Source organism: Malus sylvestris, chromosome 10, assembly GCF_916048215.2.
Source record: "Malus sylvestris chromosome 10, drMalSylv7.2, whole genome shotgun sequence".
Lineage (NCBI taxonomy): Eukaryota > Viridiplantae > Streptophyta > Magnoliopsida > Rosales > Rosaceae > Malus > Malus sylvestris.
In genome coordinates, this window is record NC_062269.1 from 4,446,900 (window position 1) to 4,586,692 (window position 139,793).

The 139,793-nt window shown below is 38.2% G+C and overlaps 15 protein-coding genes, 3 long non-coding RNA genes and 1 pseudogene across 59 annotated transcripts; 9 read left to right on the forward strand and 10 right to left on the reverse strand.

The window, feature by feature from the left end:
- Positions 1 to 2,749: 2,749 nt before the first annotated feature.
- LOC126585038 (uncharacterized) lies at positions 2,750 to 4,745 on the reverse strand. The gene is made up of 2 exons (XR_007610270.1): positions 3,605 to 4,745; positions 2,750 to 3,514 (listed from the first exon to the last, which is right to left on the reverse strand). It is a non-coding gene; the product is annotated as an uncharacterized LOC126585038 (long non-coding RNA).
- Positions 4,740 to 5,566, forward strand: LOC126585041 (uncharacterized). The gene is made up of 2 exons (XR_007610273.1): positions 4,740 to 5,091; positions 5,225 to 5,566. It is a non-coding gene; the product is annotated as an uncharacterized LOC126585041 (long non-coding RNA).
- A 5,757-nt stretch (positions 5,567 to 11,323) lies between these two features.
- On the reverse strand, positions 11,324 to 16,384 carry LOC126585034 (uncharacterized). The gene is made up of 5 exons (XM_050249431.1): positions 15,752 to 16,384; positions 14,835 to 14,990; positions 13,759 to 13,842; positions 11,637 to 11,702; positions 11,324 to 11,545 (listed from the first exon to the last, which is right to left on the reverse strand). The coding sequence occupies exons 1-5, from the start codon at positions 15,825 to 15,827 to the stop codon at positions 11,487 to 11,489; spliced, it is 441 nt and encodes a 146-aa protein (XP_050105388.1). The 5' UTR covers positions 15,828 to 16,384; the 3' UTR covers positions 11,324 to 11,486.
- Positions 16,385 to 20,933: 4,549 nt separating this feature from the next.
- On the forward strand, positions 20,934 to 40,905 carry LOC126585028 (uncharacterized). Its single transcript, XM_050249423.1, has 2 exons — positions 20,934 to 21,165; positions 39,762 to 40,905. The coding sequence occupies exon 2, from the start codon at positions 40,138 to 40,140 to the stop codon at positions 40,810 to 40,812; it is 675 nt and encodes a 224-aa protein (XP_050105380.1). The 5' UTR covers positions 20,934 to 21,165; positions 39,762 to 40,137; the 3' UTR covers positions 40,813 to 40,905.
- On the forward strand, positions 30,652 to 33,863 carry LOC126585020 (GTPase LSG1-2-like). The gene is made up of 5 exons (XM_050249412.1): positions 30,652 to 31,015; positions 31,131 to 31,401; positions 31,488 to 31,544; positions 32,024 to 32,103; positions 32,193 to 33,863. The coding sequence occupies exons 1-5, from the start codon at positions 30,792 to 30,794 to the stop codon at positions 33,295 to 33,297; spliced, it is 1,737 nt and encodes a 578-aa protein (XP_050105369.1). The 5' UTR covers positions 30,652 to 30,791; the 3' UTR covers positions 33,298 to 33,863.
- Positions 40,906 to 54,472: 13,567 nt separating the features above from the next.
- Positions 54,473 to 58,530, forward strand: LOC126585018 (LRR receptor-like serine/threonine-protein kinase RGI5). The gene is made up of 2 exons (XM_050249408.1): positions 54,473 to 57,867; positions 57,982 to 58,530. Exons 1-2 carry the CDS (start codon positions 55,026 to 55,028, stop codon positions 58,362 to 58,364), a joined length of 3,225 nt encoding a protein of 1,074 aa, XP_050105365.1. The 5' UTR covers positions 54,473 to 55,025; the 3' UTR covers positions 58,365 to 58,530.
- A 456-nt stretch (positions 58,531 to 58,986) lies between these two features.
- On the forward strand, positions 58,987 to 80,168 carry LOC126585035 (uncharacterized). 40 transcript variants are annotated; one of them, XR_007610236.1, is made up of 13 exons: positions 72,455 to 72,908; positions 73,030 to 73,328; positions 73,898 to 73,966; positions 74,343 to 74,398; positions 74,522 to 74,561; positions 74,672 to 74,731; positions 75,078 to 75,125; positions 76,080 to 76,792; positions 78,384 to 78,494; positions 78,562 to 78,647; positions 79,386 to 79,473; positions 79,713 to 79,766; positions 80,080 to 80,168. XR_007610236.1 is itself a non-coding variant. In XM_050249432.1 (2 exons), the coding sequence occupies exons 1-2, from the start codon at positions 72,467 to 72,469 to the stop codon at positions 74,054 to 74,056; spliced, it is 537 nt and encodes a 178-aa protein (XP_050105389.1). In that variant the 5' UTR covers positions 72,455 to 72,466; the 3' UTR covers positions 74,057 to 74,336. The 40 variants fall into 40 exon arrangements, 1 of the variants encoding a protein (XP_050105389.1); XR_007610238.1 differs by having other exon boundaries at positions 80,129 to 80,168; XR_007610233.1 differs by lacking the exon at positions 79,713 to 79,766.
- LOC126585037 (uncharacterized) lies at positions 70,325 to 71,996 on the forward strand. Its single transcript, XM_050249434.1, has 2 exons — positions 70,325 to 70,959; positions 71,185 to 71,996. Exons 1-2 carry the CDS (start codon positions 70,642 to 70,644, stop codon positions 71,251 to 71,253), a joined length of 387 nt encoding a protein of 128 aa, XP_050105391.1. The 5' UTR covers positions 70,325 to 70,641; the 3' UTR covers positions 71,254 to 71,996.
- A 2,758-nt stretch (positions 80,169 to 82,926) lies between the features above and the next one.
- On the reverse strand, positions 82,927 to 91,423 carry LOC126585029 (embryogenesis-like protein). Its single transcript, XM_050249424.1, has 2 exons — positions 90,791 to 91,423; positions 82,927 to 83,369 (listed from the first exon to the last, which is right to left on the reverse strand). The coding sequence occupies exon 1, from the start codon at positions 91,323 to 91,325 to the stop codon at positions 90,798 to 90,800; it is 528 nt and encodes a 175-aa protein (XP_050105381.1). The 5' UTR covers positions 91,326 to 91,423; the 3' UTR covers positions 82,927 to 83,369; positions 90,791 to 90,797.
- On the reverse strand, positions 85,294 to 87,997 carry LOC126585026 (uncharacterized). 2 transcript variants are annotated; one of them, XM_050249422.1, is made up of 2 exons: positions 87,806 to 87,997; positions 85,294 to 86,891 (listed from the first exon to the last, which is right to left on the reverse strand). In XM_050249422.1, exon 2 carries the CDS (start codon positions 86,141 to 86,143, stop codon positions 85,469 to 85,471), a length of 675 nt encoding a protein of 224 aa, XP_050105379.1. In that variant the 5' UTR covers positions 86,144 to 86,891; positions 87,806 to 87,997; the 3' UTR covers positions 85,294 to 85,468. The 2 variants fall into 2 exon arrangements, with proteins under 2 accessions (XP_050105379.1, XP_050105378.1); XM_050249421.1 differs by lacking the exon at positions 87,806 to 87,997 and adding an exon at positions 87,110 to 87,672.
- LOC126585039 (uncharacterized) lies at positions 87,680 to 88,438 on the forward strand. The gene is made up of 2 exons (XR_007610271.1): positions 87,680 to 87,824; positions 88,042 to 88,438. It is a non-coding gene; the product is annotated as an uncharacterized LOC126585039 (long non-coding RNA).
- Positions 91,424 to 93,464: 2,041 nt separating the features above from the next.
- On the forward strand, positions 93,465 to 93,970 carry LOC126585045 (uncharacterized). The gene has a single exon (XM_050249437.1). It carries the CDS (start codon positions 93,473 to 93,475, stop codon positions 93,827 to 93,829), a length of 357 nt encoding a protein of 118 aa, XP_050105394.1. The 5' UTR covers positions 93,465 to 93,472; the 3' UTR covers positions 93,830 to 93,970.
- Positions 93,944 to 99,003, reverse strand: LOC126585042 (DEAD-box ATP-dependent RNA helicase 39-like). The gene is made up of 9 exons (XM_050249435.1): positions 98,373 to 99,003; positions 97,842 to 97,937; positions 97,571 to 97,759; positions 97,289 to 97,429; positions 96,514 to 96,654; positions 95,885 to 96,027; positions 95,249 to 95,378; positions 95,080 to 95,128; positions 93,944 to 94,552 (listed from the first exon to the last, which is right to left on the reverse strand). The coding sequence occupies exons 1-9, from the start codon at positions 98,919 to 98,921 to the stop codon at positions 94,071 to 94,073; spliced, it is 1,920 nt and encodes a 639-aa protein (XP_050105392.1). The 5' UTR covers positions 98,922 to 99,003; the 3' UTR covers positions 93,944 to 94,070.
- An 891-nt stretch (positions 99,004 to 99,894) lies between these two features.
- Positions 99,895 to 101,448, reverse strand: LOC126585044 (uncharacterized). Its single transcript, XM_050249436.1, has 3 exons — positions 101,107 to 101,448; positions 100,840 to 101,004; positions 99,895 to 100,229 (listed from the first exon to the last, which is right to left on the reverse strand). Exons 1-3 carry the CDS (start codon positions 101,410 to 101,412, stop codon positions 100,131 to 100,133), a joined length of 570 nt encoding a protein of 189 aa, XP_050105393.1. The 5' UTR covers positions 101,413 to 101,448; the 3' UTR covers positions 99,895 to 100,130.
- Positions 101,449 to 103,645: 2,197 nt separating this feature from the next.
- On the reverse strand, positions 103,646 to 107,725 carry LOC126585046 (polyadenylate-binding protein 3-like). The gene is made up of 7 exons (XM_050249438.1): positions 107,209 to 107,725; positions 105,978 to 106,756; positions 105,745 to 105,822; positions 105,544 to 105,633; positions 104,661 to 104,948; positions 104,248 to 104,472; positions 103,646 to 104,138 (listed from the first exon to the last, which is right to left on the reverse strand). Exons 1-7 carry the CDS (start codon positions 107,462 to 107,464, stop codon positions 103,914 to 103,916), a joined length of 1,941 nt encoding a protein of 646 aa, XP_050105395.1. The 5' UTR covers positions 107,465 to 107,725; the 3' UTR covers positions 103,646 to 103,913.
- Positions 107,726 to 110,996: 3,271 nt separating this feature from the next.
- On the reverse strand, positions 110,997 to 117,440 carry LOC126585053 (uncharacterized). Of its 2 annotated transcripts, none has more exons than XM_050249445.1 (9): positions 117,178 to 117,440; positions 117,026 to 117,077; positions 116,079 to 116,152; positions 115,370 to 115,468; positions 113,677 to 113,820; positions 113,459 to 113,510; positions 112,716 to 112,789; positions 112,095 to 112,184; positions 110,997 to 111,310 (listed from the first exon to the last, which is right to left on the reverse strand). In XM_050249445.1, exons 1-9 carry the CDS (start codon positions 117,300 to 117,302, stop codon positions 111,298 to 111,300), a joined length of 723 nt encoding a protein of 240 aa, XP_050105402.1. In that variant the 5' UTR covers positions 117,303 to 117,440; the 3' UTR covers positions 110,997 to 111,297. The 2 variants fall into 2 exon arrangements, with proteins under 2 accessions (XP_050105402.1, XP_050105401.1); XM_050249444.1 differs by having other exon boundaries at positions 110,997 to 111,315; positions 117,178 to 117,437.
- A 1,742-nt stretch (positions 117,441 to 119,182) lies between these two features.
- Positions 119,183 to 123,077, forward strand: LOC126585054 (ras-related protein Rab7). Its single transcript, XM_050249446.1, has 7 exons — positions 119,183 to 119,461; positions 119,558 to 119,584; positions 119,835 to 119,934; positions 120,051 to 120,197; positions 121,679 to 121,759; positions 121,830 to 121,975; positions 122,708 to 123,077. The coding sequence occupies exons 1-7, from the start codon at positions 119,409 to 119,411 to the stop codon at positions 122,775 to 122,777; spliced, it is 624 nt and encodes a 207-aa protein (XP_050105403.1). The 5' UTR covers positions 119,183 to 119,408; the 3' UTR covers positions 122,778 to 123,077.
- A 2,828-nt stretch (positions 123,078 to 125,905) lies between these two features.
- On the reverse strand, positions 125,906 to 127,781 carry LOC126585055 (uncharacterized). Its single transcript, XM_050249447.1, has 2 exons — positions 127,331 to 127,781; positions 125,906 to 126,245 (listed from the first exon to the last, which is right to left on the reverse strand). The coding sequence occupies exons 1-2, from the start codon at positions 127,688 to 127,690 to the stop codon at positions 126,033 to 126,035; spliced, it is 573 nt and encodes a 190-aa protein (XP_050105404.1). The 5' UTR covers positions 127,691 to 127,781; the 3' UTR covers positions 125,906 to 126,032.
- A 4,167-nt stretch (positions 127,782 to 131,948) lies between these two features.
- On the reverse strand, positions 131,949 to 138,238 carry LOC126587394 (MA3 DOMAIN-CONTAINING TRANSLATION REGULATORY FACTOR 2-like; annotated as a pseudogene).
- Positions 138,239 to 139,793: the final 1,555 nt, after the last annotated feature.

A 139,793-nucleotide genomic window follows, 5' to 3' on the forward strand; every position in this document is an offset into this window, starting at 1 on the left:
GCCGATCAAAGACAGAATATATGGAGTGCAAGTTCAGTGCAAATGGAGGCCAAAACGAGTTAGGGGTGAGGATCGGAGATCAAGAAATACCAATGAGCGATCGTTTTCGTTACCTAGGATCTATCTTGCAAAAGAACGGAGAATTAGATGGAGATCTCAACCATAGAATACAAGCTGGATGGATAAAGTGGAAGAGTGCATCCGGCGTGTTGTGTGACCGCCGTATGCCACTGAAGCTCAAGGGAAAATTTTATAGGACGGCAATAAGGCCGGCGATGCTATATGGCAGAGAATGTTGGGCGGTGAAGCATCAACACGTACACAAAATGGGTGTAGCGGAGATGAGGATGCTTCGTTGGATGTGTAGGCACACAAGAAAGGATAAGATTAGGAATGAGGATATCCGGGGTAAAGTAGGAGTAACCGAAATTGAAGGAAAGATGAGAGAACATCGGTTACGGTGGTTTGGACATGTGCAAAGAAGGCCTACTGAAGCTCCGATTAGAAGATGCGACTATGGGACAGAGGTTCAGGGCCGAAGGGGTAGAGGAAGACCTAGGAAAACTTTGGAAGAGACTCTAAGAAAAGACTTAGAGTACTTGGATCTAACGGAAGACATGACACAGGACCGAGCACAATGGCGTTCAAAGATTCATATAGCCGATCCCACTCAGTGACTTGGATTTTCCAAGTCTCCAACCGAGAAGTTTTCCTCACTCGGGAAATTAAGGGAATACTACCTCAACCTACATGCTCCACTCACAAAGCTTCAACATACAAGCTTCAACAAAAGAAAATTCAGAGAACTTAGCGAAGAAGGCTTTGGTGTATTTAACACAATACGTTGAAATGAAGGAAAGCTATTTATTGATATCCCCGATAAGTCACAAATATGTACATATACATGAGTCAAAATAAACAAACAAGAGGGAGCATTCACAAAGGTTGCTTAGGAGAAGTTTCAGCAGTCGGTAGAGCCCCAGAAAGAGCAGGCACTGGAGGGGGATCATTTGGAGCCTCAGTACTGGACAGAACCCTAGAAGGAGGAGGCAGCAGAGGTTGATCATTTGGAGCTTCATTACGCGGTACAGCCCCAAAAGACGAAGGCAATAAATGCCTTTGGAACAAACCCACAAATCTCTGATGATCAAGTAAAACCTGACCATCAGATTCCTTCATCTGGTCAAGCTTCCTCTTCATGTTTGTAGCATAGTCATGTGCGAGCCGGTGCAACTGTTTATTCTCATGCTTGAGCCCTCTAATCTCCTGTTTGAGACTCATCACTTCAGCCGCCAATGATTCAACTTGGCGGGTTCGAGCAAATAGGCGTTGGGCCATGTTAGACACAGAACCTGCACACTGAACACTGAGAGCCAGAGAATCCTTAACAGCCAACTCATCAGACCGTTTGGAAAGTAGTCTGTTATCTTTGGGAGTGAGAAGGTTCCTGGCCACTACCGCAGCGGTCATATCATTCTTCATCACGGAATCCCCAACGGTAAGAGGACCAGTAAGGGAGACGAAGGATGGGCGCCATATGTTGTCTGGAGAAGGCGTGGCTGCCTCTTCAACAAGGTTCAAGTCAAAACGACGATCGGAGGGGCCAGACATTTTCAAAGGTGTTGAAGCGAGAAGAGGTCGGACAAATCAAGATCTTAGAAGTGCAAGAATGGAGCTTCTACTGGTGGAGATTCAAGTGTGCTTTGGAACTTAATGCCAGCCTCTATAAAAATCTGCACTCGACGGAGCTTCAGAAATCGAAGAGGCGTTTACTTTCTCAAAAGCTGGGCTGCTCAGAGACCACGAGACGTTTGCTTTCTCAAAAGTTGGGCTGCTCAAAGACCATGAAGGCCGATCTCAGAAATCGAAGAGACGCTTGCTTTCTCAAAAGCTGGGCTGCTCAGAGACCACGAGGGCCGATCTCAGAAATCGAAGAGGCACCTACTTTTCCAGCCTTGTCAGCACCTGTCAGCTTTGCGAAAATTATGGGCATTATGTCGAAGATTTCTGGTGAAATAGAAAACACATGAATCTTACTGTTCAATCACCCACTTCCCACACGCAACATTAGCTCATGGGTACCACAGATAACTTTGCCAAAGTTCTCTGACAAAGTTGAGACACGTGAATCTTGCAGCTCCCACTACACCGCTCTGGCCAAGAAGGGTAAAAGAATAGCAAAGAAACAGCACTAACAAAGTTTAGACACATAAATTTTGAAGGTCTAGCTACCATATTATTACCCACAAGGGTAAAGGAACAGTACCACTACTGGATAATTGGAAAGTCCCTGTGTGTCAACCTCTGTGCTTCGTGGCAAGATAGACTAGCAAACATGCCCAACCTTTTCTCACATTCGAGAAAACACTCCCAACAAGATTGCTTGCTCCAAAATCGAAGAGGCACCGCCCTCCGAATCTCGAGAGCCAGACTCCCAACATGATTACTTTCTCAAAAATCGAAGAGACACCGCTCTCCGAATCTCGAGAGCCAGACCCCTAGCAGGATTGCTTTCTCAAAAATCGAAAAGGCATCGTTTTCCGAATCTCTAGAGCCAGATCTCCGACAGGATTGCTTGTTCGAAAACCGAAGAGGCACCACTTTCCCAACTTCAAGAGCCGGATCTCCTTGGATAAAGCTTGTCTGTAATCTTCACACGCAACATCAGCTTTCCAGATACCACAGACCACTTTTTCAAAATGCTCTGACATAGTTAAAACATGTGAAGCTGGCAGCTCCCACTACCGTGTTATGACCAAGCAGGGTAAAGGAATAGCATTACTACTTGTTGTTAGGGAGACTCCTATATATGTTGACCTCCATCCCCAACAGACAGGCAGACCTGCAAAAATGCTCAACCCTTCCTCATATCTGAGAGGGCACTTCCAAATAAGCCTTTCGAAATATTCAGCTTTCTTTCCCCCTGATAATACCTCTGTAAACAAGCTATACTAGAGCAAGAATATCTCATATCATCAGGGTTAAAAGCAAGAGTATCCCATATCATGTTTTTTCCCTGTCTTTTCCTTTGGCCTTGTTCTTACCTGCAAGACAAGGAGAAAGAGAGCAATCAGTCAGCACTTGGAATCAAGCTTCCAGTCAGGAACTGACTGCCTGGAACCCCTTACTTGATTACTTACCTGGCATTGCTCTCGAGTACTCATCTTCAACATCTTATGCTTCCAGGGAAGATACCGCATCTGCCTGAGGAACAGATAGGGCAAGTGAGAAGGATACAAGGAAGCATGTGGAGACAAGCGTAACAGCACACGTGCCGATACATCCACTACTCTGTCAAAAGCAAAAGTATCCCATATCAGCAGGGTTGAACGTATTATAGATTTGATGGATTTGTTTTGACCCTCAAATTCTTCAGTCGGCCTTATACTCTGGAGGAAACCAGAAAACCCTCCAGCCCAGTTCAAGAATAAGCCTGTGGAAAGTTACTTCTTCAAAAGCAAAAGTATCCCATATCATCTCTTCTCATTTTTCTTCTCTTTATCCTTCATGCTGCCTGCAAGATAGGGAGAATGTGAACAATCAGCCGGAACTCGAAATCAAAGTTCTGATCTGGGACTGATTGCTTGGAGCTCTGATTGCTTACCTTGTCTGTCACCTCTTTCAGCAGATCCCCTAGCTCGGCGACTTGGAGGACTCCTACTACATGGTTTGTATTGCGCTTGACCAAGCCTGAAACTACAAGTAAGCTTCAAGTGAAATTGATACATTACCTTGTGCATCTCCACTAGTTAAAGATACCACCCCTGGATGGAGGAAGAGTACTTCCAGAGAAGATGCCACATCTACCTACGAGACAGATAAGGCAAGTCAAGACGATACCACACTCCGGAACTTAGAAGTTTCGTGATTACGAGATCATTCTCCCACAATATTTCCTAATGTCATTTGTACTAAATCATTCACTTGTACCCACTAAAAGAGAGCTTGAACCTATGTACTTGTGTAAACCCTTCACAATTAATGAGAACTCCTCTATTTCGTGGACGTAGCCAATATGGGTGAACCACATACATCTGGTGTTTGCTTTCCTATCTCTATCCATTTATATACTTATCCACACTAATGACCAGAGCAATCTAGCGAAGATCACAAAAAGCGACCGTTTTCGCTACCTAGGATCTATCTTGCAAGAGAACGGAGAATTAGATGGAGATCTCAACCATAGAATACAAGCTAGATGGATGAAGTGTAATAGTGCATCCGGCGTGTTGTGTGACCGTCGTAGGTCACTGAAGCTCAAGGGAAAATTTTATAGGACGGCAATAAGGCCAGCGATGTTGTATGGCACAGAATGTTGTGCGGTGAAGCATCAACACGTACACAAAATGGGTGTAGCGGAGATAAGGATGCTTCGTGGAATGTGTGGGCACACGAGAAAGGATAAGATTGTGAATGAGGATATCCGAGGTAAAGTAGGAGTAGCCGAAGTTGAAGGAAAGATGAGAGAAAATCGGTTACGGTGGTTTGGACATGTGCAAAGAAGGCCTACTGACGCTCCGGTTCGAAGATGTGACTACGGAACAGAGGTTCGGGGCCGAAGGGGTAGAGGAAGACCTAGGAAAACTTTGGAAGAGACCCTAAGAAAAGACTTAGAGTACTTGGATCTAACGGAGGACATGACACAAAACAGAGCGCAATGGCGTCCTAGGATTCATATAGCCGACCCCACTTAGTGGGAAAAGGCTTTGTTGTTGTTGTTGTTGTTGTTGTTGTTTTGAACATATATTATAGTTAATCAATGTGTCCGTGATGTGTTTGAACTTAAGTGAGATTTTTAAATTGAAGTTTGAAAATCTTCTGGTGAAGCTATTTGTACAAGTATTGAGACTAGGAATCAGCAACAGGGCAGGGTAGGCCGGGTATTCTCATCCCACTAAGCCTCTTAATGTGGAACCTACACCTTTTCATTGTTTAACTTTTTCCTTCTAATATAGTTTCATAAATTTGATTTGTTAATCTGATTCTTGCATATGTTTCCTAATGGTGTAGGTGGGTTGCCGGATGCATGTGCAGTTTACTCGAATAGACGAAGCTAAGAATGACTTGGTATTGAGTGAGAAAGAAGCTTGGGTCAGTTAGGATATTGACACTTGAGTTATTCATGTTCTTTTGTTGCTTTCAGTGTTCTCTCATTTTTTGCTTTTAGAATTTATGATCTTATTTTTCTTCAGAACTGACATCGGTTTGCTATATACTGTTACAGGAATTGTTAAACCTTGAGGAAGGAACACTTTTGGAAGGAACCGTTAAGAAAATATTTCCATATGGAGCTCAAGTGAGGATAGGAGAAACTAACAGGTGGTATGCTGGCTTTAAAACTTACCTCAAAATCAGACCGGCTCATAGTTTCCCTGAATTTGCCTCTTTTGAAGAAATGTTGCATGTGTGTTGTTGTGCTTTTGAAAGATCAGAACGCCACAAATTGGAAGTAAAATAGCATTAGCTTTCAATGTATCTAAATGAATGAAGATGATCAGAAGACATAATATAGTTATTTAGAATATAAATCAAAGTGGGTGTGCTATCCACACACCCCTTGTTAATTTCTACCCTTTGATCTTGTTCAATTCACCCTATCCAATGGTCGAAACTTAGAAGGGTGTGTGAGAAGTAAAAAGGGGTGTGTGGATATCACACCCCAATCGAAATTCCGAACTTTAAACTGAAAAGGCGTGCAGTTATGTAATACTTTTTACCTAATGGTTGCTCCTCAGAATTGCCCCATTCTGAAAAGTTTCAGAACTTCAGCTGATTCTTGAAGATTTATTCTGGTAGTTTGAAATGTATCACAAAGATAATATATCTATATGCAAGGTGAAATGTATCAAATTCTGGTGGCTTGCAAAAGCGTGTACAAGTTATTTATGCATGAGCCTCGCACCAGTAAACAAAAGTGGAAGACGTTCAGTTCAGTTGACAGATGATGATCGTGTTGGAAAAAAGGCCCTTGTGTTCTCTGGTGGAAAAGGCAGTCACGATGGGGAAAGGTCCCATAGCAGAGCTGCCGTGTGCTTTTCTCTGACGTCCACGGTGGAGAAAAATAACATGCTTTGCTCAAAATCGTATTTCAATTCCTAAGTGTTAAAATCCGCAAAGTGTTTGGGGTACTAAACTCATGCAGTTGTTGGATGCCAAGTTCATCCAGGTGAAGGCTCAAAATCAGCTTCGTCTCCACACAGCTACTGACAGTAAACAATCCAACAAAAACATGAGGGACGCAAATTGTCTCTCCTTCCCGTGATTTATGAGTCAGCAAATTAAATGTTTGTTGGTTAATGGTTATGCTACGGATTTATTGCAATCCGATAGCACTCGCCACAATTCTGCTTTCAACAAGTGCCAGTCTACCAGATGCCTCCAAAATTTAAAAGAGGAAGAAAAAGTATCTGGGCATACTCAAGATGGTTTGCATGAAATGGAGCAATCACGGTGATGGTTTAAAAGATGGAAACCCTCCTTTTAATCATCCGCTCAAAAACCAAAAGACCAAATTTGGGCCCAGAGAGAAACGGCATGCCGGAGGTACAACGTGTCCGAGCAATCCAAAATAAAATAAAAGGGCATGGAGACAGCTTCGAACCACTTCAAATTCCGTAGAGGAGAACCATCTCAAATCACAAAGCTCGAAGGAAATACGTTACGTCAAAATTAATGGGTCAAATTTCCCAAGTGGTCAAGTGGCACGAAGCCGCATAAAAAATCAAAGGCACAAAGCTGCGTCAAAATTCAAATGGCACAAAACCTCACCAAATTCCAAATGGCACAAAGCTACAGCTAGAACTACGCTGGTTTTGATTCCATCAAGGATACGTAGGCAGCCTAGTCTCACATTCTAGATGCAACCGCAAAACCGAAACACCAAATCGAATCCCTAGTTCATTCAGCCAAATTCATCTAAATAAACCACACACCAATTCCTTTTAGTGTGTCATTTACTCACTAAAAACCCCAAATCCAAATCAAAAGAACTAGGGTTACTTGATCCCTCAAAAGGGTACGTAAGCAATCTAGGGCTGGACCTAGGTGCGGTCGCAAAATCAAATAAACACACCAATCCTCAAATTTCAATTCTTTCATACTAGAAACAAAGGGAATCCCTTTCTCAAAAGAAGGGTTGTAATTAATAGACTCATAGGTCTAGAATGAGTCGAACTCAAAATAATAGAAATCTCTTTGAAAAGATAAACAAGAGTGAAATTGTGTTAAGTAAATTATTTGCCCTCCTGACAATTTTTGCTCAACACCAATCGAGATTTCTTGCATGCTACATAAGATAATTAAATTGGTTTCTCCGGGAGACGTAGCGCATAAGGGCCAGGAGAAATGATTTAACAAACAACTGAAATATCTAATTTTTCAGTTATGTTTAGGTCACATGATGTTTAATGCCACGACAACATCTGTTGTTTCAGAAAACATTTTTCATATGTTGAGGATTGCTCTAAGTACATTTTGCTTGCTGATGAAGCTTTTGTGAACCATGGTCTGAGGATTCAGGTTCATGGCTTTTGTTTTATTAGGTTCTGCAAGAAAGAGAGACAAAAATATCATCGTTCTTGGAAAATAAGAAAAGATGCAAGGCTTGCACCATTCAACTTTTCTTGGCTTGCAGCATTGCTGGCCTTGAAAGTGAGCATGGCCTATTTTCATCAAACAGCGAGGTAACACCATCCCTTAAGAAAATATTTGTTTCCGTCAGTTATGATTTACTCGTTTCGCCTGAGTATTAGGCAAAAGGTGACCGCTGTGCTCGCCGATCTTAAAGTCGGAATCCCCTGAAGATGATGCTCTACCTTTTAACAAGTTAAGCAGGTATGCAAATTGGAAATGGTTCAAACTTGAAAAGTAACAAGAACCAAGGTGATGCTTAAGGTTGGCCTGTGATATTGGTAGCTCGAAAAAGCACTGTTTAACTTTGCCATTCATCTCATACGCACACATTCCTCGAGAGCGGACAGGTAAAAAGGGCAAACCATGTTGTTTTGGGACTAATCTTACGTTTGAAGATAGGGAAATTCAAAGTCTCATATCATTGCTCTCGCTTGTTCGATCTTCAACTGTAATTGAACTCTCATCACCAGTATGATGGTGCACTCATTCATGTCCTAGTTATATATGCAAATTTGTTTCAGTGGGCTTGCATTTGAAAACTTAAAAACTAAGAAAAGTATAGGTTTATTTCTAAATCACAAAAATAAGAAAGAAAAGAAGTACAGTTTTATTTCTAAATCACAAAAACTTAAAAACTTGTTTGGTTAAGAGACAGAGCAGGGAAGTCACGGCTTGTGCAATACAACAGATGTTCAAGTGCTTACTACATGCACCCGTAGACGTTTCAACTCTTGCTAAGAACGCTGGATTTGATTTTCTCAGATCTAGCATTACACAAGCTAGGAAGTACTTGGTGGAAACTGAGTTTTTCAGAAGGTATCCTTTTTTAATGTATACAACCTTAAATTTATGTGTTTTTTTTTTTAATTCGAATATCTTAACGTCTGGTGGAGACATTCAAGGTATTTTTCATTTAGGTTATTCACGTTTTTGTTAATTTATCTGTTTTATAGAGATTTTGTTCAGTCAAATGTATTTCTGCTAGTGGGGAATGTTTGTCTTTCACATCCAATGTTGCTCAAAAGTACCTGTACTCGTATGGAGATGCACAAGGACAGGGTGTTGCTGTTGTTTGTAACAATTGAGTCAAATGATGGAGCATATGCTGTTTTAAAGTTAACTCCTATGTTAAAGAAATGCGGAATTCTGGCCTTCTCTCATCGGTTGGGTGTCTTCCAGAAAGCGTATTTTCATTGTATTGTATTTGCCATGTTTGAGGATGACATTAATTTGCTTGCAGACCATATGAAGGATCTGTTCAATTCTAAAACAGGTAGGATTGGGCCGAAGTCTGCTGATTTGGGAAAGGTAAAGGAAATTTTCTCTAAGGTGAGGCTAGTGGGATGTTTTGGGTTTCCAATCATTGAATACAAAGGTGTCCGAGTGTCAGGGCTATTTCTTGGTTCCGACGGTGTTCCCATCAAGGAACTACTTTGTGGCAATCGTGTTGCTGGGTGGGTTTGATTCCTATGTTACAAGTTCCTCGGGATCTTTACTATGTTAATAGGAATTGAGTATTGGGTTTAAATCAGTATGTTCTGTTGAAACAGGCCATGCTTGTCAGGTTGTGTGGAGATTGTGTGAGTGTAGTAAGCACCTAAACTCTGAACTTTTGTTTTATTGTGACTAATCTAAACTCTACACAATCTCCACAAAACCTGACAAGCATTGCATAATTCAAAATAGCATATTGATTTAAACCCAATACCCAATGCCCTATTAACATAGTAAAGATCCCGTGGAACTTGTAACTCAGGAATCAAACCCACCTAGCAACACGATTGCCACAAAGCAGTTCCTTGATGGGAAAATCGTCGGAACTAGGAAAGAGCCCTGACACCCGAACACCTTTGTATTCAATGGCTAGAAACCCAAAACATCTCACTCGCCTCACCTTAGAGAAAATTTCCTTCACCTTACCCAAATCAGCAAATTTCGGCCCAATCCTACCTGTTTTTGAATTGAACAAATCCTTCATATGGTCCGCAAGCGAATTAATTTCATCTTCAAACTTGGCAAATACAATACGATGAACATATGCTTTCCGAAAGACACCTAACCGATGAAAGAATGCCAGAGTTTCCCATTTCTTAAACGGAGTTAACTTTAAAACAGCATATGCTCTATCCTTTGACTCAATTGATACAAACAACAACACTATGTCCTTGTGTATCTCCAAATCTCCATACAAGTCCAGATACACTTGAGCAACATTGGATGTGAAGGACAAACATTCCCCACTAGCAGAAATACATTTAACTTAACAAAACAAAACAAGAACAAAATCTCTATAAAAACAGATAAATTAACAAAAACATAGTGAATAAGCTAACTGAAAAACATAAAAAATGAAAAATACCTTGTATGTCCACCAGAAAAATTGTCCACAAGAGCACAAGACACCTGGCAAAGTAGTTCTTCGCAAATTGGACAAAAATGTCACCAACAGACACATTGCCATCTTTTTCAAACTCCTCGCACCTATAATACAGACCTTAAGATATGAATTAAAAAAATAAAAATAAAAAATACATAAATTTAAGGTTTGATACATTAATATATAAGGATTAAAAAGGATACCTTCTGAAAAACTCAGTTTCCACCAAGTACTTCCTAGCTTGTGTAATGCTAGATCCGAGAAAATCAAATCTAGCCTTCTTAGCAAGAGTAGAAACGTCTACGGGTGCATTTAGTATCGATTTTCATCTTTTCGATGACCGACTTGCTACCATTCATGGTAAGATACAGAGTATCGTCAAGTTTCCATATCTTGTTATAGTCACCACTCGCTTCAAAAAGAAAATTTGAATTAAAATAAGCACATAAAAATACAATTAATTATACAAAAAACTTACAAATGGCCAATTTGTCTTTCTTCATAAGAGAAGCTATAAAAAAGCAGGAACCAATAATAGCAACAATGTTGCAGGTCCCAAATAGAATATCTGCAAAAAATTAAAAATAATTGAGCCAACAGTTAGAAGATAAATAAATAAAGAGCAAAAACAAAAAAAAAACCTTCGCCATTCTCAGGCTCCATAGCAACACTTGAGAAATACTGCAACACTGGGCGATTCAGAGGAACAAACCAAACAAGGTATGCCGGTATTTATAAGTAAGAAAAATCACTCTCTACAAATAAGAAAAATCATCACTTTTAAATTTTACGGCATACCACACACACGGATCATAACTCAAAAATGATTCTAACAACTTAATCTTCCTAACAAAAACAACCCATATTTGTTTCATCCAGCAATATCTATAAAATGCGAGAAAAAATAAAACAGAATCAAGAGAATTTATAACCACAATTATGGGTATGCAGCTGAGGCAGTCAATGAAAAGAAATTGGAAAGAAGAAAAGAGAGCATTACCTGAATTGAAACAGCCGAATCTTCTGTCCAGTTCACCGGAGCATGTTTAGGGTTTACTAGTAATAAGCCCGCGCGATGCCGCGGGACTTGAATTCACCAGTCTTAACTACATGAATAAGACACATTTAACCTGAAAAACATTCAACATAATCATGAACGAACAAAAATGATAGATCTAGGAAATTATAAAAAGCATTGTAACCGTAGATCCAAGAAATTATAAAAATCCATCCAATCAAGAGACTAATAGTTGTGGGAAGGTGGGTATGCAACCAAGAATCTTAAGATATACTTGACTTGCAATTCCATTATAATTTCACACAAAAAAAAAGGATCAAATTTTGATTGAAACATCAAACAAAACAATCTCATCTGTTACAAATTGGACCAACTAAATAAAGAATATATCGATAAGATTTTCAACCTAACTATAAAAAAGAGCTTTATAACAGCGCAATCAACATTATTTGAACTCAACTAAAAAGAAACTAATTGCATGTTATAAATTCCATAGGTAATTGAATGGCAGCGCAGCCTACAGAATGTTTTTTAATCGATTTAGTAGTTAACACTGGACAATTGCACAATACAAATCTTAGAAACTATTCCAAGTTAGAGCAAAAATTACCTCTAATCTTTGTTTCTCTTGTACTTTGGTATTGCAGGGTTGACTTGTAAAGGGTGAATGAAGTCCTGAAAGCACAAAGAATAAAAAGCCTCTATTTCAGTTAACTAAAAAAAAGCAAACCATAAACAAAGTGAGATATCTGGTAACCAAAAAATGAATCTTGGAAAGCAGACATAAACAAACTTCAATCAAAATTACTTTAATACATTTGGATATCAAGGAAAATTAAATTTATTCAATTTCGATATAAAAAAATTAATTAATGCAGGAACAACATTTGTGCCTCAATGACGTGAGAAGTACTAAAAACAAACATTGTTTTCTTTAAGTCTTTAGTCTATCTCTGCAAATCGCAATAACTCATATCCATTGAGAATCAAATTAACTAATTAACTTACTAACCCGTCCTGTAAATTTCACATCTATGCTCTAAACAGATTTTGTAACTAATATCCCAAAAAAGTGGCAAAAGGGAAGGAAAAAAACTTTTGTATGGTACACTGCAGTGTTATTTGTGTAACCAAAGTCAAGCGCTGAAACGCCAACAACCTCATTGTATTCTTGGAAATCTGTTGCAGATTTGATGGCTCCAAAAGAAAATATATCCTGCAACATTAATATCATTTAGACTGAAGTATTTTTTCCAAGTGAATACACATGCAAAGTATCAAAAAGAGAGAAAGGAGAAAAAATTATCAAAATAAGAATTACAAACCTGTCCTATAATATAAACAAAAGGTAATTACAGAAAAATAGCTGGAAAACACAAAATAAGTAGAAGTTAAAACAGACAATCAGCATAATCTAAAATTACTTAAACAATTAATCCACATTGAAAAGCATAATTTACAAATCCAAACCAAATTACATCATCCAATAGATTTTTTTTATACATTTGTTATTGTGCCTTTAAATTGATTTCAGCAAAACTTGTTTCTTTTTCCACAGTTTGTGAAGCTCAAAATTTTCAAAAACCTACAATCATTACACAACGTTGTCACATCATAAGTGTAGAAGAAATCACCGCTACCAAAATTTATAAAGACCAAAACAGTTAGCACCCAAAAATAATATTGATTAGCAAAGACCAATTTGCCAACAAAAGTTGAATAGGAGATACCCAGAAAATTTCCTTAGTTTTTACGATTCTTAAAAATATGACCTAACTTTAACCAAGACTCAAATTTTATTCAAGGATCATGTTAAGCTAAGCAGCAAATTATAAATTCACTAATCTTGTTCTTAATTATAGTAATTTAGAAATCAACAGATACAAAAAAAAAGTCACAAAGCTTAATAAAAACTCATGAAAAAAAGAAATTTTAAACAGAACACCTGCACAGAACCCTATAATTTGGCTAATTTACAAACGCTCAACGTGCTCAGTAGATGTTAAACTTTTCAGTAGTATATAATTTGAAACTAATAAAACCATCTCTAACTTTTCAGAAATATTTAAACTGAAATGAATTGATAATTTTTTCTATACACTGATAAATCAAGGTTTGCTACAGAAAAGGAATCTATAATTTAAGCTTCAAAATGCATTATAAAATCAATTAATCCAAAGAGAGCAAGCTGACGATAACAATTTGATTAGCTTTGGAAATCTTTGCTTTATCACTTCAAGATACTAAATTTTTCAAGCCGTCTTCTCTCTCTCTCTAAAACGCCTTTTTTTCTAGCAACTGGCCTAGAAAAGACTAAAACCCAAATGCATGGGATAGAATTTCACCCAAAATATTGGGAAAACTAAATAAACAAATAAAATTAAAAGATAAGTGCATGAAAAATCAAATCTTTCACTCCTATAAAATGAAAGCAATTTTTTTTGTCGTTGATGAGTCTAAAATCCCATCCTCATAATACTCAAAGGTAAAAGAAATATAGCAAAAAGATAAGATGTAACTACGGTCCCTGATGGTGCGCAACTAAAGAAAGAAAGACAACGCTCATAAAGAGAGAAAGACAGAGAGAGAGAGAGAGAAGAGAAAGATGATATGTCTCCATATGGTATTCTGGAGCCAAAAGAAAAGCTGCAGACGGAAATAAGCTGGAAGGAATCAATTTAAGATTAACATTCAACAACAGAAATCAAGAAATCAATTTAAGATTACTGACCTAGGTAGGTAAGTTGCTGTGAAGGTAAAAGGGGCCCAAGAAGCTCATATGAATGAAAGGATTTTGCTTGCTGCACACATAGACCTGTAAACTCGAGTAAACCCAACGTCAATCAGACCATAGGCCGAAAATCTCAACAAACAAAAAACTGAGCATAAATTCAAAAAATCAGAAGTCAGAGAGAAATTTGTGACCCTAATTTGTGAAACTGCAGAGATCTGAGATGTAGAGAGAGGGGATCATATCCCAAACGATCCCATATTTTGGAACTGCTTTAAACCAACCTACCATGAAATTATAGCCACTTGAGAAATCTTCAAATCAGAACAGAACAGGCAGCAAGGGGAAGAATTTGCAAATCCCTCCATCTCTCACTCTGTCTCCGTCTCTCTCTGTCTCTATCTCTATCTCAGAGGCGGTCTGCCCTACTATCCTCTCAACATTAATCCCAATTTTTGGCAGACCTCCCTCTCCCTTAGTCTCCCTGACATTCCACACCCTCATCCCCTTCTCCGTCTGTAACTAATCCAGCCCCATTCCACAAACCCAGCTCAAGCCTTACCCCCACTCCGGCCCCCTCACTTTCTCGAAACCAACTCTCAAACCCTAGAACGCAGCACTCTCACTCTCTTGCAACCCTCTGAATGACACGGATGCAACAACCCTTGCCCTCCCTCCCGCCGTCGCCTAACCCCAAATCAAGCATCACCACTCAATCCCCTCTCTCTCCCTTGAATCATACACCCCCTGTGACTCTGTCTACCTGCAAGCCGCATGCCTTCCTCTCACCAAATCCACCTCTCTCTCAATCATTTTGGGAACCAAGTCTTAAGAAATATAAGAATCACCCTATTTATTTCACTTCTTCATAAGGGATAATCTTATATAAAAGAACTCGAAACGTATTCAAGGTAGAGCAAGCTAAGGATTTAGAAAATAAAGACCCTTTTTTAGCAATATCTAATTTAAGCATTAATCTATCCTGCATGAATACAATATATAACACTACCAAACAAAGGAGTTGAAGTGGAGAATGAAACACATACAGACCGATTAACAGAATAAGAATCATTTACCCTTCCCTACACCATGTAAGGTGCTTATGGGTTGCCAAAGAGCGGAAAATGTGATTCCAATGCTAAACAAATGCACTATACTCCCAACCATCCAAATCATGAAACCATCATCGCCAAATTCTTGAATGGGACCTGTGCAACTTCCCAAGCTTTCTGCTGAACACAAAGAAACCATGAGATGATGAGATCACATAAATCCAAACCTCTAAGAAATCAGGTTATACTGTATTTTATAATTATTTGCATAGTCGAACTCAGAAATCAGGTTATGCAAAACCCTAAAAATTAGCAATTAATTTCTTTGATCCTAATTACAAAATGTATTGGCATATGAAGTGGGATCCCAAAATATAGTTTGAGAACTATATTTGGAATCCTAAGATCATGCACCAACAGAGTCACAGATTACCAAACGCTTTAATCGAAACACAAAATAACCACCAAACATCAAAATTCCAAAAACCTAAAACACAAAGCAAAACAATTACAGTAAAATTAATATTTAGCAAAATCAAATGAACGAACAATGTATACAAATTCCTTTTCCTAGCTTATTGCACATTCTAAATCAGTGGGAACCATATACAAATTTTTTTATTTTACAAAATTTATTAAGCATTTTATTAACATAACAACATTCAGAATTATAGTGGTTCTCTATGGTGCAATTATAAATTACAGTGGAAATGTAAACTTGCAATTCAAGTCTATGCACCTGGTTGAATTTAAAATGCTTACATGTTAATCGTCTACAGTTAAGTTGTTAAACTCTAATTCCACCAAATTAAACTCTACAGTCCCTTATGGGATCAAATGAAAGTTGTATATGAAACCTATTTTAGTCTAGTATTATAACTTTTAACCATATTGATGATGTTGAAGTGAATAATTAAATCGAAGAATAAACATAGTCGTACAACAAATTAACAATGCCATGCAAAAAACTTGCTCGTTGGACAACTCAACCCTGTATTCCATCTCCTTATCTGTCATACCAAAAATCTGCACAATTGTTTAAATCCAAATTCAGGTCTTTCCAAAACCCGCCTGAATTATTTGAAAAACACGAATTTAGAACAATAATTCAAAACCAAAGAAAAGAATATTCATTACTCAAAGTAAAAATTAACCATCTCGTTGCTTCCTAGCTCTAAGGAAATGCCTAGGTTTCACTTTTACTAATGTCGAAACACCGCCATCATTGACCAATTAGACAAATAAGACCCAATTCGATTACGCCCAAACTGACAGAACACCCAGATTCCCAACACCCATTGAGCAATCTAACCATAATTCAGCACATGAATAAAGTGAAAACATAAAAGATACGTGGGATAAGCTGACAGCCAGCCATCCCTGCGTAATACATTCACTTCTGAACCCCAAACACAACGAAACAAAAATCCACACACATGAACTATTGCTCCCCTATGTAATAAGAATTAAAAGCATCTCAAAACAAAATGGCAAACTATAAGAGCACTGTAAAAGTAAAATTGCAAGAAATCTAATACTTGGAGGGCAAGTACTAATCAGACCAAAATGAACGATTGAACTACCTTGCGTGGAACTGTGCCTTGGTTTTTTCCCATACTAAGCTTTGCACTGAACTCTTATAGCCCAAATTTTCTCTGAAGGGAAAAAACACAATTTTGAAATAAGATTTTCATATTATACCTTAAAGAGAAGAATTAGAAAATGAATAAGAGAACAATAAGTACTTTTCATCATATATTGTTAGAGTATGTGGTCCTCTAGTCCAATGGTCCTGCAGCCATATTTACTTTATAACTCTTTCTTTTAGTCTAAAAAACATCTTGGATCTCTAATTAATATGAATACGGATTCATACTTTATAACTAAAGATCTTACTGCTCCTGATAAGATGAACAAAACGCCATTTATCGCATGCCTTGCATTACAAACACAATGGAACATCTCATTAGACATCCCCACACAAAAAGTTTTTATAACTAAAGGTCTTCCTCTTCCCTTCTGATTTTTCTTCTCCTTTGATATTGGTTGCTGCTCAAGACCTACACCAAGAACAAAGACACAAAAATTGTTATTCACATATTATCTTTCAGAGTTTCACGGATCCATCCTATTTGGACTTAATAAAGATAAAGGTGAAGATCTATACCTTTTTATTTTCTCGGATCTGAAATTTTTGAGAGCCCCTTCCTCCTTTTCTTTAGTCTAGACAACAGATTGAGAAGCCCATTACCCATTAATTAACCCCAAAAAATGCAAAGAAGAAGGAAAAAAAAAACAAAAGAATAAATATATAACACGCATAATAAAATAATGCAATAAATATTTAATATAAACAAATCAACCATATTGAAATTTCAATTTGAACAGAACTATATATAAACCTAGTATTAACATTTAGTCTGATCTAAGAAAACGCAAGCAAAACAGCCAACAAAAATTCAAAGTTAATTATTCAAAAACCTTAAATCAGTTACCTTTCATACAGAAGATCTTGGAAGACAAACATAGATGCACCAAATACCAAGAAGAAAAGGTTTTCAAACCCTGCAAAAAGGAAAATCATTATTTATCAGCAACTACATTGCATAGAATCAAATATGCAAACACTACAATTATGTTTAAAATATGAAGCTTTACAAAAAAATTTAAGTTAATCAGTTACACAGCCAAATCAAATTATATGAAATTCCAGCAAAATACAACCAAATAGAACACAAATGGACCATAAAAAATACGAAATATGTATCAATCATTGTTCATAATTTTGGTTATACTATAATTGTAAGTAATTTCAATATGTTTGTTTACTTCCTATACTCATCCAACCTGTTCATGACCTATTTAATAGTTGTCTTGAAAGACAACACACAGACGACCTGGCAATAGCAAAATCAAACACAAAAACACAAACTCTCATCTTTTGGATTACCTATTACCTATTTAATAGTCCCTCATTTCCTTCGACCCCATAACAGAATAACCCAAACTCTGTTGTTGCCGATTCAGACTTAATGACATAGTGATTAAGAAATACAGTCTAAAACCCCTGAAAGACTCTTTGATTGTCAATTTTTTACAAACCATGTCAAAATACTTGATTTTCTCCTCTGGTTCGAAAACTGAAAGCCAAAAAATTAACAACCAAATTCGGTAAAGTAACAAACCACAACGAAAACTCAAATATTTGGCTTCTGGGTAGTTGAGAAAAAGTGAGATTTAATTACTTGTGGAAGGTTAGAGAAATTGGGAGCAGCATGAGTGAGGACATCGAAAAGCAGAGATCAAAAACATGAGGAAGCAGATCAAAGGAATCACAAAACAGAGATGGAAGTGACTGCGAGGCGCAGTGTAGGACGCATGACCGAAATCGTTAACCCGTTGCAGAACAGCCAAGATAATAAGGAATAAAGATATGAAACAGAAGGTAAACAAAACAACAACAACAAAGCCTTTTCCCACTAAGTGGGGTCGGCTATATGAATCCTAGAACGCCATTGCGCTCGGTTTTGTGTCATGTCCTCCGTTAGAACCAAGTACTCTAAGTCTTTTCTTAGAGTCTCTTCCAAAGTTTTCCTAGGTCTTCCTCTACCCCTTTGGCCCTGAACCTCTGTCCCGTAGTCACATCTTCGAACCGGAGCATCAGTAGGCCTTCTTTGCACATGTCCAAATCACCGGAACCGATTTTCTCTCATCTTTCCTTCAATTTCGGCCACTCCTACTTTACCTCGAATATCCTCATTTCCAATCTTATCATTTCTTGTGTGCCCACACATCCCACGAAGCATCCTCGTCTCCGCCACACCCATTTTGTGTACGTGTTGATGCTTCACCGCCCAACATTCTGTGCCATACAACATCGCTGGCCTTATTGCCGTCCTATAAAATTTTCCCTTGAGCTTCAGTGGCCTACGACGGTTACACAACCCGCCGGATGCACTCTTACACTTCATCTATCCAACTTCTATTCTATGGTTGAGATCTCTCTAATTCTCCGTTCTCTTGCACGATATATCCTAGGTAGCGAAAACGGTCGCTTTTTGTGATCTTCGCTAGATTGCTCCGATCATTAGTGTGGATAAGTATATAAATGGATATAGATAGGAAAGCAAACACAAGATGTACGTGGTTCACCCAGATTGGCTACGTCCACGGAATAGAGGAGTTCTCATTAATTGTGAAGGGTTTACACAAGTACATAGGTTCAAGCTTTCCTTTAGTGAGTACAGGTGAATGATTTAGTACAAATGACATTAGGAAATATTGTGGGAGAATGATCTCGTAATCACGAAACTTCTAAGTATCGGAATGTGGTATCGTCTTGACTTGCCTTATCTGTCTCACAGGTAGATGTGGCATCTTCTCTGGAAGTACTCTTCCTCCATCCAGGGGTGGTATCTTTAACTGGTGGAGATGCACAAGGTAATGTATCAATTTCACTTGAAGCTTACTTGTAGTTTCAGGCTTGGTCAAGCGCGATACAAACCATGTAGTAGGAGTCCCTCAAGTTGCCGAGCTAGGGGATTTGCTGAAAGAGGTGACAGACAAGGTAAGCAATCAGAGCTCCGGCTGATTGTTCACATTCTCCCTATCTTGCAGGCAGCATGAAGGATAAAGAGAAGAAAAATTGAAGAGATGATATGGGATACTTTTGCTTTTGAAGAAGTAACTTTCCACAGGCTTATTCTTAAACTGAGCTGGAGGGTTTTCTGGTTTCCTCCAGAGTATAAGGCCGACTGAAGAATTTGAGGGTCAAAACAAGTCCATCAAATCTAGAGTACGTTCGACCCTACTGATATGGGATACTTTTGCTTTGACAGAGTAATGGATGTATCGGCACGTGTGCTGTTACGCTTGTCTCCACATGCTTCCTTGTATCCTTCTCACTTGCCCTATCTGTTCCTCAGGCAGATGCGGTATCTTCCCTGGAAGCATAAGATGTTGAAGATGAGTACTCGAGAGCAATGCCAGGTAAGTAAGTTCCAGGCAGTCAGTTCCTGGCTGGAAGCTTGATTCCAAGTGCTGACTGATTGCTCTCTTTCTCCTTGTCTTGCAGGTAAGAACAAGGCCAAAGGAAAAGACAGGGAAAAAGCATGATATGGGATACTCTTGCTTTTAACCCTGATGATATGAGATATTCTTGCTCTAGTATAACTTGTTTGCAGAGGTATTATCGGGGGGAAAGAAAGCTGAATATTTCGAAAGGCTTCGTTGAGAGTGCCCTCTCATATATGAGGAAGGGTTGAGCATTTTTGCAGGTCTGTCTGTCCGTTGGGGATGGAGGTTGACATATATAGGAGTCTCCTTAACAACAAGTAGTAATGCTATTCCTTTACCCTGTCAGAGCACTTTGAAAAAGTGGTCTGTGGTATGTGGAAAGCTGATGTTGCGTGTGAAGATTACAGACAGCTTTATCCAAGGAGATCCGGCTCTTGTAGTTGGGAAAGTGTTGCCTCTTCGGTTTTCGAACAAGCAATCCTATCAGGGATCTGGCTCTCGAGATTCGGAGAACGATGTCTCTTCGATTTTTGAGAAAGCAATCCTGCTGGGGGTCTGGCTCTCGAGATTCGGAGAGCGGTGTCTCTTCGATTTTTGAGAAGGTAATCATGTTGGGAGTCTGGCTCTCGAGATTCGGAGGGCGGTGCCTCTTCGATTTTGGAGCAAGCAATCTTGTTGGGAGTGTTTTCTCGAATGTGAGTAAAGGTTGGGCATGTTTGCTAGTCTACCTTGCCACGAAGCACAGAGGTTGACACACAGGGACTTTCCAATTATCCAGCAATGGTACTGTTCCTTTACCCTCTCTTCGATTTTTGAGAAAGTAGTCATGTTGGGAGTCTGGCTCTCGAGATTCGGAGGACGGTGCCTCTTCGATTTTGGAGCAAGCAATCTTGTTGGGAGTGTTTTCTCGAATGTGAGTAAAGGTTGGGCATGTTTGCTAGTCTACCTTGCCACGAAGCACAGAGGTTGACACACAGGGACTTTCCAATTATCTAGCAGTGATACTGTTCCTTTACCCTTGTGGGTAATAATATGGGGTAGCTAGACCTTCAAAATTTATGTGTCTAAACTTTGTTAGTGCTGTTTCTTTGCTATTCTTTTACCCGTCTTGGTCAGAGCGATGTAGTGGAAGCTGCAAGCTTCACGTGCTCAACTTTGGCAGAGAACTTTGGCAAAGTTATCTGTGATACACATGAGCTACTATTGCGTGTGGGAAGTGGGTGATTGAACAGTAAGACTCATGTGCTTTCTACTTCACCAGAAGTCTTCGACAGAATGCCCATAATTTCCGCAAAGCTGAGTGTGCGTGTGACAGGTGCTGCCAAGGCTGGAAAAGTAGGTGCCTCTTCGATTTCTGAGATCGGCCCTCGTGGTCTCTGAGCAGCCCAACTTTTGAGAAAGCAAGCGCCTCTTCGATTTTTGAGATCGGCCTTCGTGGTCTTTGAGCAGCCCAACTTTTGAGAAAGCAAACGCCTCTTCGATTTCTGAGATCGACCCTCGTGGTCTCTGAGCAGCCCAGCTTTTGAGAAAGCAAACGCCTCTTCGATTTCTGAGCAGGCGCCTCTTCGATTTCTGAAGCTCCGTCGAGTGCAGATTTTTATAGGGGCTGGCATTAAGTTCCAAAGCACACTTGAATCTCCCCCAGTAGAAGCTCCATTCTTACACTTCTAAGATCTTGATTTGTTCGACCTCTTCTCTCTTCAACACCTTTGAAAATGTCTGGCCCCTCCGACCGTCGTTTTGACTTGAACCTTGTTGAAGAGGCAGCCCCGCCTTCTCCAGACAACATATGGCGCCCATCCTTCGTCTCCCCTACTGGTCCTCTTACCGTTGGGGATTCCGTTATGAAGAATGATATGACCGCTGCGGTGGTGGCCAGGAACCTTCTCACTCCCAAAGATAACAGACTACTTTCCAAACGATCTGATGAGTTAGCTGTTAAGGATTCTCTGGCTCTCAGTGTTCAGTGTGCAGGTTCTGTGTCTAATATGGCCCAACGCCTATTTGCTCGAACCCGCCAAGTTGAATCATTGGCGGCTGAAGTGATGAGTCTCAAACAGGAGATTAGAGGGCTCAAGCATGAGAATAAACAGTTGCACCGTCTCGCACATGACTATGCTACAAACATGAAGAGGAAGCTGGACCAGATGAAGGAATCTGATGGTCAGGTTTTACTTGATCATCAGAGATTTGTGGGTTTGTTCCAAAGGCATTTATTGCCTTCGTCTTCTGGGGCTGTACCGCGTAATGAAGCTCCAAATGATCAACCTCTGATGCCTCCTCCTTCTAGGGTTCTGTCCAGTACTGAGGCTCCGAATGATCCCCCTCCGGTGCCTTCTCTTTCTGGGGCTCTACCGACTGCTGCGACTTCTCCTAAGCAACCTTTGTGAAGGCTCTCTCTTGTTTGTTTATTTTGACTCATGTATATGTACATATTTGTAGCTTATCGGGGATATCAATAAATAAGCTTTCCTTCATTTCAACGTATTGTGTTAAATACACCAAAGCCTTCTTCTCTAAGTTCTTTGAATTTTCTTTTGTTGGAGCTTTGTGAGTGGAGCATGTAGGTTGAGGTAGTGTTCCCTTAATTTCCTGAGTGAGGAAAACTTCTCGGTTGGAGACTTGGAAAATCCAAGTCACTGAGTGGGATCGGCTACATGAATCTTAGAACGCCATTGTGCTCTAAACAGAAGGTAAACAAAATTGTAAATAATTCAATTGATTACTGGAAGGTGTTGCATATCTCTTCATATATACACACACACATATATATATGTATATATGTAGACGTAAAGATTTAACAAATTATTAGCAAAGGATGATCATATATGGTTAACAGTGGAAATTATTACTGAGCTACTTTGAATTTTCACATAAAGAAGGTCTTGTTTCAGTACTTAAGTATTATCATTACCTTACAACCACTGAAATTAATCAAAATATCCTAATAAAAAAAAGATGAATAAGAATCCCATATGACCATTTATGTCTTCATTACATACACAAATGCAGCATTTGGTGTGTGAGAATAACAAAAGGAAACCCTTTTGAAAAGGTTTTCTTCATTGGACAGAACAATGAAAGTAACATTTCATCACAACTATGTTAATTCAGTACAACAGTCATTTGTGATCAGTAATATAGCATGAATGAGAATTAAGGGTGGCCAGAATATGCAAACTTGCAAGCACAACCTGGTTCTCAAAGAAGTTATGTCATGGAACCAAGTTGTAGTTTTATAGGTTATACCATGGAACCAAGTTTTAAAAACACGTTAATCACAAAACAAAAAAGCCACCCAGAGAAGCTGATCCTCTCTTGATGAAAAATCTCAGCAAGGTTTTGATACTAACTCTATTGTCCCATTCCATTATAAGTCTATCAAAATCATAAATCAAATTCAGAAAAAAATTCTCAAAAATCTTACAGAAATCCATAAATCCACATCTAATTTACAGGAAATTTCAAGTCCTCTGAAATCTCTCACTTTTAAAATTCTGAAGATCCATCACTCCAATCTCTAAACTAAATTTTGATTTCATCTAATACTGTAGCAGTAAAATTCAAACACTCAAATGTCATGAAAATAAACCAAATCTGCTTCAATTAAAGTCTAAACACTTGAATTTAATCTCAACATTGAAAAAGAACACTTCACTTTTACAAAAGTTGTACATAGGGGAAAAAAAAAGACAAAACCAAATCTCACAAACAGCCACAGCGACAACAAAATTGAATACATAACCATGAATATTGATCCACCAGAAAACATAACCATCAAATTCAATACCGAATCAGTTCGAATTAACAATATTCTTCATGAACTTAGTAGACTTTTTATGACCGACAGACAGAATTTATTTACTTTTTATTCCAAAAACGATATATTTTAAAAGACAGCTTATAATCAACTTGGGGACATCAGACCACCTATGAGTATCAAGATTTCACATTGCAAATTGAGTTTACAATTATAGGAAACAAATAGAGGTTTAGTCGTTCTCTGAATCTGGAAGTACCTGTGATGTTTTTTGAAAAGACTATTCGCAATAGCTTAAACCAACTCGGTCCCTTTCGTTATACATTCCTTCACTAATTCCTCCCAAAATACCACGAAAAAAACAAATCAGAATTTCACCCACTGAACAAAAACCCATCAGCATAGTGTGAAAAATGCATTATTTCACTTAAAGACTGCCACTTTACTGATGGGATTAATCCAAATAAAATCCCAATTTCCAAAAGTAAATTTTCAATTAATTTCTCAAAAGCAATCATTTCAAAAAGCCCAGAAGTATACAAAAATATTACCAAAAAATAGAGATATATTGTATAAGTAAACAAAAATAACTTAGAGAAGGGGATGGAAGGGAAGCTGTGATGAGGGTCGAAGGCCATGAGATTACCCAGATCGACTTGAATATGCTGCTGCCGGGTCTCCATTGCTGGTTTTCTGCAATTGCTTTTCAACTTCTCCATTCGACAGTCCAAGTCTGCAACCCCAAAACCTGCATTCTCATCAGGAAAAAAAAAAAGGAAAAAAAAATCACTAAAAAGAAAAAGGCAGAAAATTGCAGGGCATTCTTCCCGAAGGCAACAGATCTAACATTCTTGGAAAGAAAATTCGATCACGAATTGAAAAAAAAAAAGTGAGAGAGAGAGACGAACCTTCATACGGAGGCTAGCGATCCGGAGCTCGAGAAATCTGTAAAAGCAAATGGAAGAGCCCTGATTTTCCATATTTCTTCCGTTCTAGGATGAGAGAAACGGAGGAGATGGAGTTGTGGCTACTGCTAGGGTTTGTGGAGGACAGAAACAGGAAGAGTGAGAGATGGGAGGGGAGCGCACAGCAATACGTGCTAAACCAAACGGACAAAATTACCCTCTGAACTTTTGAGAATTACACTCCCAACCCAACTTCATTCGGCTGGTATTGTTGTAAATAGGATGAAATCGAGTGGCTTCGTGCTAAACCATATGGACAAAATTACCCTCTGAAATTTTGAGAATCACCCTCCCACCCAGCCACATTCGGCTGGTATTGTTGTAAATAAAGCAAAATCAAAACAAACGTGAACAGTGGCTGCCCTCCCCCTACTCTGAAATTTTGAGAATCACCCTCCCACCCAGCCACATTCGGCTGGTATTGTTGTAAATAAAGCAAAATCAAAACAAACGTGAACAGTGCCTGCCCTCCCCCCTACTTTAGAATAAGTAATAATTACATATGGGCACATGGGCCAGATTTGCAATTGGGCCTCCATCTGGCGCATCAGGACCGAATGAAACACACAAAAAACAAGTAGGAATGTGTGGAATGCTTCCCCGAGTTGTCCCTGCGTTCGAATGTCACCAAGGTTCTCAAAACTACCCTAATAAAACCTAAAACATGATATAAAGGGGCCCTAAGAGGCTTACCTTAGTTGCACTGTCGAAAACTCGCAGGTGAGATGCAAGCACATTGACTGTACTACAGTGTGTGCAAGGAAGAGAGGGAGAAAAGGAAGGGTCCTAGTGGTGGTGGTTGTCTGGGTGTTTGTATGTATGTGTGTGTGTGAGTTCCTCCATAGAGGAGAGAAAAGCGAGGTCGAGAAAGAGTTTCGGAGAGAGAGGCAAGAGAGAACCGGGAGAGAGAAAAGAGAAGAAAGGGGGAAAAAGAGAGAGAGAGAGAGAGGACTGCCACGTGGCAGCCATAGGGGAAGGGAGACCGGGGAACCAAAAAGAGAAGGGGTCCCATCCGGCTCACCATTTAAGATCCCAAAAGCAATTCCAAAATAAAAATAACCTCTTTTCCATGAAATTACATAAATGTTCTCCCGATTCAAAATCAGTTTAATTAATTGGAACGGGTTGTTACATTTTGAATTTAAGGCAATAATAAAGGTATTTTTCTATCACCTTCATCGTCATTTAACAAGGTCTTTGGTTCCATACATTGTAATATAAAGAGAATCATCAAGCTTCCAAATTTTAGTATAATCATCACGAGCTTAAAAAAATAAAAAATTAGATACACAAAAAAATAAAATAAAATAAACACAATTTACAAATAATAAAATAAATTCACAAACAATCATATATAAAACAGTCAGTATATCTATGCTGTCAGACGAGATTTCGAAGCTACGAAAATGCGAGAACAAAAATTAACAACAATGTTGCAAGTACCAAATTCGACATATGCATACGGTAAATATGAAATAAGACGTTCTGAATCCTTCTCATCAGATCTGCTCATTTTATATGTCATGGACTGATTGTCTATGCTCTCACAAGCCCTTCTTGAATTGCCTATAAATCCGGCCTAAATGATCGATCGATCGATCGAGGGAGGAGATAGATTGAGAACGGCTACCTTATAGTTGTACTTTGAGTCTGGTTTTAAAGCGGCTGACAAAGAGTTCTGAAACACAAGGTACGAATTTGAAACTTTAACCTAATCTTGCTAGCATCTGAAATTGCTAAGTAAACAAACTCCCTTACATTGCCCCCTTACATTTATGTTATGTTAGGGAAGTGACTATTTCCCCACCTACAAATATTCCACTTAAAATGAACATACTGAACAGGAAACATCAAGATTACAAGAAAAATTTGGAGTGTCAAGATATCCAAATTGAATGCTAGGTAAGCCAAATTCAAAATTTTGGGTTATTGGGAAGCAATTCAATGGAGATAACTCAGTAAAAAGAGAGGATTTCAATCTTTTCGGAATGAAAAGAGATTAAGAAAAACTAGAATAATACCTAAATAACAGCCACTGCAAGATGTCTTTTCGGTGTGAAGGGAATTATGTTATGTTGTAGTATTGTAAGAACTTAAGATTTTTTACGCTATGAAAAAGGATTCGGAGAAAGACTTTGAATTTGGTGTGTGAGCTTTAGGTTGGATGTAGGTTTATATGGAGAATAAAAAATGATGAGGTTGTAGATAATGTCATGTGGCGCAGCGTGATTGGTTGAAAATCTTATTGAAATCTTATCGAATATCTATCCACAAAATTGTAATTTCTGATAATGACACATAGCGTAAAAGGATTGGTAAAAAATCCTATTTGAAATTAAATATAAAAGTTTTTTTTATTACTTTTTTAAAAAATAATTTTTTGTTCAGTCAATTTATCGGGGTGGAGATGCATCGCCTAATTGTCAGGGCAATTATTGCCTTAGTGGGGTTGAGTTACCCCGTAAATAACGATTATTATCTGCACGAGGTTGTTGGTCCGCTATTCTGGCGAGGTTCACCGGGGCATCAAGGGAGTTCCATTCTCTAATCAAGGAAGTTTCCTCTACTTCCCTAATCTTGAGCCCCCTTAACAAAGCTCCAGAACCTTCGCCTCCAGTTATTTGCTTCTTGTGGGGCACTCCTACGGTGGACTTAGGAGGCACACCACTGGATATCCTCCGTTCTTCTTGTTCGGTTTCGAATATTCCTCGGTCCGAACTAAGCGGACCTCTTTTTGAACCTTCTCAGCACGTATCTAGTCAGGATCAAGGACTGGGTATTTGGAGCAATGATTGACAATGGCGTCCGCAAGCCGAGCGGGAATAAATCAAAACGACACGTATTCTAATTTACTCCAATGAATCAATGATTGACAATGGCATCCTCGCCTGAATTCGGAGTGTCTCGAGTGCTTTGCAACATTCACTAGGATGAATATCCACGCGTCATAAAGATAGAAACGATAGCTATTCTGACTTATTCCGAAATACATGATATTAAGATAACTATCCATTCTCAAAAGGAACAGGAAACACATAGTCATGTGAAATTGTGAGACCATGATTTTCTTGAAATTGTGGGATCATGATTTTCTAGAGTCGGAGTAAGGTAGATTGAAACATGAATATCTCAGAAGTCCGGTCATGGACTTAATAGCTTCTGCAGCGGAGCTTCCCAGACGGAGCAGCGATGCCATCATTATCCTATTCTGGAGCAGTGGGCGAAATCCCCTATTCTGGAGCATTGGGCAAAATCCAACGAAAGCATGTTCAATAAGAAATCAGTCAAGTTTCCTATATTCTTAGAATTCTTATAATCATTGGCATGTGTCGTAAGTAATCATACTCTAAAAGGGTGCAATTTCTACTACTAGATATCGTTTGAGATTTTCCTGGTTTAAAATAGATTTTATATCCTAAAATGACTTTATCTAGACTAGTATAAATACACTATTCTAGGGTTCATCTATGGCAATACAATTACCTATTGCCTACTAGTTGAGTCTCAAATATTTTCTTATTAATTTGACTGTCGAAGAGCCTTTGGGCGGCACTCCTGGTCCTCAGCTACTTACGGGTGTTAGTTCTTTTACAAGTTAAACGGATTTGTGCATCTTCCTCCACACAGTGATGTAGAGAAAGTTTGAAATTTCAAGTAGTGGTTAGGTTTTTTGCATAGTTGAGCCGATTCTTGGTAGGTAAATTTAACCTAGAGACTTTACTTGGCTTTGACTTTCTTACAAAATAGTCTTAAGATCTTTTGAGAAGCCCTAAAAAGGTTATGGCCACGAAATATCCTAAAATGGGATTAATTACTAAATCCTATCTTAATACATTCCATAAACCCAATTGAAGATAAACTCTATCAAGTAAAGAATCTCTATCATAATCAATCATGAATGCTTCGATAATCATCCCATGATATTATCTCCTAATAATATCTTGGGAATATCCTCTCCTTATTCATCAAACAGATTACACACCTTAGCCAATAGGATGATGCCATGTGTAGGGCAAAACCGACCATCTCCTACAAATATTTATCCACAAAATTGTAATGGCATTAAGGTTGGTAAAAAATCATATATGTAATTAAATATAAAATTATATTTTTATTAACTTTCTTAAAAAGTATTTTTTAAACTAATTGTCTGGTCAATTTATGTATGGGGTGAAGATGCAGTTGCCTAATTGTTGAGATAAACTTGTGTGGGGCTTAACTTGCCATTGAATTTTACTGAGTGGGACTACAATCCACTAAAAAATGGACACATGACAAGTCTTAAATATAATTTTTTTCCCCTTCTTTTATATTTAAGGTTCTCATAATTATTTTTCTCACTAATTAATATACATCAATTTAATGGCTATTTTTTTGTTCCCCCCTCCCCCTTTTTTTTATTTCCAAATATTCCCTCCGGTTTATGTTGCAGGGCATGCCTGCCTTCTTTTAACTTGCATAGCTCTTGATCCAACATATGAACCCTAAATTGATTGACATCTGAGCCCTAATATTAGACTAACATATTAACGAAAACAAATAAAAAATTAGACTAACATATTAACCCTAGTACGCTTATATATATGTGTTATTCATATCAAGTTCACATGATCAAATCAACTATTATATAAATGACGAAGAAAAACTTACAGATTCTTGATTGCTTCCCATGACAAAAATTGGAGAAAGTGATATTGTTTAGGGTGTAGAATTTTTTTTGAAGAAAGGCGAGAGAAAAAAAAAAAGCCGGAGAGACAGAGAAGTGGGAGTAAGAGATAACAGTGTCAATAGTCTATTAAATGTAAGGACACTTGTTGAAAAATTAGATAAGGAGACATAGACGGGACATGCATCCTGAGATAGCAAACCTGCAACTCATTACAACTTCTGGCGAAGCGATTGATATGTCACAAAGTGGACTCACCCTAACATCAACCCTTTTTTTTTTCTTTTAGTACAACGATATATTTAGGTTAATGGAAATGAGAGAGGTGCCAAGTTAGACAATGGGCAGTGTACTTGGGTATTGAATTAGCTATCCATTATTCAAATATAAAACTTCTGACTTATAAGTGAAGATGAATACTACCTAACTGTACTAATGAGTAGCAACATCAATCGTCTTAGAAGGCCGAAAGTTATTTAATCCGACTAATGAGTGGCAACATCAACTGTCTTAGAAGGCTGAAAGTTATTTAATCCGTCCTTGAATTAGCAGTTTACTTAACAGATTTTCTAACGAATGTATGAAATTAAAATAAAATGATAAGTAAATGTATGAAATTAAAATGTTTTAAAAATGTGGTAAGAAATTGAAATCGACCTTAAGCTTGAAGGAGTAAAATGTAATTTATCCAAAACAAATGTATTTTTAGAAAGCCACTGCTATGACAGATGGCTAACATCTAATGATTGTCTACGGCCTAATCTTGACCGTCCATTACAAAGTAAAAACACAAACTTAGAAATGAAATTTTATAGAGGAAATCTGCACAATTACTTGTACTTCAGCATCGATGGTCCCCTCTGGAAATATACATCAATATTTGAAGAAAACCGTTCCATGAATGAGGTGTCTTGCACAATTACGTCCTAATCTTCACATCATCAGACTTTGACGGACTCACCTCCATCTCCAACTATTGCAGTTTGGAAGACGTCCTGCTTGAAGAATGAGAGCTAGATGAAGAAGAAATTCCCTCGAGGTCTAGAATTTGATCCTCTCCTAAGCCGTAGAATTCGTTGTCTTTTCGTTGGTCATCCCCGTCCATCAACAATTGTAGAGACACTTGTGGATCATGTGTTAACTCCTTCATTGACGTGTTCGGTTGTTATTAGGACATGTTAACAAAATACTCGTCATTCTTCTGTGATATAAAATTCTACAAAAAAAAAAAAACACTCAATTAAGATTATCAATCATAATTTAAATATTTTTTAGTGTAAAGAAATATGGAATTTAAAACATAAACGAAATACTTACATACAAATATCTGATCTTAAACCCTAGAACTAATGCACACATACCATGTGAACACATTTCTATTGTAGCCGTCAGATCAATCTGAACGGTGGGTATAAAGCCTTAAAATTAAGTTAATAATTTCCTAAAATAATTCCCAATTCTTTCGCAGTTCCCCCTCCCCGGCCGCCATCAATCCCCTCCTCTCCCCGCCATATACCTCCATCGAAACCACCACCTTTCCTTCCATCTGAGACTCTGAGAGAGAGAGAGAGAGAATGGGTAAGAACGAGAAGACGGGTCTGGGTAGGGCTCTGGTGAGACAGCACAACCAGCTGGTTCAGCAAACGAAAGAGAAAGGCCTGATGTACAAGAGGCAGCAGAAGAAAGTTCTCGAATCCGTCACCGAAGTCAGCGACATCGACGCCATCGTCGAACAAGCTGACGAGGCCGACCGCCTCTTCTCCCTCGACCACCCTGCCCCTAACCTCCTCATCGACCTGTAAGTTCTGTTTTATTTCCCCCTTTTACCCCTCCAATCAATCAAATTTTCCAAATTCCTCTGGTTTTTTTGGGATTATCGAATTGATTTTTATGTAATTTTACTATGAGAGAAGAGATGGGAACGAGATAACCCCGGAGCAGGGGAGGGAGCAGAAGAGGAAAGAGGAGGCCCTGCACGCCGGAAGTCTGCGGGTGCCGCGGAGGCCTGCGTGGACCCCTCAAATGTCTGTGGAGGAGCTGGATAACAATGAAAGGCAAGCCTTCTTGACTTGGCGCAGAAGCCTTGCCAGGCTTGAGGAGAACGACAAGCTTCTCCTTACTCCTTTCGAGAAGAACCTCGATATTTGGAGGCAGCTATGGCGGGTTGTGGAGCGTAGCGATTTGGTAAGATAGGCCAATGGCCTTGTCTCTGTTTCAATGTCACTATGAATCATTGTTGTGTAATAATATTGTGCTGTATTTTATTTCAGCTTGTGATGGTTGTTGATGCGCGAGACCCGCTATTCTATCGCTGCCCTGATCTTGAGGTAATGTTATCAATTTTATCATTCGTTTACATCACCTTGTCGTGTTTGTTGATGAAAGGATGATAGGTGAATAAGCACATTGTTTAACCTTTGAAATGTGATTAATTGGTGGCAGTGCTTGATAGCGATACAGGTTTCAAAAATGATGAATGTAACAAAATTACTTAATACTCATTGGTTCCAGAAACAACAACATTCACTTGTGAGGTTTCGAAAGAACGAATTGTTACTGGTATCCGTGTGTTTAGTAAAATATAGAGTGCTAACAGGATTAAGTTAGTTTATTCCTGTTACAAAGAAGGAGATGTTGTAACTTTTTGCCATCAATCTTGATGGTGTGAGTCCCTTCCATTGAATTTTCAGGGGACAAGTCGTTTAAAGTTTTCTATCAAGATACTTTGAAATGGAGAAACCCTGAGCCTTTCCTTTTTGACTAGAGGATAACTTTGCATAACAGTACTTATCTTTACTTCATGCAGGTTTATGCACGAGAGGTCGACAAGCACAAAAGGACAATGCTTCTTGTTAACAAAGCAGATCTCTTACCTTTATCTGTTAGGTTCGTACTTTTGTAACCATGATCAGCTGATCTGTTCTCCAACTTTACACCCTTCTAAAATATTTTTATTACTTGATTTTTTTTTTCAGAGAGAAATGGGCCAATTATTTCTGTTCGCAAGATATTCTCTTTGTGTTTTGGTCGGCTAAAGCCGCTACAGCAGCTACAGAAGGGAAAAATCTCAGTTCCCCATGGACAGAAGATAACCTGCACGAGTCAGAAGACCCTGATACTAAAATATACGGGAGGATTGAGCTATTGGCTCGTTTACAATCTGAGGCTGAAGAAATAGTCAGACTGAGGAAATCAGGATCCAGTGATTCTCGAAGTGGAAGTGTTGTTGGAAATTCAGCTTCCAGTAATGTAGTTGTGGGATTTGTTGGATATCCAAATGTGGGAAAGAGCTCGACTATTAATGCCTTGGTAGGCCAGAAGAAGACAGGTGTTACCTCTACTCCTGGGAAGACAAAGCATTTCCAAACATTGATTATGTCTGATGAGTTAATGCTATGTGATTGCCCTGGATTAGTCTTTCCATCGTTTTCAAGCTCCAGACATGAGATGATTGCTTCTGGTGTATTGCCAATTGATCGAATGACCGAGAATAGGGAGGCTGTGCAGGTAGTGGCCAATCGAGTTCCAAGACATGTTATTGAAGCGGTTTACAGGATTGATCTGCCCAAACCCAAATCCTATGAACTGCAGTCGCGACCACCTCTGGCAGCAGAATTTTTGAGGGCCTATTGTGCCTCTCGTGGTTATGTTGCCTCTAGTGGACTTCCTGATGAAACAAAAGCTGCCCGCCAAATTTTGAAGGATTACATTGATGGGAAACTGCCCCATTATCAAATGCCCCCTGGAATGACTGCTGAGGAAGATGATGTGGGAAACGGCTTACCTGAACATCATAAGTCAGGCTCCTCTGATGATGAAAACTCTGAAGATGATGAAGGTGAAGACGAGCCGGAGCTTGATCATGCCCTGGAAGACCTCAATTCATTTGACATAGCTAATGGGCTTGCTACCAAGAAGAAAGTCGCTGTCAGGAAGCCCACTGCTCCTCATAAACAACACAAAAAGACTCAGAGGAAAAAGGATCGCTCCTGGAGGGTAGGCAATGATGGTGGAGATGGAATGCCCGTTGTAAGAGTGCTTCAGAAACCAGCGAACACCGGTCCTGTTAAGGTTGGATAGTTCATTCATGCACCCTTAACCTTTATTCAGCTTCTCGTGCTGCAATTTAGAATCCATATGGGTTATGTGTAATAGCAATCAAACTCTATTTCCTGTGCATGGGTGTCATCCCCATAACTTTGTTTCGGCCCAACCCACCACACCAAAAAGGGTGAGTGAAGAAAGTATAAGGAAGCATTTATGTAGGCTGAAGAGTGGTTCTGTTTTTAGGACCGGGTTTCTCTCCGGATCCCATCCGTCAGGATCCTCCGGATCTTTCAATTCAATTCTGAAGCTGGAGAGAGAGATGGAGAAAAGGGAAGAAGATGAACATGGGAAGGTTAACAGGGAAGAAGAAAGAAGATGAACAGGAGAAGGGGAAGACGGGTGAAGATGAACAGGAGAAGGTGAAGGTGAAAATGGAATTAATTTATGGCCATTCGATTTTCGTTTGAACGGACATGATCGAAGAATCCGTTGGATATGGATGGAAGTGCCTATTCCCTTTTTTATATGTTTTCTTATTGACAATTGTGTACTACAAATTGGACACTACAAAAATAGAGTTCACAAATTGAAATCCAAAATAGAGTAATAACAAATGTGCGACATAAACCCCTTGTTTATATGCGCCCAAACGACATAAACCTCAGAACCTCCACAGGCCTCAAATATGGAGATAATGGCTTCCCTTTCCTATTCTCACTTGTCATTAATCTGAAAGTAAAGGAAACAAAGTGACTTCTTCTATCAAACTTATCATAATCTGGTACCGTGAGCGTGTAGCGCAGATTAGTTGATTAAATCTTTTTGATTGAAAGTTGTTTTGTGAGGCCCTTTTCTTTACTCTCATCCAATTGCAAAGCTGCATGTGTCACGTCACTTGGTATTATTGATCAACAAGAATTGTAAACCGTTAAGTGAGAGATCTTAGATTCGAATATCATGGACGACAAGTATAAAATCAATTTATTACTCTCACCCCCCTTAGCGTAAATATATCGTTATACTCAGGCGACAAAGGAAATCTGATCTCAAACACCTAATAAACTCAATAATACACCACAAGTTAGAGTATTACTAATTTCATTCGTAGTTATTACCATAATGTGTGAATTTGGGTCCAAGCAGCGAAGAAGATCAATTTCCTCTGACAAAATACAAGTGCAAAGAAAGAAAAAGATGAATAAAAAACCTTTAAGACGAGTAGCAACTATCAAGCGTGATCATAGGAAATAACTAGAGAGAGGCAGTGGTGATGTTAGCACTGGGAGTGGTGGATAAGTATTTATATTTCACTTCTACTGCGGAACAAAAGTAAGGGTAAGTATGAAGATTAAAAAAAATTATATATAAATACACACATGATGATAAATAATAGGCTTGGCTCCTCAAGAATTAAGGAGTAATTTTTTCTTAAAATACGTCGTGGCCAAGGGTGGATTCAGGGAGTTCTCTTGGGACTTAAGTATGCCCACAAACTGTTCGATGAAATATCTTTTAGGTAGAATTCGACAGACATTGGCAAGTGATGCTCAGCAGACCCTGGGACAAGCCTTTGCAGGTAAAACTTGGCATCATGCCTTGGAAGCTATCGATAGAACTAGGATGACGACGAAATGTCTATCAAGTGCTCGACTAAATTCCTCAATGAAAAAAAAAATATTTTGATTGTTGTGCGCACTTGAATATTTTACATTGGAACCCTATAAGGTTAGAGTCCTAGATTCGCCAATGGTCGTGTCCTATTCACAAAATTTTGTGCTTATAAATCTATGGTTGAAATTGTTCATATTATAAATTATTTCTACAAAAGATCAATTAAAACTAAGATTGCTTGGTTAACAAACTGTATAAAAACAAATGGACATATTTGGTAAAAGCATTACAAACTGTTTATCTATTTGTTACAATTGATTGACTAAACGATCTTAATTTTGTTTGGTTTTTTTGTTTTTTGAGTTTTTGTTTTTTTGTTTTTTTTTGCTGAGATGATCTTTGCAGAGTAATTTATCTAGACAAAAGGAATACTAATATATATATGTTCTTACTAAACTATCCAAACAAAAAGAGTGATTTTCTCTCCGTTGATGGCATGTTTACGTAAGGGTAATCGGAATAAAGAAACGAAATTGAATTCCGATTATGGAGTATTCCGGTGTTTACTAAATATTAAGGAATAAAAAAAAATGGTGGAGCCCACACGAAACAAGGACTCCAATTCTTGAAATTGGAGGAACGAGATTCCCTAGTTTTGTGAGGTATTTGAATTCCCTGAGGGTAAGGGAATCGGGAATGCATCTTTTATTCCTATTATGCCCTCACTTGTTTCTTACTATCCCAACATTGTCCTTCATTTGACACTCATTATGCCATCTTTTAATAAATAAATAAAACCTATTTATATATTTTTATATAGATAATTTTATTATATAAATTTAATTAAATTAATTAGTGTCAAAATAATTTATTTATGTAAGGGCAATTTAATAATCAACCTAGTTTTCATTTCGATTGAAATGAATTAGTAAACTCCTTATATGGATTCAATATCATCATTCATGCCATCTTTTAATAAATAAATAAAATCTATTTATAAATGTTTATATAGATGAATTTTATTATATAAATTTAATTTAATTAATTAGTATGAAAATAATTTATTTATGTAAGGGCAATATAGTAACCAGCCTAGTTTTCATTTCGATTGAACTGAATTAGTAAACAACTTATATGGACTCAACATCATTCTTACTTCGATTCTAGACAGTTTTAGTAAATAACTTTAACATAAATCTGATCATGATTCCACTTCATTCAATTCCTCCTCAATCCAATTCCTCCCTAATTCAATTTATCTCAATTTGATTACGGATTAGTAAACGAGGCTTTTTTTTTTCCTAAGAGTCTTTCCCACTGATGGTGTGAGTGAGTTCCCCATCGTATAAATCCGTTGTCACCGGCTCGCGCTGTGACGGGGGTCGGAGGAAAACTTTTCCTTTTGTTCTTTGTTTCTCCTTTTCAGTACTTATGCTAACTTTTCCCCCATATGTATTTCCTACTTTACCCAAACTTTCTCTCCTCTTGGACGTCTGTCTTCCCCAACCACTTTCATTTCAATTTGCAGTAAGTTTTCATCGCAATTTGTTGCGACCATTCGAGAGGGTGCGTAGAGCTCCGGTGGGCACATCAGCTCACATTGTTTAAAACACCACCTCCTTCTCTTTGTCTGCCTTCGATGGCAGTGTTGTTCATGGCAGGCTTCTTCCAATTTCTGGCTAAGATAGGGGCGGCTTTTGTGGCTGGTTTTTGCGGAGCTGCTTGATTGATTATTGGCATTTGTTGGAGGAAGTGTTCTAAGTTGATCGTGAAACACTATTACGGTGGTGTATGCTGGGGTCGAGAAGTTTCTTTTGTTCTGTCTATGGTGTTAGGCTCTTGGTTGAGCTGTTTTTGGTTAGCTGGGAGGTCCATTTGTGTTTCTGGTCTTATTTTGTTAGCGGGCCGCTGTTTGTAATATATTGTTTGGAATAAAATCTTTTCCTTTATTCGGGAAGGTTTTACCACAACAACAACAACAACAACAACAACAACAAAGCCTTTTCCCACTAAGTGGGGTCGGCTATATGAATCCTAGAACGCCATTGCGCTCGGTTTTGTGTCATGTCCTCCGTTAGAACCAAGTACTCTAAGTCTTTTCTTAGAGTCTCTTCCAAAGTTTTCCTAGGTCTTCCTCTACCCCTTTGGCCCTGAACCTCTGTCCCGTAGTCACATCTTCGAACCGGAGCATCAGTAGGCCTTCTTTGCACATGTCCAAATCACCGGAACCGATTTTCTCTCATCTTTCCTTCAATTTCGGCCACTCCTACTTTACCTCGAATATCCTCATTTCCAATCTTATCATTTCTTGTGTGCCCACACATCCCACGAAGCATCCTCGTCTCCGCCACACCCATTTTGTGTACGTGTTGATGCTTCACCGCCCAACATTCTGTGCCATACAACATCGCTGGCCTTATTGCCGTCCTATAAAATTTTCCCTTGAGCTTCAGTGGCCTACGACGGTTACACAACCCGCCGGATGCACTCTTACACTTCATCTATCCAACTTCTATTCTATGGTTGAGATCTCTCTAATTCTCCGTTCTCTTGCACGATATATCCTAGGTAGCGAAAACGGTCGCTTTTTGTGATCTTCGCTAGATTGCTCCGATCATTAGTGTGGATAAGTATATAAATGGATATAGATAGGAAAGCAAACACAAGATGTACGTGGTTCACCCAGATTGGCTACGTCCACGGAATAGAGGAGTTCTCATTAATTGTGAAGGGTTTACACAAGTACATAGGTTCAAGCTTTCCTTTAGTGAGTACAGGTGAATGATTTAGTACAAATGACATTAGGAAATATTGTGGGAGAATGATCTCGTAATCACGAAACTTCTAAGTATCGGAATGTGGTATCGTCTTGACTTGCCTTATCTGTCTCACAGGTAGATGTGGCATCTTCTCTGGAAGTACTCTTCCTCCATCCAGGGGTGGTATCTTTAACTGGTGGAGATGCACAAGGTAATGTATCAATTTCACTTGAAGCTTACTTGTAGTTTCAGGCTTGGTCAAGCGCGATACAAACCATGTAGTAGGAGTCCCTCAAGTTGCCGAGCTAGGGGATTTGCTGAAAGAGGTGACAGACAAGGTAAGCAATCAGAGCTCCGGCTGATTGTTCACATTCTCCCTATCTTGCAGGCAGCATGAAGGATAAAGAGAAGAAAAATGAGAAGAGATGATATGGGATACTTTTGCTTTTGAAGAAGTAACTTTCCACAGGCTTATTCTTGAACTGAGCTGGAGGGTTTTCTGGTTTCCTCCAGAGTATAAGGCCGACTGAAGAATTTGAGGGTCAAAACAAGTCCATCAAATCTAGAGTACGTTCGACCCTACTGATATGGGATACTTTTGCTTTGACAGAGTAATGGATGTATCGGCACGTGTGCTGTTACGCTTGTCTCCACATGCTTCCTTGTATCCTTCTCACTTGCCCTATCTGTTCCTCAGGCAGATGCGGTATCTTCCCTGGAAGCATAAGATGTTGAAGATGAGTACTCGAGAGCAATGCCAGGTAAGTAAGTTCCAGACAGTCAGTTCCTGGCTGGAAGCTTGATTCCAAGTGCTGACTGATTGCTCTCTTTCTCCTTGTCTTGCAGGTAAGAACAAGGCCAAAGGAAAAGACAGGGAAAAAGCATGATATGGGATACTCTTGCTTTTAACCCTGATGATATGAGATATTCTTGCTCTAGTATAACTTGTTTGCAGAGGTATTATCGGGGGGAAAGAAAGCTGAATATTTCGAAAGGCTTCGTTGAGAGTGCCCTCTCATATATGAGGAAGGGTTGAGCATTTTTGCAGGTCTGTCTGTCCGTTGGGGATGGAGGTTGACATATATAGGAGTCTCCTTAACAACAAGTAGTAATGCTATTCCTTTACCCAGTCAGAGCACTTTGAAAAAGTGGTCTGTGGTATGTGGAAAGCTGATGTTGCGTGTGAAGATTACAGACAGCTTTATCCAAGGAGATCCGGCTCTTGTAGTTGGGAAAGTGTTGCCTCTTCGGTTTTCGAACAAGCAATCCTATCAGGGATCTGGCTCTCGAGATTCGGAGAACGATGTCTCTTCGATTTTTGAGAAAGCAATCCTGCTGGGGGTCTGGCTCTCGAGATTCGGAGAGCGGTGTCTCTTCGATTTTTGAGAAGGTAATCATGTTGGGAGTCTGGCTCTCGAGATTCGGAGGGCGGTGCCTCTTCGATTTTGGAGCAAGCAATCTTGTTGGGAGTGTTTTCTCGAATGTGAGTAAAGGTTGGGCATGTTTGCTAGTCTACCTTGCCACGAAGCACAGAGGTTGACACACAGGGACTTTCCAATTATCCAGCAATGGTACTGTTCCTTTACCCTCTCTTCGATTTTTGAGAAAGTAGTCATGTTGGGAGTCTGGCTCTCGAGATTCGGAGGACGGTGCCTCTTCGATTTTGGAGCAAGCAATCTTGTTGGGAGTGTTTTCTCGAATGTGAGTAAAGGTTGGGCATGTTTGCTAGTCTACCTTGCCACGAAGCACAGAGGTTGACACACAGGGACTTTCCAATTATCCAGCAGTGATACTGTTCCTTTACCCTTGTGGGTAATAATATGGGGTAGCTAGACCTTCAAAATTTATGTGTCTAAACTTTGTTAGTGCTGTTTCTTTGCTATTCTTTGACCCGTCTTGGTCAGAGCGATGTAGTGGAAGCTGCAAGCTTCACGTGCTCAACTTTGGCAGAGAACTTTGGCAAAGTTATCTGTGATACACATGAGCTACTATTGCGTGTGGGAAGTGGGTGATTGAACAGTAAGACTCATGTGCTTTCTACTTCACCAGAAGTCTTCGACAGAATGCCCATAATTTCCGCAAAGCTGAGTGTGCGTGTGACAGGTGTTGCCAAGGCTGGAAAAGTAGGTGCCTCTTTGATTTCTGAGATCGGCCCTCGTGGTCTCTGAGCAGCCCAACTTTTGAGAAAGCACGCGCCTCTTCGATTTCTGAGATCGGCCTTCGTGGTCTTTGAGCAGCCCAACTTTTGAGAAAGCAGACGCCTCTTCGATTTCTGAGATCGACCCTCGTGGTCTCTGAGCAGCCCAGCTTTTGAGAAAGCAAACGCCTCTTCGATTTCTGAGCAGGCGCCTCTTCGATTTCTGAAGCTCCGTCGAGTGCAGATTTTTATAGGGGCTGGCATTAAGTTCCAAAGCACACTTGAATCTCCCCCAGTAGAAGCTCCATTCTTACACTTCTAAGATCTTGATTTGTTCGACCTCTTCTCTCTTCAACACCTTTGAAAATGTCTGGCCCCTCCGACCGTCGTTTTGACTTGAACCTTGTTGAAGAGGCAGTCCCGCCTTCTCCAGACAACATATGGCGCCCATCCTTCGTCTCCCCTACTGGTCCTCTTACCGTTGGGGATTCCGTTATGAAGAATGATATGACCGCTGCGGTGGTGGCCAGGAACCTTCTCACTCCCAAAGATAACAGACTACTTTCCAAACGATCTGATGAGTTAGCTGTTAAGGATTCTCTGGCTCTCAGTGTTCAGTGTGCAGGTTCTGTGTCTAATATGGCCCAACGCCTATTTGCTCGAACCCGCCAAGTTGAATCATTGGCGGCTGAAGTGATGAGTCTCAAACAGGAGATTAGAGGGCTCAAGCATGAGAATAAACAGTTGCACCGTCTCGCACATGACTATGCTACAAACATGAAGAGGAAGCTGGACCAGATGAAGGAATCTGATGGTCAGGTTTTACTTGATCATCAGAGATTTGTGGGTTTGTTCCAAAGGCATTTATTGCCTTCGTCTTCTGGGGCTGTACCGCGTAATGAAGCTCCAAATGATCAACCTCTGATGCCTCCTCCTTCTAGGGTTCTGTCCAGTACTGAGGCTCCGAATGATCCCCCTCCGGTGCCTTCTCTTTCTGGGGCTCTACCGACTGCTGCGACTTCTCCTAAGCAACCTTTGTGAAGGCTCTCTCTTGTTTGTTTATTTTGACTCATGTATATGTACATATTTGTAGCTTATCGGGGATATCAATAAATAAGCTTTCCTTCATTTCAACGTATTGTGTTAAATACACCAAAGCCTTCTTCTCTAAGTTCTTTGAATTTTCTTTTGTTGGAGCTTTGTGAGTGGAGCATGTAGGTTGAGGTAGTGTTCCCTTAATTTCCTGAGTGAGGAAAACTTCTCGGTTGGAGACTTGGAAAATCCAAGTCACTGAGTGGGATCGGCTACATGAATCTTAGAACGCCATTGTGCTCGGTCCTGTGTCATGTCCTTCGTTAAATCCAAGTACTCTAAGTCTTTTCTTAGAGTCTCTTCCAAAGTTTTCTTAGGTCTTCCTCTACCCCTTCGGCCCTGAACCTCTGTCCCATAGTCGCATCTTCTAATCGGAGCGTCAGTAGGCCTTCTTTGCACATGTCCAAACCACCGTAACCGATTTTCTCTCATCTTTCCTTCAATTTCGGCTACTCCTACTTTACCCCGGATATCCTCATTCCTAATCTTATCCTTTCTCGTGTGCCCACACATCCAACGAAGCATCCTCATCTCCGCTACACCCATTTTGTGTACGTGTTGAAGAAACAAAAAAAGAGTGAGGATTAAATTTTAGTAATTATGCTTGAAGAAAGAATCAGGAAAATAATACATATATTTATGCAAAGAAGTCTTCCTTCTATTGACCCAGAACAGGATTCCAGCAAGATGTCGCTTAAAATTTAGCTTAATTTGTTCGTCTTAGTGTTTAAGTTAAGGGCCCTTACCAACCCTAGGTACCCTACAATTTCAGAGATTAATTTATTTTCTGCATCAGGCACTTACATACATATATTCGATTCGATAATAATTAGTCTGCGGTGCGGCTGATTTTGTCTTCTTCATGTTTTTTTTTCTCTTTTTCTATTCCATATGGATGATTTTCCATTTCATTTATATTAAACCCTAGATCAGTTTGTCATGCCCTAACTAGTTAGGTTTTGCGGCTCCATGATACAATTTTAAAAGAAGAAAATATAGCCAAGAAAGTCATCCCCGTGATAGAAAACAGTTTAGGCACCCTCATATGTGATAATGAGACAAGCTTTGTCTGGCAGCGCAAGAGCTGAATTTGTCTATCAGTGGGATTTCAAAGATTGTCTAGGGGCCTACTGTCGCAACCAAATCTCATCGGTTCAGAGGGGACGTTGAATGTGCCGAAGCAGACTCAATTGACAAAATTACTCTTAAGGATATGCTAACACTTGAGTCTTTTATGCGAGTTGAATATTAAATGCGAGAAGAGATGTCTTCCCATAAATCACGCCAGCAGAGGTTTCAGTAGAGGTGACACCCCTGCCGGGACTAGGTGTTCTCCACGCCTCACGTGATGAACTCATGTAAACCAAAGCAATAGACCACTCTCACTCAGCAAGCTTAATGATATAGCCCAAATGACATCCACAAGTCCAAAAGAGCTCGCATAAGAGATTTGCCCAGCAGGGCCATGCAAGGAAAGAACCAACATGATCTTCAAGGGATAATCATTGCTCAAACATATGTCATGTTCTCCAACGCTAGTTAAGAGTTGTCCCTTAACAAGACTCTCAATTGATGCCATTCATCACGTATCCCATAATCAATCATTGTTGGCTAAAGGGGTCGGATAATATGGTGTGTTAACCAACCACTTAGGGAGTGTCACACGTGCCCTAACGAATCATTCACAAGTCCATGGCTAGCACTATATAAAGGCATGTTCATTTTCATGCATAAAAAAAGGTAATTGTGTTTTATTCTCCTTTATTAAGTTTAACGTAGGCATATGTGGGTTTTTGGCTTACACTACACCGTTGTGACAAAGTCTTTCTTGTCTTAACAAAAAATGATAAGGTTGATTTTAGAAGCATAGATAACCGAATGCAAGAAATTGTAACTCGAGTAATAATTAAGAGTATTCATTTTTATACGTTTGATCCCTCTCTTCCACTATTATATATATATAAAAAAATGATAACATCTAGTGCTAAATCATTAACGATAATAATAAAATAATATTTAAGATACTGTAAAATGCAAACCCACTTCCATGCTGGTATGCTATACATGTCCACTCCCCTGCTTGTGGCACTAACTAATAAGGAAAATTAAACACATAACCACATTTTTAGAGGATAAAGCTCTTCATACTATGTTAAATATTAATATAGACCCTATAGAAATTAAATATAAAATGAAAAAATTAGTATCCGGTCCCTAGTTCTTACTGTTCATATACTAAGACCTTATATTAGTTCTAAAATTTTGATTCAAGTCCCTAGCATTAATGTGATAATGAATTTACATGTTTATTATATAATTTTTTAATATAAAAATTAGTAATTAATTTAGGGTTTAATACTCACACCTCTATTAAACTTCTAATTAATTTTCAATTCAAACATTTTCAAAATAATAAAAAATTAAATTAAATTAAGTTTGTACCTATTAGTTATATATATATATATATATATATATATAAAGATTCTCAATTTTTTAATCTTAAATGTACCCATTCATATCATTTTTCAATTTTTTTAATCATCAATGTACCCATTCTCATATATATCAATTTGTTATATGTAAAATGTACCCTTTTTTAATATAAAATCCATTCAAATTTTTTAATCCATGTTTAAACTTATATGGGTACATTCTTTTTCATTGATTTGAGAATGTATCCATGTTTTGGTACAATAACTTTTTTTGTTAATTTTGGTTAATGTACCCATACATATATGTATACACACACACACACAATATAATAGAGAGTATAATTTATATTTTATTATTTTTAATCCCATAAATTATGGGTTTTATTTAAAATCTCATTGATATAAACAATTACAAATTTCAATTTTTAATTTTTAATTTAAAAAATATAGTAACTTACATTATTACATTAATGTCAGGGACTGTTAAATCTGAGTTTTGTCAACAAAGATCTTTTGCAAGCTATGAGAAATCACGTTAATATTAAACGAAGAACAAACAGGCTTTATATAAGCCTTACACAGTAACTGAATGAAAACATGCAGCCCACGTTGAACATAAACCTAAACGTGGTAGAAGACTAAGTCTGAAAGAGAAACTGATCCCTAAATTCTAGGGTTTATTTCACCATGCAGTTGAAACTGCTTACATAATTAACCCTAAACTTACGTAGTGGATAAAACCACTACTTCTAACATCCTCCCTTAAACTGACTGCTAAGCAATCAGTTTACATCTGATTCCAAACACACTCCCATAGACTCCCGCAACTTCAGGAAGGCATCAGTCTTCAATGGCTTGGTTAGTATGTCTGCTATTTGCTCCTGAGTGTTGCAATAAACCAGTTGCACAATTTCATCCTTAGTCAGCTCACGAAGGAAGTGGAACCGTACATCTATGTGCTTGCTTCGACCATGTAGCACAGGATTCTTAGAGAGCTTTATTGCTGAACTATTATTACAGAAAATCGTTGTAGAGTCTTGCTGAACCTGACCTAAGTCCTTCATTATCCTTCTTAACCAGGTTGCCTGACAAGCAGATGAAGCTGTTGCAATGAATTCAGCTTCAGTTGTTGATAGTGTAACCACCGGTTGCTTCTTGGAAGACCAACACACAGCTCCTGAACCTAACATGAACAAATATCCTGATGTGCTCTTTCTATCGTCCAAGTCACCTGCATAATCACTGTCTGTATAGCCTCTGAGCTCAGCATGTTCTCCCTTTCTGTAAAGAACTCCAACGCCGATCGTGCTTTTTACATATCTTAAAACCCTTTTTGCTGCTGCCAAGTGCATTTCTGTTGGACCTTCTATAAACCTGCTAATTAAACTTACCACAAACATAGTGTCAGGCTGAGTGGTTGTGAGATACATGAGACTCCCCACAATTTGTTTGTAGTAAGTGCTGTCGACCTTCTCACCAATCAGGTCCTTTGTTAACTTGGTACCTGGAACAATAGGATTATGCACTGGATTGCAATTCCCCATATTAAACCTCTCCAACACTTCCTGAGCATATTTCTTTTGACATATGAATATTCCATCTGGTTTCTGCAATACTTCAATTCCAAGGAAATATCTCATCTTACCAAGATCAGTCATTTCAAACTCATTCATGATCGACTGCTTAAACTTACTGAACATGCTTTCATCATTGCCAATATAAATGAGATCATCATCATAAAGACAAACAACGAGAATATTACCTTCATCTCCTACTTTGATGAACAAAGTGTGTTCATGGGGACACTTCACAAACCCTTCCTTCAAGAAATAAGCTTCTATACGACTATACCAAGCACGAGGGGCTTGTTTAAGTCCATATAAAGCTTTCCTTAATTTGTAAACTTTATGCTCCTTACCTCTCTGCACATACCCAGGTGGTTGTTCCACGAATACTTCTTCGTTGATTTCCCCACGTAAGAAAGCACTTTTCACGTCCATTTGATGAATTGTCCATTCCCTTTGAGCATCAAGTGCAATCACAATTCGAATGGTATCTAACCTAACCATAGGAGCAAAAACTTCAGCATAATCAACCCCATATTCTTGAGCATACCCCTTTGCCACCAACCATGATTTGTACTTGTCCACCTCTCCATTCTCATTCAGTTTAGTCTTGTAAACCCATTTAACTCCAATTATCTTCCCTCATTGAGGTAGATCTGTCAATTCCCAAGTGTTGTTCTTCTCAATAGCTGCTACCTCAACATCCATAGCTTTCCTCCATTTGGCATTTTTCACAGCTTCATTGTAATGAATTGGATCACTACTCGCAAGAAAAGCCAAATGCACCGTGGCTTCCTCTTCTTCAGATAAACCTTCTCCGGTCACATAATCTCGCATCCATACTGGCGGATTTCTAGGTCTTCTTTCTTCTGAACTGGATGAATTTGCTTCTGAGACTTTATCTGATCCACTATTGTTGCTTGTATCATTGTCATTTCCATCGAATCCATCTTCATCTCCTCCCTCACTGTCAACCTCATTAGCTTCACTTGTTGTGTCTTCATCATCATCCCATTTCAAATCTGCTATGACAGGTTCATGATGATGCTCATCCCAAACCCAGCTACTGTTTTCATCAAACCTAACATCACGACTAATTATGATCTTCTGTGAGACTGGTTCAAATAGCCGATAGGCTTTAGACCCTTCGCTAACCCCAAGTAGCACACACTTCATACTCTTATCATCCAGCTTGGTTCTCTTGTTGTCTGGGATGTGCACATATGAAATGCACCCAAAAACCCTAAAATAACTTACTGACGGTATCGTACCACTCCATGCCTCCTCTGGTGTTTTGTTTTTTACTGCAAGTGTGGGACTTCTGTTGAGCACATGAATTGTCCAGTTTGCTGCTTCAGGCCAAAATGTCTTTGGCATCTTCTTCTCGGTTAGTAAGCTTCTAACCATGTTCATGATGGTTCGATTCTTACGCTCAGCTACTCCATTTTGCTGTGGGGTGTAGGCTGCAGTTAACTGTCGTTGAATCTCATTCTCAACACAAAACTCAACAAACTCATAAGATGTAAACTCCCCTCCCCGATCTGTGCGCAGACTTTTAATGCTTGCATCAGTCTCATTCTCAACAAGACTTTTGAAGACTTTAAAAAATCGAAAAGCTTCTGACTTTTCTACTAGGAAATAGACCCAAGTCTTGCAAGTAAAATCATCAATAAAGGTCAGTAGATACCTCTTCTTACTGTTGGATGCAGGCTTTATCGGTCCACATATGTCTGCATGAATGAGTTGTAGACTTTGAGAAGCCCTCCAGGTACTCCTTTTTGGAAAGGGGTCTCTCGGCTGCTTGCCTACCATGCAATTCTCACACACTCTTGAGGAGTCCTTTATCTGAGGCAGTCCACTCACCATCTGTTTCTGTTGGAGAGTCTTTAAGCCACCAAGACTCAAGTGCCCATAACGACAGTGCCACAGCTGAACTGGATCATCTGTGAGAGCATTGAAACATGCCTGGACACTGAGTTGATGCTGAGCAACAATAATAAACATGCGGTTTGCAGCCATAATGGTCTCCATGATCAGTCCTCTCTCAGGATGATAGATCTTGCATCTTCCATGTTTAATGAGAATAGAAAGACCTTTTTCCTGAAGCTGACCAATGCTTAGAAGGTTGTTCTTCAAAACAGGCACATAGAAAACCCATGTGATCACCTGAGTCATCCCACTCACTTGTAGTCGAATGGTTCCTTTCCCCAAAATCGTCATACTAGTATTGTTCCCTAGTTTCACACTTTCTCTAAAACTTTCATCAAAGTAAAAAAATAGCTCTCTCTTACCACACATGTGATTGCTGCACCCCGAGTCGAGGAACCAAATATCTTCTTTGACCTCTGGAGCATCTACATACGCCATTAGCAACATCTCTTCACTAGCCTCAGCATAATTGACCTTTGCTTCCTTGTCTTTCTTGGGACACTCATACTGAAAGTGCCCTAATTCATGACAATTATAGCACTCAATTGTTGACTTGTTAAAGGTTTGTCGACCTCTCCCTCTGCCTCTTCCACGAAAGGTTCCTCGACCACGTCCTCTTCCTCCAGAGTTCTCTTCATAAACCACCTTTAGTGCTTGCTCCTCCACAACATGTCTGATCATCCGCTATTCATGTACCAACAAACTGCTTTGCAGTTCATCAATTGAGAGAAGATCTAAATATTTGGATTCCTCAATTGAACAAACCACATAATCATACTTAGGAGTCATCGATCTCAGAATCTTCTCAATAACTTCTACATCTGTCAATTTGTCACCGTTGATTCTTCTCTTGTTGGCTATGGTCAGAGTTCGACCAAAAAACTCATTCACAATCTCTCCTGTCTTCATGTGAAGCATCTCAAACTCCTTTCGAAGTGCCTGCAACTGTGCTCGCTTGACACGAGCAGTCCCTTGATACTTTTGCTTCAACGAATCCCAAATCTCCTTATCCTTGTTCAAGATTGTTTCCAAAACAGCTCTATCAATTGCTTGAAACAAATAATTCTTAGCCTTTAGATCTTTCAGCTTTTGATCCTCAAGCACCTTCCTTTGCCCCTCCGCGAGTGAGGCTCCTTCTGCTACTGCAGTGATTCCATGCTCTACAATGCTCCAATACTCCTTTGAACGTAGAAAATTTTCCATAAGCATCGCCCAATGGTCATAATGCCCATCCAGTTTCGGAATGGATGCTTGCACAAAACCACTTCCTTCTCCTGCCATTTTCTCGTGCTTCTTCACTCAAAAGATTGCTATCTCTCAAGCTTCAACCAAGAGCCCCAGGTGGGGGCTCTGATACCAAATGTTAAATCTGAGTTTTGTCAACAAAGATCTTTTGCAAGCTATGAGAAATCACGTTAATATTAAACGAAGAACAAACAGGCTTTATATAAGCCTTACACAGTAACTGAATGAAAACATGCAGCCCACGTTGAACATAAACCTAAACGTGGTAGAAGACTAAGTCTGAAAGAGAAACTGATCCCTAAATTCTAGGGTTTATTTCACCATGCAGTTGAAACTGCTTACATAATTAACCCTAAACTTACGTAGTGGATAAAACCACTACTTCTAATAGGGACCTCAATCAAAAACTAAAAACTAACAAGGTTTCAATCAAAGAATATTGATAGCTAGGGACCGCATCCAAAGTATCTCATATAAAATATTGGTACCATTATCACAAATACTCTACTCAGCAAAACAGCAGTGCGTCCATTTTCATTGTTAACTACTCAATTGTGTCGTATTATTTTGACATGCATTCATTTTCTCAATTCATTGGAGAGATTAGATTCCATCACTGGTGAGATAGCTAGGGCCATGATAATATCTGTTTTCTTTATTTACAACGATACGTATAACTCAGCGGTATAAATTTTATATAAGACTGTTGCAAAAGTTTAATAAATTTTTGTATGCAAGATGTAACTGTTGATTTTTCGGACCACTCAATGATATGTACATACAATAAAAGAAAATTTGTGAAATTTATCGAACAGTTGTATCTTTTAGACTCTGTGAGTCAAACCCATTGCACTCAGACTTCGATACTACAAAATTACGTAGCTTTACAATTATTATATTACGACTAAAAATATTGTATAACCCCAGATGTAGCGGCCGATTGTACCCCTTTTATGTGCGTCTTGCTGCTTTAACCCTCAACCCCTCCTATTTTTAAATGTTCATTATATATGTAGCCCTAAACCCCTACAATTTCAATATCTTGCTTGACAATCAAAATAATGACTTAATTATACTTCAAACTCAAGGAATATGAACCTGCATTCATTTCCAATTTAACATCTATTTACATTATTTTTTTCGACTATGTATTGGTCAATATTATGTGAGAAATGCTAACAGTTTAATATCAATTATCGTGCCAACATTATAAAACAATATTATGTAAAAAATATGAGGTGACAAATAGTACATGGAAAGTCTTACTTTTGAGAAAATTTCCTTAGCATTTCTCATTGGTCAATACTATGTACCAATTACTTAATATTTGAAAATTCATGTGGTTAATGCCACCAATTATAAATTGATCGATTTCAATCACTTGAAATGCTTGTAGCTTAAGTTTAGCCGACATCATGTATAGTGAATAAGCTATCCCTGACCTCACTTACGATATATAGATCTCAATCAAATTTTCCCTCTCCTTCCAATTCCCAAAAAATACTAGTTTGAACAAGACGTAGAGAAATTATAATTCAATACATATCCACAAATTTCTTCCATGTACTATATACGGGTGATTACTGATCAAGTTCACATCACATCTCCGTTAGTTTCAATTGAAAATGTAAAGTGATGATGTTTGTGAAGAGATTGATACTTCTTTACGAATGACAGAACTTTTATAGTGACTTATTAAAGGACATATTTTTGTGCGGGACGAAAATAGAACTGATATATGAAACAACTGTATCCATCAACCGCAGAAGCCTAAGACAAAAAAAAATGAAGGAAATTGAAGAAAATACAAGGAATTTAATGAGAAACAATACTCAATTCATTCATCATCATCCCCTTGTGTCAGCTGGCTATTTAAGGAACACACAAACAAAATACAGACTCTCTAGAAGGTTCTTGACGAACCATTTAGGGTGCGTTTGTTGTACCGGACTATCTAGGACTGGACTAGCTTCAGGGACTAAGCTGGACTACCTTAGACTAGACTAAGTTGGACTGACTTAGTGAAGCGTTTGGTGCAGTGTCAGACTAAAAAACAGGATAACAACAAATTTTAATATTATATTTTCTCATTCATATTTTATTAATATTTTATATTATTTAATACATATTTAGTACTACCACTATCTATTTCTTTTATCATTCTGGAAACTCCCATCTCCATTCCCAATTTTTTTTTTCCTGTGATCTTCCTTTTTCTTCTTAATGTTGCTCTGACCCTCTCCCTTTCTTCGTCTTTTCTTTTCCTTTCCAGTCTCTCCTCCCTCAAAACATCATCATTCATCACCCTCTAAATTATTTATGGCACCACATATTCTGATTTCCCAACTTCAAATCCCACGGAAAATTGAAATCGTGCAGAAGCTCCTCTCTGCGGCGTCATGGATTTCACAACCACTTTGTTTCTCGACCCTCCTTTGATTTTCTCAGAAAATCTCTTAAATTTTTTGGGAAAAATGAAGAATTTTTCTGTTGAGTTTTTTGTTGTTGTTATCGAATTGATTTTTTTTTTCTTTTCAAATTTTGGTGGTTGGATGTTGAGAATTAGGTGGTGGGTTTTAGGTCTGGGTACAGGTGGCCAGAGTTGCAGAGAAGCAAATTTGCAGCATGAAGAGGATGGAGCAACTGTTGCTGTGGCGGCCGAGTTCGAGCCGAGCTTGGATCTCGACGGAGCAAAAAGAGAAGAAAGCGAAGAGAGAGGAGGAAGGGAAGGGGGAATTGGCGAGGGGGAATGATGGTGGGTCTCAGCGTTTGTGAAAACATAGGAGCAGAGGAAGACGAGAGGGAGTTAGTCCCCGCTAATCCCATGGTTCTCGACGGGTTTGCTAGCGAGGGAGTTAGTCCCCGCGAGTCCCTTCTAATCTCATTAAACTTAGTCCGGACTGTTAACAAACACGGGACTGGACTACTACATAGTCCAGTCTAAGCCAGCGAAAGCTAGCGAGCTCAAACAAACGCCCCCTTAATACTATCCTAATAGTAGGATTTAGGCCCAAAATAACAGAAGACACATGTTCTAACTAAGATCCTAAGAGACTCCAATAGCCTCGCTAACGAGGTTGTTTGGCTATTGTAACCTAAAAAATGTTGCAAAAACTAAGCTCCAATATGTTAGCAATTTTAACTTTGAAAACAATCACTGGATTTAGTGAGGATGAAAGAAAAAATAGCACGCTGATCAAACTTCTATTTGCTAAGTACTCTTCTACTTGAACCTCTGCATTCAGTCCTTCAGTAACTATGGCCAGATTGCGGAGCGGTGAAATCTACGGTTAAGCATTGGACTGAAAAAATTCTGGCAGCAGAGATTTGAGATTTCCTTGGTCCACTGCCTATTCAGCAACTGATTTTCATGTCTCGGAGATGGAGAATTGATGGAAAAATGAGTAGTAATGGACAACGACTAGGTTAAGGGTCACTATAGTAATTTTATTCTTTTTCTTTGAACAATCAATATTATCTACACTAATGGGAAGGGAGTGAGCTTAGCCTCATAATAGGCTAGTAATAATATAGTTCAAATTTGCTTTTGGCGAGAATCAAACCTAAGATCTCTCACTTACAAGTAAAGAAGAATATCACTAGCCCACAGTATTAAGTAACAATTAATGATCGCTATAGTAATTAGAATATGAGCATCATATCTAACCGATATCAATTAGAAACTGTTGAAGAGGCTTAAGATGTTATTTAATAAGCCTTTGGTACACAACTGTCCTAGTTTTTCTCTTCTTTGATACAAGTGATGTTGAGAGAATAAAGATTATAAATCGAGAACTCGGTTGCAAAGGTGAATCATCTTTACCAACTAAGTTACAAATCGTTTGGGTCAAATTTAAGATGGAAAGGATATTGCTTTTGGCTTGTTTTATTAACACCCCACATTTTGTTGACTACATCCACATACTTAATACACCCTACATCTACTTTTTAACTAAAAATTTATCTTATTACACCCCACTTATTTTCCAATACTACCCTTACACCCCACACCCCTCTACATACACCTCACACCATACTTAAACCCTACAATCAAACTCTTCGTTAATTACATTATTCAAATAGTTTTTGGTGTTTTTTTTTTCTGCAAAGAACTTGCTAGAGTTTTGGGGGAGAAGATAGTCATAGATTTCTCAAATATGCGGATCACGTTATGAGAAGAAGTATATGCTCATATTGTCTTTCTTGCTTATATTATGTTTGAATATTTTTGGGCAATTGTAGGATCAAAGAAGAAATTTTAATGTTACGATTCATGCCTGGTATCTAAAGCTCCACCCAAAAGTTCCCTTTGCATATCAATTAGAGATTTTAAATGATTTTCATGCAAAGGAAACTGTATGTCAAGAGATGTATTTATGAAGACATATATAAGCACATGCATTTTTTAAAAATTCTAATAATACAAAAGTTGGAGATGACATTTTAGTTTCAAACTTACAGATGATATAGATGTTCAATGTTGAAGTTACAAATGATACAAATGTTGTAGTCAATACCCAAGTGACAGAGCTACGGACGACGTCGAAGCCTCCAAAACATTGATTTCATGTTTCATTCGTCAAAATTAACCTCTTTTTTTCATTAACTATGTTCTGTTTTTAGTTAGGGTTTTGTTTTATAATGGAGGTGAGAGTATCTTCAAGAGCTTGAAAGAAAACAATCTTAGAATACATATTACAAATAGTTGGGGTGTATTCAGAAAATAATTTTTGTTTTTTAATTCATATATGGCCTAAATAGTAAATGCATATTAGGGTATATAAGTTATTTAGTAATAAAATATTATGTGGGGTTTATTCAACACTGCTAATAAAAAAAACCTTGTTTTTTTGTCATAATATATTTTCTCAGAGTGGCATTAACAATCTTTAGAGCATGTCCAATAGGAGATCCACAATGCCTTTGAATATGCATTTTACATTTCTCACTGACCGAAAGGTTCTCCAGTGAATTTTTTTTTTCAAGGGATGTAAAATACCCATATTCTTGACCGATGCAAAATTGATATTTAAGTTATAACATCCTCATTTAAGGCATTGTACATCTTCATTGTAGATGTTGTTACATCTTGTACGTACTCATGGGCGGCAAAATCGATCGTATTGGGTATTTGATTTGCAGGAGAGGGAGAGGGAGAGTGAGAGTGAGAGGGAGAGGGAGAGGGAGAATAATGAGATGAATATATATCGTGCCGCTGAATCGTTTAGAATACAGTCAAAAACCTAAAGCTCTAATAAAACCCTAATCGTGCATTGTGCCCTAATATATTCATAAACCCTCTCTCTCCTCTCTCCCTCCCCCTCTCTCTTTCATGTGATGATGTAAATTTTCTTTTGCCCGCCCCACTCCCAAAACAAACCCACTACCTCTCCCTCGGTAAACAAATCACAGCACCTCTACTTAATTTCACCCTACCACAGTAATCAGCAATAAACAAATATAAACCCTAATGCTCCAATAAAAGTTCCTCTGTCTCCACGCTAACCCTAAAACCCGACTCCTCTCCCTCCTTATAATATCCAGTAAGGTCGCATAGTTTATTATGCAGGAAAAAGACATTGAAAATGGTTTGCTTACTTCAAACAAACCCTTTAAACTTTCGCGATCTTCCATGCCCCCTTCTCTGCCTCACTCCAATATTATCATTCATCAAAGTCTTTTAATTTCTCTTCCCTAGGCAGCAGGCACTCTCTCCTCCTTGTGCCTGCCCCCGTGCCCTAATAGACTCCGAAATTTTTTATTCTGTCTCGGCCTAAATGCAAGTATTTATCTTATTACTTGGATTATCTATTTCTTTTGGCATCAAATTTACTAATTATCTTATTTTCTGATAACCTCCTCAGCAACTATTTTATGGATAGCTTTTTTTTATGAAAGTGAGATTCACTTACATAGATATCTCTTACCTCCATTATAATACAATCAACAAAGTAAATATGATCCAATAGTTTTATCTCACAGTTGATATATAAAATTATAGGCATATTTTACCCTAATTCAATTCCAAATTTAACATCCAGGTCCTTAAGATAAAGGTTTCAAGTACCGCTTATAAGAGAAGGACGTCCAAATGTGAAATGAAGTTATTGTGATAGTTATTCTAAGTTAAGACAATCATTCCTATTTGTAAAGTTTAGAACACATAATAATACATGAATGTTTTGAAATAATGAAACGGTGACATCTGTGTTAATATAGTGACAAAAATTATATGAACACCACTCAGTGTGCTAGAATTGCCCCTAGTGTATTAGAGAGAAAAATGAGGACCCTTCACGATCCCCACAAAAGGGTAATTTGGGCAATACAATTGATAAGGGGCGCTCAACCCTTTCCTTGAAGTGCATGAAATTTAGAGTATAATAATCAGTGGTGATACTATATTGCAAATAGGAATGGGGATTTCAAAGTCTTGGAAACATAACACAAGCAAAGAGAAAAAGAGTCAGTAGTAGTCTCTACCTCCCTTAGACCTCAAACCTCATAGCAACCACAGCCACCACCACCACCAACACTCCAACCTTGAAACTATTCAAACACACACCACCATTTCTTGTTGTTTTAATTTGTCCAGAAAGAGTTTTTGAACCTTTCTCATCTCCACCACCACCACCACTAGAGCACCAGCTGATCAACCAACACTAAAATAGAAAAGAGAGCTAGCATTTTCAGGTAAGATAACATCACACTCCACCATTTTTGCTTTGACCAAAACATTCAACTGAACTGTATATGAATCCACCTTAAAGATGGGTGACACAAGCTTTTTTGTTCACATGCATGCCTTCAACTTATTCAACTTCAACACCTTGTTGTAAAATTCAAGCATTCTCCCATCTCATTAACCACAAACCTCCTCCCACATGCATCTTGTCTCCTCCTCACACCAAGACTTTCCACCACCACCATCTTCCTCCTTCAACACCACCACCATTTTCAAGCCCTAATTTTCCCCAGAACCACTCAAAAAATGGAGCTAAACACAACCCATTTTCAATTTTCCTTCACATTGTTGATTTTATTAACCATGACAAGAATCTCATTAATTACCTCTCTGTCCTCTGATGGCCAAGCCCTTCTCTCCCTCCTCCCTGCAAAGCAATCTTCTGTGCTTTCCTCATGGGACTCATCAAGTGACACACCATGCTCATGGCAAGGCATAACATGCTCTCCCCAAAACAGAGTAATCTCACTCTCTCTCCCCAACATTTTCCTCAACCTCTCCTCTCTCCCTCCGCAGCTCTCCTCCCTCTCGTATCTCCAGCTCCTCAACCTCTCCTCCACCAACATTTCCGGCACCATCCCACCTTTCTTTGGCCAACTCACCCATCTCCGCCTCCTCGACTTATCCTCCAACTCCCTCACCGGCCCCATTCCTCCGGAGCTCGGCCACCTCTCCACCCTCCAATTCCTTTTCCTCAACTCCAACAAACTCTCAGACAAAATGCCTCAACAACTTGCCAACCTCACTTCCCTCCAAGTGCTTTGTCTCCAAGACAACCTCATCAACGGCTCAATACCGTCTCAGTTGGGCTCTCTGGTTTCCCTCCAACAGTTTCGTGTTGGAGGGAATCCATATATAACCGGCGAAATCCCTTCCAAACTAGGCCTGCTCACCAACCTCACAACTTTTGGCGCGGCAGCTACCGCCCTTTCGGGTGTGATTCCATCCACATTTGGGAACTTGATCAACCTCCAAACACTGTCTCTATATGATACTGAGATATCTGGCTCAATACCACCGCAACTCGGGCATTGTTCAGAGCTGAGGAATTTGTATTTGCATATGAACAAGCTTACTGGTTCGATTCCTCCACAATTGGGGAAACTGCAGAAGCTCACCAGCCTGCTTGTTTGGGGCAATGCATTATCAGGACCAATCCCAGCTGAGATTTCAAATTGTTCTTCCCTTGTTGTTCTTGATGCTTCTGCCAATGATCTCTCTGGACCAATCCCAAGAGACTTGGGGAAGCTGGTGGTTCTTGAACAGCTTCATCTCTCCGACAATTTGCTCACTGGAGCAATTCCATCCCAGCTCAGCAACTGCACCAGCCTCACAGCTCTTCAGCTTGACAAGAACCAATTGTCAGGTACAATTCCTTGGCAGGTTGGCAATCTCAAGCTCTTGCAGAGTTTTTTCTTGTGGGGTAATTCTGTATCGGGAACTATACCGGCTTCATTTGGCAACTGCACTGAACTCTATGCACTTGATCTTTCAAGAAACAAGCTTACCGGGTCGATCCCAGAAGAGATTTTTGGATTGAAGAAGCTGAGCAAGCTCTTGCTGTTGGGGAATTCTTTGTCGGGTGGGTTGCCTCGAAGCGTTGCACAATGTCAATCTCTAGTCAGGTTGAGGTTTGGAGAGAACCAGCTTTCGGGACAGATTCCAAAGGAAATAGGCCAGCTGCAAAACCTCGTGTTTCTCGACTTGTACATGAATCATTTCTCCGGAAGATTGCCAACTGAGATTGCCAACATAACAGTTCTTGAACTGTTGGATGTGCACAACAACTATATAAGTGGCGAAATCCCGCCTCAGCTTGGGGAGCTTGTGAATTTGGAGCAGTTTGATCTGAGCAGGAACAGCTTCACTGGAGAAATTCCTTGGAGCTTTGGCAACTTAAGTTACCTGAACAAGCTCATTGCGAACAATAATTTACTCACGGGTTCGATACCAATATCTATCCGGAACCTGCAGAAGCTAACTCTGCTAGATTTGAGCTTCAACAGCCTCTCCGGTCCAATTCCACCCGAAATTGGTCGTGTGACAAGCTTGACAATCAGTTTGGACTTGAGCTGGAATAGTTTTACTGGAGAAATCCCAGAGACAATGGCAGATTTGACGCAATTGCAATCGCTGGACCTTTCGCATAATATGCTCTATGGAAAAATTAAGGTTCTTGGTTCTCTAACTAGTCTCGCGTCCCTAAATATTTCCTGCAACAATTTTTCAGGTGCCATCCCAGTTACGCCATTTTTCAGAACTCTTTCTTCGAATTCATATGTTCAGAATCCACATCTTTGTGAGTCTGTTGATGGGACTACTTGTTCTTCAAGTCTAATGCGGAAGAATGGTTTGAAATCCACAAAAACTGTTGCTTTAATTACTGTGATTCTGGTGTCAGTCACCATAGCACTTGTTGCCTCGTGGGTTCTTATTATGCGAAATCATAGATATATGGTAAAGAAATCTTTAGGAGCAATGGCAGCGTCGTCGGGGGCTGAAGATTTCTCGTATCCATGGACTTTCATCCCATTTCAGAAGCTCAATTTCACCATTGATAACATCTTGGATTGTTTGAAGGAGGAAAATGTGATTGGAAAAGGCTGTTCTGGAATCGTCTATAAGGCCGAATTGCATAATGGGGATTTGATTGCGGTGAAAAAGCTATGGAAAACGAAGCAAGATGAAGAGCCAATAGACTCTTTTGCTGCAGAAATTCAAATTCTTGGACACATTCGCCATCGGAACATTGTGAAGCTCCTAGGTTACTGTTCGAATCGAAGTGTCAAGCTGCTTCTTTATAACTACATTCCCAATGGCAATCTGCAGCAGCTATTGCAAGGGAATAGGAACTTGGACTGGGAAACTCGGTACAAGATTGCAATTGGATCAGCTCAAGGTTTAGCATACCTTCATCACGATTGTGTCCCGACGATTCTGCACAGGGATGTCAAGTGCAATAACATACTACTGGATTCAAAGTATGAAGCCTATCTAGCAGATTTTGGTCTGGCGAAGCTGATGAACTCTCCTACTTACCACCACGCAATGTCGAGAGTAGCTGGCTCTTATGGTTATATTGCCCCAGGTAAAACTAGCTACTTCATTTTTTTTTTCTGATTAGTTGTCACATTCGTTTTATGAACGTATTTATGTGTCACAATCTTGTTCAACTGATAATCTCAATCCATTACGAATGCAGAGTACGGATACACGATGAACATAACGGAGAAGAGTGACGTCTACAGCTATGGTGTGGTTCTGCTGGAGATCTTAAGTGGGCGTAGCGCCGTTCAGCCGCAGATTGGTGACGTGCTACACATTGTTGAATGGGTGAAGAAGAAGATGGGAAGTTTCGAACCAGCTGTATCGATACTAGATACAAAGCTCCAAGGTCTACCAGATCAAATGGTGCAGGAGATGCTGCAAACACTTGGAATAGCAATGTTCTGTGTGAATTCTTCGCCGGCAGAACGACCAACCATGAAGGAAGTGGTGGCATTGCTAATGGAGGTTAAGAGCCAGCCTGAAGAGGGGGGAAAAACCTCCCAACCCCTAATAAAGCAACCTTCAAATCAAAGTTAATTGGTTTTAATCCCTTTTCTAAACCTTCCAAGGACAATTTTAGTGATTAATTTTCTAGAACAATATCAGCGAGGGATTCATGGTTTTGAATGGTGATGGCTTTAGGTTTCTTGTACAGTTTTGAGACGTTAATCTGGTTAAATGCTTCAAATCACACTTCCCCCTGCTTTTCTTGCTTTAATTTTTTTAACATGCTTTCATTCCTATGGCTTTTTTCTTCTCATAATCAACGGCGGAGGGAAATTTAAACTCGAGGGATTTTTCAACATTGGAAAGAGAAATACTACACACTAAGTTTAACAAGTACGCTTATTACGATAAAGAGGGTATATCATATTACTTATTCTAAAGTAGGGGGGAGGGCAGGCGCTATTCACCTTTGTTTTGATTTTGCTTTATTTACAACAATGCCAGCCGAATGTGGCTGGGTTGGGGGTAATTCTCAAAAATTCAGAGGGTGATTTTGTCTTTTGAGGTCAATTCCTCCCCCCTCGATTTTGCTTTATTTACAACAAAACCGTGGGATATGGGGCTGGGTTGGAACGTAGTTATTAAAAGTTAGGAGGGTAATTTTGTCCTGTGCATTTGAGACGGATTGGGGTGGGTTTGGGTATGCTGTCATTCAGTGAGGGTTTCGGGGATGGGAGACCATGCCTCCGATAGAGAGAGAGAGAGAGACAGAGCGAGAGAGAGGGAGAGGGAGGAGTGGGGATCTCAGTGCCATTGCTGCAGATCCTCGATTTCATGAGTGGGAGAGGGGGGACAGTCAGAGAAAAGTATGGGGGTACTCCGATCTCTCTCTCTCTCTCTCCTCCGTTTCTCTCTCTTAATTTCCTTTTGGTTTTGGAAATCTCTGACCTTTTGGGTGACTGAGAGATTATTGATGATGAGAAAAGTATGGAGGTCTGACCTTTTGGTTTGGGTATGCTTTCATTCCTCAATTTTCTCCATCCGAGCAATGAAAAATCGAACTGGGTTTTCAGATTATCGATGCACAGGGATTCACGGACAGAGAAGGGAGAGAGAGAGAGTTGATTGAGGGAGTTGGTGAGTATGGGCTTGCACAGAGGGAAGAACGCAGAGAGAGGGAGAGAAAGGGAGAGAACGATTGCACAGAGACAATGAGAGAGACGAGAGAGAGATCGCAGAAAGAGGAGGATGCTGAAAATTGAGGAGGAACCCGTGTCTGCAGAGAGTAAGTTCTGAACCAAAGCTTATTTTCTTTATTTTTTGGCTATGATACAACAAATTTCTGAAGCGGAAGAATCAAGGAACCTTGCTTTTAGATCTTTGAAAGGAAGAGACTGCCAGGAAAGTAATTTTTTTTTCTCTCTGCAGGACAAAAAACTACCGGGGAAGGAAGAGACTGCCAGGAAAGTAAAACCCAGACCGGAGAAGACAAGCAATGGCGGCGGAACCAAGGCTGTAGATCTTTGATAAAAGGTATAAATCCTTTTCGTTTCTGGTAGTTTGCCCTCGCCTAAAAATGTGATTTGCAAGGTATCCCAAAATAACAACATTCAAAACAATGGGGTGGTTTCGCTTTTCACAAATTTACATTGGTTGTCATCTGTAAATGTTATACAATGCTTAGTTCCAAACTTTATCTCTGACATTTTAGTGCGTTTTATATAGGATGCAGTTATGGATGTATTTAAAATATCATGGGTTAGGGGTTTTAAGAAATACCCAAGTTCTATAGTTTAGCCTTTGTTCTTTTAGGATTTTTCAATTTTGATTTGGATCAATTTTGGGTCTGCATGTTGTAATTGGGGTTAAAATTCGAAAGTTTTATAAATCTTTGATTGATTGATCAAGTTTACGGTATAGATGAAGTTTTTGGATCCGAAGCGGTTAGGATGCTAAGTTAGGAAGGTTAATTTTGTCCTATGGGTTTGGGACGGATTGGGATGGGTCTAGGTGGCTGTCATTTGATGAGGGTTTGGTGAATGAGAGCCATGCCGCCTTTGCACAGAGAGAGAGGGAGGGAGTAGTAGGTCGTGTTTTATCGTCTTCGCTGCACCATTAGTTTGATTGCCTATCCTTGAGTATTTGAGTCGTGTTTTATACTTTTTCTTTCGTCTGGAAGATGACTTCTGATTCCTATATTAATGAGATACTCAATCTTCAATCCTGCTTAGTAGCAGCGATCACCACCTGTTTGATGAAAGGTACAAGTGAAATGGTTGTTAATATTTGGGAACCAACAGAGCTCCTTATTTTGGGGGTTTGTTTCTGTTTTTGGCAGGAGAACGATTTGGAGCAAGTGACTCACAAAGTTATACTTCGATATTGAAATTAATGGAAACCCATTGGTATGATTTCTCATCTGAAATTTTTGATTGCCCAATTGGTTGTTTCATCAATTAATTGTGTGCAAACATATATGTGTACTTTTTTTATTTCTTCCAATTAAATGGTAAGATCAAATTAAGCTTAAGAACTTTGGGTTTTGTAAATGTTGTGTAATTAAATTATTCATATTATCAATTAATTTTGAGCAAACATTTCTGGGTAATTGTTAATTTCCTTCAATATTTGATAATAATTCAATTAAAGTTGAGAACTTTGTATTTTGTTCATCACCTGCCGTAGATTTTACTTGGCAGAGAAAATGTAGTTTCCTTGATATTATTCATGTTTTGTTTTCTTTCAGATTGCATTGTAATGGGACTCTTTGGAAAAACAGTTCTTAAGACCAATTGTGAGGTTTGTTCTTATATGGTCCATGACTGTTTTTATAATTCTTTTGCACATTTGTTAGTATTTGTAGTTGTGATTGGTGTTGTCCTACATGTTCGAATTTGGATAGTCTAGGGTTGTTGACGAGTTTTCTGTTTGTGATTAAGCCTGGATTTCCCGAGAAAGTGAGAGATTGGATGGAAAACAAACAATGCCTGGATTTCCTCTTTGTACTACCTGTTTGGCTGTTTCTTAAAATTAAATTGTAGCAAGTATAAATAAACTCTCTGTGTTTGTGGGTTGGATGGAATCTGTATTTCCTTCTTGCATCTTAATTCTTATCATGTGTTTGGTTTCTGAGAAAATGTGATAATCAGGAGGGCAAAGTGAGGGATTGGATTGAAAACAAACAATGCCTGGATTTCCTCTTTGTACTACCTGTTTGGCTGTTTCTTAAAATTAAATTGTAGCAAGTATAAATCAACTCTGTGTGTGTGTGGGTTTGGATGGAATCTGTATTTCCTTCGTGCATCTTAATTCTTATCATGTGTTTGGTTTCTGAGAAAATGTGATAATCAGGAGGGTAAAGTGAGGGATTGGATGGAAAACAAACAATGCCTGAATTTCCTCTTTGTACTACCTGTTTGGCTATTTCTTAAAATTAAATTGTAGCAAGTATAAATAAACTCTCTGTGTTTGTGGGATTGGATGGAATCTGTATTTCCTTCTTGCATCTTAATTCTTATCATGTGTTTGGTTTCTGAGAAAACGTGATAATCAGGAGGGTGTGATATTTCTTATTATAGAAATCTTTACTTAGCAATCAAACAGGATATTATTGTTTCCGAAATATTCTCTGAATTTCCGTGGGTTATTAGGTGAATATGTGGCCGTAGTGATTTGAAAGAACATGAATGCGTGACTAACTTTGATGAATTCTAAACTTGCAGACATTCTTTCCGGCAATGACAAGGATTGTGGGAACGCTTGGTCCAAAATAACGATCGGTTGAGACAATCTCCGGCTGCTTGAAGGCAGGAATGTCTGGTATTGCTCACCTGCTATGTTTAATTTTCATTGTTCATCTGTCTGATTATGCTTTTTATTTTTGCTATCTCCCTTCATCTATAATACCTTAGTAAAAGGATAATAAACACCGTCTGAGGCTTATGTATCTCCGTTTTGGCGGTACAATTTCTTCATTGCAAAGATAATACTGTGTGATTGTTTTGCTTCTGGTAAATCTTTTATCTATATTCCGTCTGTTCCAATTTGAATTCCCTTTTATGGATTTTATATGCCGTTGATTTTACTAATTGAAGTATATAATTCCCTTCACACCCTCCATGTATATATAGTGGCACGGTCTGATTTTTCATGGGGTGATGCCCAGTTTCACCAAGAGACATTGGGAAACCTGAAGGTTGCAATGAAGAGTACCAACAAACTTTGTGCAGTAAGCTTGCTATTCTTACAAGCTCTGCATTTTGTCTCTAAATTATTTAACTGTATAATGATCCTAAAATTCAACTTTTAACTAACTGTGTTTTTGTGTCTGCATTATTTAATTTGTTATGATCCTTTCACTAAATCACCTTAATTTGCGAAGGCTTGATATAGATTTACTTAGTTTTCGATATTTAGGGTTTAGGGTTAAGCCTCAAACATGGCGGAAACGTATTGGATGACAGCCATGTCGCTTGCAAAGACAGAGAGAGAGAGAGAGAGAGATTTGGTGCAGTTCTTTGATTCCGGAGTGGGAGTTCGATAAAGAATGTGACTTTGAGATGATAAGAGTTTTTGAAATTGTGTTGTGGGCATGTGTGAAGCTGAATGATGCAACCTTTGATCTCTCCCATCTGAATAAAGCTAAATTTTTGCATTAAAATGTAATAATATTCAAATGTATACTAAGTTTCTCAGTAGCCAAAACAGACCCTTACATGATTTTGTCTAGAATTCGTTTAAAGATTTAAAATTTCTCTTCACTCTGCTAATGGGTTTGATTTTTTCCCATCTGTTTTGCAGTTTGAGTCTACTGAGTTCTGCGGATTCACTCAATTGCAATCATCTCTTCTGCAAGTAATCTCTACCTTCAGTGTTATTCACATATGAATGTTAGGTTTTATTTGGATGTATTAATACTTGGAATGTGCTTGATCATATTGCCAGTGCTTGCTTATTTTTTACAGCACTTGCACCCTGAGTCGATGAAATCGGGTTCCATTTGTCCAGTTTATAAAATTCCATATCGGCGCAGAGGTAGGAATCATGATAATTTTTTGTGCGCGCTGAACTGTTAGAGGCTACAATTGTTTTATGTGAAATCATTTACTTTCATCATAATGAGTTTACTTCTAGGCTAAAATACATACATGTTTTCTAAGCTAAAATACACTTCTCAGACATATGTAATTATTGGATTGGATTTTTCTTATTAACCTTCGTATGATGGTGGCTTAAATTTTTCAGGCAAAAGTTTTTATGCAACCTCATTACTTGCAGAATTTGGTTTGGTCAACCTTTAATGCCTTATCGTTGGAATAAGTTAAGGTAAGGGTCACCAAATCATACTATTTTCGTTGCTATTTATTTCCTTGCCGAACATGATGAAGCGAATTCTCTTCATTTACATTCTTGCATTTAAATTTGCAAGTCAGTTTATGGTAAATAATATTCAATTTTCGTTGTTTTTTATTCTACTGAGTTGCAGTTAAAACCCATTTACACTCCGAAATATTCTCTGAATTTCCGTGGGTTATTAGGTGAATATGTTTTTTATTCTACTGAGTTGCAGTTAAAACCCATTTACCTTCACAGCAGCTTACCTACGTGGGTCAGTAATCTTAAATTGATTTCTTGATTTCTGTTGTTGAACGTTTATCTTAAATTGATTCCTTCCAGCTTATTTCCGTCTGCAGCTTTTCTTTTGGCTCCAGAATACCATATGGAGACATATCATCTTTCTCTTCTCTCTCTGTGTCTGTCTTTCTCTCTTTATGAGCGCTATCTTTCTTTCTTTAGGAGCGCACCATCAAGGGCCGTAATGAAATCTTATGCTATATTTCTTTTACTTTTGAGTATTATGAGGATGTGATTTTAGACTCATCAACGACAAAAAAAATTGCTTTCATTTTATAGGAGTGAAAGATTTGATTTTTCATACACTTACCTTTTAATTTTATTTGTTTATTTAGTTTTTACAATATTTCTCAACAAATCGAATTGAGGTTCCTTTTCTGCTTTACATCCTTTGAGTATCTTTCTGTTGCTAGGTTGTTTCTCCATGTTTTGTTGCTTCTGTATTGTGTGATAAGGGTGTTAAAAGAAAAAGGTGAAAGGAAATCACCATACCTATTATTACTTGAAGGATGCTTCTTTCATTCAGTATGAAATTTTCATTTTTTTCTAGATTCTTGATTTATTTTCAGTGTTAATTTCTTATTAAATTATTATTTTTGATAAACCCACTCAGCCTCCAGAGTCTAGATTAAGGCTTGAAGCACAACTTTTAAAAATCGAGACTACCTACAATTGAGCTGCAATGGAGGCAATCAGGAAGCTAAGAGATCAGGTCGCCAAGCAACAACAGGTACTCTCTCTCTCTCTCTCTCTCTCTCTCTCTCTCTCTCTCTTCGTGTTTGATGGAATTTACACTCTGTTTCCGAATTTGTATTTTTGTATGGATTTTGATATGAACATAATCTGCGTTAATTGTGAGATTGCTTATCAGATTTGTGATTTTAAAGGTGTCCTATCAACCAATTTAGTTCCAATATAATAATAATGATTATAATTGTTGAATTGAACTAATTGAATTGAAATTAATTGAATTGAATCGAATCAAATTTCACTATTTCTGAGCTATTTGGGGATGTGTTGGAGTGTGCTGTTGGTGAATTTGTAAAAATTTGAACTAGGTGTTGCTGATTACTTAATCATTTTATTAGGATTTAAGTCGATGCTTAATTTTAACTTTTTCTGATTGAAAAAATTATGGGTTCTTAGAGGATTGGAGGGAGTAAAAGCAGGTATTTTGTTTAAGTTTTGTTATATTGTTGTTGAATTTGGTTGCTCCTTGGCTCTGGGGAGAGAGGTCTGGGTGTGTCATTTGGTGAAGCAGGGGTTGGGGAAAGAGACGGGGTGTAACGAGTATGGTTGCAGATGAGTGTTTGAGGTAGAGATTTTGGGTTTTCCTTTTGGGTTTTCCCGAAGGCAAGAACTAAAACCTAAACAGATAAATTAGGACATGAATTATGGATAAAAGGCATGCAATAAACTGGCAAAGTCTAAAGCTAATCTAATCTGGACTACCAAAATCATGAACTATCAATTTTCTATCATTTCAGTTTCTACAGAGCACCCATTTCCTTCGTGCAAATGAGTCTTACAAACTTCCACTCGGTTCTATCAATTTTGTTGGAATTAATAATTCTGCAGAGCATTTTTGCAGTGACTTTCAGTGATCCATTTGCCTAATTAGTTTGTAGCATATTATTCAATGGTGATGCAATGCAGTAACTTTGGCGAAAGACGTGTAGTTGTGAAAAGATGAAAAAAGGAGAAAGATTGTGTAATTTGGTTGTCAACGTGTGCTTTAGGCTGAGCTATTTATGTCAAACATTACAAGCCCTGATATTTAAGCAAAGATGTGTATAAAAGGTTTAGGATTTTCTTAGCACCCTTAATTCAAACATGCTCAGTTTTGAATTTATACATAACTAGAGAGTAGGGGGTGCTGAACGTTCCAACCACGTTGCTAAGTTGAGTTACTAGAATTGAATTGTCCTATAAGGTTTAAATTTCCCCAAGTTATTTATCGCATTTTAGAAAGTTATCTTACTGATTCATATGATGATGATGTTATATAAGTTCGAGCATTGATTATATCCATTATTTGGCACTTGCAAGATTATTTTTATGTTTATTGAGTTCTAAAAGGCGTCATTTTTTTCAGTTTTAGGTGAAAGAGATACTACCCCATTATCCATCCAACTACAAACAGTCTGCAGTGATTCCTCTGCTGGATTTTCCACAACAGCAGCATGGAGGTTGGCTCCCTGTTTCAGCAATGAATGCAGTATGTTTATTTTGTTGGGTTGTATTTATGTATTGTTTTCTACTAATTAATGATGTAAAAATGTTATTAAGTTATTGGTTCTGTTAATATTGGTAAATTTAGAATTAGATTAAATTTTGTTCGTTTTCTCTGCATCTTCTCACCAACCAAACTCTATTTTTATGTAGAGATCAAGCATGCAAGGGAATGGTAGGATCAACACATCAAAGGTAGAGATTGACTCTTTCTCTCATGTTAAACTTCTACTGTGATGTTTTTTATTATTAAAGTTTGGTAAAATCATTGTATATCATAAACCTTATCACAATACAAATAACAGGGAGAGAGAGATGAAAAATAGAGAGGTATCTGTTTGATTGTATGTTTGCTTTGCAAATTTTGGATAATGATCATGAATTGTGGTGTAAGTGCATCTCTGATTTGTTCTTTTTCACGTTTCTGCATAAAGGATTTTCCAACTGACACCAAAGAAAGGTAGTAGTCTTCTCTTTCTATGTTAATTTATTAAGAAATGATTTCCTAAGCATGCTTCTTTTTAACGTATTCTTTTGCAGTGTGGGAAGGTTGTTGATTATCTCATTGACCCCAGCCTTTGTTGCTGGCACAAATGGTGATCCCAAATAACTTTATGTGAGTAATGTCTCACTCTTTGTCCATATTTCATACTGAGTTGTTAATGGGATTGTTCCTTAACTAGACAATTGTTTCCCGAAATCTGTATTTATGCCATTGCCGTGCATCTATCTCATAAATCTTCTTATGTATACTTATTTGGTAAGAATAAACACCTTTTGAGGCTCAAGTATGGAGTACCATCTACCAATGGCACCACCAAAACCACATTCTTATTATTATTGTTAACAGCCCTTTGCATGATTAATTTCTATTTCATATTAGTTTTAACAAATATATTTGGGTATGGATTTTTGACCTTGGCTATTCAATTGACTTGAATTAGTGTAAATTAATCCAATTTTTTGTCTTGATTTTCTATTTGGATTTTTTTATATGAAACTTAAGTATAGGGTTTTGACATATGGGTGGATTTGACATTGCTCATGCTGCGGCTAGGTAAAAAGACTTCCTCGGTTGTTTTGCTTGGATTATCATGTTCATGCCAATATCAAATGAAATTTCTACCCTTGCCACTAAAACTCTGTACTTTTTTCTTTGCTTTTTGTGTTGAGGTGTCGTCTGCTTCTTCTGCTTCATTGGTTTTGTTCTTCTGCACTCCCTTGGCCTCTGGGATTTTTGTGCTTCACTACTGCCCTGCTCCGGGATCTTCAATTTTGAATGGTTGTCGGTCCCAGCCGGCTAGAGCTTCAATTTTGTGTTTCTGCACTCTCCCGGGGATTTCTTCACTGCCCTGCTACTGGGATCTTTAATTTTTGAATAGTTGTGGATTCAAGCCTGCTATCTGCAGAGCTTCTATTTTCCTTCAACTTCGTCGGTAGCAATGCGCCTCCCTCAAACTACTATAGTGGCATTTGTTTAACTTTTACTTGAAGGATTGAGCAATGGGTTACGCGTTGAATGTTTATGCAGGTACTCACAGCTGTTCTACAGAAGTTGGGTTGTTCATAAACGAAAGAGTTGTTTGGATTTTTGCTGCTTCTTGAATTTATATATAAATGAGTCGTTGCGTAAAAAAAAAAAAATTGGGGTTTTGTTTTTATGTTGGAATTCTGAGTGTGGGTGTATGATTTGGTTCTCTTTCTATTTTCAAGAAACGGTGGTTTTCATTTTTTGGGGAGTGCAATAGCGTTCTAGGATTCATATAGCCGACCCCACTTGGTGGGAAAAGGCTTTGTTGTTGTTGTTGTTGTTATTGTTTGTATTGTGTGTAGGCTTCCAAGCTGTTTGTGCTTGAGGTATATAATTTCAGCTTTTTTCTTTGGGTTTTTTTATTTTTTTTATTGAAGAATGTAAATTTTTTTGTGCTCTGAAACCCTAATACGTAGGGATTCATCTGATCTTATATTTTTGTGTATTTTGAGAATGCCTTTTGCTGCTTTTTTACTGTTTTGTATCATATTTTGTGTGTGTGTGTGTGTGGCTCAAAACAGAAAGTTACTTGGTCCTAATGTGTTGTTTATTTAGCTGCAGCCAACATTCCGGTGTCTGATATTGGTATGCAAATTATTGGTAATTTGGATTGGTGTCTGTGATTTAGAGAATGGGTCGCATCTTTAATTTCTTTTTCCTTCATTATTACTGTTTTCAAAATTTTTACTGCTGGTATTGATGATTTGTAGTCTGTGAGGGCTTCTATTTGTTGGAATTTTGAATGGTTATTGCTTCATCGGAATTTGGGTGGTCCAAATTTTGAATTAGAAGAAAACCAATTTGATTAATATTTTAGGTGGATTGGCTCTCTGTGTTTTGTCTGTTATTTCTTCCCCAGTTGGAAAGTGGAAGCCCCAACTTTGAGCTCAGAGCTTGAATTTCTCAATCATTCATTTCTCTGCACTATCAAGTAGTACTCCATTTAATTGCTTAATTGAGGTTTTTTGTTTCTCTTTTTTGCTCTTTCATCAGTTCATTGGCTTTTTTGTTCCTCTTGATCCTTCTTAATTATCATCTATTAATCTTTCCATTCATAATAAAGCTTAATTGTCAACCTGTTTTGAGGTAGCCACGTGAACCATTGCAGGAAACGTGCTGTCGGCTCAGGATTTAACATTGCAGGTTTCATTGACTTCCTATCCTGTACTTACTTATTTTTTATTATCTGATTTTAAACTTTTAACAGCATAAAGCTTATGAAAATTCAAATGTATTTGACCACGATATGGTTTTAGAGGATTTAAAAAGTGAAGATTTTTGGTGGATGTAGAAGAATGTTTTAAGTCTACATATTTTAATGTGGACTATCCTTTTATTTGGGTCAATTTACATTGTCGATCATTGATAATATTAATGTTGCAATCCTTGATTCCCAATGAAGAATAGCTGTTTTGTATCAATCATTATTGGAAGGAAAAGAGAGGCGAGAGAAACATTAGCTGTGTAATAGTTTTACTAAACAAACATAATTATATCACACATTTTGTATCCTATAGCTCATCACAGTAATCATAGTTGGTCAGTTTAATTATTAGCAGCTGATAAGTGTTTGTAAAGAAGTGTAGCCATGGGAATCCAAACAAGTTCAAATTTATAGATTCGAATGGGTCAAGGTTGATGTGGTAAGGAATTTATGGACAGTTGGACAAACACACACACACACATATATATGTATTAGTCCACCCTATACGTATTCTTTTGTCAAGCATCTCCAAAGTTCTACCATCTTAGATACTGATTGTTTTTCAGAAATCAAACATGCAAAATTTCTATGCATGTTTTAAAATTGGTTGTAGGAAGTAGGCTTCTAAGTGGATATTCTGTGTGAAGGTTGTTTTGGTCAGATATGCAATAGAAATTTGCATCATTGGGGAGTCTGGTGTCTATCAATGTTTAATGGGCTTCTAGCTTTAAAACCCCACTATTAGCAAGCAAGGCGAGGCTTAAATTGTGGGTCATATGGTTGGTTATTGATTTTTTCTCATGACAATTCCAATGTTTCTTTACGTAGAGCTCATGATTGTATATCATGGGTTTCCAATAATAAAAAAAGCTTAACACACACGATAAGATAGCTTCCACTTTGTTAAGGTGTTTTCTTTTCTCAATAGCAATGAACCATTCAGCCTACATTTATTTATTTGAGAAAACTTTAGAATTAGTCTTTGAAATTTTTACTCTAGCATCTCTTCAAGAATAAAAGAACAATTACCAAATTAAATCCCTATAGACATTGCTTATATCTTCATCTCCGTAAGACCCTAATCCAGAATTCCCAGGGATGCAAAAGATTCCACATATGTTTGGTCATTTTGCTAAATTTCATTAGATTTGGCCCTCAAATTTGAAAAAACTTTCATCTTGCTGTAAATTTAAATCTTTTCTCTCTGTGTTGGTCCATCTCCTTATATTTGAAAGTCTCAGAATTACTAATATTTATTGTGTTTGGGAATTTCAGGATTTTGGATTTTGGTTGGTTTAGGTTGCTGCAGATGGGGGCTTTGGATGTAAGGCGATGGTTGGCAGACACTGAAAGGTTGATTACCCTCCTTATGGAAGGGACTTTGTGAACCATCAGCCTACTGGAAGGTTTTGCAATGGCAAACTGGCCACTAACATCAGTTGTAAGTGGAAAATTTAACTTCCAAAAAAATTGCTTTTTATTTAATGTTGATTTGCGTAGTATTTTTAGTTAATAGAAATTGACTGGTAATTAACAATATTACCATTTAGATGCCTTCAGTTGTTCTTATTGAAAGTATTTAGTTGAATTCTACTATTTACAGCAAACCATATAAACAATGATATGTAATTCTAAGAGGAGAGATTTAATGGCATTACCATGTTTTTAGTTCGATTCAATGATGCAAACTGTTAATATTATTTTTGCGCAGAATTAATTTGCCAAATCCACATGACGGTGTTAAAATTGAGAATTGTTAAAATAATATGATTTACTTGGAATCTGACAGTGTTAAACTGCAGCAAATAAATTTTTCCTATTGTATTGAATTTTCGAAGGGCTTCCTTTCCACTTTTGATAACTCAGCAGCTGCAAGCAAAGCAGAGAGTTTTTTTATTCAAGAGCAACAATCCAAAACAATTTCCATGGGAAGAGTCATGGATTCCTATTTCTTAGCTCTCACTGCCATTGTCACTGTAACACTGTCTCTCTCTCATCCTTTGAAAGATGAATCTGAATTTTTGAGCCCTGATTTGTTAGTTACGCAGTCCTTGGAACGAAATACAAACACAACTCGACAAAAGGTCTTCATGTTGTCCCACATCGGAGGATTATTATAAAATTTATTAACTTTATTAGGGTTTACATTAGGCTTTTGATCTCCAAATAATTCTTTAAATTTGGTTCCCTTATGGCTTGGATATGCATACAATCATCGTTTGGAATTTGGTTTTGATTGCAAATTTGGAATTTGGTGTTTATAACATTTGATTTTCTCGGATTTTTTACATGTTTTTGTGGTGATACAGGGGACGAATTCTAGGATGGAGGTGAAAGGATTTGGAAGAATCAGGTATGCCTATTCATTCGCAAGGTGATTGTTTTACAACTTAAAATACCGTGCAAGTTTATTTCACTAACATTGCATTGGTTTTTTAATTTGATATGTTGTTTTGGTGTGTGACAATCGAAGAACTTTTAAATGTTTGCGAATTTGGTTGACACTTAAGTGCTATTCATTTTGGTCAAGGCTTTGGTTTGTGGCCAGTTGGAATTCATTTTGCTAAAATAAGATAAATCTTTTTTTGAGCAAATCTGGGGTTTTGTTAGGTGTGGGGTTCTTTTGGCCTAATTTTTTTTTAATTAATTTGGGGATTTGTTTTGTTTGATTTGCTAAGATTTGGTTCCCTAAAATTAGTTTTACATGCAATAAGAATGCAGCGGATCAAATTGTAGGTCCAAACATCCCACTTTCGTTTGGATGGGTTGGACATCTTTTAGTTTATGAAAGCATCTTTGAAGGGATCAATTATTTTTCTTCTTTTGTGGTTGATTGATGTGGGTTATAGGAATAAGGTGACGTTTTAGAGTTGAAATTGTTTGTGTTTTTCGTGATGCTCTTTCCTTTTCTTCTCAATGAAAAAACATACTAAAGTAATAACGCAATGGTGGTGAGAATAAGCATTCTCATGTATCTATGGATGTGTGATATGAATTAGGTGGATGATGTTGAAGCATCAGTCAATAAAAAACAAATAGGATCTTAGATAGGATTTTTTGCCACTGTATCTTTTGTAATAAGATCGGTTGAATGTAAATAAAAGTCGAACTGCTTATTTTACCGACACCTTTCACTCATCTATCCCTTTTGTTTGTTCATGATTATGTTAAATTTTTTTTTTTGAAGTTAAATGTCTTATACATGTGGATAAGGCTGGTGCATTCAAATCCCGCGGCAACGCGCGGGCATTTTTGCTAGTTACTTATTCTAAAGTAGGGGGGAGGGCAGGCGCTATTCACCTTTGTTTTGATTTTGCTTTATTTACGACAATGCCAGCCGAATGTGGCTGGGTTGGGGGGTGATTCTCAAAAATTCAGAGGGTGATTTTGTCTTTTGAGGTCAATTCCTCCCCCCTCGATTTTGCTTTATTTACAACAAAACCGTGGGATATGGGGCTGGGTTGGAACGTAGTTATTAAAAGTTAGGAGGGTAATTTTGTCCTGTGCATTTGAGACGGATTGGGGTGGGTTTAGGTTTTGCTGTCATTCAGTGCGGGTTTCGGGTATGGCACGCCATGCTTCCTCTGAGAGATGGATAGAGACAGACGGAGCGAGAGAGAGAGAGGGAGAGGAAGGAGTGGGGATCTCAGCACCCTTGCTGCAGATCCTCGATTTCATGAGAGTGGGAGAGGGGGGACAGTCAGAGAAAAGCATGGGGGGCCTTCGGGACTCGCAGACCCCGCAAGAACGACACAGACGGTCTCGCCTCCGTCGTCTTACTCCTCATTTCTCTGTCTCTGGAATCGATTGATCTATTCGAAGAGGATCGACAGTTCTGAAATGGTATTTAGATTGGTAAGGTTTGTGCGTGTGCGGTTGATGATCGTGGAAGCCAGCGACACCCAGACTGCAACATCGAATCCTCTCCGATCCTTATTCCCAAAAGCTCTCCCTCTGATTTGTCATCAGGTAAGAAGGAACCTACTGGCCTCAGATTGGATGATAAACGTGAAGAAATCACACTGACCAAACCGTGAGCATCAAAGATTGATTCTTTTTTTTCCTTCAATATAAATTTTTTCGATTTCTTCGAATTTTTATTTTATTTTTTCTAAATTTTCTGTTCATGGTTTTTTTTTTCCTTTTCTTTTCAGGAATTCAACAATCCCAGAGGTTGAAAACCACTGAGAAGAAAAGATCTCTCTCTCGATCTACTTTAAAGTGATTGAAAATTGGGTTTGGTGATTTTTCTGCTGTTTTTGTATGTTTTAGCTATTAATTGCCTTATAGAGGTTTTTTTGTTGCTGTGATATTTGTTGAACTGAAAAGGGTTTGAAGGCTGCTGCTTTACCGTTCGATTTGCAGATTCCATGTTGCATGTGCTGCTTTATTGCAATTTTTTAAATTCATGTATGAGGTACAAGGAAGATAAACGACTAAAAAACAAGTAGAGGTTGGTTACTAAGCTAAAAGAACAAGTGGTATTTTTTGGTTAATTGGTTGGGTTTTTGGATGGCTCTTCTGGGTTGTTGTTAATTGTATGTTTTCTGATTGAATTTGGCATCTATTTATCCAACGGATTAGTGAGCTAAAACTACAAGTGGGGTTGTTTTGATTTTTGGGTTGTTTAATTTTCTGTTATTTTATTGAATTGGATTTTATTCAATGGGGTTAGTGAACTAAAAGTGTAATTGAGTTTGTTTTGGTTTTGAATATCAGAGTCTTACATATTTGATTATTTATTGTATTTCTCCATCTAATGCATATGTGAAAATCATGAAGTTAGAAGATCTTGGCTTAGTTCACTTTATAACTTACAGTGCATGCATGCTACCAAGGTTAGAGGTAGAACACTGGAATGTCAACTTAAATTTATATATTGCTTAATTTGATTCCTTTGTTCTGTTAAAGCTCACAGAGATGGTGGGGAGGATGAATTACTTTATTTTTATTGTATTATAAATAGTCTGTTTTTTTTATTTCCCCCGAAAGTCTGCTTTGCTATTTAATCCTTCTTTGCAGGCAAGGATTTTAGGTTTGAATGCAAAATGTTTCCTCAAAATAGGGGGTTGTTGTTTGATGTCAATCAAGGTTTGTGTTGCCCTTATTATTGTTCTCAAAACTGCTAATATACTGTTTCAACTTATCTTTTTAGGCTATTCTGCCAGTTTTCACCTTTGAATATGTAGCCCATTACCTATAATTTCCCAATGACTAAACTTTAGACGAAAACTTTTATAAATGGCCACTTTAACTAAATGTCGTACAACTTTTTGTTAAAAATTGTCACATTTTAGTAAGCTAATAAATTATTGGTATGCACGTATGGACCGAAAATTAGATGGAATGTGGTTGAACATGACGATTGGGGGAAATTAGGCATTTTGGTGTTTTCATTTTGTTTGTCGCATTTTGTTGTTCTTGCCTAATTGTGATTTAATTAGTTTCGATTTTTAACTTTGGATAGGTGCTGTTTCACATTTTGTGCTCATTTTGGAAGTGATTCATAGGTGCTCTGTAAAGGTTAGTCTTATACTCATTTTTTAAAAACTGTGCATAGTAGTAGGTAAATATTGTGGCGTGTTAAAATCCTTGCTTTTGTGGAGTCTTTTTTTTTTCTTCAGATTTTGGGGCTTTTATTTGCAGGCTTCGAAGCTCTTTGTACTCAAGTAACATTGCCCTTGAGGTGAAATCTATGAATTTGACATATTGTTACTTAAATTTAATGAAAAGAATATTATGCTTGGTCCCAATTACGATGAGGAAATTAACATGACTCTGGTTTTCCTTTATTAGCTTTTTGTTGAAAGGTTGAGTTCGATGAAGAAATATGTATTTGGATTAGGCTCTGTTCAGGTGATTTTTTGTTTCATATTCGTTTCGGCCTGGCCATTAGTAAGATTTTCTATATTATTAGTAGGGAGAAACAAGTTTCTATCAGTTTGTTAATATGGATTTTCTTTGTCATTTCAGTGTAGTCATAAGCTAGGTTTAAGCCTTGAATTGGTTTCTTTGTAGTTGGATGTGCATTTAACTGCTTAAAATCTGTTTGTTTCGTGTTGAGGACTAACTAGGTTCGCTAGATGCAAGAGTTTTATTTTTTTTACATTAGAAATTTAACCTCTGTTGCATACCTGAGGTGAGAATTTTGCTTTTATAATTTTTATTTACTACATCTAATGATCTTATTTACGAATTGCAGGAAAAAGTTGTCATGTCAAGCAAACAATTGAGCCATTTAAAAAGTTTGGTGAGTATCTTATGTCTTGGTTTGTGTTCAAGCTTGGGTTTCTTAGTTAAGCATCAGTCAGTATATTGTCATTCATTTATTTAAGATGTGGTGGTACTGTTGATGACATGGCTATAAATCACAGGATTTTTATTTCTGGTAGAAAAAGAAATTTAAATTGAACCAATTTTTGGTTTTTTGTGTTTGTGGATGTGGTGTATTGTTATAGCTTAAGAAGAAATTAAGAAAGTTTGGTCATTTGCTTCTCGACTTAAATTGGATTGGTTTTTTTAAATTTTTATTACATGGTGTTTTTAGTGATGTTGTTGCAGCTTTGAAAAAACAAATTTGAGGTTTTTATTTAGTGAGACAAATGATTTTTTATTTGGTTAAAGAGGGGGTGGGGAAGAATAGAGAAGGAGGTAAATTGTGCTAATAGCTGCTCGAATAGGTTGTTAGTATATGGATGGTTAGATTAGGAATTTTTTTATTGCATTTTGTGATTGGGATCTAATTGCAGGTTTCATGTTGTATGTCTCAATCTTTAGATATAAATTATTTGATTAATACATGGTGTTGGCTGATTTAAGAGCGCACACACTTATAATCTCTTTTAATACCATGTTAGAATACGAACGCTACCTCAAAACCAGCAACAATAATAAGTTGACAGTTGATCGTTTCAACTTATCTGCAAGGCTTTTTACTTTACAGATTTGTAGTTCATGCTCTTAACAGCTAGCAATGTATTTAGCAGTTTTTAAACATGAAGTAAATCTCTGTGTTTGAAATTTCACACTTGACCTGATTGGAGTCTAAGGTTTACAACTATATTATTTAATTGTTGAATTTTTCTTCATGGAATACCCTGCATTTTTATGCCTTTTCTTTTTACTGATTTTTTAACCCTTTTTTTTTTCTTCATGGAATACTCACATTTTTCTGCCTCTTCTTTTTTTGCTTCGGTGGCTGAAGCACCACCTTAATGGCCACATCAAAAGCAGCTTTCACATTCAATTTTATTCTCCCAAAAGCTACAAATGTAGCTCCAATGATGGGTCGAGTAAGGTCCCTCAGTCCATGATTCACTCTCGATCATCCGTTCCCTTTTGCATGTCGGATGAGTGGCTGGATTTCGAAAGCTAAGTTCAATTTTTAATTCGATTCTTTACTGTTAGCATAGATTGTCATCATTTCTGCCTTTTTGCTGTGAATTATTTCCAGATTTTGTTGCACTGTTAGGTCAGGTTTTGAGGGTTCCTTTATTTGGTTTTGGGGGTTCCTTTATTTGTTTCGTTTTCTCTCATTTTGCGGATGCATCTCTGTGTTCTATGTATTGTTCTTAAGTAAGGTCAGTTTCCTTTATTTTTTTTGGGTTTTCAGTTTGTTAATCTGTGACTCTGTGTTTAGATTTTTCGTTCGTGTATGATTAAATGGGTATTGGGTTTTGGTTGTTGAAATTATGATTTTTTTCCTGCTTAAGCTTCTTGCTCATTTTTCTGGAAATGGGAAAAATTGAGGAAATTGATAAAATGGAAATGGGAAAGATTGGTTTTTTAATTTTTGGTTTTGTGTTTCTGCAGGTGAAGTTTCTTTGCCGGGTGGGAAAACAGAGGAGGGGGACAAGGACGATGGGGACACGGCGACGAGGGAGGCGAAAGAGGAGATTGGTTTGGATCCTAAGCTAGGTATAAATGTTTGATCTTTCATCACTATTTGTTTCAAATTTAAGTTTGATTGAGCTCAAATATGTGCATTTGAGTGGACACAGAACTTGGTTAGTTGAATTATATGTTTGCGAAATTGCAGATTGATGCGTTAGTTTCTTTGTATTGGAAGGTGAAGGTTGGGAACTTGAGTTGAGTTGAGGCTAGAAAGAAAGGCTCGGGACTTATCATTTACTTTTCGTTTGCATTCAAAATGAGTTTGAATGTAAGGTTTAGGGTATTAATTTAAAAACCAAAAACTGAGTAATCATACTGGTAGATTGGAGGTGTTCTTTAAGAAGTATCTAGCCGACATGGTCATTTAGTTTGTAATGTACTCATACGTTCTTCGTGTTGTTCTGTTAAGTACACGTCCTTAATATCTACTAACTTTAATCATGTGCATCTGAGTTTTCAAGATACATCCTCGGAATCCATAATTTGTTGACGGGCTGGAGGGAGAGGATTGTTGGAATTTTTGACTCGGGTGCGGGTGGGTGTGGCTGTGGGTGATGCATCGGTCAGAGGGTTGTTGGGGGGAGGAGAAGAGGGGGACAGAGGGACTGACAGATTGGAGAGAAATGGTAGCTACGGGTTTCGACTGAGTGGGAGAGAGATTTAGCTAGGTCCTCTGCCAGGACCTATGGGATTATGTCCACTTTTAGACAAAGGCCGGCAATGGTTGGCTTGGTGTTTGTGTGCACCGAGCGCAATGTCAAGAAAGAAAGGTGAGAGATATAGTGAGTGGTGGAGAGGGGATGGGACATGACGGTGTGGCGGGTTGGTGGGTTGCCAAAGTAGCGGGTTAGGTGCTAATAGCTGCTCGAATGGGCTATTAGTATAGGGATGGTTAGATTAGGATTTTTTTTGGCATTTTGTGATTGGGATCTAATTGCAGGTTTCGTGTTTCATGTCTCCATCTTTAGATGTTAATTATTTGATTAATACATGGTGTTGGGTGGTTTAAGAGCACACACGCTTATAATCTCTTTTAATACCTTATTAGAATGTGAACATCCAGCTAAAAAACAGTAACAATCATAAGTTGAATGTTGATTGTTTAAACTTATCTGCAAGTCTTTTTACTTTATAGATTTGTAGTTCATGCTCTTAACAGTTGGCAATGTATTTGGCAGTTTTTAAACATGGAGTAAATCTCCGTGTTTGAAATCTCACACTTGACCTGATTAGAGCCTAAGGTTTACAACTATGTTATGTTTTCTTCGTTTGTGTTGTCTCATGCCTAAAAAAACCCAATATATGCAGCAGGGCTGTTAAAATTGAGCGGATTTTTTTTTCAGATTCCAATTTTAGTTGGTTTCTGTAAAGATTGTAATGGTTTCCTGTTTTTAAACTCTGAAAATTTTACTTGGTTTGTTTTTAATTTTTAGTTAGGTTCTCTAAAAAAATGTCTTTCAGTGTCCGTCCTCTGTGTGTGTTGTTAGATTGGGCTGTTTCTGGATTCTTAAATTGTGGTCATTAATGTCATTTTTAGCTTTGAATTAAGTTGGAACTACTAATTTAACTAGAGTGTTATATGCTTACGTTACAAACCAGTTTATCATTTTCATAGAAAATAACTTCAATGAGGAGCGAACTTGAAGCTGAGCTGACAGGTTTGCAGCTTCAGCATGAAGATGAGTGTGAGAAGATGCAGGATGAATTGGATCTTCAAAAGTCTAAAGTACATATCTACCATTAAGTAATTGATGCTTTTGTACCTTTTACTTACAGAATGATAATTATCGCAGGAGGAGAAGCAGAGGGCATTACTGCAAATGCAGTGGAGAGTTTTGGTAATAAGCCACAAGAGGACGAAGAAGTGAATTCAAAGAAGGTTGGCTTTATAATAGATAACTCTCTCTCTCTCTCTCTCTCACACATCCACAAACACAGATTCAATTACTATAAGTTGTTTAGTTGCAGTTGATTGGATGTATTAGTTAATCTTAATTTTAGTCCACATAAATTACCATGGCTGTGGAAATTGAACTAAAAAGTACATTTCTTTTTTAAAATTGAATTTTTTTTAATGCTACCGGGAAATAGGTGGTTGCAAATTATTTACTCCACTAATGAAGAATTTGTTAAATGCTATCTGTCTCCATCTAAAATGTGCCCTTTTTTTTCTTAGATAAACAATCTTTTCACTATCTTGCATGCTTCGGCAACAAAGATTAATAAAACTGCACATCTATTATAGACAGAGAGATGTAGGGAGAAGTTGGAATTGGAGAGAGAGAGGGTGAGGGAGGGATGGGGTTGCTTTCCGAAGATTTGTTTCGAATTGTTTCTCCAATTCTTTCTATTTGTTTGGGATTGTTTCTTTTTTACTGAATTATTTTGGTCCATGCCACTAAAATCTGATTTATGCTATTAATTGCTGCTTAAATGTGACTTTTGGTATTAATTTTTTACCCTTCATGTTTATGCTGTGTTTGGATTCCATTCGAATCAAATAATGTCGTTAATCTTGATATGAATTCTCTCTGCAACAATAATTAGGGACTTTAGTTTAAATTATCACTAATTTGTTCTTGCTTTGGCCTTGAATCTTGGTTAATTTGGACTGCAGGTGGTTCTGATATGGAGGAGAAGCTGCAAGAGCTTATGATCTTGCTGCACTTAAGTACGACTGTTCTTTAACTCATATAAACTTTTCGGTAGGGTTCAAACTGTTAAGAGTTTTATGATTTTGCAAAAACTTTTAGTAGCAGTAACTTGGTCTATTTGCAGTTGCATTATTACACTATACAAAGCTAGCAGCAGCTTAACCCCATTCACAAATACATATTTACTTCGTCCTTGGCGTCTACGCTTATTGCTGTCACTTCTCCTTTGTACTCTTCCTTCTTTTTGACAAAATTACAGTCTGCCCTCAGTCTCCGGCTTTCTTTTGCAGTTACACCCCTGTGCTCTCACAGAGGGAAGCTCATGGCTGACACTGTCGCTTAGGGTATATAATCTTTGGCATGCCATTGTCTTTATTTAATCATTCTTTGAATGAAATTCCGATAGACATCTACGTCGTAGTTTGACTTTGTTTTTCATTGCGCAATCTGAGTTGCCCCAATATCTTTTGTATGCAATTTGGTGTAGACAAGTGGTTTTTGATGATTTGGTATCTACAATTAATTATCCGTACAAGCATGAGTTTCGATTGCGGTCTCGATTTTTCCTTCAATCTGCAATTGATTTTTCTATTTTTTGTTTGTTGCAACTGTCGATTATATGCGCATTATTTTGCTTTTTTGAAATTTTGATTGCAGTTTGCTTTCTGCTGGACGTTAAACGTTTTTGTTCAATGATTATATATAGCTTCAGATGAGGAGACTAAAGAATGAATTTTGGATCCTAATTATGGCTGCTCTTTCCTTGGAATGGGAAGTGCTTTCGATTCTTCTTCGTTTTCTTTTCTTTTCTTATTCATGTTGTTAAGGTTGGTGCATTCAAGTCCCGCGGCATCGCGCGGGCTTATTACTAGTAACATCTATGTTCACTAATTTTTATCAGCCCTAAAATCTTATTGAGCCTAAATTGAATAATTCTATTTTGTATGGAGATCAAATTCTCAGCTTCAAACATTAGAAAAGAAAAAGGGTAATGATTTTCGCATCCATTTTCTGCGTATACACTCATTTTCTTTTGTTTTGTTATGAATTTTTCAATGATTTTTCGTTGATTCATTCAATCTTTACTAAAGTGAGAGCGTACAAGGAGTGCGAGAAAAGAAAATGGAGTATGAAAATCGATTGAGAGAAAATTTGTCGGAAAATGATCCCTATCGGATCCTTTTCCTAAGGATCCTAGGGATCCCGTGATCGTGACCGTGACCGTTCATCACACATTGTATAGTCAGAAATCATTTTAAAATTTAAATTTTAAAATTAAATATAAATAGTACCTAACGAAAAATAATCACACGATATACGATAAACGGTCATGATCACGGAATCCCTAAGAAAATGATCCGGCGAGGATCGTTTTCCAAATCTGTCACATATGGCAAACAGAAACATGGGAGGCTAGGAAGGAAAAATGGAAAGCAGATGCCCCACAACTTGCACTAGAACTATGACATTGCCCTTAGGCTGAATTGCAGTGTAAAAGCAGAGACAGAGAAACAGGGCATGCTTCCCCACATGCTTAAGCAGACACAAGATTTGTCCCCCATGCCTCTCTATTTTCTTCCACTTTGTTTTGGTCCATGCCCTTTTGAATATTTTTTAGAGTAAACTGTCGATTTGTCCCCTGAACTATCACCCAACTTTCAATTTCTCCCCTGAACTTTTTAATTGGAAAATTAAGGACTTAAACTAATTTTTTTTGGCCAATTTCCCCCCTACAGTTAGTTTTTCATAGATTTCATCCAAATTAACGTTAACTCTTATCATGTGCAAACCACGTAACTCTCATTTGTGGACAAAAGTGTCATTTCACTAGACCTTTAGATACAAAAGCTATAGAATCACACATATTTGCATAGGTTTATATTTTAGAAATCTAAGGTTTTCAATTATTTTAAAGAATGAAGCGACCGAACTACCCACACATGTTGTGCATATGCTTCCATTTAACAAAAATTTGGATGGAATGAATGAAAATTTGACAGCAGGGGGCAAATCGGCCAAAAAAATTAGTTTAAGTCCTTAATTTTCCAATTAAAAAGTTCAGGGGGGAAATCGAAAGTTGGGTGATAGTTCAGGGGGCAAATCGGCAGTATACTCTATTTTTTAATATGGATACTGTTATTCATATGTTTATTTTTTAATTTTTATACATCCTTGTTAATTATGTGGTCATTAATATTCTTCAATTGATTCGATCCGACAACCGAAAATTGAGTGATATGTGAGAAGTAAAAAATGAGTGTGGATAGCACTACCCTTTTCATATATAACGATAATTTACATTGAGCGAGAAATTAGGGTTATTTCACACAGTACGCCAATTCTAATAATTTGATGTCAAATTCGTCATCTAAGAAAATTGTAACCTAAAATATCTCACTTAAAATTAGAGAAAATACCGCTAAATTGGGACAGTACTAGTGGATGCTATTATAAAGATGGATGGTTCAAAGCAGAATAGTCAATATGATGATCAAATTCCGTCTTTCATTGTTTAGTTAGACTTGTCTTTGGTGGTCTTCTAAGTCAAATCTTCTCAATCCGGATATTATGGCAAAAAATACAACCCAGAAAAGAAAGGTGGTTGCACAGCAGATTTAATATGTGTGTGTGCCTCCATGTTTTCATCCTTGTATTCTTGAACACAGCTTCTGTTTTGCCGTTGGGCACAGAAACAAAACCGTCGAGTTTGGAACACGAGGATCTGATTGACTGGATAACTCGCTATATTAATTGTGTGCTGATGAAATAAAGATCAACTTTGAAATTTTTTAGAGTAGATGGATTAGTCATTAATGAAACGTTATTCCTTCTAATTCCACAAGATATTAGGATATTAACTAATCTGTCTAATTTCTTCAAATGGGTACGAGCGTTTGCTCGTGAAATAACAATTGACAAACTCGTTACACCAACTTTTGGTTATTTGGGTTGAAATAGGTCCGAAAGTGGGTCCAGACAAAAAACAAATGAAACGCTGGCGCATCAATTAGTGTATCTAGCACTAAAATTATTCATGCACCCAAGGACTTACATTTGATTGAATCTATAAGATATTGAGAAAAATATTTGAGCAAGTGCAGTGCATGCAGCATACCACAAACACAGTATATATCTCAATACTATTATCTGAAAGGTATTGCAAAGTGGTAACACCACAAGAACTACAGATAACATGCTTGGTCTAGTGTTCCAAAAGAATCCACCTGAGAAGTTTTCATCAGATCAAGTCGAACCTCATGGCCAAAGGACCACCAGAGAAGCAAGAGCAGTACCTACCACAAACAATGCAAGACTTCAATTGTCGACTGCATTATTTGTTTCGTTACTTTTTCTCGAAATGTTGCACAAGAACTGCAGATAACATGGTGTGTCCACTCTTCCAAAAAGATCATGATCTGAGGTATCCATCAACTCAACTCAGCCTCATGCCATGTCTGAACTGATCACGGCATCAAATCCATCATTTAGATTCATCACCACAAGTAGGATACAATGCCAAATTTATCATTCGAGTTAAAGAGCTAACGCTCAGCACACACATAGCTAATAGCATCTAGAAGATAAAAACAAACAATTGCAGAAGAGCCACCGCCCCAAGGGTTCTCCTTCCGTTTAAAGCTTCATTTTCAATAAACCAACAAGGAAGATAAAGAAATATCTATATTTAGGACATGGAAAGACATAATGGCACACCAAAAATCGTCAAGGTGGAGGAGCAAGGATACATTCAAATTTCGGTGCCTCCACAAATTGGGAGGCCACCGTACAGTAGTTCCAAGGACGAATTTAGATATCCCCCCATTCCCACCACATGAGAAACTATGTCCTCTTCTGGAAACTGATTTCTTCGCCATACTTGTTCCCAATTGCTTTCTTTCTCCACCTTGTTTTGCTCTCTTCTATTCTACACTTGTGGGTCCTAACTTCTGAAAGCAAAGGACAATAGAAAGTCGGACATCAGTGAGGATAATAGATGAAAGGAGAGAATATAGATTCCATAAGAGAAGGAGAAACATATATGGGTGGGTGAGTGAGAGAGGGAGGGAGACAGAACGCATAAACTATATCTACATGCTCAAACAAAATGCTTGAAGTCTGAAAACCTATCAAAATAAGGCCCATAGACATTGCCAAATGAACAAAGAACCTGAAATTAATCAAATACTACAACAATAAGTGAGAAAGAATAAATAAGTTTTAAATCCTAATAAAGTAAAATCCTCAGCTTGGCAGGCCCAAAATAACTCCAAATCTCATTAATGCATGTGTCATGTTCGAATCACAAAATGATTTTAGCAAAATGATAATCAACCATTTAAGCTCTTGGATCACCTATTACTGAGCAGGAAAGTTCAAATTTCACTAAACTACCAAGCAAACAGGTTTGTTGTTCTTAAAATTAGACCTATCTGTGTTTGTGTATTTTTCTTTTTGGTAATAGAGTTAACTTCCTTCTCTATAAATTTCTCAAATTGTGTCGAGACGAGACTTTCATTTCTTCTCCATTTGCATGGCAATCAATCAGAGGTTAGTATAAGTAACAGCAGTGCATAGAGCAGAATTCTAATCTTTGGATGAGGGTGCTTTTTTTCTCGAGTTCTTTCATACTTGGCTACTATGTTGGAGTAGGATAAGAATCTGCAAGGGTTTGGCTCCCTCACAAGCCCTGAATATGAGCTAATAAACAATATGTTTGGATGAGGGATGTGCAAGTACCAAGAGATTTGGGCTAAAAATAGTTAGAAATGAAATACAAAAAGGAGGAGGGATTGGAAATGAGTGGATACAATGCATTAAGAGGACTTGTAAATGCCTACTTGAAAGGAGTAATTTGTAAATCATACGTCTTTGCAATGATCATGTGCTGCATTTCTAATCTCTCCATGTAATCTTTTGTAGTCCATTTATAACTATATTTAGCCCAAAAACCTTGGCACTTGCAAATCCCTCACCCAAACCTAGTCTTAGAGTCTTAGACAATTGTCCACACTCTCCGGTACCTTGTGAAGATTGCCTCTAATTATTAATTCTACTTCGATTTTGATCCCAAATCCCTTGGTACTTGCAAATCCCTCACCCAAAAATCAGTACTAATTGATGTACTCAATGATGCTCTAAAATTGTTCTTCTGCATAGTGATCATTAGTGGTATCGTTGTGAACATCCACCCAAGTATGTAGTAGGTTGTAGAATGGCTCCCAAGTAGCAGAGACTGTAAAGGTATGACTTCAAATCATTTACTTCTGGCTGAAAAGTATCATTTCATACATAAATGGTAGACTATAAACGGTTCACTTCCCAGATTGGCCAAGGCAATGGCTCCATTAAGAAGAAGAAAAGTAACAAATCTTTTATTTGTGGCTTGTTCTTTTCCCCTATTTCTTTTGGTCTGATTTGCGCATTCATTAGGCGACTAATGAAAGGATAAGATTAGGATGCTTCGTTGGATGTGTGGGCACACGAGAAAGGATAAGATTAGGAATGAGGATATCCGGGGTAAAGTAGGAGTAGCCGAAATTGAAGGAAAGATGAGAGAAAATCGGTTACGGTGGTTTGGACATGTGCAAAGAAGGCCTACTGACGCTCCGATTAGAAGATGCGACTATGGGACAGAGGTTCAGGGCCGAAGGGGTAGAGGAAGACCTAGGAAAACTTTGGAAGAGACTCTAAGAAAAGACTTAGAGTACTTGGATCTAACGAAGGACATGACACAGGATCGAGCACAATGGCGTTCTAAGATTCATATAGCCGATCCCACTCAGTGACTTGGATTTTCCAAGTCTCCAACCAAGAAGTTTTCCTCACTCGGGAAATTAAGGGAACACTACCCCAACCTACATGCTCCACTCAGAAAGCTTCAACATACAAGCTTCAACAAAAGAAAATTCAAAGAACTTAGCGAAGAAGGCTTTGGTGTATTTAACACAATACGTTGAAATGAAGGAAAGCTTATTTATTGATATCCCCGATAAGCTACAAATATGTACATATACATGAGTCAAAATAAACACACAAGAGGGAGCCTTCACAAAGGTTGCTTAGGAGAAGTCTCAGCAGTCGGTAGAGCCCCAGAAAGAGAAGGCACCGGAGGGGGATCATTTGGAGCCTCAGTACTGGACAGAACCCTAGAAGGAGGAGGCATCAGAGGTTGATCATTTGGAGCTTCATTACGCGGTACAGCCCCAGAAGACGAAGGCAATAAATGCCTTTGGAACAAACCCACAAATCTCTGATGATCAAGTAAAACCTGACCATCAGTTTCCTTCATCTGGTCAAGCTTCCTCTTCATGTTTGTAGCATAGTCATGTGCGAGCCGGTGCAACTGTTTATTCTCATGCTTGAGCCCTCTAATCTCCTGTTTGAGACTCATCACTTCAGCCGCCAATGATTCAACTTGGCGGGTTCGAGCAAATAGGCGTTGGGCCATATTAGACACAGAACCTGCACACTGAACACTAAGAGCCAGCGAATCCTTAACAGCTAACTCATCAGACCGTTTGGAAAGTAGTCTGTTATCTTTGGGAGTGAGAAGGTTCCTGGCCACCACCGCAGCAGTCATATCATTCTTCATCACGGAATCCCCAACGGTAAGAGGACCAGTTGGGGAGACGAAGGATGGGCGCCATATGTTGTCTGGAGAAGGCGGGGCTGCCTCTTCAACAAGGTTCAAGTCAAAACGACGGTCGGAGGGGCCAGACATTTTCAAAGGTGTTGAAGAGAGAAGAGGTCGGACAAATCAAGATCTTAGAAGTGCAAGAATGAAGCTTCTACTGGTGGAGATTCAAGTGTGCTTTGGAACTTAATGCCAGCCTCTATAAAAATCTGCACTCGACGGAGCTTCAGAAATCAAAGAGGCGCCTGCTCAGAAATCGAAGAGGCGTTTGCTTTCTCAAAAGTTGGGCTGCTTAGAGATCACGAGGGTTGATCTCAGAAATCGAAGAGCCGTTTGCTTTCTCAAAAGTTGGGCTGCTCAAAGACCACGAAGGCCGATCTCAGAAATCGAAGAGGCGCTCGCTTTCTCAAAAGCTGGGCTCCCTAGAGACCACGAGGGCCGATCTCAGAAATCGAAGAGGCACCTACTTTCCCAGCCTTGTCAGCACCTGTCACACGCACACTCAGCTTTGCGGAAATTATGGGCATTCTGTCAAAGACTTCTGGGGAAGTAGAAAACACAGGAATCTTACTGTTCAATCACCCACTTCCCACACGCAACAATAGCTCATGGGTACCACAGATAACTTTGCCAAAGTTCTCTGCCAAAGTTGAGCACGTGAAGTTTGCAGCTCCCACTACATCGCTCTGACCAAGAAGGGTAAAAGAATAGCAAAGAAACAGCACTAACAAAGTTTAGACCCATAAATTTTGAAGGTCTAGCTACCATATTATTACCCACAAGGGTAAAGGAACAGTACCACTGCTGGATAATTGGAAAGTCCATGTATGTCAACCTCTGTGCTTCGTGGCAAGGTAGACTAGCAAACATGTCCAACCTTTACTCACATTCGAGAAAACACTCCCAATAAGATTGCTTGCTCCAAAATCGAAGAGGCACCGTCCTCCGAATCTAAAGAGCCAGACTCCCAACATGACTACTTTCTTAAAAATCGAAGAGAGGGTAAAGGAACAGTACCATTGCTGGATAATTGGAAAGTCCCTGTGTGTCAACCTCTGTGCTTCGTGGCAAGGTAGACTAGCAAACATGCCCAACCTTTACTCACATTCGAGAAAACACTCCCAACAAGATTGCTTGCTCCAAAATCGAAGAGGCACCGCCCTCCGAATCTCGAGAGCCACTCTCCCAACATGATTACTTTCTCAAAAATCGAAGAGACACTGCTCCCCGAATCTCGAGAGCCAGACCCCCAGCATGATTGCTTTCTCAAAAATCGGTGAGGCACCGTTCTCCGAATCAATCGAAGAGGCGCTCGCTTTCTCAAAAGCTGGGCTGCTCAGAGACCACGAGGGCCGATCTCAGAAATCGAAGAGGCATCTACTTTTCTAGCCTTGTCAGCACCTGTCACACGCACACTCAGCTTTGCAGAAATTATGGGCATTCTGTCGAAGACTTCTGGTGAAGTAGAAAGCACATGAATCTTATTGTTCAATCACCCACTTCCCACACGCAACAATAACTCATGGGTACCACAGATCACTTTGTCAAAGTTCTCTGCCAAAGTTGAGCACGTGAAGCTTGCAGCTCCCACTACATCGCTCTGACCAAGAAAGGTAAAAGAATAGCAAAGAAACAGCACTAACAAAGTTTAGACACATAAATTTTGAAGGTCTAGCTACCATATTATTACCCACAAGGGTACAGGAACAGTACCACTGCTGGATAATTGGAAAGTCCCTGTGTGTCAACCTCTGTGCTTCGTGGCAAGGTAGACTAGCAAACATGCCCAACCTTTACTCACATTCGAGAAAACAGTCCCAACAAGATTGCTTGCTCCAAAATCGAAGAGGCACCGTCCTCCGAATCTCGAGAGCCAGACTCCCAACATGACTACTTTCTCAAAATCGAAGAGAGGGTAAAGGAACAGTACCATTGCTGGATAATTGGAAAGTCCCTGTGTGTCAACCTTTGTGCTTCGTGGCAAGGTAGACTAGCAAACATGTCCAACCTTTACTCACATTCGAGACAACACTCCCAACAAGATTGCTTGCTCCAAAATCGAAGAGGCACCGCCTTCCGAATCTCGAGAGCCAGACTCCCAACATGATTACTTCCTAAAAAATCGAAGAGACACTGCTCTCCGAATCTCGAGAGTCAGACCCCCAGCATGATTGCTTTCTCAAAAATCGAAGAGGCATCGTTCTCCGAATCTCGAGAGCCAGATACCACAGACCACTTTTTCAAAGTGCTCTGACAGAGTTAAAACATGTGAAACTGGCAGCTCCCACTACCGTGCTATGACCAAGCAGGGTAAAGGAATAGCATTACTACTTGTTGTTAGGGAGACTCCTATATATGTCGACCTCCATCCCCAACGGACAGGCAGACCTGCAAAAATGCTCAACCCTTCATCATATCTGAGAGGGCACTCCCAACAAAGCCTTTCGAAATATTCAGCTTTCTTTCCCCCCGATAATACCTCTGCAAACAAGCTATACTAGAGCAAGAATATCTCATATCATCAGGGTTAAAAGCAAGAGTATCCCATATCATGCTTTTTCCCTGTTTTTTCTTTTGGCCTTGTTTTTACCTGCAAGACAAGGAGAAAGAGAGCAATCAGTCAGCACTTGGAATCAAGCTTCCAGCCAGGAACTGACTGCCTGGAACCCCTTACCTGATTACTTACCTGGCATTGCTCTCGAGTACTCATCTTCATCATCTTATGTTTCCAGGGAAGATTCCGCATCTGCTTGAGGAACAGATAGGGCAAGTGCGAAGGATACAAGGAAGCATGTGGAGACAAGCGTAACAGCACACGTGCTGATACATCCATTACTCTGTCAAAAGCAAAAGTATCCCATATCAGCAGGGTGGAACGTACTCTAGATTTGATGGACTTGTTTTGACCCTCAAATTCTTCAGTCGGCCTTATACTCTGGAGGAAACCAGAAAACCCTCCAGCTCAGTTCAAGAATAAGCCTGTGGAAAGTTACTTCTTCAAAAGCAAAAGTATCTCATATCATCTCTTCTCATTTTTCTTCTCTTTATCCTTCATGCTGCTGCAAGATGGGGAGAAGGTGAACAATCAGTCGGAGCTCTGATTGCTTACCTTGTCTGTCACCTCTTTCAGCAGACCCCCTAGCTCGGCGACTTGGGGGACTCCTACTACATGGTTTGTATCGCGCTTGACCAAGCCTGAAACTACAAGTAAGCTTCAAGTGAAATTGATACATTACCTTGTGCATCTCCACCAGTTAAAGATACCACCCCTGGATGGAGGAAGAGTACTTCCAGAGAAGATGCCACATCTACCTATGAGACAGATAAGGCAAGTCAAGACGACACCACACTCCGATACTTAGAAGTTTCGTGATTACGAGATCATTCTCCCACAATATTTCCTAATGTCATTTGTACTAAATCATTCACTCGTACTCACTAAAGGAGAGCTTGAACCTATGTACTTGTGTAAACCCTTCACAATTAATGAGAACTCTTCTATTCCGTGGACGTAGCCAATCTGGGTGAACCACGTACATCTTGTGTTTGCTTTCCTATCTCTATCCATTTATATACTTATCCACACTAATGACCGGAGCAATCTAGCGAAGATCACAAAAAGCGACCGTTTTCGTTACCTAGGATCTATCTTGCAAGAGAACGGAGAATTAGATGGAGATCTCAACCATAGAATACGAGCTGGATGGAAAGAGTGCATCCGGCGTGTTGTGTGACCGTCGTAGGCCACTGAAGCTCAAGGAAAAATTTTATAGGACGGCAATAAGGCCAGCGATGTTGTATGGCAGAGAATGTTGGGTGGGAAGCATCAACACGTACACAAAATGGGTGTAGCGGAGATGAGGATGCTTCGTGGGATGTGTGGGCACACGAGAAAGGATAAGATTGGGAATGAGGATATCCGAGGTAAAGTAGGAGTAGCCGAAATTGTAGGAAAGATGAGAGAAAATCGGCTCTGGTGATTTGGACATGTGCAAAGAAGGCCGACTGACGCTCTGGTTCGAAGATGTGACTACGGGACAGAAGTTCAGGGCCGAAGGGGTAGAGGAAGACCTAGGAAAACTTTGGAAGAGACTCTAAGAAAAGACTTAGAGTACTTGGATCTAACGGAGGGCATGACACAAAACCGAGCGCAATGGCGTTCTAGGATTCATATAGCCGACCCCACTTAGTGGGAAAAGGCTTTGTTGTTGTTGTTGTTGTTGTATTAGGCGACTAATTTTCTACATCTTTTTTGTTCTCTTCCTGTTGCATTACTTATCTCTCATACAAGATCCGTCTGACTTGTTAATTTTATGGGGCATTTGATTGACAGAAACTAATATTGCCTACGGGCAGATCTCACTACAAGGTAACATCGCATTACAACTCTATTTTTTAGGGGTTAAAATCTCGCACAACTTAAACCCCAATATCAAGTAAGAATTGTATCTCAAAAACATATAAAAAAAGGAAAGATATAACTGTAGGCATTGTTATATAAGAATTCAAGAAATTTAACAGACCACAGGACGATTCGCAGGAATGCAATTCAGAGCATAAACTACAGAGTCACCAATTTCCACTTTATTCAAATATTCATCCCTAATTTCTACTGCCACTAATTCTTTGACTAAATATTCCTAAAAGGGAATAAAATGAGAAACACCTAAATCAAAGCATTACCGAAAATTCATCGAAATAAGACGAAAAGGGAAAAACCCCAAATTCACCAACCTTAATTTCACTCATTCAGCTGTTGAAGCTCAGCCTTGAGCTGCTCAATCTTGAGCCCCATCGACCTCTGCAACGCCGCCTTATTGCTCTCCGGCACCTTAGCCAATAGACCTTCATACAATTCCAGCACTTCCTTCACAGAATCTCGAGCGCACTCGGCCTCTTCGTCAAAGTAAACAGTTTCTTTGGACTCCATGGCCATCTCTATCTCCTCCCTCGCCTCTGCAAACTTGAGGTTGATCGTGTCCACCACTTGGTTCTGATCGAACTCCTCCGGCCCGCCGCTGAATTGCCTCACATTCCGGCGAGCTGCGAACTGGGTCGGTGAGTTCGAGAGAGCTGGATGGAGAAAATGGTGGGGAGTTGTTGTGGGTGTGTTGAGAAGAATCTCGGGTTCCGGCAATGGAGCTGAGTCGGAAACGCGCCGAGTAGGACTCGTCGAGAGCGAGTTGAGGGAGAAGAGCTTCGGAGAAGGGTGGAAAGAGTGCTGGAAGAGCCATTTGCAAAGCGCAATTTGTGAACGTTGATGATTCATTGTTGCTCTCCCGAGTGCTCCGGAATACCCTAAACCCTAAACTGTTTTAATATCAGATCTAAATTTGGCGCATTTGGGATACTTGAAAATTTGATGAATCGCCCAGCTACGAGGTTACAATAGTATGGAAAGGGATCCTCTCTTCGGATCCTTTCCCCAAATCACTCAATCAATCAATCCGGATCCTTAAAATTTGAATTTGATGCAACGACTACAAACAGGAGGTCTCTTTAAAAGTTATAATAACTTTAGCCGTTTGATCAAATTTCAAAGATCCGAATTAGGTGATTGGGTGGATTTGGTATAAGGGATTCGGAAATGATCCCTTTTCCAATACTATGTACCATACAAAATTTGTTCTTGTTATAAAGATTTATTATATGTCTATATGAAATATTTTATCGAGTTTTGAATCACTCAGTGGTACGTACTATGAAAGAAAAATTAGAAACCTTTAGTAAAATTTGTTACTAGTGGTGGGTCCTGGTTGTTAATGTTACCAAGGCTTATTAGTCAAAATGTCCTCTGAAACTGTCATTGAGTCTCAGTTTACCCCTTGAAACTAGTTTTGTCTCACTTTGCCTCCTGAAACTAACATTTTCAACTCTTTTATCTCACTTTACCCACTTCCGTTGATGGATTGTTAAATTTAAGGGTATTTTAGACATTTTCGTTTTTACACATTTATTTACCTCTAGCCTACACACTAAACAACTCTTTTTTATTTTTGACAACTCTAATTCAAATGTATAAATTTAAGGCATTTTAAAAAATAAATTATTCAATCAATAGAAAATTTCTGAGCAACAAAATCATTGTATCAACCAAAATAAGGGTTATATTTGTTCGTAGAGTCATTTCACTTGCAAGACATACATGTATTAGCTCGAAACTTTGTAATTGAACAATGTTCATTATAACAATAAAATCATTATACCATTAAGCTATCCTACCCAAAATACTTCCCAAACCAAAAAATTCATTTAAAGCAAATGTGCAGAGTTTGAACAAGCTCATGCCTAGCGGAATCAGTGCTTAACAATGTAAATTTTTTATTTCAAACTGTGCACATTTGCTTTAAATGATTTTTTTTTTTGTTTGGAAAGTATTTTGGATAGGATAGCTTAATGGTATAATGATTTTGTTGTAATGAATATTTTTCAATTGCAAAGTTTCGAGGCAATACATGGATGTCTTGCAAGTGAAATGACTCTACGAACAAATGTAACCCTTATTTTGGTTGATACAATGATTTTGTTTATCAGAATTTTTCTATTGATTGAATAATTTATTTTAAAAATGCCCAAAATTTATGAGTTTGAATTAGAGTTGTCAAAAATAAAATTGAGACTTGTTTAGTGTGTAGGCTAGAGGTAAGTAAATGTGTTAAAATTGAAATATCTAAAATACCCTTAAATTTAACAGTCTATTAATGAAAATGGGTAAAGTGGGACAAAACAGTTGAAAATATCAGTTTCAGGGGGCAAAATGAGACAAAATTAGTTTCAGGGGGTAAACTGAAACTCAATGGTAGCTTCATGGGACATTTTGACTAATAAGTCATGTTACGAATTGTTGTTTTAGACTAGACCAGTTTCAAACACTAAGTTGAATTGGCTCGGCTTGGATTAAGCCTTATAAGACCAACCGATAAGATAACTAAACAATTTCAAGTTGATTTAATTTTCTCAAAACTGGTCTTTAAAAATTGACATAAAAAATAATCGATTTGGATCATTGTGAAAATTTCCAAAAGAAAATTTAGAGTCGAGATCAAATGGAAATTTCGCTAGCATTTCCCCTTAATATATTAATTGACCTGTAGCGTTTTAAACCCTATGGCTATAAGTATACATGGTGATTGTATTAAACCCTAGACCCTAACCCTAAACATTAAATACATATAAATATCGTAACCAAATCTTTAAATTAAAATTACCAAAACAACAAAGTTTAGTAGATAAGTTTGTTACCTAAACTCACCAAAACATCAACGAACAATGGAGGTCAAAAGATTACCAAAACCACACAACATATAAACCCTAACAGATCCTCCAATTTCAACTACTCTACTCTTCTCCTATTGCCCTATATAAAACTGTGAGACAATAGCAACTCCATACCCAAATTCCATCCTCAACTTCAACATGGCTCGCAAGCCTCTTTCGGCACTCTCTCTACCGACCACATTTCAAGCCGGTCTGGCAGCGATGACCCTCGCATTTTGTGCCGTGGCGTTGCTCATGTGTGCTTCTCATTCGCGTAGATGGCGCCGCCAGTGGAATGCTTGCACAGACTTCTTTGACGATGAGCCTGTTGTCCAACATGTTCAGCCTGGAAACTATGATGCAAGCAGTGATGAGCAGGAAGAAGACTCGGTCTGGCAGAAGAACATACTCATGGGTGGAAAGTGCCAGCTACCAGATTTTTCGGGTGTCATAATCTACGACGCTGAGGGCAACATCGTCAAGCCTGACAAGACTCCTCGTTTAACCTGGAAGTAAACAAGGCTTCCAAAACCTCCGGCGTCATCAATACCTCCTTTTTTCTCTTCTTTCCTTGTCTTTCAAACCAGTGATATCGATGTATTACGTGACAACTTATAACACAATGGGCGATTTTCAGGGATTCTGGCCTGCTCTTGATATCGAGAACCACGGCAAGACTGCCAACATTTTTTTTTGGCAAAGAACTTTCAAGATTTAAATATTACAAGAAAGTTTATATCTAAAATTTTGTCTACAATCAGCTCGACTCCAACGATTCTTTCTTATTAGACCAAGAAGCTCGCCCCCTAAACCCAACCACACTCAACTTCGAGGGCGTTGATTTAACTGTACTGAATCTTCTGCCTTCTGGTTGCCTCTTCTCACTAAAAGAGGCTTTTCTAGAGCTGTTTGCACTGGAAGGAGCTTTTCTTGAGTTGCTAGCACTGGAAGGAGCTCTTTTCAAGCTGCTCGCTCTGGAAGGTTCTACTGACTTCGATGACTGGAAAGATGGTTTTGCAGATTTTGTAGGAGCAAATGCTGGTCTGCTCTTGTTTTTCTGATTTGAGACTCTCACCGGTTTTACATTCTTTCCATTCTGCGGAGTAATTCGCGAACGGGCAATGTCCCTCTTGACGCTATCTACACTGAGAGATTCTAAGCTTTCATTCTTCTTTATTGCTTCCTCAATTCGGTTCGCTAACATGAGGTTCTTCTTAGCAACCAAACTCGTCACTTTCCCTGCATTACAAGAATTATTTGATTTTGAGATTATTACACTGAAGTCTAAAGCATGAAGTGTAACCAAACAAAGAAATAAAAAATTGATTGTCACAAACTATGAGAATTGCTCCAACGTATATTCAATCTTTGAGAGATACAGATACAGAAAGTCTTGTGGCCCTTCAGAAAGGGGAGCACTCGAGAATTTACATAAGATGTGTGGTTTCTTATTCCTTTCCTTTTCCTCTTTGTTGTATTATGTAAATGAAAACTAATCTTACAATGGAATACTGTCAATAATTTCCTTGTTTTATTTATTCAATATCATGTTAAGATTCCTCATTTTCGATCGATTCAAAATCTTGTGGATGCAAAATCATGTTAAGATTCCTCATCTTCAATCGATTCAAAATCTTGTGGATGCAATTGGTAGATTCAAGCACAAATAGGAAAAAAGACTCACCCAAGTGTGGTAGAGATGTGCATTCCCTTGTAATTCTAAGAAGGAAACTAAATAAAAATGCAAACAGAAAATGAATGTGTACCTTTTGCACCCATCCGAGCAGTTCTTCCTGTACGATGAAGGTAGTCAATCTAACGGTCAAATAAGGGTGAAGGTTAGCTTCCAAAGAAGAAAAAGGAAAGATATAGAAGTCCTACATACAATAGCACCTTATTTAACACTGAAACGCAGAGCAGATATCTGATGCTTACAGAGTTCAAAGGAAAATCAAACATTATAACATGGTCTACATCCAAGTCCAGTCCCCTTGCAGCCAGGTCTGTGCAGACCAATGTAGGGCAATCTCCATCGTTGCTCTTAAACTTTTTGAGGTTTTCAACCCTGTATGAGTTGTTAGAAGAAAGCCGTCAAGCTAAGCACTACTACTGAACACTAGTGATGTACATTAATTTTAAGTGTGTATATGAAATTGTATGCACTTGTGTGTCTGGGCCACACATTCAGGCAAGAAGGAAACTAATCAATGTTCCAGATTCACAGTACGCTATGTTTCCAAACTGTATAGCAAGAAAACAGATTTTTTAGATGTATATGGATGCTTTTAACATAAAAAGGGGAATGAAAGGAGGAAAATAAGAGAAAAATGAAACCAAAATTCAGACAGCTTAAACTTTGACTTTGTATTGATAAAAACAACCAAACTCTACTAAAACAAAATGAAAGCAACAGATAAAAACTCATGCTTGTAGCATGAACAGAAAAAAAAAAAAAAAAAAAAAAAAAAAAAAAAAAAAAAAACAGTATGGACTCTTTCTAAAGTGACAATGTGCAGACAATACAAGTACAAGGGTATTATGAGAGAGAGAGAGTACTTTTTATTGTCTCACCTTTGTTCTGCTGGCACCTCACCATGATAATTGACAGTAGAGATCTGATTTTCATTGAGAAAGTGATCCACAGCACGGCTGGAACTTAATGTGTTACAGAACACCATTACTCTATTTCCCTTTGCTAAACTTGGCTCCAGAACCTGCATTTACCCCAAAATCCACATAAATATTTTATTGTTAGACCGCTGCAATATCAAGCCATGCTCTATTCATGTAGAAAACCTTCATCGGTAAGCCAAGATGAAATGCATAAAAGCCAATATTGATAAAATAACTTCCCGCATTTTAGTCCCTGTTCTTTCAATTCGATCAATATCTTCCCCACTCTTACATGGCATGCATCAATGTTATCCTTACCATTAATTCCATCCCTTTTGCTGCCAAATTGAGGGTAAAATTGGAAAATCACTCCCACACACAACTTCCCCCTCTTTCTCTCTCCTCAATACCCCCACAGTACCCCTCTGTCAGCACAATTCCCTGATTCGTTTCAGTTACCACCATGCGTTTAGCAACCACTTAAGCTAGATTAACTTTATGGCCACCATACATGTTAGGCATCGTGAGACATAACCACTACTTGAGAAGTAAAGCGCTAAAAGAAAAAGGGTATCACAGAATTAGACCTGTAGAAGTGATTCCAGCTTGTTCTCAGCACCTGAAATCTTAACAAAATCATGACGTGCGGATGCAATCTTTTTATGCAGTGAGGATGTGCGCAAGTGTAATATTCCTTGGAACTCCTCATCAATCAGGTTTTGCACTGCCTGAAAAATATCATAAGGGTCAAGTGACTGACTTCATAGAAGATACAATTTGTGCACAAGATATTATCCAGATTACAATTGTCAAAGGTATATAACATTGTCATAAGCGATCATTTGAAAAATTCCAACAGCTCAACTAAGAGATATGTTCAGAGGATAACTCTATTATTATATGTCATAGGAGTGTAAAAAAGCCAATCCGAGCCGAGTATCAAGATGTTCAGCCTAAGTTTGAATAATTTTTCAAAGGTTTTAGCTCGGCTCGGCTCAGCTCATTGGTTAGCTTGGCCCATTCCTAAACCTGGCCCTTATTTGGTAGTATGATAAAGTAAAATTACATGGTTAAACTTGGTCCTGTAAGAATAAATTAATAGGTATTGAAACCCAAAAATATCAGAAAGAAATACAAATATAGCTGTAGAGTAATGTCAGTATACGAACTGGATTTCATTTTTCATGAAATACTTTTGTATTTTTATGAGAAAATATAAACAAGCCAAATAAGCTTTTCAACGAAACAAAGAGTTCCTTTAGTGACAATGGGGAAGGAACAATTCACTTTCAATTGGAGTCTATTTTTCCTACTTATAAATTTAGCTTCTTGTTAAATAAGATGAAATGCAAGTAACCGGACCTTTGTCATTGTTGCTGTGACCAAAACAGTTTGGAACCCTTGCCCTCCGGGTTTCGATGCACGATGTTTTAATGGGACAAGAAACTTGCGAATGTCTGGACCAAAGCCACGATCAAACATGGTATCTGCCTCATCCAATACCTGATAAGCGATTACCAACATCACAAAGTGCACCAACAACTTACTAGGGTATGTTTTTCTTCATCAAAGATAACAACTTAAAATGACCATATTATCTACCAACACTCTAATAGAAAAAACTAAATAAACGAATAAACATACCACATATTTTATGTCACCGTAAACCAAGTTGCCATCCTCAATATGTTGGAGAACCCTGCCAGGGGTACCAACTACCATTTCAATTGGGTTATTCAATGAATCCTCCTGGGGTCTCAACCGACCACCGCCGCTTACCATAGTAGACCTGAATCTTGCATGGTGGCTGACAAACTTGGAAACACGAAAAACCTACAAAATAGACCAGATGTCAATAGAAAATGCATAGTCCACAGGTGGTGGTTCTAAATTCTGAATAACAATGTATAAGAACCTGCTCAGACAGCTCCCTTGTGGGGCATAGCACAACAGCTCTAGGACGCCTGGGCTTCATTTGAATACCACTTTCAGCCTCATCCTTTCTCAACAGCTACAAAATTCCCAGAGTATCAGCACTCCTCTGATTAATTCAAATTACAACACAGGCAAGAGTAGGCAACATCAACATAACGCATCACACTCGCACACGATTTCCATTTTGTCCTTGATAAATAGCTTAATCTATTAGAATTTGTTTGAGTTGCTTCTAAAATTTGCTGAAAGTACAAGCAGGTAGAATCTAAGCAACCTAAAGAATCACAATCCAACCCGATACGTAAGGTGGCTCCTAAGATAACACATGTAAATTACAGCTTACATAGTGAGAAAACACATCGAAATAAAGTTTGAACACAACTAATCATTCCAGCGCTTTACTACAACTCCAACAAGCATGAAATTCAAAAATTCAACAGACCCACATAGCGAAAAGTAATCGAAAAACAGTTCCATTTGAATCTTGAAAGAAGCAGCAAAGAAAAAGTACCTGGGCAAGAGGCAACATGTAAGCCAGAGTCTTGCCAGAGCCAGTGTGAGAACCCAAGACCACAGTCTTCCCTTCCAACACCGCCGGAATCCCAATGCTCTGAATTTCAGTGGGAACCTCAATTCCCATCTCTCTCACCGCCGCAATGACCTCCTCGCTCACACCCAACTCCCCAAAACTCCCAACCTCCCTCTTCTTCCTGTTCTCCGACCTCCCCAACCCGTCATCGCTCTGCCTCTGGGCATCCCCAATTGAATTTCCGCCAGCGGTTTTGGCTTGTGGCTTGGCATTGCTCTTGAGGTGCCTCAGACGCAGCCTCTCGAGAAGCAAGGAGTGCTTCAAGGGTTGGTTCTCTTCGTCTTCGAAATCAACCGTACCGGCGGGGCTGGCGGTGGTGGTTGTGGCTGTGGCGGTGCAAAGAGGCCTAACCCTTGTTAAAACCCTGGTGGGTTTGATGAGAGAGAAGCGTTTGGAGGCGGGCAGACGTGACAAGGCGAAAAGGTTTGAGTAGAGAGAGAAAGTGAGGAGAGTTCTTGATACTCCTCCCATGGCGTTTTCCTTGCAATGCAAATTTTGGTTATGGTTCTCTCAGAAATGATGGATAACTTATCAACTATGCCATAAAACCTTCTCATGGTCGCCTAACAAGATAAACCCGGAAACCAGATGGAGCGGGTTGGAAGGTGTCCTAGCCCACCATTTACAATACGGATTTGGGTACCCAAGAATCCAACTCAATCCAAGGTGATCCGATTCGGCCTAATTTGGGTATATAATTGTCGATATTTAATTATTATGTCGTTGATATTTGATTAGTTAATATTATTTGAGGAACTGATTTATGATTATTTTAGTCAATTTTTCTTTTGGTGGCAACAGTCACAATTGGTCTCAACCATTCCAATCAAAATGGTCTCTGAAATACCCTGAAGATGAGTCTTGCAAATCAATTTAGTCATTCTATTAGCTTTTTGACTTTTTTGGTTTAAGGAAATTTAAGTGTTTTACGTGAGAATCACTTGTGTGTCATATCAGCACACTAACATAAAGGCTAACGGAATGATCAAATTGAGTTGCAAACCTATTTTCAGGAACCAAACATGATAAAAACCTATTTTCAGGAACCAAACATGATAGATTTTGATTGGAACGTCCAATTTCAGAGACTAAACATGATAAAAACCCTATAAAAATATACCAAAAGCTTATTCACCTCCTGTACATAGTAAGGAAAATTAGTAGAATGAGATGGAAAATATAACAGGCACGAACAGTTGAAGTCCCGTTTAAGAGTGCTTCTGTAGGAGGCAATAACACCGTGGTCCCGCCGTTGATAACTTGATGGGAATTAATAAGAACACAGAAGAGTTTCGAGTAAAAATCAATACTTCCTTCTGTAAGAAGCAGTCAACAGTTCCTAAGAAGAAAAGATGAAAACCGGCCCTCACAGCACGATACCACAACATTAAAGGTTAGGAAGAAAGGGAAATGTCAGTGCAGAATTAATGGGTGCAAACGTATGTAGTCTAAAATGGTGAAATATATATATTCCATAAGCAGATTCATGTATTTGAACCAGCTACACTTTGTTCAAACATCGTATATTCAGTAACCGTGTTCCTGTATTTGAACCAGCTACACCTTGTTCAAATATCGAATGAAGTACATGCTCCGAAGTAACGCCAATCATCTCCATATCTGATCACTTCCAAACACTCACAATAAATTACTTTCCTCATCGTGGCAGCTAAAATCAAATCACTTATACAGCTCGGGCTTCAATACACCAATGTACGGCAAGTTCCTGTAACGTTCATCAAAGTCCATTCCATAGCCCACAACAAAGTAATCTGGACACTGCAGATACAAATAAACAGATAAGTTTGACAGCGGATAAGTCAATTTCCAAAGCCCAAAATATACACCAGAAACAATACAAAAAGCTCATCTGCAATACCCAGGCATACAAGACGGACACTTGCAATTTTCACAACTTCTAAGAGTTCTACATAGGAAAATCAATACGATGATTCCACAACATATAAATTCTCAGCCGTTAGTTAGATCATAGAATATCTCAGTCACCTCTACATGATAAAAGGGATGAAAAACGTGTCGGATTCAAGTCCTTAATTAGAGATATCCTACCAACACAAAGGAAAGTTCACATAAATAGGTAATGATTTTGTAACTTTTTTAAGCTACAACTAATAAAGGCCGAATAGGAATTTTCTAAATTACGCATATATTGCTAATGCATCGGAATTTTCTAAATTACGCATCGATGGTATATTCTATTAGGAATGTAAACATTTTCGCAGAATGCATTAAACAGTCCAAATACCGAATCAATCAAGTATCGAATGCGAGGGTTTAGAGTAATGTAACCTAGTTTGCAACATTCAAAATGGAAGGCAGCTAAAGACTAAAAAGAGGAAAAAAGAGGAAAGAAGAAACGTATATAAACCTCGAAACCGCGGTAGAATTTCCCGTTGCTGAGAAGCTGAAAATGAACCTTCCGTCTCGATGGTTTATCCAGAAATGTGCAGACCGACACACACGAAGCGCCTTTCGATTCCATGTGTGCAATCAGACGCTCAATTGTGCTTCCTGTATCCACAATGTCCTCAACCTAAAACACACCAAACGGCGTCGCATTCAGGAACAACATGCACAACTACAACTGGTGGACAGAGTAGTCTTACAGAGAATAGGGTAAGGAAGGAGGGCGTACCAGGACGACGTGGCGGCCGGTGACGTCGACCTTCAAGTCGAAGGAAATCGTTGGGGCGCCATTGGACTGGGTCCCGGAGCCGTAGGATTCGGCGCGGATGAAGTCGACGGTGACGGGCAGGGGGATTTGGCGGGCCAGGTCGGCGAGGAAGAGAAAGGCGCCGGTGGCGACGCCTACGAGGGCAGGTGGTTGGGAGAGGGAGGAGAGGGAGAAGTCGGCGGAGATTTGGGCGGCGAGGTCGGAAACACGGGCGGCGATTTGGTCGGGAGTCCAGAGGACCCTCTCTATGTGAGAGTCCAAGGACATGGTGGCGGCGTTTACTTTGAGGATTCCTTTCCAACTTTATTGTATAAAAATATTTTTTGTATAAAAATATCAATATACTTTAAAAAAAAATTAAAAAACTATTATTAACATTTTAAAATTTTCATTTTACACTTCAAACAAGTGTATTTTTCTTTCATTATAGAAAGTTGAGAGTGTCAAATGAAATTTTTAGAATACTAATAACAATTCTCTTTAATTATTTGTATTATAATATTAGTATGTTCTTATTCCCATTATACTAAAAGTTTCTATATATTTAGTATGCACGAATAAATCTCAATTAGTTAAATTTTAATTATTCAGTCGTAAAAAGAATACGTAGAAAAGAATTTACTTCTTTCAAATCTTATTGAGAATCAGGTTAAATCTTTTGCATCCAAAATTAAATAGACATTTTTATGATCCTAATAAATGATTGACATACATTTATTATCTTTTCTTAATTTTATTATCATAAAATTAATATATGTTATACGAGGCCATAGAAATTTCACATGGTGTAGAAGATTTAATCATGAAGCTCTTGTATAAAAAAAAAAACAAAAAGAAATTATGGCACCCCTCGTAAGTTGTAACCTGTACTTTCAGGATTGCGCCGGCCAGCCCGTTTTGGAGGGACTCTACATATCAGCAACGAGAACCTTTTATAAATAAAAAATAAACAAAATAATAAGAATTGGCCTCAAAACCCGATTTGAATCTCCAAAGTTTGCCGCCAAAACCCCAAATCAAATCGCCTCCAAAAATTTCAGAAACGTCAAAATCCCTCATCGACTGCAAGTAAGCTTTTACCACAATAGTAGAAAGATCTTGAGTTCTTATATAACAACGTAAGTTCGAACTTCGTGAATAGTTAATTTAACATCTAATTTTAAAAATCTATTTGAAAAAAAAAAAAAAAAAAGTTCCACATCGACTTGTGGAATCCGAAATCAGAGAGATAAGAACATGCCCCCATATTCATCGCAGTTCATGCTGCCAATGCTCCACCATACATACATACATATATATATATATATATATATATTGTAAGTAACAATTTAATGAGCAAATGATTTCGGATGAAATTGTATGAATAAGACTTACAAAATAGATTGTTCGGATTGTTAAAATTTGTTGTAAAATGGATCCCACAACCAATGCTGATTAAATTTGCACGTGAAGCAGAGGAACAAAAGAAGCAAGGGGTATTTTGATGTGGATTCAAAGTAACTAAAAATTAGATCTATTTCAAAAGTAAAAAATCACTAAAAATTAGATCTATTTCAAAAGTAGGCTTATAAAATTGGACATATTTCAAATTTTCCCAAGCAATAAATGGGCACACGTCGTCTTCAATCAGAAGCAGTCCTCCAACATGTCGCGCCAGTCCGCCCATCAAACCCAACACCAACAACAGAAGCAACAAGAACAAGATACCCTTGTTTCTTCCGATTGCTCGCAAGAGACCGTGAAGAAAGAACGAACTGATAGGACCCAGTACCTGGATTATAAGGAAGGTAATTAGGGCGGCAACATGATGACAAAGACGAAGCAGGAAATGAGATGGGAGGATTGTAACGAGTTCTATCAGTTGATTGGTTTCGGTGCAGGTTGTGGTTTTGAGCCTGGGATTGTAACTGAGTTTCCTGCGGAGTTGTGGAAGAAACCAAAGCTGAACAAATATGGTGTGGATGGGCCGCGTAATCACAAACCAGTTTTCTCTACGAGGAATTTCAACTAACATGTCATTTCCCTTCCACAAAGGAGTACCAGTGAGTAGGTAGAAGGATCATCCATCAGAATATGATTAACTTGAATGGCAGACGCGGAGCAGGTCAAGTGCGAGCTGACAATCACCGAGGACAGTTCAAAGTACAAAGGCATTTTATAACGAGAGATGAGCAGGAACTGAGATGAACATGTCAGGCTACAAGGGCTACACTACTATGTAATCCCAAGACGATGATGACGATTATGGCTTGCGACACAATAGTAGGAGAAAATCTGCAGATAATGCTGGCCAATGCGGCAATGAAATCGACAAGACAACAACAAATGAGACTGCAATAAGTGCAAACGATGAGACGTTGTCTCAAAACCCTGAGTTATGTCTTTGAATCACTAAGACAACGTAAAAATGTCTAGAAAGTAAAGGTTTACGACAACATTCCGCTTTAATTCATTGGTAAATATCCCTTTTGCCTCTCAACAACAATAAAATGATCAAAACTAAAAAAAAAGGAACAATGATAAATAATATAAGAAAAGTAACAAATGATAAATAATAAGTCTAAGAAAAATGAAGGACGCTGAACAAACTCCTAGCAACCTTAGGTCTTTCAATCCCTCAAGCCTAAAAAAATTAAGCATTTGAGTTGCCATGCGTAAATCCCGCAAAATAAACCAGATACCTATCAATACTCTTCTGAAAAAAAATATCCGACTACCAATGCAAAGTTAACTTGGCCTTAGTACCCAAAAATGCAATGGAGGGAGATTCACTCATTCAGATCCAATGCACCAAGCTGATCAGTAACGTCAGACTTCGTTGCAGCTGTACGCAGAACATCCATTGCCTCAGCTACCTTGTTCTTCAAGGCATCTGGAGACTCGATCAGATGGAGAACTTCCGTCTGGTCCATCTCTAGCAACATCCCTGTCACCTTAGCCGTGTGTTCAGGCTCAATCCGCTCAACAAGTGGATATAGTTGTTCACCCAGCATCTGCAATTTTCAAACACAATAATAATTAGCAAGTCTAGAACAAAAACAAAGATGGCACCAAACGCAACACAAGTTGAAGGAGTAATAACAAGAGGGTTAAAGAACATACCAAACGCTGATTCTCTGGGGTAGCAGAAGCTAAAGCTGAAGCAAGTGTTGACGTTGGCAACGGCCCAGAACGATGGATATCATTAGGAGACACAGGCAGCCCTGCACCGTCAAGTGGCAAAGGCATCATTGGACCCACAAGACCTTGAGGAGCCAAAGATGGGTCCACTCCATTCCGTGCATTGCCCATGTATCTCAAGCCTTGATTGGAATTACGGTGCAGTAACTGAAATTATGGATGACTAAGAAATTATCAAAGGTGAAAGAAAAAACTGACAATAGTGACTATTGAGCAGGTGATGTAGTAATATAATGCATCATGATCGATAATTAAATTACACAACCAATTAGTGGTATCGAAATTTTGAGTAAATGAAAAGAAAACTGCTATGCCAAATCAGGAAACTATTGCACCTGCTGCTGCTGCACATGTTGGAAGTTCCCACTTCGCCGTACACCCATCCGCTGCCCAGGTTGACCTTGCCTCTGAAGGTGGTATGGCATAATGAAGTTACCCGGGCGCATGCCAGGCACTAGCTGCTGCTGGAAGCCATAACCAGCAGGCTGATGGGGTAGAATGCCAGAACCTTGACCAAAATACAGTTGTTGCGGGGCAAGTCTAGGTGCCCCAGGATGATATGCAGGAATTCCCGATGGCAATGGTGACAACCCACCTGGTGCTCGGATTTGGGCAAAACGTGCCTGAAAAAAATGATAAAGGTTGGAATAATGGATATGTGGATATGATTGACAACTGAAGCTTCCGTTTATCACGAGAAGAAAAATAAAAAAAGAATCTGTGCAGACTAACCAATATCTGGGATCACCAAAGCTAATAGAAAATGAAAGTTGATGCTCAGATTATATATAAAAAAAATTCAAGAACTGATGAAAAAAGCTAAAAATAAGATAGTAAAGTTTGTACTCCGCCCCTTACATTGGAGTTAATCAGCTTTAGAAAAGAAAACCAACTTTGTAAACTTTAATGTAAAATACAATCAGACTCAAAATGCTTAAGCAGAGCCCCTCTCCTAAAGTTGAGTATGACGAGCCCTATGCAGATCCTTTCTATCATAAATGCAGAGAAATGCCATATATCAGAGGTATCAGAGGCATGTAAAATTACAACACTGAAAAATGAAATCAAAGCGAGCACACCGTCTAGATCCATTTAGTAATAATTGGTTTCATAAGATGCCTATATAATTCTTATCCTCAAATGAGAACCTACAATTCTACATTACAAGAAATTAAAGATTCCGAAACGACAAAAGGAGGATGCAATGAAGAAAACTACCTGTAATCGAGCCTTGCGCTCTTCTTTGCGTTGGGCCACGGCAACATACAAAGGCTTCCGTCCAATCATCTTGCCACTCATCTCGGCCAACTGAAGAAGAGAAAAAGGGAAGTTACTAACACAAAAACTGTTTTTTGGGGGGAGAGACAAAAGGTGAATTGCAGGATGTGCCAAGAATTCAGCATATAATAAAAAGCTTACGGCTTTATTGGCTTCTTCCGGAGTAGAAAATGCAACAAATCCAGAACCCTTGCTCACCCCTTGGTGATCAAGCATGACCTTGAAAATAAAGAAAATTAACATTGTTTTTTTTTAATATATTACTTTTTAGGAGAGCTTCGGAATAATAAGTAAGGCTAACCTTTCGAAAAGGACCTACAAAGGAGACATAAACAGGAAAGACAAACCAGTAGTACAGTTGAAATAAGATATACCTTGCACGATGTTATTGTTCCAAATTCAGAAAATAGCTCCTTTAGTTTTTCATCATTTACTGTGTCATCAAGATTTTTGAGATATAAATTAGCACCTTGTAGCTTCTCAAATCTACTGAGCCTTTCCTGTTCAAACTTAGCTCTCAACTCCGCCTCCCTCTCGGATTTCCTTTGAGCCCTCCCGACAAACAAAACCTTGTCACCACTAACGGTGCTCCCATTCAACTTCTCAATTGCAGCAGCAGCTTCTTCTGGCTTCTCAAAGTTAACAAAACCAAAACATCTTGACTTTCCAGAACCATCCCTCATAACAACCGCACTGGTAATGTTACCATGCTCACCAAAAGTTTTCTTAAGGTCTTCATCTGTCGTCGTCTCTGACAAATTCTTCACATAAACATTAGTGAAATGTGGTGATCCATTTTGCCCATTCCTTTCCTGGCCTCGTTGAAACAGTCCAACATAAACCAGTTTTCCATTTATCAGCATTTTGTTCAGCTTCTTGATCGCCTCCTGAGCAGATTCCTCATTGTCATACTGTACGAAGCCATACCCTTTCGATTGACCGTTGCCATCAAGTGCAACCTTGCAAGAAAGTACGTTGCCAAAGGTTGAAAAAGTGTCCAACAACGCCTTATGATCAATACTTTTGTCCAGGTTCTTAATGAACACATTGGCCTTTCCGCTCTTCCGAATGCTTGGATCACGATGAGAGTACATAATCCTGATGGGTTTCCCATTGATCGGAGTAAAATTCAAAACCTCCAGGGCATTAGCAGCTGCAAGTTACACGGCAAAAAATTACAGAAATCAATTCCTAGTTAAAAAAAAATTACTTTTTTTCCAAATGACGGCGATGGCGGGGTAATAAAATATTAAGTAGTTTATTTTATCCTATGCAAGTCTACAACTTCATCCACAAAACACAAACAAAAGATTAAACAATCTGTTTGCATTTTTTTAATGACAAACACAGACAATAAACAATGCGATCACAGAATCTTCCAACAAATTCGCAAAACAAATATCATTTTATTATACAAACGAAACAAAATCCGACAAGACAACAATAACAGAAACAAAAATCAAATTAGTAAACAATGAGATTCACGGAACACAAAAACAACAAAATTACAAAATTACAAAATTACAAAAACAGAAGACAGACATTGTGTGTTGAATCAAACAGGCAAACGCAGAGACAGATTACGAGAATGCGAAAAGTACGGACCGTGCTGAGGATCGCCGTAATTAACGTAGGCATAGCCGAGGGATTGCATTCGGCTCTGATCCCGACAGACCCGAATCGAAACGATCTGCCCCATTTGGTTGAACAGATCGTACAGCTGCGCTTCGTTCACACTCGGGTCCAGATCGCCCACGTACAGCGACACGTTCCCGAAAACCGACGGAGCCGCAACCGGCGGCGCCTGTTGAGCCGCCGGAGACACTGGTTGAGCCACCGGACCCGATACCGCCGCCGCCATTGCAGAAGAAAATAGAATAAATAATCAAATAAATAGGGAAAAAATGGGAAATTAGGGATAAGTTTAGGGTTCGCGGAGAATTCTTTGTATTTAGAGTGATGAGTAGGGTTTCAGTTGCTCTATAAATGGAATGAATTTTATTTTTTGGGAAAAAATGAAACGGAGATTTTATTTTCGGGGGATTTTTTTTTATTTTTTATTTTTGTTCTTCTTCTCTGGAGGAAAGGGCGAGAGAGGAGTGAGAGAGGGTGGAAAGCAGAGACGACGAGTGGTATATATACGGAGAGAGAGTGAATCGAAGCGGTGCGCTGGGAGTTCGTAACGATTAAGGTAGGGAAAGCGCGCGTGCGGGAGATGACGTGGCATTCTATGTGAGATGCGGTCGCGCTTTTTATTTGCTTTACGGCAGTTGGTGCTGGCCCACTTTGTTGGTTACGGTTGGCCAGGGCTTTTGGACACGTCTCTTTAATTTTCCGAAGGTGCCTTTTTGTATATTTCATCATGATAAATATTGGCGCTGACAAAAAAAAAAAAAAAAAATCATGGATAATTGGTTGGTCAATGCCCAATATACAACTGTGTGAATTGGGAAAGAGATCATCTCCGAATATCTTCCATCAATGTCATCTGATTAAGTGATCTGAACCTTTCAAATTTTATCTAACGGTTAATAATGTTCACAAATGTTAAAGAGTCAAAACAGAAGGTCCAGATCATTTGATCCGGTGGCTTTGGTGGGAGAGGATCTCTTCCCACTAGTTCAAATTCAATAAATACAATTACAGCAATGTCCCTAACTTTTGTGTAATTGGAGTTTTGATTTTTAAATTAAAAAAAAATTGAAATTAGATTTAACTCGTGATGGGATTCTGAAGTTGCTGGTAAAAGGAGATTCCCAAATCATCAGCAAATGCTTAGTTGGAGATATTCATGTGCCGTGGAGAAGTTGCTAGTCCTTACTGGATTGTCTTTTGCTATTTCTTTTCTACACGTTATTAGAGAAGCCAATTTTTCTGCTAATGCTCTCGTTACTTGTGTACAACAACTTGATTCAATTTGTATTTGAATTATGGGTAAATTACACAAAACTACTTCAATTATGGGTTGAACTACAATCTCATACATCATGTTTTAAATATTGAATGTCATATCTCAACTTATTAATTCGTTGCAATGTCAGAACTCTATTAATTTTGTTGTCAATTTAACTATTAACTGCTGATGTGGCAGGTAGCGGGCATAATCCAATGGCCGGAGATGAAGGAGACTTTGCCGAAGTTATGAAGGTGAGGGTGGCGTCTGGTGTGGGAGTAGAAGAATGCATGATGGTGATGGGAAGGGGTGCTTGGTTGAGAGACCTCTTCATTATTTTAATTTTGTTATTACCAAAAAATTCTTATCTTTTAATATTTAATTAATTTATCAATCTGGTTGGATGAGTGAGTGGGCTGGCTGGCTGGCCGCCTACCGCGTCAGTAGTTAACAGTTAAATTGATAGAAATTTAACGGATGTATAACATTGTAAAAAATTAATAAATTGAGATATTAGATTACAATATTTAAAACATGAGGTATGAGATTGCAATTTGATGTATACTTGATGTAATCTTGTGTAATTACCCTTGAACCAATTACGTCCTGGATTGCGTCAAGCAGGCGCTTTACCTTGACGTTTCTTGTACCGGTCACCCAAAAGGCTTTTCTACTTAGTGTTTTTCCTTGCTAAAAAAAGTCCCAGAAAATAATAATATATTTTAACTACGTAAAAAACACAACACGGCAAAATTATATGATGACACAGAAAACAAATAAAATGTTATGGCAACTACATTTGGTAGACCACAATGGAACCTCTCTCTAATAGATGTGGAATTTTTTGTTGTATTGGGGGTCCTTATCTTTATTAAAAGGTGTGGAATTCCGTTGTCTAGTAGTCTAATTACCTACATATGACAACTTAATTAGGAACTAACGCCAATCCATTAATCTAGGATTTGGTGGTGCTAGCAGCAACAACTATGTGGGAAAGGGATCCTCTCCGGATCCCTTTCACTTGAGCCAACTGAGCAAAAAATATGGGCCCTTGAAATTTGATCAAACGGCTAAAGTATTATAACTTTTAATGGTGCCTCCTGTTTTTAACAGTTTGATTAAATTTCAAAGACCCGAATTTCGTGCTCAGTTGGCTCAGGTGAAATGGATCCCTTTCCAACTATGTGAATGCAATTCAAGTATCATGTTCTCATTAGCCTTAATAAACAAATATCTAACGCAAAGATGCTTAGTGTGACCTGAAAACCAAATCGGTATAAAATGGGGGAACTTTATGTCTAATGAAAAGTTCACTGTGAAGGGTTTAGAGTTTAGGGAAACTGTCTGTTCAATCTTCAAAATCATAGACAGAATTAGATCTAGAGTGAAACCAATCGAAGTTAAGTTACAGGATTGTGGTGGTTGAAATCAAGTCTGAGTATTACAAAGGATACACACACAAATATTTATAGGCCTGGGAGGAACTTTCCCAGAACTTTTCTAGAATTATCAGGGGACAGAAGGCATCTTCATGTTTTGTTCATTACTTACACATGATAAGGAGGAATCTCCTCAATCAACTATACTTTACTTTAGATCAAATATATTCTAGATAAGATTCTTTGCTTTATATCACACCAAATACTATTCTACCATTGCTCATATTTGCTTGTCAAGAGTCTTATCACGGCTAACACTAACGGTAAAGAACATATGTGATAAGACCGAGTTGAGATCCTCTTCGGATCTCACTGTCTAGAGAGCCCAAGGACTAAAAAATCCAAACCATTCGAGAGAGAGAGAGAGAGAGAGAGAGATATGGGCCTTCGTTTTGTGTGAGATGAGCCGGTGGAAATGACTAATGGAGACCGCAAGATTCAACTTGAGTAGTCTAAATTTCTTGGTCCTTGAGCTCTGAACAGTGAGATCCGGAGATGATTTGAACTCATGATAACCCATTCATTCTTTCTTTTTTTTCCTAGTAAATGACACAAAGTTTGACTCGAGTGTGAATATTCATGTCAATATTACATTGCTACATTTTGTTGATTTTGTCTAACCAAGTTGCTTCTCGACTGCTCGAACCTTGTACTCGATTGATCCTTCATTGACTAGCTTCTCAGCATCATACAGAAAATGTTTGACCAAACGGAACTTTTTCTGCAATTGATCGAATAATGCTGTTTGGTTCAGTATCGCATTAGACAGTTCACCGTTAGTTCTAGTGTCAATCAATTGACAGTTTGGTTGTCTTGTCACTTGATGGATTGACCTTAAAAGGACCATCCCTTGCAAGTTGCATCCAAATTGTCTAATGCAATAGGCAACCAAACAACATCATTCAACAGATCGAAGAACAAGATCAGACCGAGAACAGTTTTAGTACAATGCTCTACACGTCAGTCAATGAACAATCGATCGAAAACAAAGTTTGATCAGTTGAGAAGATTTGCAGTGAAATAAATAGTCTCGTACAACATGAAGCAACACTCAACGATAATTACTTTTAACGATAACATATTCTGCATCATATATAACAAATATTAGTTTACACATGAACATGTTTGCTCCCATTCCGAGAGGTATTTTCTGTTTTGGAAATTTAGAAGGTACTTTTTATGAATCATAACATTAATTCCGAAATTTACAGACTGCTCAAGTGGCCTTTTCTATATGACTATATGCACTCTGCACTCTTAGAATTCCGTCTTCAAAATATGCCAACACAGAAACGCGCTATACAGGTCTTGAATTGCACATCAACCTCAAATTTTACAGTGTCTCATCAGATCAAAGCTCCATCACTTCTGCTTTCTGCCCTACAGCAAACAACAAACAAACTTCAAATCACAGTTTAAGTGTTTAATCCTAACGCTAAACATGCTTTACAAACTCCAAGTCTCTACCTTTTATTTTAGCTTGATCCTAGAGAGGTCGTAACTTTTTCGGACCTAAAACTAGGTTTCAGACAATTTGTATATTTCATAAATCTACTCATTTCAAAATCTACACAAAATTTAGACTTCTCTCTGTCCCACCTACTTGCCAAATGCCAACCCGTTTCCTCCACCTCAAAATTATCTAGATTTCCTGGGTAAATCCATGGCTTGTTTATATACAAGTACGAGAAAAACAATCCGGGAATAGAAATAGAAAGAAAAAAAGCAAATCAGATTGCTTTTTTCTGTTTCATTAAGCTACTAGTGGCTGCAGTTAAGATTCTTCCAGCTAGAAGAACAAAGCTCACCGGTTCAAACGCAAAGAAAGCTTAACAATTTCTCTAATTGAGACTTGATTCTTTTGTATCCCGTTAATCAGACTTTAATCTACATAGTTCCAATATCATTGTCCAACTATTTTAGTCATCACTTCTCCCGCTTACAATCTTGATTATCAACCCCGAATAAACTTAACAACTATTCTCACCCCATTTTTGTCCTTGTACACTCACGCACACCAAAGTTTGTATCCTGTAGTTTCAAATTTCAACTAAAATTTTTCTCGACTGCACTTAGTCTCCATTCCAAGCAAACCAGTTAAGTACTTTATACAGCATTTGATAAATACAGCAAAACAGCTTTACTGAAATTTGGCTTACCTACTACCACTTCTTAGTAGAACAACATAGAGTGGATCTTGGGATGTCAACAGAAACAGCTGCCGGACAATATAGGTACATGTGGTAATGCTGGAAGTAGAGAGAACAAAAAGGTTAATATATCAAAATTGACCCTAATGGGCTAGCAGCAGATTCACTGTGTTATGAAAAGAGCAAACCCAGTTGATAAAAGAGAACACACTCGATACATCCTCTTATCATAAAAACTTTGTCATCCCATATTCAATTTTTGTCTTTTCTCACCATCAATCTATGTATATTATTGAATAATTACTTATGAAAACCGAAAACAAAAAGTTTATAAAAATTCAAAGTAAAAATGTTTTCTCAACTATAAATAACCATACTTTATGAATTGTCCTTCCAAAAACCACACACACACACACACACACACATATATATATATATATATATCTGTATATATACAGATAATACGAAACAAGTAATTGTGTGTCTGTCAATGTATTGTCTATCAAAATTACAAATTTGCAAGTAGACCCTGTTTACATAGGTGTGGAACATATGGATGCTGTTATACAATTACAGAATTGACGTCTTCTCAGCGGAAAGTATATTGATGTTTAAAACCATGAGAGTTACCTGCCAAAACTTATCAAAAAGATTATCCAAAGAGCTGCAGTAGTCCAACTTGATTCTTTGTAGACAACCCAAACCTGATTTTTATACAAAAGCAAGAAGATCTTTATTCAAAATTAAGACAAATGTGCAGAAAGATATGTTCAAAACATTTACTCAAAAGCAAGGTTCTGAAGTAAATTAAATGACGAAGGTTAAAAACCACTAGGTTCAGGAAATCACCATGTTGCTAAATTAATCACTACTTTCTACTTTTCAAGCATAGAAATGAACTTAAAAGAAGGGAAAGATAACAATCACTGAGGCAACTAGAAACCCTCAGCCACAAATCTTAGATTATTCATTAGCAATTAATTGCTGCATAACATGAATTCCTCAATAACATTATTCTTTGAGCATATGAATGTTTCCTAACATTCTATTTTAAGACTCCAATCGTTGACAAACTTATTAAACAGAATCACACCCTGACTCGGTGGTTGGCTCAAAATATAATTAATCAGCAAAAGTTCAGGAAGGAAAAAATGACCATAGGGGAAAATTCTCTAGGGTAGATTAATGAGCCTAAAGCTATTTGAATGTTTATTCAAGATGCAGCTTAACTGGTATCAATTTCAGTTATATGCATGGCTTTAACGAGTTCTGTCAATTTATTATCGGTGTATTTTAACTCCCCCTGCCTACTTCTCACAAGATACTGAGAGCATAAATAACTACGCATAATATAATGAGTATCTGAGACATACTGATAGAGCAACAACATTGATGTAAAAGTCAATAAGTGTTGCTGTCATCCACCTGCAATAATGTAGCAGCTAACTTTTAATTACATGACAGCTGAAAAGATCAATCAAAATCTTCAATTAAAACATTGCCTACTATTCCAATATTCTCTCTTACACAGTAAAATAGTTCGCAAGAAGCAAGAACCACATGAGACTGAAATAAATAAATAAAAACTTACGGAGTCAAAAGCTCTGTGCGAAAAGGAGTACCATCTGTTAAGAGAGTGTACAGAAGAGTTACCAGCATCAAGAGACCCAAAGCAATAAAGGTAACTCTTGCAATCATAACGTGGGAGCACTTATTCTTACTTTCGGTACCATAACTACATGAAAACATTTATCAAATCAAATCAGTTTTTATTGGGACGGGGCAAGATAAAAGATGTGCATTGTACCATGCTATCACATTTATTGCCAGTTAAATCTATAACATTAGTACCTCCAGCCGGGAGTATGATAGAGGAAAATGAGAAAAAGATGGAAAGAAAGATATGATAAGAAAAGAAGCATCTTCACCAGCATATGCATACTTTCTTAGCATAAGACGGTTGTGTGTGCATGCATGTGCATGTTTTCACAAATATTCCGATACGAACTCATGTAAGATGGCCACCATTACTGATTAAGCTTAGTATGATACTATGATATAGAGCTTTATCTAACAGAAAAAAAATAGCTGCATGAGAAACCATATTTATAAAGAAAATGGAGCAGCATATGCAGTTTCATAAAGCATAGTATGATGTGCATCTTCGTGTGTGCCCTATCCTATGACATGTATCAACAAACCTGCACGAGTTCTAGTATATGGTCACATGCATATGAATTATGATGCACCATTATCAGATAAAGCTCAGTGATCACACAGAGCTCATAAATCAAATAAAGCCCAACAGTGAACTCCTGAGTTTAAAGTTTGTTTAAGCAAAATTCCTCTCTAAATGTTTACTTGTAAACAAATAACATCATGTATTAAGTTAACATTTACACAGTAACACAGACTCAATAGAAATCATCCAAAAATGTCACTCCTCTACATGGTCACCAGAGCACAATCTATATTGATGGTCTCAATCCAGTTCTTATATTATTTCCCATCTCCAAATACAGCCAGCCTTTCTGGTATTATCGCACCAAGCTGCAAAGCAGCAATTCAACAACCACACCTTCCTTCATTTGCAGCGAGTTGCCAATATCACAACAGCTTCTCATACCCCAATAATAGCCAACAATGCTATTTTGTCTTCCTATCTCCAATCTCCTTTTCAATAAAATTTCATGGCTGCCTCGGAAAAGGGGAAACTCTGTTTCCTCCACTGCAATTGTGCTAACCAGAAAGTCTTCTTTCTCTGCTAGAACTTCAATCCGAGTTTTTGAATATCACCCACCTTGTTACACCTCAAGCAGACAAATTCGAACCATCTCTGGTAAATCAGTTTTTCTCTTACACAATAAATATTTTTCAATGCCGCAGGTATAAATTCTACAAACACTAATGGGTTGCAAGCTATAAATAATAATTTAAAAAAAAAAAAAAAACTATAATGATTCAGCAATTAAGTAATATCAGAATTCCTAAAATTAAAATTCTCTGTCATTTTCATGTAATTGATAACCACATCATATTTGAATCTATTTCCCAGAGATTACAACTTAAGAACATTGTATTAAGAGATAAATCAAATTAGAATACATTAATTGAATCAAGAGAGAGCACAAGAAGGAAATCAGATGGGAATCAACCGATTTCCATGCACTTTGCCATCCACCGACAAGTTTCTCTATGCACGTCTCTCATTATTATAATTTCTATACAATAATTTGATTCAACATTAGAGCACGATACACTAAGGTGAAGTTTAGTTTACCTACCTGTTTGAATGTCGCAACAGAACATAGTACATAGGATCTTGCGATTCTGCAGTCGATAGCTTCATAAATTGCAACAGAATGTAGGCACATGTAGTGATACTTGAAACAGAAACCAAAGAATAGCAACAAATTAATAACAAACTAAACTTGATAATGAACCAGATAAATTGTGTGTGACAGAAAAATCAAACAAATATTAACACATTGAAATACTACCAAGCATGACAGGTCAAAAAAGAAAAAAGAAAAGATTGCAAGCTCAAATCAAACTTTCACACTCAAATTCGAACAAGAATCATTGTCATGAAATGAAAAGAAATCAATACACAAATACAAAAAGGCAACTGATACCAGAAAAAGAAGCAAAACTACATAACGATTAAAGAAAACATAGTAGAACTTTGAACCACTGCTCTGTTACTTAGGTGTAGTAACAACTAATGCAATCACCACATCTCAAAATTCAATCATAGTGACTGATAGGATTAGGACGTGTTTCTGGGAAAACTCAGATCAGGATTGAGAAACTTAACTATCTGACCCAACAGTATTGGGTTGAAATTTCAACCATACAAGACCAACCGAGAGAAGCTTGTCACTGGTAAACCCAATGTGCTAGGTAATAAAAAAGTTTGTCTAACCACATTACTGATCTGAACCACCCCACACGCATGTTCAGAATATATTTAGTATAGGGTAGAAAGCAAACCTTCCAAAGCATACTAGTAGTATAACCCATAGTGTAGCAATAATCCAGTTTGACTCCTTGTAGGAAATCCAAATCTGAAAAGAGAGACATAACTTATATAAGTCTATGTTAAACTGAGCTACGCACACAATTTTGTTTACAGCAGATTCAACTCAATGCATGATGAAATAGCAAGTCGACCGAAAGAGACCAAAAGAACCTAAACAGCCAGTAATTTATATCTCGTGTCTAAATATAATCGAGGAGCCTTTAAGCACCTCAAAATGAAATAACAATACAACATCATAGAGGCCATAAACCCCGAAAGATAAGGAGAAGAAACTAAAACAGTGACACTTTCCATTAAGTTTACCAGTACAAGCATTCTGGCATATATAGAAAGATTTTCTTATTTTCCATTCCTCATGGAAGAAATAAATCTAAAAGGAAATGTCAGGAAGTATACTTGGTTAACAAGCAACGTACATTCTAGACTCATTAACTCATAGAAATACCAACGATTACAAGCAGCCTTAATCTAGCAAATTTTTAGCTACCAAAGTACCCCGAGACAATGACTGCAATCGATTACGGAAACTGTACGGTTGTTCATATGCTTCTTTCTTTTCATCTTTAAAGTCAAATGAACTATTATGATTTTATCCATTTCAAACAAAGCTATTAATGAAGGGCAAGCCTTGGCGCAACATAAAGTTGCTCCTTTTGTGACCAAAAGGTTACAGGTTTGAGTCGACGAAAAAGCCTCTTTGCAAAGCAAGATTGCACATGATACCGACCCCACTTTACGGGAGCCTTGTTCCTTTTAAACAATGATATTACTGATATAGCACCAACAGAAAAAAGAAGACGGAATTAACAAGAAAAATTAAAAAAAAAATTACAACGATGGAACCTCAAGAATTCGATGAAAGCTTAGCAGAAAACTGTGTTTAAGTTTAAGATCATACCGCCAAAGGAACAACATTGATGTAGAAATCAATCAAGGTAGCCACCATCCACCTGAAACAGAAAAAATCCCAAAACTTTCAAAATAATTAAACAAACAAACAAACCAAAAGACTGGGAGTATGAGAGAGAGAGAGAGAGAGAGAGAGAGTACGGAGTAAGAAGGTCCTTGCGAAAGGGAAGGCCGTCGACGGAGAGAGTGTAAAAGAGAGTGACGGTCATCGCGCAGCCCAAAGCTGCAAACAGAACTCTTAAGCCAATCACCAAAGAATTCGCCATTGCCTCCGCCTCACAGGAATTGAAGAAGAAAAGAAGGGAGTTTTGACGACTGAAATGCAAGTGTGCGTGCGGCTCTTGTGTTCTGTCGTCTGTGGCCTGTGGCTGTGCTTCTGAGGTTCCACGAAGACGGGAGCGCGCGGACGCCAGAGCTCCACGTCGCTTCCGTAGTTAAATTAACTAGTGCTGTTTTAGGCTTTAGCTAATGTGTTTGACTCTCCCACAACCCCTCTAACTTAAAAGGATAATGTTACAAAAAACAAATTTTTAAATAAAATTATGTTTTACTAATAAGAAACTAGCATATAGTCACGTACAAAATATGTATTTTTATTTTTGAAAGAGAAGGAGAGAGGAAGGGAGAGATAGAGAAATTGGGAGCGGGAAATTTTTATTTTATTTTTTTATAATTAGAGATATGTTAGGATTACATGTATGTGAGGTTTTGAAAAAAAAAAACAGCAAAATTTAGTTGTGTGAAATTACATTTCTACCCCATATTTCTTATTCATGTTTTGCTTTAATAAGGGTTAAATTGGTAATTTTATATGGTTTTAGTTGATAATGAGTGTTTTTTTAATTAGTAGAGATAAGCACCTTGATTAAGAATCAGTATTTACCCATGCATATAAGATTTCATGTTCAATATTAAAGATTTATAACTAATTTATTTACTGTAATTATGTTTTTGTTTGTCAAATTATTTTTTCATTTACTATTCAAAATTTGAAAAGAAATATAAATTAATTACTTATAAGAGCTAGAGAGCATTAGGATACAGTATTGAGTGTAATATTCTTTGGGCATTTAGCTTTTGTTAGTTTCCCTCTCATCCTTTTTATACTTCATTTTGTAATACACACAATAATATTTACATGTGTGAAAAAAGAAGGTTAAGCTTCAAAAAGAGTTATTAGCTATAATAGTTTGGTTCGAATTCACCCTTAATAAGGATTAAACGTAAAATCTCTCACTTAATCATTTACAAATAGAAAATATCACTAAATCATAATACTAAATAACTCAATCTCTGTAATCATAAAGAGCAACTATACATGTATTGTGACTTCGATCTTTAAAATTTACTAGTTTTTCTGCGCGTGCCCAAGTAAATGTGAAAAGTCAATACATGTCACTCGCTTGGATTTAACGCTTGACGCCTACTTTGGAGGATGACACAGCTAAAATTACAACTTGGTTGCATGACTTGATCACGATTTAAACTTTTAATCCCACCCTAGTGTGATGGCCGCCGTCCTAAACCACTTTTGTTGTGGGACAAGGATTGTCTGCCCTTCCACTTTTGATGCCCTCCCGTGGACAAGGATTGTTTGCCCTCCCACTTCAGGTGCCCTCCCGTGCCCTTCTGTTTTGTATGGTCACGGTTAAGCCACGTCAACATTTTATATTATTTTTTTATAGAGATAATAAGACAAAATGAATAGTAATATAAAATGTTGACGTGACTTAACCGTGACCACGCAAACAGAATAACATGGGAGGGGGACAAGGATTGTCTGCCCTCCCACTTCCGGTGCCCTCCTGTTTGTGTGGTCACGGTTAAGCCACGCCAACATTTTATATTACTATTCATTTTTGTTTTATTATCTCTATAAAAAATAATATAAAATATTGACGTGGCTTAACTGTGACCACATAAAACAGGAGGGCATAGGAAAACACCGAAAGTGGAAGGGTAGACAATTCTTGTCCTTTGTTGTGTGGATAAGTGGGACCCAAAAAACACATGTCTAATCTAAACTGACTTCTTACTATAATAATGTCACCTGGCACTTGGTCTTTGTCATTGTAATAATATATGTTGCTGTCCGTCCTGCCGACTCGTACACAAATATAATTACAAAAATTAAAAACAACACAACCAACCACCGATCGAAATTGGCGCCCCTTTCTTCTCTCTCTCTCTCTCGCTCACTCTCTCTCTTCCCATTCATTCTTTCCTTTCCTAGAAAGAGAAGAAAAAAGAGAAACAAAAGTGGAAAGAAAAATTCAAACACGCCGACCAATCAATCGCATTGGTGCGTGAAATCTGTTTACTGTCGAAATAGTTGAAATTTTCGCCTTTTGCATCAGTTTAAATTCGTCGCCATGTCATTGCGCAGACGAACCTTGCTCAAGGTCATCGTTCTCGGCGACAGCGGGTACGTTTTAGGGTTTCTGATTCTGCAGCAATTGTAGTTTATTTCTATATTTTGTGTGAATTTTAGTGATTAAATTTGTGTTTGTTCTTCTGTTAGGGTGGGCAAGACCTCGTTGATGAACCAGTATCCTTCATTCACCATCCGTGAGATTATTTTCGTTAACTTTAATTATGTTTTTCCAATTTCGGTGTTGAATTTGTGTAATTTTCGTTGTGCGATCTCAGAAATCTAAGTAATTTTGGTGAATTAAGTTTAATTAGGTTGATATTGTTTATGATCGACAAATGGGGCATTGTTATTCTAATGAGGTATCAGTTTAATTATGTATTTTTTTGGGTGTTAAGACTGTGTGGTTCTTTAACTGATGGCTTAGATATGTGCACAAGAAGTTTAGTCAGCAGTATAAAGCTACAATTGGTGCCGATTTTGTCACCAAAGAACTCCAAATCGATGACAGGCTCGTCACTTTACAAGTGGGTTTTGTGGTTCAATGGTATTCAGTGTTCTGTTTGGTATAATTTAGGGTAATTATTGTTGGAATTGTGGGTGCTAATTTATGTGGGTTTTTCTGTTTTTTTTGGTCTGGAAGATTTGGGACACAGCCGGGCAGGAAAGATTTCAGAGTCTTGGAGTTGCATTCTACAGAGGAGCAGATTGCTGTGTTCTTGTTTATGATGTTAACGTAATGAAGTCCTTTGACACTCTAGATAATTGGCATGAGGAGTTTCTCAAGCAGGTTTGTTTCATGCCTTTCTCAATTCTTTATATATTTATCTGATAACTTTCTCTTGCCAAACTGATGTACTGTGCTGTGAGATTCTCAAGTAGGACCATTATCAGTTGGAAACATATGTTGAGGATCTGAGGTGCAGTTCTTATTGTTATCTGGTGGCATAGCGTGCCAATTGTGTTACAAGATTGAATTACTTATATAAATGTGTACACACACACATAGCGTTTCTCAGTCATTCTATATTCAAGCAAGGATATATGTTTGTCAAAAGGGAGCTATTATTTGAACTCCAAAAAAGTCGTATAGTACTCCTCCCATGTGAATTAACTAAAGGAGAAAAGGTCATGATAACTATTTTGGAACACTATTAACAATTCCCTTGACATAATAAAACTTGAGTAAACATTGGCAGCATTAGCACAATGGAATATAACTACCTTAGAGAAGTTATGCTAGTTCTGTATTACTTCTGTTCTTACTGCACTTTGATCAATAATGAGCTATTTGCTTTATCTTGGGCTAGCTACTTAAGTTATAACAATTTTTTTCGGAAATGGGGTTTTCTAGACTGAAGAATGAATATGGCGGCAGGGAAGACTAGTTTAGAGCTTAAAAATACTGAATAGTAGTTGTCTAATGCGTAATTATTTTTTATTGCTTTGTTTTTTATTTAGAGTTGGCTTGATAATATCTATGTTTTCTATTGTTTTTGTCTAATGAGAGAGGTAACGAGAAAAAAGGAGGAAGAATTAAGAGTTTTTTAAGTAAAATGAATACAATTCTGATATTGGACGTTTTAGTTTTTTCTATTAACCATTCTCTCTTTGTCCCCTTATTTTCGTTGGCTTTTGAGACAAATGCAAAAGTATTTTTCTTCCCAAGTACGAAAGCAATCAATATTCCATCAATGCTCCATTTCCTGGGACCTTTATTTCGTATGCAAGAAGGGAATTCCCATGTAGGGAGTAAAGGTTGCTTATCTTACTTCCATCCATCATTTCTTGCTTCAGCTGAAAAATTGTAGAATTTGCAGAGAATTCTTCCAGATGAATTACCATTTTAGCACTAATTTCCAAATGCTGTTCTGTGTGTGTTTTATGGTGTATTTGACACAAGATGACAGTTGAGCCTCGGATAGTACTAAGTTTCCATGCTATAGGCTTTTAATTTTCCATTTTGTGCTTGCTTTTCCATGGGTGGCTACATAAGGCTGCCTTTCTCTTATTTCTTTAATTCTATACATTCCTTATAACAGTTTGTTTATCCGAATTAATACGATTACCTTATTATATGTTGTCATTGATTTAATTATAAAACATGGTGGTTTGATAAAGGTGTCTCTAAGCAGTTTTGAAAGTTGTAAATATATACCTTTCAAGCCTAAGCAGTTTGGCTTACAGTTCTGTAATTTGAATTTTGTTTTTCAGAAAATGCATATATTTTGTTTTAATGCGCATATCGTTTCCATTCTAATTGTTTCCCAGGCCGACCCTCCCGATCCCAAGACATTTCCGTTTATCTTGCTTGGTAACAAGATTGATATAGATGGGGGGAACAGTCGTGTGGTAAGGATACACATTTGTAGTGCTGTCTACAACTTGTCCATGTACATCATTCTAATTATTTTCTTTACAGGTGTCGGAGAAGAAAGCAAAGGACTGGTGTGCATCAAAGGGGAATATACCTTATTTTGAGACATCAGCAAAAGAGGATTACAACGTTGATGGTGCATTTCTTTGTATTGCGAAGGCTGCTCTTGCAAATGAACATGAGCAGGACATGTAAGTTTATATGGAGGATATTGCCAAGTTCTTTTTTAGAATATATTTAAGTTCATCGGCTATTCCAGATTCAGAAGATGAGCATCAGCTCTCTTTTGGAAGCATCCGCATAGTGGATAGATGATTCTATATAGTGTATTTGATCATAGTCTTGGTTCTATAGACAAGAATTAGATAGAATGAACATGATAGTTTTCATTATGAATGTAGTTTCTAGTTCTCACTTTTATGACATGAAGGATAAAACCTAGTATATTGGTCTTCTTAGAACTTAGTTAAGATATTTTAGGAGAAGAATGGTCGCATGTGTAGATGAAGCCTGGTTTCACCAGTCACAATAGTTGTAAGTATAGATAAAGCCTGGTTTGACCGGTCGCATCAAAGGATGTGCATTTGAATGGGACTAAGTACAGCTTGAGACGAGGTAAGGGGCTCGGCAGTGTGGAAGCAGATGACTAAACTAAGTCTCGTTGTCCCACATAACGGATCTTTGCTGTAAAGCAATCAAAGTATGAGCATCTGATCTTGATCTTTCCAAATTCTGTCAAAACTTATTTGTAGAATAAGCATATGATTCTAGTGAAAATTACCTTACGATTTACCCCAATTGTATATCTACAAGGCATCAGTATCTATCTGTCTGCTATTATTGCTGTACGCTTATATGAGGTATTTTATGACCCTCCAAACCTGCCTTATTCATCATTGTTTCTCTTTTCTTTTTTCTTGCAGATATTTCCAGGGCGTCCCGGAGGCTGTTACAGAGTCCGATCAGAGAGGAGGTGGCGGCTGTGCATGCTGAATTTATTCGAGCAATTCACCTCCAATGCTGGGTTGCCTAATTTTTATTATTTTGTTGTCCGATTCATAGGCATTGTTTTTTGTACACGTTGTATACTAAGTTCTGTTGTTTAGCGATGCCCTACTTTTTCCAATTTGAGGAAAGTAGTCCCTATTTTTGTTAGAGGAACGCCGAGGAAAGCAGTCGCTATGAGTTTTGCTTTGACCTTTGGAAACGAAATCGCTGCTTGTAGTTTTGACTTGTGAGAGAATCAACTTCATGGAATTTTCAATGTTAAAATTATGGGATAGATTTATGTGATATTGAGCTACCATGTTTGATTCTTTTTACGATTCTTTACGTTCTTGCAACACAAGTCATCATGTCGGTCTTTTTTTAACGGAACGTATGGAAATGGGTTCAGGTTAGAGAGGCGATCGTCCCTCCACCTAAAGAACAAGCGCTAGGCAACAGTAGACGGGTTTCAGGTTGGGACCAGTGCCCAGTAGACAGAGCTAATCCTTTTCCGAGGCTACGATTACACTTTTGCAGCATACCATAAAATAAGTTTGTTTTTTAAATCCTTAGAATAATGTCTCCAACCTCCATAGCCCCCAAACAGTACATGCTCTGATTATATTTGCAGAGTGAAATGACATTTCAGGAGCCTCTTTCTATACGCTCTTTGACTGCAGACACATCTAGGGGTGGATTTTTTTGCCAAATTACCGTGCCAACCGAATTGCCAACCGTGCCATACCGATTTTGTGCCAAATTTTTTGTACCAATCAGTAATGGTACGATATTGTACCGTACCGAAATTTCATGGTATGGTATTGGTAATGGATATCATTACCATGGTATTACCGTACCATACCAAAAATACAATATAATTTATAATTTATAAATTATATAATAGATAATTATATAACACAATTTTATAATATTCCAATAATTTGAAAATAAAACTCTACTCACATTAGCATTGTTGTTGGTGACTTTGATGATTGATCTCTTAAAATTGTGGAAATCAAACACAAAAGAGTTCCTAATTCTTTCACAAATAGCCAAAATATCTTTGTAACCCCCACTTCTAATGTTGCTAGTGAAAATGCATTTAGCTTAGGGATGAGGGTTGTGGACCATTTTAGGGTATCCTTGACTCCTAAAATAATGGAGGCACTAGTGCGTACTAATGGTTGGCTTAGGGCAGATGAAGTAAACTTCCACAATGAACCAACATAAGATATGCTTCAATTTTACAAGGAAATGGAAGAAGAGAAAACAAGAAAGATATGCTTTAATTTTTTGGGAAGTTTAACGAAAAGCACCTGGTACTGTTCACTTTAACGAAAAACCACATTTTTACACTAAAAAGTCAATCCTGGTACTATTCACTTTACCCTTTATTTTGTCCTTATCATTAAAACTCAAAGTTTTCAAGCCCTTTTCATTAGTTTTCCTTAATTTTTTTGGTAAATTTGTTATTAAATGGTTTTCAACTTTAATTCTTCTTGCTACTAATTAATCTGTTTTCTTTGTTTGTAATGTAGGCTTGACACAAACTCAATCTTCTACAAATTCAATGCCTCCTCCAAAAGCTTCGACATCTCAAGCTTGAATAACTAATCAATGAATTCTCCTTTTTGAAGTTTACTTCCAATTTTCATTTGGTTTGAAACTTTAATTTCTATTTGGATTGTTGACTTCTATTTGTTTCGGTTCGTAACTTCTATTTGGATTGTAAGCTTAATTTTCATGATGAATTTTGATGCATCATTTGAATTATTATGTGTGTGAATTGTGAATAATGAATAATAGATGAATTTAATCTATAATGTATGAGATAAAGGTACCAAAAAAAAAAGTTTTGCCCTTGAATTGGGTTAAAAAAAACAAAAACAGATTTTGTCTCAAAACAAAATGGCAATTACCATTGTCTTACCATGCCAACCGAACTTTTGGCAATACCAAACTTTGGTATACCGAAAGTTTGGTATGATAATGGTAATAGATTTTACCAAACCGAAAGTTTGGTACGGTAATTGGTACAAGGGTTTTGGTACGGTAACCGTACCGAACCCACCCCTAGACACATCTATCTCTCTCTCTCTCTCTCAATTCATAAAGCTGCCAACAAGACCCATTATATCGGACTTGGATTCTCTCCCCTCCCATTTAGGTGCCCTTCCCGTGCCCTCCTGTTTTGTGTGGTCACGGTTAAACCACGTTAATATTTTATATTATTTTTTTATAAAAATAATAAAACAAAAAATAATAATAATATAAAATGTTGACGTGGTTTAACCGTGACCACAAAAACAGAAGGGCACGAGGAGGGCACAGAAATTGGAGGGCAGAGAATCCAAGTCCCATTATATCCCTTCCAACCTCTGTAGTCTGTGGTATATATAATTATGATAAATAGTGCGTCGCGGGAGGTGTAGAGGGAGGGGATGGAGATGGACAAGGGACGGGAGGTGAAGAGGCAGGAGATGGAGAAGTGTGTCGCCGGGGGGGGGGGGGGGAAGGTTCTGGGTTTGTGGGTTAGGTTTATTTTATTTTATTTTAATTTAATTTTTTATTTATTAATAGGGTAAAGAATAAGGTTTATACGTCAAAGTCCAATTTTACCCAGGGTTTAAATCTGATTTTTTTTAGCATATGACTATCTTCCAAATACCTTAGCTACCGTTTGGTATGCAGACGAGACAGAACGAGACAGGAAAGGACGGAACAGGACGTAACAGATGATGTAAATATTGAAAAAGATAAGGAGAAATTTTGTCATATAATGTTATAAATTTGTGTTCCGCGGATGTGGAATGGATCGTTCCAGGAGGAAGAGGTGGAACGAAAAATCAGCCAAATTTCGTTCCATGGGACAACCCGTTCCACAGTTTTTAGGCGCACCAAACGTGGGACGAAGTCCCGTTCCGTCCCGTCCCGTCCCACGTACCAAACGGTACCTTATTACCACAAAGATTTATCCGATTTGGCCTAAAATGTAAGTGGGAAACTATGGAAAATGCCCCCTTGCGTACATCCGCAAAGTTTTGCAGGGGATTACAAAGTCTAATCCCCAAGCAGCTTGTCGCGGATAAGCGTCTTTTTTTTTTTTTTGGTTGTTGTCAAAATTCATTAAATACTTCAGAGTAACTTTCAGTGATTTTTTTTTTAAAAGAACTTTCAGTGATTACGAATCACTTTTTAACAAAATTTGAGAGCAACTGGAGAAACTAATGAACCTTACAAGAGAAGCATCAATGGCGCCTTTCACCAACCAAACTTTTTCAGCAAATCCCTGGTTCTCTTTCTCATTCGAGTAAAAACTATGATCACGAGAGCGATGATCCATGGAGGGAAGTTACCTCCAGTAATGTTTAATTTCTGGATCCACTGCGGAGGATCCCTCAAAACCAAGGTTATCAGGATGGTCATAAAAGCTACTCCAATTAAGATTTTCGTCACCGGTTGGATCATAGAATCCTGCATTAAGAGAATTTGAACATACAAGAACTCAGTAGCAGAACTGGCACCAAAAGAATACTGAAAGTGTCACTGTTTCACTTTAATGAGAGGACAATTGTTCCTCTTTCAGTATTCGTGATCAGAAGGAAATGGGAGCATGGAAACACATTATACAGAAAGGTAACAAAAAGGTCAGCAGATCCTGATTCCTTACAGACTGCTCATAAAATAGACGACAAACAAGGTACGAATTGAAATCCTAGAGATGGATTTAGTGGGCAGTTATTCATGTTACAGTTAACAACACCGCTATGTTGCCACTAGTACTACGGTCTAGTGGTATTCCTCCTCACTGATTAGTGAGAGGTCTTAGGTTCAACTCTCGCCAAAGGCGACACCCCCTCCCCTTAGTGTAGATAATATCGATTTGTTCAAAAAAAAAAAAAAAAAAAAAAACAACACCGCTATGTTGTTGTGGCACAGTGCTATTAGCACGGTGCCTAAACCCAATCACTTTAAGGGGTGATTGCACATTTGCTCGTCATAAAAATGGGCATAAGTATCCACCAAAACAATGATGCGAAAAATGAAATGCAGCAATTTAAACTAATCAAAACTCTACAAGATGAATCACGTAGGGTTCTTAGGGGCATTAAAATCATTTGCATACTTAGGCCACATATAAAATGCGGCATTAAAATCATTTGCATACTTAGGCCACATATAAAATGCAGCAAGTTAAACTTATCGAAATATGAAAACCGATGGCAATGGCTCGAATTCAACCAAGTAAGTTGCTAATATCTCTTGCTCTAAATTCCAAAGCCTCTAATTGTAAGAGGAACTACTATATTGCTAACTGAGAGTCACAACTGAAAGCATATATAACTCCAAAACCTAAAAACATTAAATGTATTTACCCTAATGTATCTCTCACTCATGCAAAGTAAATTTATTTAAATACAATACAATTCAATAAAATTAAAAAAAAAAAATACAATGCAATTTTCTCGGCATCCAAACAGAAAATTCCTCTGACTAATTTCATCAATTGGGTTTTGGCAATCATGTTCTAACAAGAGGAGAATCTTATAAAATTTTACCTTAGGCTCTCCGTCGATGTGGACCGTGGCTCCATCTCTATACGGCAGCATAGACCTGCCGTTTCTAGGGTTAAACCGGATCGGAACCCCGCGACCCGATTCGGTATTGAAAGCGTAAAGCGATTTGAATCCATACTTGTCGAGAATGTCTCCGACCTCCAACTGGTTCTGGTCCCAACCTCCCAGACCCGACTTGAACGTGTCGATCGGGCCTTTCCCTTGTCGATACAGGCAGACTTCCACTTCTGGAACCTTCGTCCTCGCAGTTTTGGGATTCGGATTCGGGTTCGGAGAAGACCCGTCGGATTTTGGACCCGCTTCCTCTATTTCCCCGGTTTTGTTGTCGGCTTTCTCGTCCATTTTTTTGGATTTTAGGTTGCAATTTTTTATATCCAAGTTCGAGTTGTGTTATTTATAGATTTTGTTTTTGAGGTGCGCATCGGAGGCATCAAAGCCAAACGGGTCAACACGCATATACTTGCAGGCGGTTCACCTTTACGCCCTCTGTAACTCGAATGTATTCAATCGAGATTTTAAAGAAATTTTAGTTTTTTAATGAATTTAAACGTATTTAATTTGGATTGTAAATAATTCTTTAAAATTTAATTTGTATTTAATCAGGATTTTAAGATTTAGAAATTCAAGTGTATTGAATTAGGATTTTAAATAAGTTTATAACATTTCACGTGTATTCAATTAGGAATTCATTTTAAAGAATTTTAAAAAAATTGAGAGAATTAAAGAGATTTCATAGTGTATTTTACAGTTTGTATGTGACAGCCCGTCTTGGAAAAAATTTGATTTTTATAATTTTATTAAGTGATTTTACGAAATTGCTCTTCGAGGCACGTGTATTGACTGAGGTTATTTACGGTGTCGTGTCACCTAAGATTTGTTTTCTTGGCATACCCTCGTAGTACTCGTCCCTACGGACGCGTGGGCGCAGACGGTTCGTGAATTCGAGTTATACCGCATAAGATATTGATGTTTGAAGTTTGGGACATTTTAGTAATTTAATTATTTGTGGTAGAATTTCAGTTTTGGAAAGGGGAATTAAAGGTTTGGGCGTTGCCCAGTTAGAGAGGGAGAAAGATGGACTGCCCAATCAGAAACAAAAGAAAGAAGAAGGGGGATTGGCTGCCCAACCAAGGAATGAGGAGATGGACCAATCGGAACAGTGAGAGAAGTGAAGGACCAATCAGAATCCGAGGAAAGGAGGGAAAGGAGAGGAAAAAAGGAAGGGGTTCGGCCGGATCCCCTTGACGCGCAACCCGTTTTCGACTCGGTCGGCAAACACCTCACTTTTCAACGATTTTCACCCATTTTTCCGACAAATTGCTGCAAGAAACTACTTGGGAACTCCTCCACGACCTTCCCTCTCTCCATTCCATCTCAAATTTGGAGAGATTTGGCCTTGAAAATGGAAGAACTCGCAAGAAGGGGTGCGGCGACTTTGGCTTCGAATCACCCAATCCCGAAGCAATTTCTTCCAACTACCACCACCCATAGCATCCTCTTGAGGCCTAGAACAAAGCCCAAGCAATGGTTGGGACAACGGAGTTGTTTTGGAGTCGGATTGAGCACACCCAAAACCTAGGGTTTCCGACGGGTTTTGTTGAAATTGGAGGCTTTTCCGACCGAATTGGCCTTGGCCATAGGTATGAAAGTTTCTCTACTCATTGAGATCTTCATTTCTGTAAATTTTGGTAATTTTTGGAAATAGTTGGATTTTCCGGCAAGCCGGGGTGGCCGACCGCCACCCGCGGCGGCGCGTGGCCAGTGGGCCGCCAATGTTACTTTTATGCTATAATTGATGTCCTGAGTTCAGTTTGGTAGTGGCTTAACGTTGGTTAATCGTTTGAACTTAAATTCGTTTCGATGCGTGGTTAGGTGAAAATATGAATCAACGATCCAACCGTTGGATCCTCACCAAACTTTGATACGTTGTAATACGTAATATTTGAGGATCATAGGAACTTACGGATTGGAAATCCGACGTATGGATCTTCCCGAATTGGATTTGTAAGTTCATAAAATAAAAGATTAATCGCCACTCGGTTTTGGAAATTGACGGAGATCCAACCGTTGAATCATAACAAAACTTTAGCATGTTGTTCTATAAGCATAATGTGATTCATGGGAAGTTATGGATCGAAAATCTGAGATACAGATCTTCCGGATCGAGTTATGTAGAATTGTGATCCTATCGTCGAACTTTGGTCGGCGGATGACTTTTGGTTAATGAGTCTTAAACCATTCTAAATTGTCCTAGAGGATATGTTATATGTGAGTTACGTATTTTATTGATAAGAGTGCTGAGATGTGATTCGATTATTGTTTTAGGCGTCGATCGATCGGGACGCCTCGGTACTCGTTCTAGGGAGTTGTAGCGTGGACTCTAGGTGAGTGGGCCTTTGGTTTTCAATATATATTTATATACTTGATATATTTCCTAGAAATACACTTAAATGAAAGTATGCTTTTAATTACTATGCCAAATGCTTTTATATTTTTGAATATGCATTTAATAGTTGCATTTATATGATTGTGGTGCTGTGGACGCTCATGTAAGTATCAGGTGAGTTATAGTTGGTTAATGTGAACTACGAACGGCTTGATCCCTGTTTAGGGTACGTAGGCAACCTAACGAAATGTTAGGTGCAGCCATACAATATATGAGATGAAATAAATGAGATATAAGTTTATTTGAGGAATTGAGTAGTGTGATGAACATGTTTGATTGGCTATGTGAGATGTGATTGAGAAACGATAGCTCATAATCTGCACCAGGGTGATTGTGATTTAGCCAGAGAGAGATGGCACATGCCTGTTTATTTATGTCACCTTCCGCACTATATGCTCATATTGGATCCAACTTAAGTGCACAGTCTTGTTGTACAAACCTTAATTATGGTTCCGCCTCGTAGGTGACTAGCGATTTATTGCACAGCTAGCATGAGAGCGTAGCAATGAGCATAACTATATTACACCCAGTCTTATCGTACAGACCATTTCAGTGGTTCCAACTCGTGTGCAGTGTAGTGCCATACAGGTCACTTGTGGTGACTTTGGCTGGATTGATTGATGAGCTATGAATTCAACCGTACAGACCTCTGCAAGGGTTCCGGCTAATATGTTATTTTCCATGAGCTTATTCTCACCTGAATCACTTATCCTATTTCATATTTGGCATGGCATACTTTTGATTTATGGATATGTGAAGCATAATTTGAAAATATATTTGATATGTATTGATATATTCTATTAATGGGAAAATTATACAAGTTTTACGGCGAGAGGTTAGAACCTTTGAGAAAGAAATGAATTTGAAAAGATTTGTTTTTGCCCACTCACGCTTTCTGTTTTCCGCCCCTCCAGGTTTTAATTGCTAAAAGTTCGTATCGACGAAGATTCTTGGCAAATCTCAGGATAGGTGGCTACCTCAGAGGGTATAATCCTTATCCTCTATGCTCTACATACTTATGCTCTAACGTCACGTGTGAGGTGAGGTATTTTCCCGCTCACCAGCGCACTCTGGTATTTAGGCACTCTTAGGTTTAAATTTATTCCACACCCTTACACTTTATGGTTTCGTCACCTTCCAGGTGTCGGCCAGCACAGCTCGATTTGGAGTCCTAATGGACATTCCGGGTCGGGATGTGTCATTGTAACCAATAAAATTTAGGGAACTTTAACGAAAAGCTCATAGTACTGTTCACTTTAATGAAAAACCACATTTTTACACTAAAAAGTCAATCTGGGTACTATTCACTTTACCCTTTATTTTGTCCTTATCATTAAAACTCAAAGTTTTCAAGCATTTTTCATTAGTTTTCCTTAAAATTTAATCAAAAAACATTTTGTTACTCGTGCCTGATTTTTTTTTTCTGTTTTTTTTTTTTTTGTGGTGAATATATTTGCGTCCGGTAGTATTACAAGAAGCATATTGTTTTGTGAAAAAAAAAAAAGTTCTATATTAGTGTGAATTGGGAGCCAAGATGAGTAGCTACAGTTTTGATGAAATATGAATGAGAGATTCTCTGCCTAATGCGAGTCTTGGAATGCATTTATTGTCAACTGTTGGACTGCTCTGAGATGTATAAAAAGTAGAATTAACGATACTTAATGCCTCACGAAAGATCAGTTAATTCAGTTTACTTGTCGCACAAGAAACTAGATATATCATTCCGTGCTACAGTTCTGCCCAATGTAAAGAAGAGTGTTGAGCAGGACGAAGCCAGAAATTTAACTAAGAGGGGCATCTTAAAAAATTTGGGCTCCTTTTTTGGACAAATAAAGCTAGTTTTTTTACAAATGCTGAAAAAATTAATTACAAAATGCCTAATTTTATTACTCTATTGTCTAATTTTGTCTTTAATTGTTGACAATCTAATGCTCATTTGTATTAATTAACCAAATACATGCAACTCAACAAGGTTTAGACATTAGTACGTGAGAAAAATATCCAAGACGGAAGGACATTTAAAACTAAAAGAGGATTTTCACTATTTTAATATGATTAATTGAATAATCTGCAAAGAAAAAAAAATGGGAATGATTAATTGAATAATTTGTAATGAAAAAAATAATGAGAGGGGGCATTTGCCCCCACTGGGCCTTACCTCCCTCCGTACTCTGTACTGTGTCCTGATTTGCTGAAACAAAATGAGGAATCCAACCACCCTGCATTCTTTGCTCGTTCAATGTAATGTGTAAATTGTTTTTGGGCATCAGGAACATCCAAAGCCAAATCATCTAGAGACTCTGCAACTCTACCAAACCCCTTTGCCATTTGGTTCATTGTGATGAGTCCAGAGCCAAAACATACCTCCAGCAAAGTCCAAAGTCTCTCATTCTTCTTTTCCATAATCGTCATCAGAGCTTTTTTGACAACCTCATGGTTGAAAAATGGCATGCCTAACTCCTTCATGCAGTGGCAAGCCTCTCTTACATCCCCTCCAGACTCGAACTCTTCTAGCAACTTCCCAATCTTGTCCTTCACATCCTCAACTGCCCATCCAGGTCTGCCACCACCACCCCAACACCTTAATATCTGCTTCCCAGAAAGCCGAACCTTTAGCAATGACTTGGCCATTTTAAGGACCTTGCTCCCAATTGACTCTTGTGCCAAGCACTGACTTCCAATCTCTTCCAAGTTCTGTGGGGCTAGAACTTCGTCCACCACAGATCTAGCGAGAAACATTGCAAGATCTTCGACAACTACTGGATTATCCAAAGCTGTGTCATCTGCAGATTCTATCAACATTACAAACCCATTTACAACATCATCAGTTGGAAAACACAGGGATGACAGTAAAACGGATTCCATTTCCTTCTCTCTGTTCTTCCGATCCATTGCTAGAGTTATCAATCTTTTAACAAAGATAGCATTCAGCTCAGGTGAACAAGTACTATTCTCAGACTCTAGACAACTGTTTACTTCTGAGATATCCCCAGATAAGAAGTACTCTTGAATAATAGATTGAGCCTTCGTCTTGAAAACTTTGGCAACACTATCTTCTACTGATCGCTTTTCTGGTTGCAGAGAGAGTGATTTCAAAGATGAAGCACACAACCAGCCCTCTGATGCTCCCTTGGAGATCAATGACTGCAATATACCCCATGCATTTGGTATGTCGAGTGATAAGTCATCAACATAGTCAATCATCCTACTGAAGCCTTTTGATACTTGACTTGAGTTTATTAAACCTTCTTCAGCAGCTTCTTTCAGCAAATCTAGTAGCTGGCCTTCAGCTTGACGCCTCTCCATTGCCATTACAAGAGCTCGTTTAACTATTTCATGGTGAAAAAAATGAACTTTCAAATCCTTGATGCATCTGCACGCCTCTTTCTTGTCACCACTCACTACAGACTCTATCAACAAATCATTTATCTTAGCTTTGACATCCTCCACAGTCATTTTCTTGCTACCCCCCCCCCCCCCCCATTGCCGCTCAATGATTTCTGCATGGAGCGGGGCTGCTAAGTAGCCCTTTTCAGCTCTGTTCAATACTTCAATCCCTTTCGAATCTTTGGGTAAATAGTTCATTTGTTTCTTCAAGAATGCAGGAGGAATTATGTCATCAACCACAGCTCGGGCAATGAACATTGCAAGGACATCAACTGCATCAGGTATATCCACAATGAAGTCATCCGCAGATTCTACCAATTTGCAGAACCCCTTGTAAACTTGTTGGGGGGGGGGGGGTCAATGTAGTCAGCATATAGGCCAGATAAAAGAACAGCAGCCATTTCTTTTTCTTTGTCATGCCTATCCATCGCCTTAGAGACAAGCTTCTTTACGAAATAGTAGCTATATATGTAGGTCTATCAAGCACTTTAAGTTCATTTGCAGTCGAGGTAATGTCATCAGTAGCAAAGTATTCCTCCACTATTATTGTAGCTTTCTTCTTGTAGTCCTCAAAATCGACCCTCTCTTTTCGTGCATCGGAATTTTCACATTCCTGCAATCAATACACGCAATTGTTAAACACAATGAAAATAAGACAATTAATATTGAAGATGGCAAATATAACTGATCATTTTTCATATCAAGATCCAAAAAGAGTTAAATATGAAGGTGTGAGTTGTTCAGTTACTTACCTCACTGCTATTGAAGTTTGGGTCATTCGGGTCAGCAGTGTAACTGTCATGTGTATCAAGTAATCCTCCCCAGGTGCCTTTACCCCCAGAACCACCTGCATAATGATAATCTTCATAAAACTAAGAATAAAAATCTAATTTTGAATTTTGGTATTCAGAACTCTTGCTTATTAACCATCAGATAATGGTAAATGCCAAGATTTATTTTTTTATTTTTTATTTTTTTTCCATCTGAACATAATCTACTAAAACCATTTTCAATTATAGAGCCGTTGAATCCAAAGGAAGAAAACTTTCCAAGGCAGACGTCAGGTAACAACATGTAGCTATACGACATTGTCTAAAACGTTATTACCTAGTGCCCTCTTGCTAGCAATTATATAATGCGAAAGAATGCCTTCAACCAGAATCCATGAGAAAATTTCGTAAGTAGGTTACCCTTTTTAGGTCTCGCCCATGAGCGGTAGGTCTCGGGTTCGAGACTTGGGAGCAGCCTCCTCATAAATGGGGGTAAGGCTAGCCGACATTCACCTCTTCCAGACCCTGCGTAAAGCGGGAGCCTTGTGCACTGGGTACGACCTTTAGGTTACCCTTTTTAGGACGCCCATCAACTGCAGAATGTGAATGTCTATCATGCTTGAGTAGATTTCCTTTTCGGTGTTTCCCCTGAATCTTTGGAGACTTTGGAGACTTTGGGGACTTTGAAGATTTAGGGGACTTAAGGGATCTTGGAGAAACGGGCAATGGAGATGCAGATAATGGATCTGCACTTTCTGAAGCAGATCGGTTAAGCTCCCGGTGCTCCTTTGATACAATCCCATCACTGAAGTCCATTCTGCTTATCTTTTGAACTCAAGCCTACTCACTCATAGTTTTCAAGAGGCAACATATAATACCTTCAGTTTGTGATGGGTAAAACGGAACAAATTGCAAGCTCTCTGCTGTGATCACCAGCACCAATTCCCCAATATTTTTACTATGTTGTTAATCTATTATTTCTACGGAGAAACCCTCAAAATTAAGAATCAATTAGAGCCTGTTTCACAAGAAGAAAAAAACAATTCAATGGTCAATAATACGAAGACATCTTTAGCAATTGCTCCATATCTAACAACAATCGAGTTCATACGCAGACTACTCAGGTGATTAACGAATATGTGAAAGAATAATGAGAATAAGGTATAGAATGTGTTGAATCACTTAGCCAAGCATTCACTAGCTCAATTACACAAGATTTAGACAAGACGTCCCTACGATACTTGAGACACAAGAAACGTACAAGTACCAGAAATCTTTACATCACCTCACTTTCTTCCTGCCAATGCCATGTTGGGAAAGAAGAAAATGCAGCTCTGCAACAAATGCAAGAAACACACAATTATATAAATAATCAAAAACTAAAGAGCAATTGGGCAAACAAATAAGATATATAGATGGAAAAATTAGAATAAAAGCAAAAATAAAAGATATATAACCATGATCAGAAATCGAAATCAAAATCAAGAGGCAGTTTGCTTGTCCTTGGGGGTTGATTGATTGAGTGGAAGAAGTGGGGTGGATGGTTTTGAGAGCAGACAATGTCAAGAGGCGGTTGCCAAAATTGTAGGGCGTTAAAAGCCGTTGGCATTCAACGCGAAACTTGAGGAAATGTCCGTCTCATCCAACGGCTCACCGTACCTCTCCTTGGTTTCTACCTCTTGAAACGGGAAATAAGGAAAAGGGACCGGAAATGTCCGAATTCTACGCTGCCACAATGTTCCGAATAACGGTGTGCCCAATATTTTTTATTTCTACGTAATTTATATTACACGGATACACGACATCTTAATAAATATCTTAATTTTAATGAAACAAATTTGGTTAGATTACGTATAAATCTATTAGAAAACTCGACAATGACTTTCATATTCTTACTCTTTCGTGCATAATAGCTTCACATTCTTAGAGCATGTTCATACTCCAAACATGATCTTGATCATTACTTTGCACGAACCTAGTGTCAAAGACAAATATTTTGATTCTGAGCTGACATAACTTTGTCACTTTTATGATGTTATTATAGTTACTTTTGTGATATGGTATTATATGAATCCTTCTGTCAAGATAAAGTAGATTGTTAGTTTATGAAGAATCGGAAATGATAGGTTTGGCCTGTAAATAATACGAACTTAGTCTTTTAAGTTTCTAGATAACCATACATGTCTCTCAACTCAATCACAAGAGTTCGGGTGTCGAGTCATTTGACATGATTAATCAAATTGGATGAGTTAGGGTTGACTAGAATTCGGGATGGACACAAAGTGAGGAATAGAGAGCTGGAAAATTTGAAATTGAAGATCAATTATGTGAAGAATAGTGCTAACTGTGAGAAAATTAGTTGAGCGTGAGAGGGCTTTCTTAAGTTTAGGAGAGAAAACTAATAATGTTTCAATAGAGAAAAATGAGATTTGATAGAAGAATTGTAATAGCTCAAGTGGAGCTAGGTGTAAGGAAGGGGATTTATTACCCTTTTGGGGAAGGTATGGGGGAATTTTAGTTATATAAGGTTTTCTGGTCGAGTGAGTATTGAAAGAATTTTTCAGACTCCATTAAGTTTAATTGTTTGGTAGTAGTCCAGAGTTCATGCCCTTCGCTAACAGTTTGGGGCATGACATTTTTGATGTGGTGATTTACATCTATGATATTTAAAATCGATAAAATCGATCTTTGAATTTGTTCACAACCAATCATTTTGATCATTTCATACAAATTCTTCATTAAATACGAATAAAATGATAAAAATACCATTACTTTTTGTCAAATTTTTTTAGGGAGCCTAGACTCTCCAACAACTGGTTCATAATCCGTCTTTTTATTAGGCCCCTTCGTGGGAGTCTTGACGCTCCAACAGCTGGGCCACCGACCTTTGGTGGAACAGGGCTGTCCTTGCTGAACTCAAGAGATGTCCATTGTAATGGTTCAGCTTTAGCCAGGCGAATTTCAACTTTGGTGGACAGAACGTCAAATCTGCACTTTTCAGGTATTATCTTTCCAAATAAGCGAGGCCGAAAATAATATGCATCTTCACCAGCAACATCAATGCTAACACTTAGTTTTTGTTCACCAAAGTCAACATTAACGTCTTTGGCTGGTATGCCCACGGCGAATATAGTCACAACCATTTCTTCTGGCTTCTGGTAGAATTCATGCCTGTACTTTGGTTTGACAGATGCTACGGCCAACTCCAAGGGGTCATAGATGAACGCCTCCTTCTCACGCTTTTTGAGATCGGAAGCCAAGGGCGGACAACGGTCCGTGTGGACTGAGGGAGATGGAGGAGTCTAGAAAAAAAGTGTACAACTATGGTTAATTGTTGATTTCTTTACATCTTTGAGATAAGAAACTAAATACAATTTATAGTATTTAATAAAATACAAAAATACGTTGATATATTAATAAATTTTTAATTTATCGATTATTTAATATTTTGCTAAATAATAGTCTTCCTGGGTCTCGAGGCTATTAATTTAAAGAAGTTTAATTATATAGAAAACCAAAAATAAAAACAGGACAAAATATAAAAATAACCTAAACAGTTTTTAAGAACTTTTGTTGAAAATAATTTTCTTTAAGACTCAAAAACTAGTTTGGTATTCAAATTAAAAATTTTAAATCTTACAACTCAAATTGAACAAAGAGATCCAAAAAGAGGGGGTTGAGGGAGAAAGAGAGAGGAGGAAAGAAAGTAAGAGATGATTGGATGAAAGAGAAAGAAGAGAGAGGATCGAAGGAGATAGAGAGAAAAAGGAGTGAGAGAAAGTACCGAGAAAATGAAGAGAGCAGATTGAAAGAGAGACGAAAAAATGGTAAAAAAAAAAAAGAAGAGGGAGAGAGAGAAGAAAAGAGAGATAGATTTAGAGTGAGAAGAAAAAAAAAAAAGAGTGAGTTTAAGTTTAAAAACTTTAAAAACCCACTTTTTGTGTTTTTGAAGAATAGACTATATTTTTGAGTTAGTCTTGAGTTCATTTTTTTAAAATAGTTCTACCAAACAAATTTTTAAGGCTAAAACTTGAAAATTGTTTTTGAGTTTAAAAAGTTAGATTCAAGTTAAATACCAAGCCTAAACTTAGGCCTAAACTTAGGTGCTAAAATTTGGCAAATATACGATATAACTCTAATAATTTCGGAAGTACAAACCTCGTCAGATGTAGTATTGCTTGGTACGGCACCAATCTCGTCATTGCTAGAGTATGCGTCACCGCCATCACCATCATCCCAGACTAGATTAACTCCTGTTTTCATCACTCTCCTCCCATGAGCATCTGTAACTGCAGAAATCGAGACTTCGTCCCCACTTTGCAAACGGAGTACATCATTTGATAATACACTTTGCAAACGGAGTACATCATTTGATAATACACTTGGAAAACGGAATACATCATTAGCGAAACTGGATGTAGATTCTCCCGGGATATGCAAAGCCTTACCCTTGGTAATATTTGTAACAGTAAATCCAGGACAATCTCTCTTGAAAACACAGCAGAGAGTCAATCCTCTAAAATTACGACCCAAATATTGAGGCACTTTAAAATGAACATCATTGGACTCATGAATACCAACAACCTGGAACCACTCTGGAATATCATAAACTCCATTGAGAAAAATAATGCCACCATGTCCGAAGGAAGTCAATCCCTAGAGCATACCATGTAAAGCCAGATTAATTTGTAGAAGCAAGTCTTAATTATGCATGCGTGTGTCATGTACAGTGCCTCTGTGGGCGTGTGATAGAAAGAGCAAGAGAATACAGCTCTCAGAGAGATCTGTAGGATGTTCTTCCTAAAACTCAGCATGTACACATCATTCTTATGCATAAGTAATATATTCTAGTACATGCATGTCTTACGCGTGTATGTGTGCATGTTTGTGTGAGGGACACGTGTATGTGTGCATGTTTGTGTGAGGGAGGGAGGGAGGGAGAGAGAGAGACCTGTAGGATGTCCTTCCTAAAATCAGCAGTGAGATTGGTGCAGCCTTCCATATGAATCCTTCTCATAGTGTTTAACGACTTATGCAAGCCTGGAATCTCAATGAGTTTGGGAGAGTGATTTAGATGCAGTTCTACCATACTCGACATTTCCGAAAAATTTGGCATTTTTTCAAGTGCAATGCACTGATTCGCTCTCAATATTTCCAAATTTGTTGGTAAATCTGGGATTTCATGAAGATCTATGCAACAACTCAAATCTAACATTTTAAGCTTGGAGAGTCGACTGAGGCTCGGTAGGCTATAAAACAAATTGCCAGCAAGCTCCAATATTTCTAAAGAAAATAGACTCCCAAGATCCTCAGGGATTGCATCATCAGTTAAATCGCAGTTTCCAAGACTTAAAAGTGTCAAAGACCTTAAGCCATGCAATGAAGGGAGCACAGATCTCAGGTTCTTCAATCCTGCTATTGAGGATGGTAATTTCCATGTCATTGTATGGCTTGCTTGAAGTGTTGTCGATGATACCATCTCCCCCTTGTCTTTCATTTTTATCAATCCTGTACAGCCTTTAAGAATAAGAGTCTCAAATGATTTTGACATACAGAAATCTCGTGGAAAATACTGAAGCGTTTTGCAGTCTTCAAGATTTACCAACGAAAGTCTTTCGAGATATCCAATGTATGGGTGAATCTGAGACAATTTTCTACAGTTTACTAATATTAGTTCCTCAAGATTTGGGACTTTGGAAAAATCTGGTAATTCTGTTAGGTCATGGGAATGACTGAGATTGATGATTTTCAGATTCTTGAGCAGCTGCTAGGAAAAAACAGATAACAAAATAAAAATTCAAATAGAAGAGAGAAAGCAAGATATTGGTATTCACAGAAGCTG

What these genes read in the sequence shown, in the direction of transcription:
- LOC126585034 (XM_050249431.1), bottom strand. Translation starts at nt 15,827, where the DNA reads ATGACAGATAAGGAGATGGAATACAGGGTTGAGTTGTCCAACGAGCAA. An exon ending in CATGGCATTGTTAATTTGTT is followed by an intron (nt 14,991 to 15,751) that starts GTACGACTATGT and finishes CTTTGTGTTCAG; the next exon opens with CAGAAAGCTTGGGAAGTTGC. An exon ending in ACAGCAACTTACCTACCTAG is followed by an intron (nt 11,703 to 13,758) that starts GTCAGTAATCTT and finishes TTGTGCTTTCAG; the next exon opens with GACTTCATTCACCCTTTACA.
- LOC126585020 (XM_050249412.1), top strand. Translation starts at nt 30,792, where the DNA reads ATGGGTAAGAACGAGAAGACGGGTCTGGGTAGGGCTCTGGTGAGACAG. An exon ending in ATCGCTGCCCTGATCTTGAG is followed by an intron (nt 31,545 to 32,023) that starts GTAATGTTATCA and finishes TACTTCATGCAG; the next exon opens with GTTTATGCACGAGAGGTCGA. An exon ending in CTCTTACCTTTATCTGTTAG is followed by an intron (nt 32,104 to 32,192) that starts GTTCGTACTTTT and finishes TTTTTTTTTCAG; the next exon opens with AGAGAAATGGGCCAATTATT.
- LOC126585028 (XM_050249423.1), top strand. Translation starts at nt 40,138, where the DNA reads ATGTCTGGCCCCTCCGACCGTCGTTTTGACTTGAACCTTGTTGAAGAG.
- LOC126585018 (XM_050249408.1), top strand. Translation starts at nt 55,026, where the DNA reads ATGGAGCTAAACACAACCCATTTTCAATTTTCCTTCACATTGTTGATT. An exon ending in TTATGGTTATATTGCCCCAG is followed by an intron (nt 57,868 to 57,981) that starts GTAAAACTAGCT and finishes TTACGAATGCAG; the next exon opens with AGTACGGATACACGATGAAC.
- LOC126585037 (XM_050249434.1), top strand. Translation starts at nt 70,642, where the DNA reads ATGATTTACTTGGAATCTGACAGTGTTAAACTGCAGCAAATAAATTTT. An exon ending in CAAACACAACTCGACAAAAG is followed by an intron (nt 70,960 to 71,184) that starts GTCTTCATGTTG and finishes GTGGTGATACAG; the next exon opens with GGGACGAATTCTAGGATGGA.
- LOC126585035 (XM_050249432.1), top strand. Translation starts at nt 72,467, where the DNA reads ATGGATAGAGACAGACGGAGCGAGAGAGAGAGAGGGAGAGGAAGGAGT. An exon ending in TCCCTCTGATTTGTCATCAG is followed by an intron (nt 72,845 to 73,897) that starts GTAAGAAGGAAC and finishes CCTTCTTTGCAG; the next exon opens with GCAAGGATTTTAGGTTTGAA.
- LOC126585026 (XM_050249422.1), bottom strand. Translation starts at nt 86,143, where the DNA reads ATGTCTGGCCCCTCCGACCGTCGTTTTGACTTGAACCTTGTTGAAGAG.
- LOC126585029 (XM_050249424.1), bottom strand. Translation starts at nt 91,325, where the DNA reads ATGAATCATCAACGTTCACAAATTGCGCTTTGCAAATGGCTCTTCCAG.
- LOC126585045 (XM_050249437.1), top strand. Translation starts at nt 93,473, where the DNA reads ATGGCTCGCAAGCCTCTTTCGGCACTCTCTCTACCGACCACATTTCAA.
- LOC126585042 (XM_050249435.1), bottom strand. Translation starts at nt 98,921, where the DNA reads ATGGGAGGAGTATCAAGAACTCTCCTCACTTTCTCTCTCTACTCAAAC. An exon ending in ACATGTTGCCTCTTGCCCAG is followed by an intron (nt 97,938 to 98,372) that starts GTACTTTTTCTT and finishes GGAATTTTGTAG; the next exon opens with CTGTTGAGAAAGGATGAGGC. An exon ending in TGCTCGGATGGGTGCAAAAG is followed by an intron (nt 94,553 to 95,079) that starts GTACACATTCAT and finishes CTTGTAATGCAG; the next exon opens with GGAAAGTGACGAGTTTGGTT.
- LOC126585044 (XM_050249436.1), bottom strand. Translation starts at nt 101,412, where the DNA reads ATGTCCTTGGACTCTCACATAGAGAGGGTCCTCTGGACTCCCGACCAA. An exon ending in CCGGCCGCCACGTCGTCCTG is followed by an intron (nt 101,005 to 101,106) that starts GTACGCCCTCCT and finishes GGTGTGTTTTAG; the next exon opens with GTTGAGGACATTGTGGATAC. An exon ending in AATTCTACCGCGGTTTCGAG is followed by an intron (nt 100,230 to 100,839) that starts GTTTATATACGT and finishes TTGTATCTGCAG; the next exon opens with TGTCCAGATTACTTTGTTGT.
- LOC126585046 (XM_050249438.1), bottom strand. Translation starts at nt 107,464, where the DNA reads ATGGCGGCGGCGGTATCGGGTCCGGTGGCTCAACCAGTGTCTCCGGCG. An exon ending in GAACAATAACATCGTGCAAG is followed by an intron (nt 105,823 to 105,977) that starts GTATATCTTATT and finishes TTTATTTTCAAG; the next exon opens with GTCATGCTTGATCACCAAGG. An exon ending in AGCGCAAGGCTCGATTACAG is followed by an intron (nt 104,949 to 105,543) that starts GTAGTTTTCTTC and finishes CATTTTTTTCAG; the next exon opens with GCACGTTTTGCCCAAATCCG.
- LOC126585053 (XM_050249444.1), bottom strand. Translation starts at nt 117,302, where the DNA reads ATGGCGAATTCTTTGGTGATTGGCTTAAGAGTTCTGTTTGCAGCTTTG. An exon ending in TCAATGTTGTTCCTTTGGCG is followed by an intron (nt 116,153 to 117,025) that starts GTATGATCTTAA and finishes CTCTCTTTTCAG; the next exon opens with ATTTGGATTTCCTACAAGGA. An exon ending in CTGTTGCGACATTCAAACAG is followed by an intron (nt 113,821 to 115,369) that starts GTAGGTAAACTA and finishes GTTTTCATGTAG; the next exon opens with TTATGGTACCGAAAGTAAGA.
- LOC126585054 (XM_050249446.1), top strand. Translation starts at nt 119,409, where the DNA reads ATGTCATTGCGCAGACGAACCTTGCTCAAGGTCATCGTTCTCGGCGAC. An exon ending in ATCGTTCTCGGCGACAGCGG is followed by an intron (nt 119,462 to 119,557) that starts GTACGTTTTAGG and finishes TTCTTCTGTTAG; the next exon opens with GGTGGGCAAGACCTCGTTGA. An exon ending in ATGAGGAGTTTCTCAAGCAG is followed by an intron (nt 120,198 to 121,678) that starts GTTTGTTTCATG and finishes ATTGTTTCCCAG; the next exon opens with GCCGACCCTCCCGATCCCAA.
- LOC126585055 (XM_050249447.1), bottom strand. Translation starts at nt 127,690, where the DNA reads ATGGACGAGAAAGCCGACAACAAAACCGGGGAAATAGAGGAAGCGGGT. An exon ending in ACATCGACGGAGAGCCTAAG is followed by an intron (nt 126,246 to 127,330) that starts GTAAAATTTTAT and finishes CTCTTAATGCAG; the next exon opens with GATTCTATGATCCAACCGGT.